Genomic DNA, 121,896 nt, shown 5'->3' with positions numbered 1-121,896 from the left:
ACACAGACAACAGCGCTGTCTTGTTCCAATTGCGCCCTGAAGTGACACGACGAAAAAGCATGAAAACAACACGCCATGACCAGACAAAATGTATGTCATTCTTAAGCTGCCCAAATGTCAACAGCTCAGCACACGTGGTATGGCATCTGAAGTTACAGGTTGCAACCACCATAAATATGCGAGTAACAGTTGCGCTGGTAAGCAAATTTGCTCTCACACGCAATATCTTCTGCTAGTCATCATAGCTAATCCAACACCAAGTCTACAGGCAAGAAACTCAAGCACCGGAAAAAAGATCAAAACAACTAGACCTTCTGAGCGACAATGCAGATGGAACACAACTTGCCATCGCGAGTCTCGAGAGAGTGAGACCACTGAGATATAACATCCAGAAAGATGGCACGATCATCCAGAGTATATGGCATGCTAAGTATTATTGGTACTTTAAAGATGATATCAATCCAATCTACTGTGTTTGTCCGGTGCTTGGTTCAGAAAAGAGGGGAGCAAATGCGAGGGGACAGAAAACAAGATGCATGTTATGAGTACAAGGCCCTATTCACATTTAACGGCGCGCCGGTGGTACAAGCATTATTACAGCATTCACCATGTTAGCCTGGCTATTGGGCAGCTGGTGGATTCCCCTTGCTACTCCCATTCGCCGCTGGGCTAGCATGGCGATTGGCTGGTGTTCCACTGCCGGGAGACACGTTCCTGACTGATGTTCCAGTGCCAAGAGCCGAGTTCCTGGCTGGTGTTCCCGTGACAAGAGCCACGTTTCTAGCTGGTGTCCCAGTAGTGCCAGGAGCCACATTCCTGGCTGGTGTTCCAGTGGTGGGAGCCATATTCTTGGCTGCTGTTCCAGTGCTGAGGACCGCATTCTTGGGTACTCCGTTACCTTTTGAGTTTGTGGTATGCTGCTTCTGAGCCATAATTTCTTGGCACCTATTTTGTTTGCCCGTGGTGCCTAGACCAGCTGTCTTCCCCCATACTGCTTTACTCAGCACACCAGCATTGCCTGTGCCAATAAGACCACTGGAGGTCCCTGTTGCTGGGAAGGTCGCTACATTTGGACCTAGAGTTTTGGTTTTCTTTCCAGTTGCTGCTGCTCTAGAAAACACAGGGATGCTTTTACCAACTGCGGATAGCTGTTTCAGTTGTCTTTTCTGGCTGCCAGCGCCACCTTGAGCTTCAGGAGCAATTTTGACATTTTTGCTCTTATCCACATAATCCATATTCAAGCATCCTTGGGCAACAAAGCGATCAAACTCTAGCATGTCAGCATCCTTGGGATCTATGATCTCCTCAGCCTTGAGATCTACGATATCTGGTTGCTTCACATCTTCAGGGAACAAGTCCTCCATCGTGACTACACAAAATGTAGAGTCATCATCCATCTCCACATTGTCACATGGACCAGACAGCGGCATGGTGTTCAGTGTGCTGTTAGTTTCTAACAAATGCGCACCAGCAGATTGTTCCGGATGATTAACTACTGTAAGTTCCGAAACAACATTAACTTGCTCAGTTGCATGAGTAGTCAAAACCGGAGGAGATGGTGTAGGGGCACTAGAATTTGGAGGTTCTGGATGTTGAGCACTGCCAAGCTGTGTCCCAGGTTCACCAGCCACAGTGGATGCTTTAGAGCCTGTAGAAATTTTTGCAGATCCTGTTCCTTGAGATCTTATGTGCACAGCTTTGGTGGATCGCGCAACTTTTAAAAAGTTGGTGGCATCACTTTGTGTGGCAATTCGCCCACCAGCAGCAATAGCTGCTGCTTGTATCGAGGAAGGAGCGCTTACAGGATTTTGTTGTGCACCTTGCTTCTTGTTATTTCGTGACTTGCTTGAAGTGTTTGATACTTTCAAGGGTGGAGCTTGGGCAGAAACTTGTAGAATTTGAGGAAGTGGCTGCTGCACATGTACAGGCACTGGCAATGTTACTGGCCCTGGTACTGACACTGGTAATGAGGAAGAGGCTGTCGCAGGTTTTAACTCAGGTATCGTAGTACCGAATACTGGAAGAGGATGTTGACTACTCTGTTGCGAAGCTCCTACATGAAAAGCTTACATCAGCATCAAAAGGCTAGCACAGGACACTCCAAAGATTCAAAGAAGAATTTAAAACTGAGTTATACATCAAAGCTTTTATAGAACAATTTTGAGTAGTTCAGCAAAGAAGCATTATTGCAAATTACAGCTTTAATGGCACCACTTAAGAATTCTGTAAATACCTGATCTTGATGTAGATGAGCCAGCCTTCCTTGCAATAGGCATACCAATAGCCAAAGAAAATGCCTTTTGAGCAGCCTCTTTATCAAGATTCCCAGTGACTGGTTTAGCATTAGCAGGCTTGGTTATTCCTTGTCGCTTGCAAATTAGTGCCCATCTCTGATAAGAACAATATAAATTAACTAACTATACAGACAGATATGTCCACGAGGACAAAAGAATGTCACATCATGGTTATCATTATACTCCAATTATACAGTTGGAATATGCATCGGCTTTAGATAATTAGATAACTAGCCAAAGAGGTCCGTTAAGATTGGTACAGAACTTCCATATAGGCACAGAAGCAAAGCAAGAAAATAATTGCAACAAGAAGCATGTCTGCTTCTAACTTTCGAGAAATACTTTGTACAGATGACAGATACATGTATTTGTGTACTTCACCATCTTAGCATATTTGCAAAGCATGTTACAAATTACCATAAGACCGGATGCCTCAGGTTCGGTACTCCCACCCATGTAAATAAGGAAGGGCATAATAATAGATGCTAGTATGAGGAGATCGCAGAGTTACCTGAGACAACTGAACAGGTGTTCTTGTGTTATCAAAGTTATATTTATGCAGAATATCCAGCCAATTTCCTTCACCACACTTCTGCACACCAGTTGTTAAGTCTGCATCCTCCTCTTTAGACCATGGTTTAGGCTTCTTCTTCTTTTTATGAGGTCCATTTCCATCAAAAGGATCAAGAGATAAGCCTGTCTGGGATGTCTGTTTCAAGTTGGAAACTGGACCAGTCCCATTTGTTAGACGGTGACTCTGATTAAGCTGTTTGTCAGATGGAACCCGTGGTATCTTTTCCTTTGGAGTGTTTTGCACAGGAACTTCCGAGTTAACACGGTGACTAGAGGCTTGCTCACGTGAAGATCCATAAAGTAAAAGCTGCAATTATATGATAGAATCAATTGCGGTTGTGTATATATACGATATCAAGAATAATCAATCCAAGTTTGCCAAAGAAACTAGAGATTTTTCGTCTCTATAGGCTAAACATGATGACTCTTTTATGCTGTTCTGCGTACAGAGATACTAATAATCAGCGGTCTACGAGATGTCGAGATCTACCATATAAAGTTATTATTGCAGGAATCTACCTTGTAAAGTTACCAAATGAAATGGAAGGATGTTATAGGAACCACTTCTATGGGCAAATCCTTATAAAAATTATAAAACATACTCAGTTCAGTGGTAAAAAAAATGGCATTTTGGACATAGATACGGTCCCAAACACAACTTCGATAATATGAATCCAATAGATTTATAATTAACAGAACAACTTGAAGACACATTTACAATTAATAGTCTCATCTGTCTAATCCAAACATGCTATCGGTTTTTTGCCTTTCTTCTTATAGAGATACTCATAGTTGTGGTTGCAGGATTGGTAAATCAAGTGCAAGAATTGTCAACAGGCCTTTACGCTCTGAGAGAGAGAGGGAGAGAGAGGGAGAGAGCTCTGTGAGGCATCCTATGAGATTAATCTTGTAAATGAATGGATGGCTACCTTACTGTACAAGAACAAAACATTCTTAGTACTTCTAACAGAGCAAAAAAAAATCTATTATCCTATGATTTCTAGTGGAATGACATGCTTTATCTTCAAATTGATAATGAGACATCAATCAAGCTTTTGAACAGAGCCCGCATGGTGCAACAATCAGTCTTTAATACTCCATCCGTCCCATATTAAGTGACTTTCTATTACACGTATCTAGACGCTTTTTAGGCATAGATACATCCATATTTGGACAAATTTGAGTCACCTACTATGGGACGGAGGGAGTAGGTTCGTACTGAATATGTTAAGTTACACACATGCTTACTGTATGAAATTCTTAATGCACAGCAGCATTGCTAATAAGAGTCCAAGTAGATCACATCTTAAACCTCCTTGTGGATAAGATCATTATAAAAGGTCTACATGGAGAAACCAATAACAATACAACATACATATCATGACATTACATACTAGTCTGCAGTACAATAGGACAGAATGACATCAAACAGATGTACACATCAAATGTGTAATATCCAATCCTGAATATTTTGGTGCAAAGAATCAAATAGAAAAATAAAATACAAGTACTAATTACACTTGATGATGTTTAAGTTACGAGGCAGATAACTAGATGAACACGTATAAATAAGGCGAGGGGGTGAAAAGGAAAAATTAGGCATTTACCAAACTAAGCATGTGCTCTGCAAAAGTGTAATGTTCCATTCAGGAATATATGATTCTGGCAAGAACGCAATATGATACCTTGGCGAACCCTGAGGCCTCAGCTATATCTTCGTTCCTCGGGGTAGGAACAGGTTCGATCTCACATTCCAAGTCACTGTCATCACCCTGCCATCATCAATCGGAGGAACAGAAGTACCACAATACCATTAGAATAAGTGCAGGCAACAGTACAACAAACTGAATTTGCTGTGTACTGCTATTATCTCTCAAGATCTAACATTCCCTAGCACCATAATCCTGGCTACAAGGCAGCATTGAAACTAATCGTAATTGGTAGCACAATCCAAACTATGTGAGTGCAAACCAGAGGCTGGGCGCTGTCGTCGACGTTCTCGACGAACTCGTGTCCGTAGGCGAAGTGGCGCCAGAGCATCTGGTACTCGCGGGCGGAGGTGATCCCCGTGGTCGTCTTGGCCACCAGCGCCCTCCAGTCGATCTTCCTCCCCTTCGTGTGCTGCGCCACCTCCTGAAGTGCCGTCAGGATCGTCGCGGGCGCGTACCTGCGGAAAGATTGAGCGGCGCGCTAAAACCCTAGAGGGAACAGTGGGTGCTGGCGGGTGCGGAGGGACGGTGAGGAGAAGAACGAACTTGTAGAGGATGAGGAACACGTCGTCCTCGGAGAAATCGCGCTTCCGCTTCCCCCTCCCTGTCGCCGGCAGCGCCGCCGCCATCTCAGAGTGTGTAGACTCGTCGGCTCTTCCGCGGTTGGTTGGGGAACTCTCTCCCTTTCGTTTTGACTTTTTTTTTCCTCTGATACAGTATTTTAGACGAAGAGGCGAACATGACCTATTTATCGCCACGGCCCGCACGTAGTCGCACTTTTTTTTTTGCGTATAAAGAGCTTTTTCCCCTTAAAAAAGACGAATGTTCAGGATTTTCAGCGGGCAGTTGTACTTGTATTCGTACTAGAGATCAATTTTTTTTCTGAAATCAAGGTACTAGTAAAAGATTGTCTTAATCCTTCAATTAGGAAAGGAAAAATAGTACATGCCAAAGCAAAGATACATAAAAAAGCACGGAAAATTCATGCTCTGCACCAAAGCCTATGCTATCCGTACATCAAACTAACCAACGGTCTAGTGCCTGCATTCATTCAATTTGGGTGTCAATCATGATCTTACTAACAAGATAACTAAGTGCAAAGTCGAATGCCCCGAAAGACACGGTCATCCTGAGAAGATATCCAGTGCTCCCATCCTTAGGGTGACGCACGGTAGCATTCTTAAAAAAAATTTAAAATAAATTGAGTGGATTCATAAGATATGTGTCTACCATGTCACAAAGTTTCAACTCCAAATTCATTATACCCAGAGAAAAGAAAAGACAAATACAAACATGAATAGTGTCAGAAATTTTGTCTTTTGTGTTTTTATCTTTTTGCGACCTACTCACATCTGGATTTGTCTTTTTTGTTTCTCTATGCATATAATGAATTTGGATTTGAAACTTTGTGACATGGTAGACACATATCTTATGAACCAACTCAATTTATTTTGAATTTTTTTTAAACTTTTTAGGAGTGCTACCTACGTTAGGAGCACAGTAGCAACTTAAAGGGGGGGAGCACAGGATATCTTCTCGGTCATCCCTCTCATTCCAAATCTCCGAGGAACATTGTCAAGAAAGCATCATGTATAATTACGCAGTTTGACCTACCAACTTTTAACTGAGGATTTTGCGCCCCATTGAGAGGTAAGGTCGGAGAAAGACCGAGCCAATTTGCTTACATAGCATGCACAAACTTGATAGAGAAATGTGCACTTCAAACATGTCCAAAGCCAGATCGAGAATGTGCACTTCAAAAGAAGACGGGTTGTACGCTCCCTGACTTGCTACATAGCAGGCACAAGCCCAGATTTGACCACCCCGATACCCTAAACATACGGCCTATTGTCCACACTCTATTTTGTATTGTAAGCCAAACGAACAATTTAGACTTCGGGGAAGCCCGCACCTTCCACGTACATGCAGTACATCAGATATTTGAGCCAGCAAAATGGGCACAACGGGGCGAGGAAGATGCGTAGGCCCCTGATGAGGTGAGGTTCGAGGTTGGGAGCTCCATTTTCTAAATCGACATTGCTCAAGCAACCCCAAAGGGCCGCAAATCCTTAGATGCGCACCAAAGAGAGAATTGCACCATTATCGATATGCATGGTCCACGCCTTCTCCAACAAAACTTTTGTAACGTTCCATCTTTTTTCTTCTGGAATTCCAAAGATCCAAGGGACCATAGTCCGAGACCCTGCAATCCAAGATGAATCCAAGAAAGATGTTCACAACATGTCGCTAATAGCAATTGTCATGCATCCACAAAAAAGGGCCCACCCCAAACCTTGATTCCATTGGGCCGGTCAATTGTAGCCAAGGGCATCACATGTGCAAGATTCTTGCAGAGAGAGAGACACCGTACCGGCAAAAAAGAAAAAAAACAAAGGAGCGGCACATTGTTGCCCTAGTGGGCGAAATGAAACGGTAAACCATAAAACCGTCTATGGTATTATGACTGACTTGACAGCGCACTTTCTTGTGGCCATCGTATTTCGTCCCTGCCGGTACACAAGCTTCGTTGTGGTCTTGTCCTCGAGGGTTAGAAATTTACTACTCCCTCCCCCGTTAAATAAGTGACGTGAATTTGCATAATAATCTATACAAATTTACGTCATTTATTTTGGGCCGGACGAAGTATCTCAATTTTCTTGATAGAAAAGGACGAGATGCGATATATATCTCATGGGGAAGGTTCACAGGACCATCGGGATGGCCAAAGAATGATTTAGGTTGTTGTAGCGAAGTAGCGAATTGAGACAATAAGGATCTTATGAATGTCCTCGATTGTAAAAACAATCTGAAAGAGTGCTTTTTTTTTCGAATCGTGTTGATCATTGCAGACTTTGTGAAACGCCTTTATTTTTATTTTTGCAATTAAGGTTATCGGACAGGAGCTCAACGGTTGTGGCGCGCATGCATGGGCCACTGGCGTTCCATTCAGACATTTGTTCGATTATTACCAATGGCGTGCAAGACCATGGTCTCAACGGTGACTCCCAGTCCGATCCCCAGCATCACCCCCAGACCGTGGTGCTCGTCGCGGCGGCGGCGGATTTCGTCGAGCACGAAGATGAGCGTGGGCCCGTACATGTTCCCGTACTCGGTCAGCACGTGTCGGCTTGCCGCGAGCTTCCCGGGGTCCAACCGGAGCGCCTCCTCCACGTTTTTTTTAGGGGGTGAAACCACTTTTATTGCGCTCTCACTTGCTCGGAATACAAGTGATATCAGGGCCTCCTAACAACCACACACGACGACCGAAGGAGAGCGGTGCATCAAAATTGAACACACGTTTTTCATGCCTAAAAACTACCTCCTGGAACATCTTCTTCCCTTCCTCAATGTCCTTCGTGATATATAGCACTGTAATGGCATAAGTTCTCCATCCAAGTTCTTGATTACAGACTGGCAGTCAAGAAGAGCTCGTTCCAGGCACCGCCCAGGATCGCTCGCCCGCCGGGATGCACCGCCCAGAAGAGCTCGTTCCAGGCCCAAGAGGAGGAGCCACCGCTCATGGGCCGCAAGCCCAGCAGGCCGAGCGCGTCGACCAGGCACCGCTCCACGTTGTCGCGGACCAGCGCCAGCATCTCGACGGAAGGGTAGAACCGAAACCCGTCCTCGCCGAACCGAACCCACCGGCCGCAGCGTGCTCCGTGCCCGGTATCACGCTCTGCGACGCGGCCACCATGTCGAAGATCGGGCGCTCGGCGTCGGCACCGACGATGAGGGCGCACGCGCCGTCGCCGAGCAGCGCCTGGGTGACAACGGTGCCGACGTCATCGGGGGCGCGGAACATGACGAGGGTGAGCTCAGCGCAGGTGACTAGGACGCGCACGCCGTGGTTGTTCTCGGCGACGTCCTTGGCGACGCGGAGCGCCATGGACGCGCTGGAGCAGCCGTGGATGTAGAGCAGACCACTGCTACAGAAAGGCTTATCAGTAACGGTCAGGGCCGCCGTTACTAACTTCGTGTTACTGATGCTGATGTATATACACATCGCGGCGGGCACTCATGACCGACACTGATATTATTTTTTACATTTAAAAAAAAGGCAGGCCACACGGCCCGCGAGTTCATCGGTTCACCAAATCACAAATCAAAACAAATATGTATATAAGCGTATTTTGGACACCACAGCAATCAGTAAATCCAACAGTAGAGATGCATACAGATCCTATATACAAATTTATACCCAAACAAATCACCGAATTAAATCTGCTCGCCACGCTTGCCAAAATTGCTTCCCGAGAGCCGGCCATAGAGAAATCTGCGAGACAGAGAGAGAGAGAGCTCTATCAAAAACCGAAAGAGGAAGAGAGAGGGAGAGGAGCAAGAGAGATAAAGAGTACTTACCAAGATCGACGGAGGCGGATCCGGCGGCAAGTGTGCTCGGGGGCGGCGGATCCAGCGCCGTGCGGGGTCTTGGGCGCGGATCCAGTGGTGGACGTGCTCGGGGATGGTGGATCCAGCGGCGGGGAGGCCGATGGGGGCCGGATTTGCGCGTGGTCGGGTGGTCGGCGGCGTAATGGACCATCTTCGGGGGAGCGGCGTCTCGGTCGGCGGGGAGCAGCAGGCCGGCACACGGAAGCCGATGGGGAGCAGCAGGGCGCGGCCGGCGGAGTGAGAGGAGAGGAGGGAGAGAAGGGGGGCGGGGCTGGCGGGAGAGAAGGAGTCGGCGCCCTCCTGCGTGGCGGTGGCGGCCGGGACCGGAAGCGCGGTGGAGAACGAGGCTGTAGGCGGCTGCAGTGGGAGAAGAGAGGGTGGGAGAGAAAGAGGATGAAGCAGAAGGAGAGACCGATGGGCGCTGCAGTCGCGGTGGATAGAGAGAAGAGGGAGGGAGAGATCGATGGGCAGGTGGGATCGTGGGAGGGATCCGTCGGTGGATAAAGAGAAGATCCACCGGTTCGGAAGACGCCACCTCATCGATCCACGCCACACTTCCACCAACCAGAGCCTAGGACATGAATAGTGTTTTCATGCCATCAGTGACGGGCAAGAATAGAAGACCGACAGTAGTGGCTGACACATATATTATTTCCATCTTATTGGTATCTTTTACTCAATTTGGTTCTTGTCTTGTACAATTTACATCACTCATTATGAATTTTAAAGAAGGGCTAATAAAAAGCAAACTTAAATAGTGGTGAAATTCATACAAAACTTGGTTTGATGTATCAAACTATGATGTTAAAACCCAATGTTAGAAGATGCACCCGGCCATGTGCAAAAAATTGATAAATTATCATGAACTATGACATATAAATGGGCGTAACTTTGGTCATTTGTGTGAAAATTGGATAAGTGAAATTTGGAACCATATTATCATGAAATGTGGCATAAAAATGGACAAAACTTTGGTCATTTGGCTTAAAACCTAAAATTCAACTATGGGAAATATCAAGATTGTACTACATATGTCATTTTTCAAATATTACCATATGATACTATTATTACACTATGTTAAGAAAGAAAAAATAAGACTTTAGCAAAAAAAAATCACCTTTTTCTGATTTTTTATGAATTAGTTATGATTTTTTCAATCTTCAAAGGTCTTCAGGGGTCATCAGTGGCGGGCATATATGTAAAACCCGCCACTAATGTGTGTTTTTGTGATTTTTCATATTTGACCATTAGTGGCGGGCTTTTCATGCCTGTCACTAATGACGGTTCATCAGTAACGAGCGTAGTACGCCCGCCACTGATGATGAATTATTAGTGACTGGTGTTGTGCGCCCGTCACTGATGAGGGCTTCATCAGTGACGGACGTGGTGCGCCCGCCACTGATGAGGGGTCATCAGTGATGGTCATGATAGGCCTGTTACTGATGATTGTCATCAGTGACGGTTGCGAAAGGTCCGTCACTGATGACTCGTCACATATGCACTGTTTTGTAGTAGTGGCCAGGCGGCGGTCGGCGCCTGGCATGTGGGCCACCGAGTAGGTGCTCACGACCAGGTGCGTGATGTCGCTGGCCGGCCGGCCCCACTCGGCGATGGCCCTGGATGCCGCCGCCGCCGCGAGCTCTGGGATGGCGGTGGCCGTGATGTCCAGGCGGGCGTCCAGGGATGGCAGCGTGCGGTCGATGAACTCCGGGTGGCGCCGCAGCAGCTCCTCCGTGTGGTGGAAGTAGCGCTTTTTGATGGCCGATTTGCGACCTGAATTGAACAAGATCATTGACCACGTACGTTACGTACAACGTGATTGATTGACCACGGATGGGGATTTTAGCATTTACGTACAGCAGCAATTAACTGACGAAACCTCATTAGTCACAAATCGGAGGTGAGGTGATCAGGTGATGAATATAATTAGTTGAGAAATCAAAGCCTGGCCTACAGATTCTGCTCAGCTTGGTTTTGAGCTCGGTGAGGTGCTCTCTTTTGGTGACGCGGAAGTAGTAGCTAGTCGGCGTACTCGTCCTGCTGCACGCAGTGGCCGGGTTCGCTGTTCCGATGGCCAGAATAGAGGCCGGCCCGTCAGCGACCTGCGATTGCCGGAACTGGCGGATCGCGGTGGCCGCAGGGCCTGCCCTTAGGTTACCAAGCAACACTATCTTTTGTGTCTTGGAGAACAGTTGCAGGTTCGCGTCTTGGAGTATAGAGAAGTTAGGCTAGCCTGTTATATAGAAGCAGATTGGCATATCAGGGTGGAGAAGCTAGCTAACTGATACCGTAACACAAATGTTAATTTTTCTATTTTTAGTAATTCCCTTGTTCTTTGATCCTCGCTGAAGTTTGTTTTGAGTTGTTACTCGTTTTCCCCCTTGGATTTGGGTAGGTTTTGATGGTTGCAACAAACCCACAATGAGGTTAATTTATCTATATTTGTGTTGATTCCAAGGGCTGCAAAAATGTTTTGATCAGCAATCATGTATGTACCTACGTGGGACTCTTCCTTGTTTTGGTTTATTGATTTGGCATGTGATCTGTAGATGCACGTGTTTCGACTATGTGCATATTTTACTTCGAAATGGAGTATGTATGTGAGCCGCTCCTGGGACTCACGGGGAGGTGCCCCGCCGCCACCTCCAACCACCCCCTTCTCCGCCCCTCTCTCTCCCTGCCGCCGCTGCTGCCCTTCCATCTCCTGTCACCCCGTTGTTCTCTTCCATCTCTCTCTCTCTCTCTGTGGCATGTTTCCTGTGACGATGGCCAGACGCACAGCGGCCAGATTCCAGCGATGAAGGTCCGGCTCGTGGCGGTGCAAACGCGCAGCGGCCCGGTATATGCGGCGGCGCAGGCACAATTCCAGCGGGAGGGCTCCAACCAGTGGCAGCGCGGGCACGATTCCAGCGGGAGGGCTCCGACCAGTGGCGGCGCAGGCGCGCATGGCGTTGCATGCATTCGGTCATTTTCTTGGTCCTGCGACCGCCGCTGTTGTTGGTGTTGTGATGTCGGTTGGAGGTTGCAGGTGGTTTCGGGAGATGGCTCAGGAGGCGTGCTTGGTGCGTGTTGGCCGGTGCCCGGAGGGAGGCGGGTGTTGGTGTGTGGCCTGATGTGGTCGTCGGAGATGCGTTCCAGGTTGTGCGGCACGCGCCTTTGCCCCCATCCGACGGCACCCCGTGCCTTGTAGCTGGCACTTCGCCGAGCTCTAGCTTGGGGTGTTGTCGTGTGCACTAGGTGCTAACTCTAGATCTGGGCGTTCCCGCCGTGGGTCTGGGTTAGTTTGTGCACAGGCCATTTGGGCCATGTGCCAACTCCTTCCGGGGTTGATATTGTGGCCGGTGTGTGCGCCATGTTGCGCGGTGTGTGGTGGCCTCTCATGGTGGGATGGTGGGCCATCTAGGTTCTTGCACTAGTGCGGTTGTCGGCATTGCTTAGACTTTGTTGTTGTTCCTTTGTGGGTTGTCGCGGCTACATTTGTTTTGTCATGACGCTCCGGGTGAAAGCCTTGCCTTTCCTTCTTCGGTGCCGACGATGGACGCTCTCGGCCATCATTCCCTCCTTGGTGGCGTCGTCGAGGAGCCCCGACCAACCTCCATGGCATGCAGTCCAATCCTTCAGGTGAAAACCCAAATTTGGCTAGCCGAATCGGACGACGGCGACGTTGTTGATGTCGCTCCCTTGTTGGAGGCGTTGTTCTTGGAGGATAACCCTTGGCTAGAGCATGTTCCTGTGGCATACGACTTGGCTCTAGCGAGCAGGTCTTGGGCACACTGCAATCGTGCAAGTGCGCCACCTTGGACGACACGAGTAGTGGTTAGCGGAGGATCCCGTGCTGCGGCATCTTGGTCGCATGGGTGCGCTCAACAGGTATCGACCGACGAAGCTGGACGTTTGTTATGACCAACAGGGGAGCGGTGACATATGGTGGCGCAATGTTCGGGACGAGCGCGGCGATCGGTGTACTTGAGGAGACGCCTCAGGGGCATGTCTTCGAGTTCTGCGAGGCCGGCTGGCCGCGACGCCTTCTTCGCTATCATGTACTTTTGTGTTTTTGGCATTTAGGCATGGGGTTGTTTGGTGGCGTTGGTTGTAATAATAGTTTAACGGCGCTGGTCCTATTCTTGTTTTGAGTGATCGGTTGTGTTGGCCTGTTGCTGAGCTTATAAATACATTCTTTCTAATGCATCGAGACGCAAGCTTTGCGTTTTCTCAAAAAATTTTTGCAAAAATCATCCAACGTTCATGGAGGTATATATTTCTAATTTTAACATTTCGCATGTAATCATGGTTAAGCTCATTTTTCTTTCAATTTTTATGTTCCTTTTTATGCATTTAAACATGGTATACATGTGAGAATGTCACGAAATTTTCAATGGGGGCAATATATGTATTGTTCAAGCTAATGCTCGTCAATTTTAGTTATCTTTGATATAATGCATGGAGCTGTACAGGTCTAAAACGATTTTTGCGGTGCAAGCAAGATATTTTGGTCAAAGACAGGCAAGCAAGATATTTTGGTCAAAGACCGTAAGACCCCCACGCTTCCAGAAGTATGAACTATCGATTAAACATACTCGTTGATATCTGGACTTGGAATTTCTACGACGAAACCACAACTTAATTATTTGGGGAGCACACAAAAACCAAAAAGTAACATAAACACGCTACTACAGAATTAGTTATCCCTGACACGTGAAAAACCTTTTATGCTGACGCAAATCGGAAGAGTTAGTAATCAAGTGTTAGCGATGACTAGCGAACTTCTGACCCGTCGACGCGCGTCAGAGACAATGAAAACCTTCCGACGCTCCTTATGCTGCACACGTCAGAGAGGAGTTTTTCGGGACCGACGTTAGCGCCCGCCGTTCCTTCCACTGACACCTTGGCACCCATCACGCACCAGAGATGCTTTTAGGATGACGCTTTTTTATATGATAAGTGTCAGTGATGATGTTCTTAGGGTTAAAAAAAAATAGGCTGATGACGTTTGTTTAGTCTGCGAGAATTCTAATTTGTGACTTAAATCGCATAGAAACAAATTACATCAATGAAAATTCATATTGAACGATGGTTCGAACACTTTTCATTGCTTTGCATACAAGATCGGTTAATACATTTCATTGCAGTATTGCATATACAAGATCGATCGAATACATTATTTAATCGCACTAGCTCCGAATCCATACATATCAAACACACTATTCATTGTTTTACATACAAGATTGAATACATTATTTAATCGTACATGTTGTGATACTAACAATATGATACTCCCTCCGACCCATATTACTTGTCCCAAATTTAGTACTCCCTCCGTCCAACAAAAGATGTCTCAAGTTTGTCAAAATTTAGATGTAACTAGACATGACTTAGTGTATAGTTGCATTCAAATTTAGTCAAAATTGAGACATCCTTTGTTGGACGGAGGGAATACAAAGTTGCATTAAATCAGTGATAATTAATTCCGGCCGGAGGGAGTATGTAAAATTTACACAAAAAATATGGTGTATACTAGACTGAAATTGAGTAGCTAAGTATGTGATGACTTGTGAAAAGACTGGACATGTATGGATGTGCATATATCCAACTATGAATTTGTTAACTGCATTCAAACATCTGATTTGCTGAAAAGGCATGTTTTATTCTACAATTCAAATGTTTTCAACTCTTGCTTTATATGTAAAAAAAATCCTGCATGAAGGCTTTTAGCTATATTGTCATTTTTGTTTTTGGTGTCCTGTATTTGTTCTCTGGCCTCCGATTAGCTCAGAGTCATATTTCTGGTGTCGTATTGGGTAGGTATCTTATGATTGTGACTGCTAATGACTTGGTAATGTAGTCAAAACCGTTCAACTATGCCCAATTAATCTGAGGTTTAACTTGGTAATGTAGCTTGTGGTTTTATTTTGGAATGTAACTATAGGCTATGATGATAGGATAGCAGATCTTCTGCATGGAGTTACATATCTATTTGTCCTTTCTCTACTGGATTGCATTGGTGTAAGTACTTTTTGTAACAATTGATATAATGTGTTATCTTCACATAATTAAAGTTGGCCATAGATTAATGTGATGAATACTTCAATAACAAAAAATTATTTACCAGTTATTTATTCAAGAAAAGTATATTTTGATCTCTCAATCGGAAGCAAAGTCTAAAAAAATGGTCCATCAACTCGAAATTGTATACATTTGGTCCCTTAATTGACAAAGCCAGGCACTTTTGGCCCCTCTTCCGGATTTGAACGGTTTTGACTCCATGTTGACTCGTTGAGCGGTTTCTCCCCCAAAAATTTTCATGTCGAGGCCTCGAGGTGCCAGGTTTCTCCGATAAAAGGTCTCTGAACTCAAAATTGTGTACATTTGGTTACTCAACTATGAATCGTGGCATCCGACGTGTAAAATTCGTAGGAAAAAAGCGCTGCGTGGAATTAGAACCATCCAACACCGTCCAAAACCGGTAGAGGGGACCAAAAATATCCGGTTTTGACAATTAATGAACCAAATGTATACGATCGATTTTGAGTCGAGAGATTATTTCTAGACTTCTGTTGTCAATTTTGGGCACCAAAAATATATTTTTCTCTGTTTATTTTGGTTGCATACATTAGCACACCATGACGTTGTGACACATCTTGTGGTGTGTTTTATTTCAACAATGATCTCTTGCATGTCTAGGCTCATCTAGGCTTAGGAGTGTGGTCGGTGTAGGTCACAACTATTTTTGTTAATACTGTGTTCGTGGGGTCTTGAATTTGGGACCTCTTCGCTCTAATATCATACTCCATCTGTCCCATATTAAGTGACTCAAATTTGTTAAAATATGGATGTATCTATGCTTTAAAAACGTCTAGATACATGTAATAGAGAGTCACTTAATATGGGACGGATGGAATACTAAATTGTTACCAATCAGTTCACCAAAAGTTTGAGCTATACGAGGCGAGCAACAATATATTACTCCACGTTGTCTTTATCTTTATAGTTATTGGTTTCTTTTGGGGGAATTTAAATTTATCTTCTTCTTCGATGTTTGCTCCCTGGAGGATGTCGCCCCCTGGCAACGAAGGCACGCCCACGCGCACGCGCTCTGCATCCGGATTCCAGGAGTAGCTCCTGACCCCGGTGCAGCAATCCATCAAAGCGTAAATATGGGCCAAGCTGAATCATGTTTTCTCCATAATCCACCAAGGCATCAAGCATCGCACGCTGCTTCTCGACATTCTTCACCGCAGAACCAAAATTCTGTTAGCTCTAATTTCCCAAACCGAGACCTGACTGTATCAACATTTTTTTAACAAAATATCCAAGATTCCTAAATGAACTTTGCGCAATCTCTAGTCGCGTGTTTCCCATTTCCCCCGCGAATAGTTAATCACCTCTGATAAAGACTGATCAACCGAAAGCAGCGGAGCTTAGATGTGTGCCTACGTCGATCTTTTGAGGGCACTCCTAATGGTGTGACATGAGCTATAGGAGTATACTGTAGATGTAGAAGGACGTATGCAACGCGATCGATCAGCAGTCTTGGATTCGGGATGCAACTGGACACACCTTTCTCCCAATTGGTCTCACCAGTAGATCATGGCATGCATCACACTAGCAAGTAGCGCATGGTCCTCCTGGGGTGTCGCCGACACCGGCCTCGCGCCCGGCTCATGACATCGTTCTTCACTACGGAGTATATGATAAGAGCATTTGCAAAACTCTGGATTTAACGATAATTCGTCAACTCATTTTGCACGACATAAATGAGTATTTGGAGCATAGCACAACAAGGGTAATCACCCTGCGGTTAAATATTTTTTTCTGGCCTTTTTTCATCCATTTCACTTTCAGTTCAAATAGCCATCCATCTTAATTGCAGCTTTCAGTTCTTAGCTAGCCAACTTCCTGAAAATGCTACTAGCAAACTTCGGCAAATTTCAGAGGCGAGCTTTTAGTTTTCTGAGGAAGGTATATATGAGCTTTCAAGATTTTTTGTTGCAAAAAAAATAATCCAATTTTGAAACTGACTTGCAGTTTTTTTTAAGTAGAGGTAGAGTGTAGAGTTTTAAATTTGTGGATTAGCTTTCAACAAATGTTGAGAAACTTTCTTTACAAAACTTTCAAAATTCTAGGAGAGACTTATAATTCTTTGGAGAGACTTCCAAAAAAAAGTAGGATATAATTTACATTTTCTTTTTGTCAAACTTACAGAAAAAATCGGAGGAACTTATGTTTTTTTTTAAGTACAGGAGGTTTCTCGAAATCTTAGCACACGTGGTCATCGTGGGTGTCCATGTACGTAGTTTACATCTCTTAAGTTTTATCGGGGGTTAACCCAGCCTGCTGTTCTCGCTTGTATATATATACTAGATGAATTCTCCGCACGTTGTTGCGGAAAGCATGGTTAGAATAAAGTTCATTGTGCGGCGTATCGAAAACAAATTTAGTATTGCATCTAAAAAAGGTTATATCTCTTGTTTTCACATAAGGGCACACCTTTAGCCATCCTTAAGATGTTTCAACTCTTAATTGTTATTCCTCTCGAAATTATTGTGTGCACATCATCACCAGCTTCACATAGGTGTACTTTTCCTTTATGGTTCTGGGTCGCTGGGAACAAACATGATTTTTACTCTCACCCGACATAGATCCCGGCCTAGAAACTTATTGCAGTCTAAGACTTCAACAAATCAGTTACGGTATATGTGAGCTAATAAATGCCAAATAGAAAATATACTCCTCCCTTGGGAATATCATTATCTGCACATTTACATACCCAAGATAAAAAATTAGCATGACCTCAAATTTGAAGCAACATTTGATTGCTAAAAGAGACGCCACAAATTGCAGTGTGTTAGTTTAACTGAAATTATAAATTTCTGAAGTAAGCTAAGTTGATTCAGAGTATGGAGGATGAAAAGAGAATCACTTCAGCCTTGCAAGCCAGAACAACAAATGTTGGAAGGTAGAAACTCCGTAAGAACCTCAATTCTGATGTACATAAGCATGATATGACACACATGTGATGCTTTCGCGTCTGCAATCCATATCTCCTGACTCCTGCGACATATAACATAGGTCCTATGTACTAAAGAAAACACGAACATCAAGATCAAAGTCAAGAAGCTACAGAGGAAATAAATCGAGCACAACATTGTCGAAGCAACAGGCGTGAACGCGAATGGTGGGAACTGGTGTATCTCCTGAATCCTGCGAATCCAAGGCACAAAAATAATTGTATCAAACATGCCTAAACCCGAAAGCAATCATGGCAGACGGAAACTCACCTGTGTATGTGTATGGTGTTCAAGCGCTGGTCTCCCTGACGGCTTGGCATCAACACCATCTGCCTCCTCAGGGACCTCAGCACCACTACCATTGTTGTTCTCGCACATGCAGCAGCGATGGATTTAGAGCACAGTAGAAGAAGGCTGGGAAGGATCCCACGGGGAGAGGGACTGGCCAGGAAGGGTCTCGAGATGACGCGATCGGGGGTTGAATTTATAGGTCGCGGAGGGAGATCGAGAGGTGGACATCGACGGCTAGCATCCGGAGCGCGTCAGTTGCAAATGGGGATTGAAGAGGGAAGACATATTATTGGTGCCATGAATCGGTTAGTGGAGCACCGCAGATTAATTTCCGGTGTCGGTTTTGCAACAAACAATTAATTTGATGGGATTTGTGGCGGTTCATGCCTGCAATTGGGTGCGTTTCTGGACGCTAGAACGAACAACGAACAGAAGAGGAAGAAGAGAGAGAGAGAGAGTCGGGCTGGGAATCGGTCGGACAGGAATGGGCCAAGAGGATCGGGTGGAGGTGGGCCAGGGAAGGGGAGAAGAAAAAGGTCCATATTGCCGGAAAGGAGAGCGAGCGACTGAGCTGATGATCGTGCAACTGCCTTGGAATGAACCTCATGGCTTGCTGGACACGAGTACGCGAGGCTCGTTCGTGGCCGGCTGCTCTGGACGCGAGATGGGCCGCGGTGGACTGACGTGATGGGACAATGTATCAGATGGAATAAATTTGGAAATTAGAACGGGAATTAGATGAAAATTAGAAATTACATAAATGCTGATGTGGATAGGCTGCATGTGCAGCTTGCTAAATTAACTACACTTAGTGGGCTTCAACTTTATAGAGTTTATAGATACCTAACTCATACCAGGAATAGAAAGATATCTAACTCATACCAGGAATAGAAAGTTATCTTTGAACTGTGCCAAAGAGTTCGGTAGTCTTATGTACGTTAGTTATCCCGTGATAGTTTACAGTACGCAATTACCAATCAGTCGACCATTTCCGTGTTTCCCATAGGTTTCTAAGTCCCAAATCCAAAGTAACACCCACGATGCCAGTCTTCGCCACCACGGCTGCTAATTCCGTCCGCTTCCACGTCGCATCCCGCCGCCGCGGGGCGCCGTCTCGCGTGGCTGCGACAACGGCGCCCGCGCTCCCTGAAACGCCGTAATGCGGGTGGCGCCTGAGTCGCTGCAGCAGGCGAGCGGGTCCCTCGTGGCCGTCGGCACGCGGAAGCGCGGAGATGATGATGCGCCCGGCGCCATGGAGTACCTGACGAGCGTGCTCTCCGCCAAGGGGTACGACGTGGCCATGGAGTCGCCGCTGCAGCTCGCCGTGAAGCTCTCCGAACGCCTCGGGGTCAGCCTCTGGATCAAGCGCGAGGACATGCAGCCAGTAATGTTATATCGACCTCGCTAGCTGCCCTCCTTGAGTTTATTTCTTTGCTGAATAGAGTTTGGGAGTTGTTGTTTTTAAATACTCCCATATAAACTTAGCTTTGCTTAAAAACGTAATTCCTCCGATCAATAAAAAGTGTCGCCCACTTAATTAGTACAAGATTTGTACTAACTTAATTAGTACAAAATGGGTGACGCTTTTTATGAATCGGAGGGAGTAATTTTAAAGTTAATATTTACAAAATCAAATAAGTACGAATATATATCATGACAACTTTGATAAAAACAAATTCGGTGTTGTAAATGTTGGTACACTACTGGAAAAACGGGCGTTGAAGGAAGGAGGCCAAAAACCTCCGGCAAAGACCTATTTGCCTCCGGCAAAGGCTTTGCCAGCGGCTTTCTGTCGGGGCCTCCGGCAAAGGCCGTCGGTACCAAGAACTGCCAGTAAAGGCTTCTTTGCCGAAGGCTTCTTCACGGGCCCTTTGGCAAAGCTTTTGCCAGAGGCTTTTTACAGCTCCCGGCAAAGAAAAGTAGCTGACGGCAAGAAACGGCACGGCATGGCTTTGCCGGCGGCCAACCTTCGGCAAAGAAACTCCAAACAAAAAAAACGAAATAGCAGACTCAACAATTTCTTTGCCATAGAATACAGCCGTCGGCAAAGAAAATAAAATGTACTAAAAAAAATGAACGCCGCTGGTTGGCCGCTACTGCTGATTGCGCTTGCTTGCCCCGGCCTCTACTGCTGCTTGCGACTGCTTGTGGGCAGCCGCTGCTGCACGCTGCTTGCCGGCAGCTCGTGCTGCATGCGTTCGCTCGCCCCGACGCTGCTGTTGCGCTCGCTCGCCCCGGCCGCCGCTAGCTGCTGTGCTTGCTCGTGCCGGCCGCCGCTGCTCCTCGCCCCGCAGCCCCCGGGCCACTCCTCCTCGCCGTTCCTCCTCGTGCCGCCGCAGCTTCTGGCAGAAGAAAGAGAGGAGGTAACAGGAGGGAGGGAGAGCGGAGGGAACCGGCTGCACGCGCCGCTCCTACCCAGCTCGCAGCGCGCTGCTCCTGCCCAGCCCGCTGCGCGCCGCCAAGCCTCACCAGATGCCGCGTTGCCCTCGCCGCGTGCCGTCGCGTCCCGCTGCTGCCGCCCGAGCGGCTCACCTGCCGCCTCCGGCTACCTGTGCCTCATCCCGCCGCGCGCCTCACCTGGAGGAATAACGGAGGAGGGAGAGAGAGAGAGGCGGAGGACCGGCTGCGCTGCAGAGGTTGCCGGCGTGGGGGTTAATGCGGGCAGAGAGGAGATAAGAGAGAAGGCAAAGAGATAAGGTTGTGGGAGAGAAGTCAGGGAGATAAGAGGAGAGGAGAGAGATGAGCGGTTCAAATCAAGCCATGTCACCAATCCGTGGCGCGGTTACGCGGATTGGTGACATGGCAAATATGCCTTTGCCGGAGGCTAGGCTAGGCCTCCGGCAAAGGCATATTTTTGTTTTTTTTCGTTTGTATACTTAACAAATGTTTTTTCTAGTTTAATTTTCTTATTTTCACTTGTAATTTTTATCCCATGTTAACATACCAATGAACTGACATCACGCCAAAAATCATTAATTTTCGATAAAGTTTAGGTATTATTTCATTTTTCTTTATTAAACGGATTTAGTAAATGATAAATAATTTTTTTTACATATAATGTGGTGATTTTAATTCACATTACTCACAATTAATGTCAAATGAAACCATGGGAAAATTTTCAACTCAAAACGTGGACAGATCTTTAGGAAATTTGGTTTGGGATTCAAATTTGGAGGTTTACTTTCAAGATCGTGCAATTTGTGAAGAAAAAAGCCTTTCAGTTCTGTGTATTGATTTTTAATTCTTATCCCAACCTTATATACACATAATATGACTCCACTACAAAAATTGCTAATTTTTGACAAAGTTTTAGTATTATTGAATTTGTTCTATAAAACAGTTCTAAAAATGATAAATAATTATTTTTACATAAAAGTTGGTGGTTTTAATTCACATTACTCATCATTAACACTAAATTAAACCATAATAAAAGAATCAAATCAAAAAGTGAAAAATATATTGCAAAACTTGGTTCGGGTCTCAAATTTGACGTTTGAGCGCTAAGTTCGGGAACTTATACGAAGATGGTGCAATTTGTGAAGCATGTACCATTTTGTTTTTGCATATGAACCTGTATTTTTTTATCCCAAGTTTTATACCCATAAAACGACACCATACCAAAATTTGTTCTTTTTTGACCATGTTTTAGTATTATTTCAAGTTTTCCTATTAAACGGCTCTAAAAAATGATAAGTAATTATTTTTACATAAAATGTGGTGATTTTAATTCATATTAGTAGTCATTAATGACAAATGAAATCACAGTAAAAGTTTCAACTCAAAAACCCGTCAAATTAATGCAATGCCTTGTTCGGGATTCAAATTTGGAGCTTCATTCTCGAGATCGTGTATTCTGTGAAGTATGTACCATTTTAGTTTTGTGTATTGACCTGAAATTTTTATCCCGGTGTTATAGACCTATAACGTGGTACCATGTCAAAAATTGTGAATTTTTGACAAAGTTTTAGTATTTCTTCATTTTCCCTATTAAACGGCTCTAGAAAATGATAAATAATTTTTTTACATAAAAAGTTATGATTTTATTTCAGATTACTGGTCATCAATGCCAAATAAAAGTACAGTAAAAATTTCAACTCAAAAAGTGATGGTTTAAATCATAATTTGAAACAAGAGAGAAATGAACAGAAAAAGGAAAAAACAGACAAAACTCTTTGCCGGAGGCTTTTTTTGCCTGGCCTTCAGCAAAGGGCCCTCCGCTCAGGGCGCCGTTAGCCACAGCCGGCAAGTCCACGTACTCACCTTCTTTGCCGGGGGCTTTTTTTATTCTTTGCCGAAGGCTTTTCTTTGCCAGAGGCTTTTGGTATTCTTTGCCGGAGGCCTTTTTATTTTGCCTCCGGCAAAGTGAGTTTTTCCCGTAGTGGTAGACTTTTTATAAACTTGATCAAACTTTGATTTTTGTTAAGACAAAGCTATAACATCTTAGTATAATTTAGAACATGTAGGCAAATTAGGATTATAAACGGTTTTTAAAGGAACACCTTGACTATTTGTTTTGCTAAGAATATGTTTGTCCGACTGAAATTACGTATCCCATGTATATTTCTTGAAGGATCCAATATAAGTAGCCTAGTGTCATAGATGTTACTGTTCTTTTCCAAACCTAACAATGTTTTACTTTCACAAGGAATAGTATATTCTAAACCGGCCCAAGAGACGACTATAGGAAAAGAAAACATAAAATTAAAGAAAATATTATATTATATCATAAATAACATATAACACGTTTCTGCATTTATATTATTAGAGACAACAAAATCGAGACTAGGAGCTCTCTTCTTGGCACAACATTTTAGTATGTCAGATCCATTTTGGATGATTCGGGTCATGCAACCGCGCACCTTACTAGGTTGGTTTATCCGATGATATTACATTATCATGAAACTTTGTCGAGCCGAAGGAAAGGCTATAATGTTATCTTAATTTGAGTATATTTAAGAGCTAAAGAATTTTGAAACATAAGATTTAGGCTTCTTTTGATTTAAAGGATTTCCATAGAAATTTTGAAGGTCTGAAATCCTTAGAAATTTTTCCTATATTGGTCGTTTGATTCGTAGGATTGAATCCTATAGGAATTTTTCTTATGGATTCATTTGTACTAAATTCCATAGGAAATTTAAAATCCACTCCAACCTCTTGGAAGAAATCCTTTGATTCGATCAAACAAACTTTGGTGCAAAAACAATCCTATAGGGATCAACTAAACATGACATTGCAATCCTTCATTTTTCATATTCCTTTGTTTTTCCAATCCTATGAATCAAAGAGGCCTTTACATAGAGAATTCTGAACACTTTTTTTAGAAACACACAGATGTTTATGAACACTTTTTTTTCTTTGACTTGCTACGCTATGCCGTAGGATCAAATTTTTGTTTTGAGAAAGACACAAATGTTTATGAACACTTTTTTTTCTTTAACTTGCTACGCTATGCCGTAGGATCAAACTTTTTTTTTTGAGAAACACACAGATGTTTATGAACACTTTTTTTTCTTTCAAAAGATTGACTCGACAAATCTTGATATTGACGAAGTCACCACACACACCTCGCAGTTGACGGGTATGTCATTCCCAAAGAAAGAACAACACCGGTTAAACATTGAAATCGTGCAGGACTTGCTCTTGGGTGGGCTAGTTCCACCGTAAAGAACCAAGCCACCTGAGCTATGCTCATTTCACATGTCGTATGATCAACTAACATGTGGCCATCAACAATTATACTCTCTCCATTACTTTTATGCAACCAAATGTTTTAGTTTTGTCCTAAGAAGTTTGACTAAGTTTATAGAAAGTCTACTAACATCTACAACTCGAAATAGTTTATTATGGCCGTCATAATATTGTTACTTAAATGACATAATAAATATTAGATATATTTTTATATAAAGTTTATCAAACTTAGAAAGATTTAACATAGGATAAAAGGAACTTCTTTCCAAGAGATTTTGACCTTTTAATTCAGCAATGAATCTGAACTGTTGGGGGCCTGAGATTGGGTGGCGCTTCCACTGACTTCCCGTTTTCCTAAAAAGAAAAAAAAACATCTTATTAAACAAGAACAAAGAAAGTACTATGTTGTTCCTAAATACAAGAAGTTTTAGTTCTGTTCTAAGTCAATATAGAAAAATTTATCAACATCTAAAACTTCAAATCAGTTTTATCCTATCATTTTTTTTTCATATGATACCCTTTGATGTTGCAGTTTTTAGTTGGTCAAAGGTTCAAATCTAGGACTTCTCGTGGTTCTATCCTCATTCGGACATTTAGATCGAGAATACACTTTCGCCATGGACCATTAGACCGAGAATACACGGTTCGGATCGAAGGTGGCATCGTCAGTGGCGGATCCAGGATTGTCCAAAGTGTAGGGCTAAGATAGGCTCAAGTACTATAAGCCTTGTTGGTTAATTTTCTTTACCAAATCATCAATGCTAACTACAAGTATTAACTTCCCACACCTAGGGCTGCAGCTCCAGTTGCCCTAGGTGTGGTTCCGTCCCGGGCATCGTTACGAGTAGGGGTCAAGAAGGCATGTTTTCTTTCCTCAAAAGTTCGTTTAAGTGTCTCATTGCAATCCCACCTTCAATCTAACCGTGTATTCTCAATTTAACGGTCCATGGTGAAAGTTTGCAAGTTGTCACTCCAGCGGAGTTTTCACCGCATAGGTGGCCTAGATAGAAACGGGTGACGAGAGTTAAATTCCACGTGCTAAATCCAGCAGTTTCTCCTTGTTTTATCGTCCAGCTCCAATGGCAGCGGCGGCGGCGGGAGAAGTGTGTTGCCCTCGGAACATCCTGTGCATGTCCTCCAGTGGGCCACCGCAGCCGCCGCCCTGCCTCTGCATGCCCATACCCTGCGCTTCCGGAGAAACTGTCCTTTCACCTCTGCGTCACTGCAGACTCCCCAGCAGGTCCCGTGTTCAACTGTTCGACTAAATGCTTCACCGGTTAGTTCCTTTGTTGATGTTGGGGTTCTCCCCCGGCTCGTTTTGGACTCATGCCTTGCCACCTTTTTCTGTTTTCGCTGTCCTCGTGGCCTGGGGTCTCGTGGTGCCAGCCTCGGCCGGTGACTACGAGGATGAAGGCTGTGCCTCTTATGGCTTGTTGGTAAAACAGACGACCACCTTTTAAAATAAATAAATAAGCTGTCCTACGTGCAAATTTAAGTTTTGTTGTCTCTATGCATATGTTTTACAATACAACAAATTAATAGTACTCCATCCATCTTAAGTGACGAAATATTACATGTATCTAAACATTTTTTGGGTATTGATATATATCCATATTTAGGCAAATTTGACTCACTAATATGGGACGGAGGGAGTACATGATCATATGTTCCTCTTGATCAACTACTTTTAATATTGGAAATGCGTATTTTTCAGTTGACTGGATTTTACAGCTAGGTAACACTTACTTTTCGTGTTCTCTTTTGTTATATATATATACAAATCTAGCTCTTGCCACTGTATCACTTGGTAATTTTTTCGTGGTACATAAATGTCGTTTGTCTCATGTGTAGGTATTTTCATTTAAGTTAAGAGGTGCCTATAATATGATGGCAAAGCTCTCCCAGGCGCAGCTGGATAGGGGTGTCATCTGCTCCTCTGCTGGAAACCATGCTCAGGGAGTAGCTCTTTCTGCCCAAAGACTCGGCTGTGATGCCGTCATTGTCATGCCCGTCACAACCCCAGAAATCAAGGTACAACATGTCCTATTGTCCTTCTGTGTGATATATTTTTACTTCATTCTCACCGAATAGTAAAGCTATTACCTTAATTATAGTGGCGATCGGTGGAGAGATTGGGTGCAACTGTTGTTCTGAAGGGAGACTCGTACGAGGAAGCTCAATCATATGCAAAACTACGCTGTGAGCAGGAAGGCCGCACATTTGTACCTCCTTTTGACCATCCTGATGTAATTTCTGGACAAGGAACTGTTGGCATGGAAATTATTCGCCAGCTTCAAGGCCCATTGCATGCAATATTTGTACCTGTGGGAGGTGGTGGGTTAATCGCTGGAATTGCTGCCTATGTGAAACGGGTCCGCCCAGAGGTTAACCTTCAAATTTTGGATTTCTTTTTTGATGAAAAATCATATGCATACAAACCGCATTTTTTTTCCATAAATGCCATCAAGGGACCTAAATTTTTTTTAGGTAAAGAAGGAGATCTAACTTTGATGGAACCCTACCTCAAGAAAAAAATCTTGTGACGGAACCCAATATATAGATCCTTTTTAGTATTATGCATTGAGCAGATTCGTAAGGGTGTCATTATCTTGTGTACAGGTAAAAATAATTGGAGTGGAGCCCTCAGATGCAAATGCCATGGCATTGTCCTTGTGTCATGGTCAGAGGGTCATGCTAGAGCATGTTAGCGGGTTTGCTGATGGTGTAGCCGTCAAAGTTGTAGGGGAGGAGACATTTCGCTTGTGTCAAGAGCTTGTAGATGGCATTGTCCTGGTCAGTCGAGAGGCTATTTGTGCTTCAATAAAGGTGAGAGTTATCCGCTTATTACGTTTCTTCTTGTCCTTGGCATGATAAAAAATAATCTACATTGGTGCAGGAAATGTTTGAGGAGAAAAGAATTATCCTCGAACCTGCTGGTGCCCTTGCCTTGGCAGGGGCTGAAGCTTACTGCAAACACTATGGTTTGAAAGGTGAGACTGTGGTTGCAATAGCTAGTGGAGCAAATATGAACTTCGAACGGCTTAGGCTAGTAACTGAGCTTGCTGATGTTGGCCGGAAACGAGAAGCAGTACTAGCTACATTTTTGCCAGAGGAGCTAGGAGGCTTCAAAAAGTTTGCGGAGCTGGTAAATCCCCTGGTATTAATTTTGCCGAAATATGAACTAGTAGTTCATACTCCGTTTCTTTCTTGTGACTTCTCATTTCTGCAGATTGGCCGAGTGAATATTACTGAAGTCAGATACAGAGATGATTCTGGTGTAAAATATGCCCTTGTTCTTTACAGGTATTGGTGCAGTTCGTTTCGTTTTCACTGTATGGCATATTTCAAATTGGCCACTTCTTTTACTTTTCCCGGTTAATTTATATGTTGGTTGTATTTTCTGTTGCAGTGTTGGCATTTACACTGATGACGCTCTTAGAGCAATAGTGGCACGCATGGAATCTTCAAAACTTAAGACTGTGAACCTTACCGACAATGATTTGGCAAAGGATCACCTAAGATACTTCGTAAGTTTTGGTATCCTGCCACATTTAAAGCCACCATTAGCACATAACACATTATTTTAGTGAATGGGTCAATAATTAATTTTGGGGATACGATCAATAAATAATTTTAGTTATTTGTCTGTGATATTACGGTGATACTATTTATCTGTTAAATTTTATAGGTAACATCTTTCATTATTAGTTTATTACCCTCACGCTCTTCTCTATCTTTGGCTGTGATTCTGGAACTATGGGTCTGGTGTGTATCATGAGTAATAAGAACAAGTAGAAAAGATCATACTCCTACAAATAATTACTCCCTCCGTCCCATATTAAGTGACTTTCTTTTACATGTATCTAGACGCTTTTTAGGAATAGATACATCAATATTTGGTCAAATTTGAGTCACTTAATATGGGACGGAGGGAGTATATGTTCTTCGTTTGTACTCCAGGACGCTTGTTGCAGTTGAAAACTTGAAATGTTGCTGTATTTTTGTGAAACTTAATGTTTCAGAAAACAGGAGTTGCATAATGAAAGCTGCATTGCAAGTATGAACTTGTTCAGAGCTACAAGTACCAAACAGATCAGATGTTGGATCCCTAGTTTCATGGAATATAAATCTTGTTTAATTTTTTTAGCAAAGGGCAGAACATCTGCCCGTCCATTTTTTTTTAGAACAACGAGCTGGCTTTATTTATTCAACGGACGTAGTACAACTGATTGAAAAAACTAAAATGACAACAAAGATTTCGGATAAACCGAAAGTTACATAAAAAATCTTTGAAGCCAACTTCTCTAGCTGCACCAATCGCATCTTGATATTTTTACAGATCTGCCCATTCGTTACAAGAAGAAAGAAGTTATAGTTACAGACACTTGCGAAGATCAAGTAACAACAGCATAACAAAAACAAGAACGAATAATGATTACTTGAGGATGAAAAAACTACTACTCCCTCCGATCCATAATAAGTATCGACCATTTAGTACAAAGTTATGGATCGGAGGGAGTACTTAAATGCCTCCTCGGTCAAAATCGTGTAAGTTCTGAATCACAGTTTCCGTAGCAAATATAAATGTTATAATTATGTGCACTTCAAAGAGTAGAATTAGCCTATTCTCTTATATTTAGTTTCCTTGGGGCCATTTTACATTGGAAATAACTACATTTTGTCACATCGGTCCTGAACTCATGTAAATATCCTTGTTTTTTTTCCAGATAATGTAAAATTCACTTAATCCCCTGAACTGAAATGACAGTTGTTCTACCTTCCTAAGCCTCAAATATCGCATAACTTAACACCTTAGAGTGGTTTCAAATATGGTTTCACCACCATGCACGAATGCACGATATGGGTGCCATGCTGGTGAAATTTCTCTCCTGAACACACTCCACCCCACAAGGATGAAAAGATGCAGGTACTCTGCGTCTCTGCTCACCAGCTATGCAAAGCCCAAGCGCTACCTCTGCTGTTGATCTTTTGAAGTTAGCATGTCATCCATGTTGTCTCCGAAAGGCAAACCTGCAGCCAAATCCACCGTAGGATATTTTAGGGCTCCACTATTTGAAGTCCAGGAGAATAATTGTTTTGTAGCTTGGGGTTTAAGTTGACTTCTATGATTGTACACAGAGGTTATATTGTAAATACACTGTTATCTCCTGACCATCCATTCCTTTATACAAATCTTCAGATAAGAGGCAGGTCAGAAATAAAAGAAGAAATTATTTTCCGGTTCATATTCCCTGAAAGGCCCGGTCCCCTTAAGAAGTTTTTGGATGCATTCAGTCCCCGTGGGAATATCAGTCTTTTCCATTATCGTGCACCGGTATGTGAGTTGCCGGGAGGGCGAAGCTCTTTTTTTTTCTTGGGTGGGGGTGGGGGGGGGGGCAAAACCTGCACAATTATCATTTCCATAATCACAGGAAGGCTGCAAACATGCAAACTCAATGTCCCAATTCGCTTTCTTCAGGGTGAAACCGGAGCAGATGTATTGGTCGGGGTACAAGTTCCAGCGGAGGACCTCGGTGAGTTCAGGAGCTACGCCGACAATCTTAGTTATGAGTATACGTCCGAGTCGAATAATGAGATATATCGGCTCCTCCTGCACAGCCCAGAGATGAGATGCTGCTGACCCCAACCTGGTTAATGTGATATGTGCTCTTTCATAGGTCGGTGAGGTGTGCTCTTTTGGAATAAAATCCTTGCTAGCATGTATTGCTGTGGAGTCAGTGGTGCCCTTTTGTCGAGTATGCTTGTTAGAATATGTAGTCTATGTGTGCTGTTGCCGCAGGGGTCTTAGGTTAGCTTGTAAGATTTCCTGCATTTCTGTTGTAAGAATCTGTTTGGGACTAATGGTGGATTATATTATCGTTGTTGAATTAAGCAGATTTTAGATAACTGCATGTTTGCCTACCTGCTTATTTCTCAATAACGGATATAACTCTTGCACTCCACCAAATACAATATGAGAGACAATTTATTTACTCTGTCCGTTCCAAAATAATCCACGTCACTTATTTTGGGACGGAGGGAGTACGTCTTATTTGATTTTACCTAGCAGAGTACAGTAATAGACTCTTTGCAGATCAAAGGGGAAAAACACAACTTCATCAACCGCAAATCGAACTTGATTTCATGCTTTAGCTCAGATCTGATCCTCAATGTAAAAGCAAAACACGTGCTTTAAGCAATTTTCCAGACGTCCCCTCTATCGAAGGAGCGGATAATGTAATGAGAAATCGAGTGAAGTATACCTGGAGGATTTGGCGGTAGGAAGGTAAACGGGAGCGAGACCAGTGGAAAGGCCCGGGGTTTATTGGTCGATTGGATGCGAGGAGCCGAGGAAGAAGAAAAGACTGAAGAGTGGATCGAGAAAACGAGCGATGGGAAGAAGCAAAATTAAAGGCGAAGTACCACAAGGCGGGTTCGTTGAGACAAAACACAACAATAATATTTATTTCCAAATTAATTTAACTTAAGGTTCTATAGTGTAGTGGTTAGCACTCCAGACTTTGAATCTGGCGACCTGGGTTCGAATCCCGGTAGGACCTCTGTCCTTCCTGTTTTCATTTTGTATACACTACTACTACCCCCGGTACGTTTCTTATGTTCCTCCAGTTGCCCTTCTGCAGTTCCAATTTTGTTGACAAGCAGCCTTCTCTTACCCTGTCATTTGGGAGGGGACGAAAGCCCCAGTTTGTTGAGAGGGGGAGCGAATTTCCTAAAGTAAGTACAAAAGGTTCCAAACTTGAAACTTATGAAAACGAATTTCTAGAGAAAATGAGTCAACTGGTTAAAGTCGGGCCTGAGTAAAATGTTCCAAGACAGCGTTTTGTTTGCCTCCAGTAAAATCAGCATAGAAGGCATTCCGTAGAGTAAATTTCACAAAACCACGTTTCTTGAGGTTAGGGTTTCATCGGGCCACAGTTATCACTAATAGTCTCACAGAAACACAGTTTTTGGGGCAAGCTGTCTCATAGAACCCAAATCAGGTAGATTAGGTCGTTTGATGGTATTTTTGACAGGTGGAACCCACCTATCATACGCCCACGTCGGATGGGACGACCCGTTTTGTTGCCACATCAGCTCCTAGACCCGACCCGAGATGGCAATACAGGTAGAGAAATAACCATTACGGGTCGGGACGGGTCCGAAAGCTGACGTGGGTCTGACTTGGCATATGACAGGTGGATCTCACCTGTCAAAAATACCATCAAACGACCTAATCTACCTGATTTGGGTTCTATGAGACAGCTTGCCCCAAAAACTGTGTTTCTGTGAGACTATTAGTGATAACTGTGGCCCGATGAAACCCTAACCTCAAAAAGCGTGGTTTTGTGAAATTTACTCTATGACCTTCGTCAGGCCGAAAGAGCTGAAGCATCTGGAAGTAACTAATGTAATAGTGCATGGAGATCAACCATGTTCAAGAATCTGTGGAGTATGACTTGCCACCGAAGGTCTGTCATTTTTTGTGGCGCTTTGCTCACATTCTCACCCTCTTCAGATGAACATTCCCAGGAGAGGAGTTGAATTGGATACAAGGTGTGTGGCACTGGCACGCTATTTGAAGATGGAAATCATCTTTTACTTTAAATTCCACGAAGTGAAAGATCACTAGAAAAGCTGAAGATTTGAGATCTAAAATGTCCAAATGCCAATCTTCTACTGAAGTGTTGCTCCTTATCTTCAGTCTTGACCAGGAGCAGCTGATTATGGCCGTGGCACTGTTGTGGTGTTGGTGCAATGAGCGAAACAAAGCAAACCGACAAGAGCAGATTTGTTTCGATGGAGGCTTTTCAATATATACTCTCAGGTTCCATGTAAACGAGTGGCTATATCCGTTGGTTCGACAGAAAGTTCTAGCTGTTCCTGTGCGGCAGTCTGGGAAACCTCCTCCGGTAGATTTTGTGAAAATCAATTTAGACGGCTCATTTGATCAGATTACTTCTAGTGGTGGGTGGGGTTTATCTACAGAACCAATTCAGGCGACGTTATCTTTGCTGCTGCAAGACCGATTCCAATCATTGCTTCTGCTTTCAGAGCAAGTGCAACGTTCGTAAACATCCGGTGCTAAGAAGGTGCTAACTCGGGCCTAACCATTGGAGCGTGGAGGGGGTAAGAAATTTTTCCTAGACTCGGTTCAACTACGTGCACCGGGTGCTAGTGGATAGTTGACCTCATGGGTCCCCCCCCGCACGCCTCCTTCCTCTCCTCTCCTTCCTCCCACGGACCCGTCGCCGCTTCTAGCACGGCCGCGCGAGCCACCGCCTGGTCTCCTATCGCGTACCTCGTCGATCTGTCATCCTCCAGCCCAGCCACCGCACCAAGAAAATGATTTGGCTTCGTCGCCGAGCGCCTTGACGTCGCCGGGCCCAGATCCAATCGGCGGGAGACAAGGGAGGAGCGGCAGGAGGGACCATCGGGTAGGAGAACAGAAGGGGAACACACCTCGGCGGCGAGGACTCTCAACTTTGACCTCTTCCGCACGACCATGGCGCCCGTGAAGAAAGCCATGGCAGGCGCCGGCCACAGTAATGGCGGCATCCGCGAGATTCTGCTTGTGGGAAACAGCACCAAGATCCTCAAAATCCGGCATGCGCCGCGCCGCCGCCTCACAGCACGTGCGGCCCTCCGTCGCCTCCCAACATGCGCTGTGTGGAGATGGAGCAAGAAGGGGAGACGAGGAAGAAGAATACATGGAGCAGGACGCCAGGACCGTAGGAGGAACTCTCTCGCTGGGAAAGGTGAACGTGAAGAGATAAGAAAAACACACGTTGCAGCACTTTTGGTTTCTTTAGACTCGTGTCTAGTATTTTTCTTAGCGTTGCCCACGTTGTCCTTGCTCTGAAGCTCTTTATGCAAAACATTTCAGTATGGGACAAATCGTCTCTGAAACTGACTGCCACTCTGCCAGGTCCTTCAAAGAGCTGCTACTTCTTGCGACTACGACGCAAAACCTTTCTGAGATCAAGTTTGTTCTTAGTCTTGGTTTCATTTACTTATGTCTCGTTCCAAGAGCTTGCAATAAACCAGCGCATGTGCCGACAAGTTTGGGTGTGGGGTTGATCAAGCCGATCATGTTTTGTGGCTTTGACTCTCTCCTGACGATGTAGCCCGTCTCACGGTTGATAATTTGTTTTTCACACGCATGACCGACAATTCTATCATGCATGTACGCTGATGGAATGCCTGCGCTCGTGTAAAAGAAAAGGGAAAATTGACTATAAGATACCGTTATTTTACGACATTTACCGAAATACACTGCCGGATCGTGAATTTGTCTAGTGGCATTATAATTCCGTGGTCATTTACAAGAACACATCACGTGGCCTAAAGCAGAAAGTTTGTGTGCGTAGTTCTAGTTAGACTCTAGTTGACTCTAATTGATGCCATATGTAATAGGGATATACAAAATGTGTTACGCGGTAATATTACTTGTCTCAAATTTGTCTAAATATGGATGTATCTATATTTAAAAAGCGTCTAGATACATGTAATATTTCGACAAGTAATATTAGTTGGAGAGAGTAGATGATCTTGTGTGTTAAACCTACGTTTCAAACATGTCATTTTGTGGGCTATTATGTTAATCTTTTATGAGTTAACACATGTGTTCCGTTTGGAATGACTGCATTTTATATGATTTTGTGAACTGTTATGGTTTGACTTGAGACTAAATGCTGATCAATTTTGTAATCGTATAATTTCCAAAATTGACATTTGTTGCCTTTCAAGAAAATAGAACTGTTCCGTCATTATCCCGAGCTAAAAACGTCATCCAAATGAAGAAAAAAAAGAAGTCAAACTTTTCGTTTTGGGCCAGGTAGTGTGTTCTGGCAAATGGTCACGAAATTGTAATGACACTGCGAAAAAAAATACAACGATGTGTTAAAAAAGTCAAAATTTTCGTTTTGGACCAGACAGTGTGTTTTGACAAGTCACGAAATTGTAATGACAATAGATCTGTTAAAAAAAAAAAGTCAAACTTTTCGACCAGGCACAACATTTGTTGAAAAAAAGAAGTGACCAGACAGTGAACAAAGATCACGAAATTGTAACGACGCTGGACAAAATAAAAAATAGTGTTTCGTCGAATGTCACAAAGTAACGGTTTCGGGAAAACTTGCAATGCTGGAGTAAACACAACGAGGGAGGGAGGGGGCAACCTAGTAATTTCATCAGAACGTCGTGTCGTCGTGTTCTCTTCCCCACCCATCGTCTTCCTCCTCGACACCAACCAGACGCGAGCCCCCTCTTATCAATCAGACATTCAGACGCCTAGGGTTTCACCAAGAAAAGAAGGGGAAAGCCGATTCTAACCAAGCCATGGCCGCGTCCGTCTTCAGCGGCGACGAGACGGCGCCCTTCTTTGGGTTCCTGGGCGCCGCCGCGGCGCTGGTCTTCTCGTGCATGGGCGCCGCGTACGGCACCGCCAAGAGCGGCGTCGGGGTGGCGTCGATGGGCGTCATGCGGCCGGAGCTGGTCATGAAGTCGATCGTGCCCGTCGTCATGGCGGGAGTGCTCGGCATCTACGGGCTCATCATCGCCGTCATCATCAGCACCGGGATCAACCCCAAGGCCAAGCCCTACTTTCTCTTCGACGGATACGCGCACCTCTCCTCCGGACTCGCCTGCGGCCTCGCTGGACTCGCCGCCGGAATGGCCATCGGCATTGTCGGCGACGCCGGTGTCAGGTCCTCATCCCGATCCCCAAATCACCCCCCCCCCCCAACCCTGACCAACACACACCACATAAAAAGAGTTCACTTTTATTATTTTAAATGTGATAAATTGAATCTTTTGTTTCATAATGCAATTATGCATGAGTAATTATTGATTGACCCCTCTTTGCATCATGTGATCTACTATCTAGGGCTGTAGAAGTGTTAGCTTCAGGGATGCAGCAATGCAGGCTCCTTGACAGTTTCACAATTTAGGGTAACATAACATTGTTTCAGTGAACGACAATGAGAACAGTAAATATTAAGATGCACATGCCCTTTTTGTTTACGAGCGTACACAAGGATTAGAGAAGTGTGAACAATGTTCATGATTATGCTGTTTAGACACTCCAGAAATAATATTACACTGGAAAACTAGCTAGGATTGAGTGACATGGGGAAACCTTCTTCCTGATTCTACAAGAAACCTTTGTCCTGATTCTTGATGCATTACATTTAAGTACATAAAAACTCCAGCATATTAAATGCACACAGAGTTTTACTTGGCTCCCCTTTTTGCTATATGGTTACCTTAAAAACTGTTTGCATCAAAATTGCACTAGTTTTTTTATAGATAACATGTAACTTATGCTGCTGAATGCCTAACAGAAGTAACCAGTTGTCTCATAATTTGGGAAACTACATAATTGTATTCTACTACGATTCTCCAATTTGGCTCGTCTTAGCATGTCATTGTAATTTGGTCACACATCAATCATTCTAGATATCGAGCGGCTATGTGTGGATGCTCATATACTTCTGATTTTCTCATGCAACCTTTGCTCTTGTATCTCAAACAAACTTATGGTCTATGTGTTTAGTGTAGTACATTCAGCAAACCTATATGTCATATGATGATAGCTGAACTGAGACTGTTGGTATTGGGTGCATTGGGTGGTGTATGATCTATGATACACTCCAATCATGATTAATGTGATTTTCTTAGGCCATGGTGAGCAGGTTCTATTTGTGACATGCCATAGAGCATTTTTATACTTACTGCTTGCACTCCCTTGCTTCATATGTAACTCAATGATCCTTTCCACGTAGCTGTTTGACTTGCTGTAAAAATAATAGAACAATAACATTTAGCACTCTCGCCAATTCTATGTCTAGGAATGACACACAATTTTTAGTACCATCCCTTTTTTGGTATTGTTCTAATGAGGACTACTTTACTTTTGTTCCCAGGGCGAATGCGCAGCAGCCTAAGTTGTTCGTGGGTATGATCCTCATCCTTATCTTTGCTGAAGCACTTGCGCTGTATGGCCTCATCGTCGGTATCATCTTGTCATCTCGAGCTGGTCAATCCCGAGCAGATTAGACATTGGGCATTGGGCTGTGATGCCTATACCATCTGTCCTTGTGATGGATACCGTGCCAGTGTGTTGTTTTGCTGTATCCTTGTGGTTTGTTTCTGCTTTTTCAAACTATATGTTTTTTTCTGCTTATTCTTGGTTGTAGTATGATGCACCTGTAACTTGTAATACACATACCTGGCTACAATGGTTGCTTGGAACATGGAGGATTTGGTGAATAAATCAGTCTTTTTTCCTCTAATGAATATTTTTCTGCCGATTTCTGTGTCTTCAGTGACCGTGAAGTTGTAAAGAAAAATGCTCGCCGTTGTGGCAGGATAATGAGTTGCCTTTTGTTGATGTAGTTCAACTCACAGACTGCTTGAGACAGGACCTTGTTGGTTTGTCCTGGCGTCCCTACAAATGCAGCTTGGGGCCAATTTGATGATATAGTTGGATCTTGGGGTTCTCTGGGGATCCTTGGCAGTGGACGGCGATAAGATCTTGGGGCTCTCTGGGCATCCTTGGCAGAATGAGAGTGGGCGGCGATAAGATCTTGAGGTTCTCTGGACATCCTCGGCAGCGGGCCTCGTGCTGCTCTTCGTGTGGCGGTGGCACGACGCTTCTTGGGAGGTTGGCGCAATGTCGTTGGTGTGTGTGCCATCGACGACGCATGACGGTGCATCCACGGAGTTGTCTATTGCCACCAATTGTGTTGTTGGGTTGGGCTTGGCGGTCTTGCCACCAATTGCGCTGCCGGGTTCGACCTGTTCGGCATATGAAAGCCCCCTCGACTGTTGAGTGTTGGGCCTGGTAGTCTTGCCACCAATTGTGCTGTTGGGTTGGGCCTGGTGGGCACATGCAAGCGTCATGGTCGAGGTCGTCAACCGTGAAGTGTTTGGCAGTTTCGTGACCTATGCTTTGTCAATAGGATGTCTTCTATTTTCTTGTGCAAGGAAGGGGCTTTGGTTCATTCGTTGCAGCCCGCTTGTGTGGGATAAGGATGTAAACGACCTGGGTCTGGACGCCGTGATGCTCGTTTAAACTTTCATCTCGCGCAGTGTTTTTTTTTTTTTTGCTTAGCTCTCAAAGGCCTGTATTGGAGCTAAACGGGCTTTAACGGGCATAAACGGCTGCTCGTTTACATCCCTGATGTGGGATGCATCTAGACAGAGATTGTTTGACATCATTGGTTTAATGTCTTTCTGTTGGTCATAATATTGTCTTATCTTGTTAATTTTTTCATAAATCGAGGCGAAGCTTTGTGTTTTTTTGAAAACTATTGCTTTTTTTAGAATTTGAAAAGTATTGCTAGAAAAATTCAACGTGAAATGCATGTCCGTGGTCAATAGGTGCTCGGGAGCTAATCGGAATTTTCGGTCCGTAATGCCCAATTATGTTCAGGTAGTCAGCGAGGACCGGTAGCTGCTCTGTCCTTTCGATTTCCTGTCGAGTTCGGCAGATGATTAGCGCGTAAATCGTCTGGGCCTGTTGTCCTGGAAGACCAGTACCATCGCCTCCAGTAGCAACGTCTTGAACTGGGTGCATCGACATGTCTGTCAGACAGAGTTGGGGCAAATAAGATTGACGAGCAACCACGGCACGACACGCGTGCATCCATCTTTAACACTTCGTAGCTGCTACGCAAAGTGATAAACTTTATAGCGGTTTGTCCAACCTCCAAACATCCGCACTCCTGTGCAAAGACAACACTTCCAATCTCCGTTTTTGCTACGTCACATACATATTTGGCCAATCTCCAACACTTCAACGGGAGCTTTTATACAACATCTCCGTTTTTGGTACAGAACGTCGTCACAGTTGGCAAATATCAATATTGCTATGCCTAGACAAAACTGATCCCTTTGCTCCCTTCGCAGCACTACCAGATGAACAGTCCCCCCCCCTAATATATACTAGTATATTTTACATTACTAATCCAATCTTCTAAACATTCATGTGCATCCTGTAAAGGACAAAAAGCAGCACAACTGTATCTCCAATAATAATTGGCCTAATTTGCTTCGTGGGGGGTGTTGTAGGGTTGCAGCCAGGCGCCTTTATGTTTGGCTATTTCTACTCGTACTTCATTTCCATGTACAAGACCAAAGTATATCATTTTTTAGTGAAAACACCAAGTACCAAAAGCTCGCTACGGTCGATTTGCATCCCAATCACGGCAAACAGATCATCTTATCATACCTCTTGTTGGCCCAAATAAAGTCAAACCTGGAGCATAACTAGCGTGCACTGATCATGCAATAAAGGCAGGCTTACAGCACAGCAGTATCAAAAGAAGAAAAAAGATTATCTATCAATCCTATGATGTCAATCTGCATGTCTACACATAAAAAAACATTTGAATGAGGGACTTGTCCAACAAACCGATATTGACATCTAGAATTTCTCTATGGCTACATTACGACTGATGTGCCGTTCCTTTGAGAAGAGGCGCAATCTACTTATTCTTGCCTATGCTATTCTACACATGTTATTTCCCCCGCATTTCTCAACAATTTAAGCACCCTGATTAGAAGAATTTCGCAAAGTCCTCAGCTGGCTGGTCCCAAACATCCATGAAACCTGAAAGCCCCAAAGCAAACAGAAAAACTTCAGCCTGGGAGGAAATTGAACCAAAATGCCATGTAACAAATTTATACAATGTTAAGAACATGCAAACAAATGTTCACAGTTGTTACCACCTCTAGTCCAAAAATATGCCATTTTAGCTCACACGCGTAGAACAAGAAATGAGCCAGTCTCAAAGTTTATGTCATTTTTGTACCGTACTCACTACTCAGTGAGACAGTTGACACAAACAACCAAAACAGGAGTATTTGTAAGCCAAAATTACGTTGTAAAAAAAAACCTAAAAGGGATGGAGCGCAGTATGTATCAAGCATTTACCAACCCATTGAACAGATAGAATTCACCAGCGTACCTAATACAACTCGTATGAAGTAATCCTGAATCTCTTGTGAAGGTGATGAATATCAGGCATGATTTTGCCATTCATTTCACTAGCCCCTCGCAGTGCTATTTCGATATTCACTTTAGTTTGTAAGGTCCGTAGGCACTGGTTTGATCCAAGCTAGTACAAGCATCAATATTGTGGGAATGGTTTGTTTAAGTCAAAAGCCAATGTGCGTCGACTAAAAAGCATAGGAGATTATTATGCATGCAGCCAGCTGGGCTCCTTGCTACATAAGGTCTAGGAAGGGAATGACGTGCTGGAAGACAGGCAGCCCGTGTTTGATTTAATCCCTCTGCAATGCCATTAGAGATTTCATCTCTTTGTTGCAGTGCTGGGCATTGCAAGTACTTAAAACTTCCTCAGTTAGATGAAATTAGTGGAGCAGAGGGATTTAGCCACAATATAAAGCTGCATTGAACATCGATGGCAAAATAACATTAAGGGTTGTATGGAAGAGTGGCGTTCTTCATTAAACTTTTGTTATTTAAGACAAATATGGATCAGGTACCAAAACTTTACCCAGAAATACACTTCCAGACAGGCCATAAAAAGTTCTCAAAGGCTTAGAAAATGTGCAGATGTGTTTGTAAATGTGCTGATGGTTAATGGCGAAACGTGAATTTTGAGCTAGTGTCTAACTTGAGTTTTTAGAGGCAACTGTTTTCCGGTTTTGATGTTTAAAGGAATTATAACTTACCACTATATTCACTGATAGTCGCATTCGTAAAAGGAGGTGAAAGAACTTCTGGCAAAAGTTGTGGATTCTGTTCTGTTCCAGTTGGAATGGCCACATTCTATTTCCAGACCGGAACAAAAGAGGCTGCATTCTGTTTGGCTCAAATTCCGGTTGCCATGCCATTCCAGCTATTCTGGAATGAGTGAAAAGTGAATAACCATCACAATGCATAGAATGGCATGGCAGTTCTGTACATGATTCCTCATGTCCCAAGTGACCGTTCGTATTTATTGCACCAAAACATAGGATACATAGAATGCAACCATGTTTTCAAAAAAAAAAAATTGCAACCATGACAGTAAAAGAAGGTCAAGCGCAGGGTGTGATGGGCTGCCATGACAGTAAAACCTTATCTGAATGTTGATCCAGCAAGAAACTCCCGCATGGAGAACTGCGTTCAGAATACTCACTATTATTTATTTATTGGGCTATCTATGATTCTGTGCATAGGCTTTGTGACAAATCTAGTCTATTTAACAGGACAGATGTATCTCTTGTACTGGAGAAGTTAACCAGAAAAATATTTTACCGGAATATTCCATCAGGACATCACAAAATACAAATGAATGCAACTCATAACAAATTAACTATGCATCCGGGACTAGTATAGAAAATCAGACAAGAGAACACAGAGACCTAAAGCAGGGAGCTATAGTAAATTAGAGGAAAGTCAATTACCAATATCAGTGAGAGAACCATATATTGAATCATCCATGCTAGCGATACCCTGAAAAGGAAACAAATGAATTAATATGCCATCCACACAAATAATGCAGTGACAGAATAAATAGTAACGAATTAATTCATTGAAACTTCACTACAAGACCTCCACGTGGCAACTAAATAATAGAACCAAGAAATCTCACCTCTGAGTCATTGGAACATATACCAGCTTGAAGATCCGGTTGCATTGATGTGTAGCAGGGTATATCATCACCGAGGTAATCAGAAAGTGTAAAATTGTAACCATCTTGAATAACAGGAAGTTCATCGGTATGTATACCAGGGTGCAGCAAGTCATCCATGCTAGAGCATATCATCTCATTCCTGTTTGACAGCGCATTATATGTTTAAGTGGAAAGCCTATTATGCAGCAAAACTTAACAACGAAGCATATTGATGCGCTAGCGCAACAATTTATCACCCACATACTACTAGATAGGCATCCTACACATGATAATAAATGAGATAAATAACAGATGCCATTTTCAAGCACGGCCAATTAATTTCTAGATCATTATGACATGGTGCCACCAAAAAAATACGGATCTATTCAACCAGCATGCTAGAGAAAAATAAGTACAGGACAAGCAACTCACTTTGCTTTTGAAGAATCAAAGCCAGCAACTTCAATATTTGTTTCATCTTCTATACCAATTACTTGGACAGCCTTACTGTCTAATGAAGCTTGGCATAATTCTGGGTTCATTTCCTCTAATTTACTAGCTCCAAAATCTCCCTGCAGTAGTTTATGAGGATCTGCAGAGGATACTTGTGCAGAACTTTGGCCCAACCCAGGATTATTATGTATTTCAAATGACCTCGATTGATCCAGCTTTTCTTCTTCCATTTTGATGATATCTTCAGCCTCAACAATTGATAATAGTTCAGCACCAGCGATGTCCCTTTGATGGGACAACTCAATCAAGTCTACATCTTGTGGCAATATTTCAATATCACAAATCTGTGATCCTTCCTTAAATTGCAGATTTAAGTTATGTTCGTCCGAAGACATTATCGGAGGTAAGGCAGTTTCTTGCATCAAGCTAACTTTGTGAGAAGCTGTTAATGGAGATAGGTCTGTTTCTTTGATAAAGCTATCTTTGTGCTGGTCCGTGACATCTATCAAAGGAGATAGGTTGGTTTCTTCGATCAAGCTATGACTTTGAAACTTTATCTTCGGAGATAGGTCTGTTTCTTTGATAAAGCTATCTTTGTGCTGGTCCGTGACATCTATCGAAGGAGATAGGTTGGTTTCTTCGATCAAGCTATGACTTTGAAACTTTATCTTCGGAGATAGATTTGTTTCTTCGATCAAGCTATCCTCATGTGTGTCTGTCAACATAGATAGGTTGGTTTCTTGAATCATGACATCCTCGCGTGAAGCAGTCAATGGAGACATGTCATTTTCTTGCATGAAGCTATCTTTCTGAGCAGTCGTCAGAGATGATACATCAGTTTCTTCCTTGTGTTGCTGAACAAGATGGAGTTGTGCATTGTTCTTGTCTTCTCTCATATTTTCAGTCACATCTGATGTTCTGTTTTCTTGGAGAGGCATTGGTGCCACCGTTTCATTACAAGCTGCGCTAGAGCCATTGTTTTCTTGGTGGAATTCATCTTCTCTACTGTCCGACTGGATGTTAGTCAAAAGCTTCTCTTCTCCCACTTCATTGACTGCCATCTGCGAAGCTTCTCCAGAGAAAACTCGATTGGCTGTTTCCGTTACTATATTTCTATGTGCACGCACTGACCTGGGCCTTGTTGGGGCTTTTGCAAAGCCACAGTGTTGAAGCAAATTCCTCCTGTCAACATGTAAACCGTTTTCCAAATTTGTCGCGTCATCATCCAATGTAATACGATCCAAAGAAGTCTCACACAAAACTTTGCCATTATCTTCAGCTTTCTCATCTACAACTTTGCCATCTAGCAAGAGTTTTCTCTCTGCTTCCATAACTTTACTCACATCACCATTAGTATCCACCCCTTGCTCCACCACCTCTGATTCTGAACTTGATACCTTATTCTCCTTCGTCTCACCTTCCTCATTCTCAGTATGCACCGCCGACAAAGCATCAGCATCCTTCCTAACATCATCACTGGAGCTCACTGCGTTCGACCTGATATCCTCCATTTCCATGTCCACTACATCCTTCACCATCAAAGGCGTCGCCTCCCTTATCTCTTCCGTCACACAACTCCTGGCCTCATCATTCCCCCCACTGCCCCGCCGATCCCTCCGAAACCCAGGAGCACCATCCTCATCGTCATCTTCCTCATGCCGTCGACCATTCGAACTCGACCTTCCCCTCTCCTTCTCCCTGTCCCGTCCCCAATCAGAATACCCCCTTCTATACTCCCCATACTTCCTCTTTCCTCTCCCATTGTAGCTACCACCATTACTGTAATCATCTCTACTACCACTGCTGCTAGTGTTGCTATTCCGCCTAGGCCGGCTGCCAGGGTTGTTGTTGCTATATACATTCTCATACCTCCTCCGGCCGTAGAACGCCGGGGGTTCCTGCTGCTTTTGAAGCGGTGGCGGGGGTATGGACATAGGCGGAGGTGGAGGAGGAGGAACGGTCCACGCGTCGCCGCTGCCGCGATGCAGCGAGGACGGCGGGAGCACGCCCGTGGATACCAGGTACTCGGCCGCGAGGCGGCCGGCCTCCATAAGCACCTCGTACCTGCGCTGCGGCGGCGGCGGCGGGGCAGGAAGCGGCGGCCGGGGAGGAGGAGGAGCGTACAGCTGCCTGTGGCCGCGGGGGTACACGGCGCCACCGCCGCGGCCGAACGGCGGCGGGGGCGGCGGCGGCGGCAGTCGGCTGCGGTGGTGGTACTGCATCGGGACTGGTCACGCCTTTCTCCTCGAGGAATCCACGAAAAATTCGCCAAAAAAATTCTGAAGCAAAGACAAAGAAAACAAGAAGAAAAAAAAAGGGGGCAGCGATTACGATTCCAGCAACTTTTCCTTGCGGCGGGGAATCGGAAACCCTAGATAGAAATGCTCAACAAACTCACAATCGGAACTAAATTGCCGATCGAGCCATGACGACGGAACAATCGGGGATACTCCAGAAATCACCACCCGCTAAGACAGTTCTTGTTTCTATCAACTCCCTATCAGTTTGATCGAAGCCAGGAGAGGGGGAAAACCCCGAAATTTTTTTGCAAGAATTTTATATCACAAGGACGCGACGGCGCAGCTGTTTCCGCTAGCAAATCTGATTTCTGTGGCAAGAATTTCTGGATTTAATAGGAAAGCAAAAAAGGGGAGGAGATTAATGGGTTGCTGCTTTTGGTGGGTCGGAGTGTATCAGTTTCGCGGATGCGGGCGTGAATGCGCGCGTGGATTAATGGCTCTCTTACTGCGGGTGCGTGAGGCATTTTCTGTGGCTGGTATGGCGATGACAGGTGGGCCAGGGGGTTTTCTCAGTCACTGCGAGGAATGGGGGTTATCGTTGCACACGTTACACGTGTGATGGGTAGGCACGGCCGATCGAGAAGAAGATGTCCTCTGTGCTCGCCGCTAGCTCATGACATGTGGGGTCACTCTCCATTTATGCTGAAAAAGGATACGCTGCATTGCTTAGGAATTAACGATCCAGAGGAATCAATTTGCACAAATGATAGAACCCGGTGGCTGGAATCAGCTGCACAGGTGGTTGGCGAATGCTGGGAAGGTCAAGACGCTTAGGACGCTGGGATGCGGTCATGTGGTTGCACCGGGTTGCGAGGTCTAGTGAGGAGTTGACGCGGCGGGCAGAATGGAGCAAGCAGCTCATGGTGCCGTCAAGGTCGGCCGTCTCCCACGAGTCCGGCGGCTGGCGGCGGTGGAGGTGGTGGGAGAACATGTGAAGCGGGCGGCGACGAGACGGCTTTGCTCGGAGTGCTGTGGTGTCAGTTGGCATTGGTTGTAAGACGGAGGAGGAGAAATCGGGCTGGGGTGGAGGGGGAGGCTCGGGCATGGGCTCACGCGGGCGCGGTGGCGTCGGTCATAAGGTGGAGGAGGAGGAATCGTGAATAAGACGGGAATGAGAGAAAATAACGGGAAGTGGCATATTTGTTGTAATTTTAACAAAGTTGACCTACCGCATCCGTGCCAATCACCACCAACTCCAATTTAATAGATAGTAATAATAGATTTTTTATAAAATGACCATCGACGGTTTATTTACTGCCAAAAACGGTCAAAAAAATACGACTGCGGGACAAGTGATTTTGTTTATACAAAGCTTGTTAATTAAAAAAAAAGTTGGGCGAAAACAAACACACGGCCACACAACTTAGCAAAAACTTGGTCGGAGCACGACCAGACAAGTCTGGCCCATGAAGACAACAACAATCCAACAACAAACCACGACGCTGCGGTACGAACCCGCAAAGAGTTAGTCCCCAACATTGACTCTTCCAGAAAGGTAAATGACTTTAAAGATGTCATTATGAACATCCTAAATCTGACAATAAGAGTATGAAAATGTTACGGTACATGCGATACAACACGACCTAGCCAATCCCACGACTCTTTCTCTGCTCTAGAACTCTCTAGTACTGGTCGGTGTTGTGAAAGGGCATTTCTTTCCTAAGTGGTTTTGGTGGTGATGACAACATGTTGTGTATCTAATCGTGTGTCAAGTATTTCAGATTTTATAAAGAAGTTGGCACAAAACGACGATGTGGACCCTCAAGATGCTAAGAAGTGTAGCGGTGTTAGTGGCTTTTTCGATTTGATTTGAGTCGTAGGACATCCGTACTATTAAGAGGGAATCCACAAGGGAAGGTAACGGGAGAATCAATTTCACGTACACATTTACACAAATTGCACCCCGTAAAAAGCCTAGACAAAAAATGAGAGAGAAGAAACAAAATTCAGCTTGTTATTTTCTGCCCGGAACTTCCGGCCCAACCTCCGGTCGCTCTCGGTTAGGTTCCGGCTCCTGACCGGAAGTTCCGGTCTGTCATTGCGTAGTACATAACAGTTCGATTTTGGATACCCCATATAAATACCCCTTCGTCCCCAATGGGTCTTTTGCCCGAGCTTTAGCCAAGAGCAGCCCCCCTCTCTCTCCTCAAGAACACAAGAACTTCATTCCTCGATCTTCCTCCATAATTGATCCCCCAAGCCAATACTTTGAGATTTGGAGGAGAAGATCGAGATCTATAGTTTCACCAAGTCAAAAAGTTGATTCCCCTTATTTGCTTTGTGGATGTCGTTTCTATTGAATCATTGGGAACCCTAGACGGAAGCGGTTGCCTTGATCTCTCCCTTGGTGTTGAGGAGCTCGGGGATGGGATTGAGAGCCTCCAATTAAGTTGTGGAGCAAGACCCGGTCAAGTTTGTAAAGATCCGGACTTCTCCCTCAAGGAAGCCATTAGTGAAGCTCATCTCGCATTTGTGGTGTTGTGAGATGGGAACCTTTGTGACGCCTCTATCTTTGTGGTAGAGCACTATCCCAAATGGAAACGTACACATATCCCAAAAGATGAAACTCCGATGAAATCTTCGTTTCCCGTGTGGTATTCATTCTTACCCTTTACATTCTTATAAACTTTTTTTTGTTATCTTTTTGCTTTGGGTATTGCACTTCATACTAGGGTTGCATTACCTTTAGAGAATCTAATAAATCCTATGATTAAGTGTTTGTATTTTTCGAAAAAAAAAAATGAAAATGTAAAATTTGTTAGTCGGTTATTTCTCCTTTCTAATCGACCGTACCGATTTTTCACCATGTGCGCGGGTTTTCGCTGCCGCCCTTCCCTTTCCCTTCGCTGGCGCTGCCAGCCGGAGTGGAAGGGGAAGGGAGGTATGTGCGCTAGTAGTTGTAGGTTTCCTTTCCACCTGGGGTTGCTGGCGGCTGGGGTTGGGGACCTCATGTCCGTCCGCCATGGTTGATCTTCCTCTCTTCCTCATCGCCGGTTGCTGCGGGGTAGAGGCGAATCTCCTTGCCATGGCCTCCTTCAATAAGTTCCTCCGACCAGATCCTTTTCTCCGCCTGCCCTCCACCCCTCCTGCTGCCCCTCATCTCAACGGAGATGAGGTGCACGCTGTGCATGGTTGTAGGGCTGGATCTGTGCCCTCGTCTCTCCTTGCTCTCCCCAATAATCCCATCGATTTTGGCGCCTGATAACCTGACGGTCCAAATTTTTCCTCTTCCTTGCTGGTGGCTCAATACTTGTATCAGTAGATTTGGCCATTGGTTCACTGGATCTTGGACTTCGCTGGTCATGGAGGAACTCGGAGAGGAAGCCGGGCAAACTCCTTTTTCCTGGAACAAAGATTTCTCTGTGCCAGATCGGGGAGTTGTGCACTGCAGGGAAGTCACTGTGATGGAGCAGAGCAATTCTCAAATTTGGGGATTTTTCGATCCCTTGCATTCTGAAGTCTCCAACATGGTGAGCTGCTCTTTTCCTCCTTTCCTGGTGGCCAGTAGCAAGGATCTGGGTGCTCTGCAAGTGCAGAGCCTGTTGGTGAGTCGGAAGTCAGGAGGCATGAAGTCCGATGGTTGTTGTGTTACTTCCGAGCTTCATGTTCGCTACATGTTTGCTGCTGTTACTTGTTCTTGGAAGAATTGTGATCTGAACCATGTCATGTCTGAAGCCTACTCTCCCATGGTCCTTGGATCCTTCTTCCTAGAGATCCTGGATGTGCAGCGCTGGACACTGAAGCTTGGATCTAGGGGTGTTATGTGCGTTGATTCTCGGTGTTTCTTTTGCATGCTAAAGACAAGAATGATTGATGATCTTGCCGAAGACGGTGGTTCTTCCTCGTTCGGGTCGATTCACCAGCAGCAGGTGAGAGCGTCGTTGTTGTTGATCCCCATGTTCGATGAGCGAGAAAGTCATGGATTGAGCTCGGTGTTGCATCCTCGAGATTTAAAGCTCAATCACCCGCTACCTCTCGTGCACCTGCCGCTCGATTGCTGTGAGAAGTCGCCGGCTATTCGGCTGGCCAACACAAAGGAGGTCTTTGAAGACATCAATTGTGGTTGGGCGTCAGAGCTCTCTCTTGTGACCCACCATCATACTCCGGTTGTTGTCTTCCATGTCTTGGGCTTGTTATCCGTAGTTCTTGTTTTAGGACTGTGCAAGGATGCCCTTATGTACTCTCTCTTTACGAGAGCTTTGTAGCCCTTTATATATATAAATACAAATCCTGTTTTAAAAAAACCATTTTTTAAGGCAAAATTAAGCCTTGGGACGGCCGAGATGAGCTGATCATGTATTAGATACCGACAAATCTGGTACGTGCCCTAGTTAGTCCTTCCGTGCAACTCGTCGTGCAATCAGTTCAAATAGTTTTCAGTCGAATACCGGCTAGCCGGCTCAGATAGCAACTCGAGATGTTTTCTCGGACATTCGACATTCATCAGATACGGTGTCAAATACATATGGTGTATTCCGAATACCGGAACATATATGATTTGACCTATATACTCGATTTTTTGCGTGATATTCGATTGATATTTATGACCATAATGAATTCGATTGATATTTCTAATCGATAATATCGGTGTTCTTACTTTATCTGGCACTGTCCACTCTATACAGTATCTGACAGAAAAAATGCGGACACAAATATGGTTTGAACGCCACTAGGGGTGATCGGATAATTCTCAAACCATTACGCGGATGTTAGCATAATCTTGGGTATGAGTCCTAATAGGATTAGGATTGCTGGCCGTGTGTGAGTTTAGAATTAGAGTTACTAAAATACTAGTTAGAGTTGGACTAGGACAAGTATGTTCGAGTACTAATCAGGTTTGGTTTGTGTGGTTCGTGGTAGCTAGCTACGTGCGTGTATATATACATGCACCAGGCCTAGTGTTTGTAACGTGGGATTTGAGAAGAAATAAAGAGATTAATAGAGGACACGATACGTGCCTTTGGTTAAATAATTATGCGATTGTTTCTCCGTGTGCGTCTTCATGTGATTGATCTTTGGGCAAACCCAACATTTGGTATCAGAGCGAGGTCAAAGATTTGAAGACGCGCTTGCCCCCGGGAGGCGATGTGCTAGCGCCTCGGGGCGGGCAACGGCGGCGGAGTGGTGTCCGCGGATAATTGCGGGCGGACTGTGGCTGTGCGTGGAGGAGCGTTCAGCGGATTGGATTGAGTCGTCGTCACGGTGGGCCGATCTTCTAGTAACGAAAGATCATAATACTGATCGCCGGAAAGTACTCGTCATCAGGGCAAACCGTCGTCGGCAAAGTCGTTGACTATCGTTGATGGGAGTTTGTGGTGCCGAGGTGCGGTACCGGGGAATCTCATCAAGATTGTCTTCGAGGAGTTGTGTCCAAGTGCTTGTCTATGTGAGGCTCTGTAGCAGTGGAGGTACGTCACGATCGAAGGGCTGTCCGGTGAGGTGTATCACCGTGGGCGAAGGACGTGCATGCAGACAAGGTGGCTCGTGGTCATCTGTGTGTCTCAACGAGAAGACGAAAGCTCAAGAGTATTGTGAGGCGGTAACCAGTGATGAGTTTCTTCAGTGAGGCCATGTTCCCTGCATGAGACTATGTGATTAGTAGCATGTGGATGTTTTGTGCTAGGAGTGGACGATGTTGCCACAGGTGTACGGTGTAGTGCACAAGGTTAGCGTGGCTGGGAGTCAAGATCATGCGTTGAGCTGAGTCGACAAGTCGTGAAGCGGTGATGAGTCAAGACCAGGGAGAGCACGGAAGACAACAAGTCAAGATTAGGGAGAGATTGTTAGCATAATCTTGAGTATGAGTCCTAATAGGATTAGGATTGCTGGCCGTGCGTGAGTTTAGGATTAGAGTTACTAAAGTACTAGTTAGAGTTGTACTAGGACAAGTATGTTCGAGCAGTAGTACGGTTTGGTTTTTGTGTAGCTAGCTACGTGCGTGTATATATACATGCACGTGCGATTTGAGAAGAAATAAAAAGATTAATAGAGGGCACGGTACACGCTGTTGGTCAAATAATTGTGTGATTGTTTCTCCGTGTGCGTCTTCATGTGATTGATCTTTTGGCAAACCCAACAGCGAAGCGGAGACAAATATGCCCGCCACTAGGGGTGTCCACTCTACACAGTATCCACATCGTTTTATCCACGTCTTATTCATTTGAAGGTTTATATACAGTTAGAGTGCACAAATTTGGAATCCATGTCTCTGTATATATACATAACGAACTGCAGCTCGCACATAGTAGAAGTGCAGCACGTCAGCACTCAGCACTAGGGCCCTGTTTGTTTGGGCTTCTGCTTCAGCTTTTGGTGCTTCTAGCAATCTCAAAAACACTTCTCCCGTTTACACATGAAGCTGAGAAGCACCTTCGGACGTGCTTTTGGTGCTTTTAGCTGAGAAACACGTCCGGAGGTGCTGAGGCAGAAGCCAAACGGAGCCCAGGAACAAGTAAGGATGGCCTGTTCTATGCAGAGACCAGGTCATTCCCTTTTCAGAAAAAAATGATGGCTTGTTCTTCCAAATGTGAACTTCCCGCGCGTGCAACCAAATCAATGGTGGCCGTCAGGAGAACACCCCCTCGTATCTGATCTCGGACACCTGCAGAACATGAACCGAAGAAATTGCACCAAAATAAGTTAAATTCATCGTTGCCCTGAAAAAACTGCGATGCGAATGATGTGTCCGCATGTCGCGGTGAAATTTCAGATTGCATATAAAATTGGGGACTGGAACGAAGAATTTTCATTACCTATGATGTTGTACTGCCGCTGGTATATGCCCCGCCGACGCCTGCAGGTCCGGGTTCCTTGGGCTCCGTGGTAGCTTGGCCGGCGGCGGACGGTGTAGGGGCAGCACTAGTAGTTGCAGGCGGCACTGGGGGTGTTGATGTGTGAGAAGCAGGTGCTTTATCAGCTGCTGGAGTCAGTTTGGCAGGGGTCTTCTCTTCAAGCTCTGGCGGGATCGTTGCATCACCGGCCCTTACGTCGCCGCCGCCTCGGTCTTCCCCGGCTGTAGGTTGCTTAGCGACAGTGTCGAACACCTTGCGACCGCCTACCTGTCCTTCGTCTTTGCCATTGTCTTCTGCGCAAGCAAAGTAAGTGTTGTTTTTGTCCGATTTGGGTGGAGAGAGCCTTAAACCAGCTAATATACAATGTGCGTGTCGGTGTTCTCTTTGGAGAAGACCGGACCTGTTTCTCTTTGTGGTTCATCCGCGTTGAGGCCGTTTCCTCTGTCTTCATCGGTATCTGTCTCATCTTCTTGCTCGGTGTTCGCATGATCATTGGAGCTTTGTGCTTTGCGAGCATCCTCCTTTGGCGCCATATCTGGAGCTTCAGAAGGCTTCGAAGGTTCTGGAAGCAGTAAATATATTTACTAGGTTCTGGAAGCAGTAAATATATTTACTACTCCGTAGTATAAGTCATGATATTTTTAAGAAATGATACAAGGTGTCCCAGTGACACGTGAGATCTAGAAGACCATGTCGCCAGGATGAAATCGTAATGTTCCATATAAATATAGTAAGATTGGCAAGTTAAGGTAATGTACCACTTCTTTTGTCTGTGTAGACCTTATTGAGCACGGCTGCTTTCTTGCCATCTCCGTCGCTCGTTGGAGGCACAGCCGGACTGACAGCCGCAGTAGTTGATGCTTCCTTATTTTGATCCTTCTCATCCCTCACCAGTGCCCCATGTTCTTCTTCATTTGCTTTTTTCTTGTTATCCATCCCTTCTTTGGCTTCTACAGAAACAGGCAATAGTGGTTTTTTTAACCCTCTAAGTTTTGAATGAAATAAGGGTTTGTTGAACAGTTGCATTTATTAGTGGAAAGACACAATTTAACACTTGAGTTTTGTTTTGATCACTGGAGCAGGACGAACCTTTTTGCACTTTGCCGGCATCATTATCGCGTTCTCCAGTCTTGTTGTCAGGGAATTTTGGGATGCCTGCGGCTGCAGCGGCGGTAGCAGCTTCAGCTTTGGTGGAGGCATCCTCTCTTGGCGCCTTACGAAGAGCTTGACCGCCGCTAAGTTTCAAACGTTTCAGTGAAGTGTGGAACATAGAACAGCATGTGAGGACTGATGATTTCTTGACATCTGCGCGGCTCCCTGGACCCACAGCCTGATCAACGACAGCAGTAGTCGATGCTCTCTTCTTTTCATCCTCTTTGAGTTCTTGCACTTCCGGGTGATTCTGTTCTTCTTTATCCTTTTTCTTGTTATCCTTCTCTTCTTTGACAATTTCATGGGCCCTCCCTTCTTTGACATCTACAAAAACAAGTAGTAAGACACAAAACTTGAATTTAGTTTACACCCTTTTGATGATATATTGGAGCAGAGTGTACCACCTGTTTGTGCTTTGCCAGCATCGTCTTTGCCCTCTCCGGTCTGGCCAGCGGTACTGGCAGCAGCATCAGATTTGGATGCATCCTTCTCTAACTCTTCTTCCTTGAGATCCCTTACCCACACCCCATTCTCATCTATGGTACATCTTGGTATCTTCATCCGCTTTCTAAGGGGATCAATGCACTCCTCTTTCTTCTTCTTTTGTTCACCATCCGGATCCGTGCCTTCTTTCTTCTTCTGTTGTTCATCATCATGAACATTGCCCTTGTTTAGATTCTTGGTCACTTTTTGATCCTTGTCCACAACCTCCACAGACTTAATGCTGTTCCTCTTCAAACCAGGGAGCAGGTCGTTCCATTTCATTCTGAATTTGTTGAGGAACCTCAGGCGCAGGGTCTCGATGCTGTTCCTTGCGGGAATGTCGAGCCTCTCCACATCCCCGCCTCTCACGTACAGCTTCTTGAGTTTCATGGGAGCATCTTTGCCTTTGAGCCACTTCGTCACCGGCATCTCGCCGCCGGTCGGGTAGCACCGGGCGTCCAGCTTCTCGAGGCCCGGCGGCAGCACGAGGCCGGTCCACTTATCGAGGAGCTGTTTCACCCGCTGGTCTTCAGGGCCGGCGCCCAGCAAGAAGATGGGCCACTCGCCCCACGTCACCGTGAGCGACGTGACGCTGGTGAGCTTCCCCAGCTGCGCCATCTCGTCCTTCTCGACGTCGGCGTCGGTGGTGACGTTGAGGCTGAGCTTCCGGAGCTTCTTCAGCTTGGCCAGATGTTGCAGGCGGCAAGCGTCGCTTTGCCGCTTCCCGACGCCGAAGACGAAGCCCTTGAACACCCTGAGCTCCGTGAGCGCGGTGACCCCGTTGCCGATGTGCTCAAGCATGTAGCACTCGCTGAGGTCCAGGAGCGTCAGCGCCTTGAGGGGCTTGACGGTCGAAGACGGAACCTTGACGAGGTTCTGGCAGCCACGGGCGTCGAGGATGGCGAGCTGCTGGAGCTGCTTGACCCCCGACGGGAGCCGCGTCAGCTTGGAGAGCCCGCGGAGGCCCAGGTACCGGAGTTTCTTGAGGTTACCGATGGCGCTCAGCGTCTCCAGGGCCTCCACCTCCATGTACGTCTCGTTGTCGGTGTTCCACCATTGGCCCAACTGCAGCACCTGCAGCCGGTCCGCGAGCTTGGACTGCAGCAGGGGCTCCGGGAGCCGGTACACGTGCGCGTTGATGTTCAGGATCACTAGCTTCTTCTCAAACTCTCCCAGTAGCACTTTAGCGTCTGCAGCCTCTCCCTCGCGTTTGGTCGTTTTTTGTGAATCCTATCGACCGGAAATTACAGATGTGGATACATTAGTTCAGACAAAATAACAGTAGAACTACATCAATGCGGGATTTGTACTTCAACCATATATAGCACAAAAACCAAAAGGATGCCACTAATTTATGGAGCACCGTTTTTTGCTTCTATTTTTCATCCTCTCAAATTTCAATTTTTTTTCTTTTCAAATTTCAGTTTTCTCGACTTTTCTAAATCCTATCATCAGAAATAGTGATATGGATACATTAATGCAGACAAAATGACAAAAATGTATCGAACATAGCACAAAACATATAGTACGTACATGAAAGAGATCTTAATTTGTAGGAGTACTCCGTACTAACTCAGGGATCAATCAGGTGGACACGAGCCGAGAGCCGAACTTGGCTCGGTCCGAGGCTGCCGGCGAGCTGCCTGACAAGGCTCTGCTCGAGCTTTACCCGAGCTTGGGCTGGGTCGCGAGCCACAGTGCAGGGGCAGGGGGCTGGGCTCGGGAGGGGGAAGGAGATGGAGCCATGCGACCAGTAGCCCATGGCGCAGGAGGGAGAGAAGGAGCAGGGCGGCCGGCGCTGGCGGGAGGAGGAGAATATGCTCGCGCGGGCAGCGCCGCAGCGGCCGAGGCGATAGGCGGCGGTGGCGACACCTACTTTGCGGCGGCTCGGCAGAGGGGTGGGAAGTGGGATACGGTCAAAATGTGCGAATATCCTCGCCAAGTCCCTAATATTGTACTCCCTCGGCAGCGTAGATCGTTAATTTATCTAATTAAATATAAATTAAATAATTAGAAAAAAATATCGAAAGATCTTTCGATAAGGAGCCTTGGAATGGTCTTAACTGAATATTTAGAGAAAAAAAAAGAAGAAAAAGATTCCATTGAGACAGTTATGAGTTTGATTGAGTTTCCTTTACTTGACCAAACAAGTTCCAATTCTGTTATTTCAACTACACCAAACGATCTTTCAAATTGGTCAAGACTCTCCAGTTTATGGCCCCTTCTATACGGTACCAGTTGTTGTTTCATTGAATTTGCTTCATTAATAGGCTCGCGATTCGACTTTGATCGTTATGGATTGGTACCAAGATCAAGTCCTAGGCAAGCGGACCTAATTTTAACAGCTGGTACAGTAACAATGAAAATGGCTCCTTTCGATGATGAATTAATGGTGTATTTTTTGTTAAAAAACATACATATTTAGTTAAACAAATTGAAAAATCTAGATATGCGTGTGTGCCTCATATTATGAGACGGAGGGAGTATTGACTACTTCCCATCTTTCATTTAAAATACATGATGTTCTTTTATGTTGCAAGTCAAAAAATTAAAAGACTCGGTAGCGATGGCTCGTCATCTTCTTATGCTATAAAGAAAACTTTTCATCTTTTCCAAGCCAAAAAATAATTCTATGGCACAAGAGAGATGGAATGACGTGTCTCACCAAAGTTGAATGAAATTATCTACTCATAAAAAAGCTAAGCGGTGGCGGCAGTCTGTCATCTTCTTGTATTATAAAGAAAACTTTTCACCTCTTTCTAATGCAAATAATAATTTTATGAAAAAAGACAGATGGTAATGGTGTTTGTCAGCAAAGTTGAATACAATTGCTGGCAGATAACACTGATCCAAATTAATTGTCACAACCTTATCTAAATACACACGTAAGTTGCGACAATTAATCTTTGGGGGATTTACTTTAGTCTAACAAATATTTTAATTTTTTTTACCCAAAGCAACGCATCGGTATTTAGCTATTATCTATTATATCAAATAGGTACTAATTTAGTAAAACTAATTTATTTTTGTAGACGTTGGCAGATTGTTTTATAAACTTGACCAAGCTTAAAAAAATGGGCTAGATAAATACGAGAGGAAGAAACTACCTGAGACGAGCGCCCAGCTACTGCGTCCTGAGGAAGCTCCTTTGTTGGGCTGGGCTTGAGATGGGCTTTCGATGACCCTTCAGAAGCTTCTGCGTCCTGATGAACCTCCTTTGTTTTGCTGGTCTTGCGCTGGACCTGTGATGGGCCCCCAACTACTTCGGTGCCCTTGGGCGGCTCTTCTATTTTGCTGGGCTTGCGCTGGACCTGCGATGGACCCTCAACTGCTTTTGTGCCCTTTGGAGGCTCCTTTGTTTGGTTGCGCTTGGGCTGGGCCTTGGAGTCATCTTCTTCCCGGAGCCTCTGCAGCAGAACACGGTTGTCCGCCGTGAAGCAGTGGACTTGAGACTTTCCCTGGTACACGGCCGGATTACCATGTTCGTCCAGGTCAGCCAGGTACTTGTCCCGCGCCAGATGCTTCACCATCCAGTGCACCAGCGGGTTCACCCGGCACCCGTGGATCACCTTGCTGCAGTGGTTCTTGATCGGCTCGAGGAAGCCTTCCTTGGAGAGATCCTCGAAGATTTGATCCGCACTAGCACTGGCACTGGCACTGGCACTTGGGCTCTTCTTCAGCGGCAGGTCGAACTGCGTGGACCACCAGTACGTCACGGCCTGCTTCTTCACCTTGGAGCCGAGCGGGAAGACGGAGAAGCTGAGGAGGCACTGCTGCTGCTGCTTCGTCTTCTCCCTGCTGAGCCTCCTCGAGTACTCGGCCTCGACTAGCCTGATGCAAGCAGCCTCGAGGATCTCCTCGAGGCGCGTCTCCTCCTTCCCCCACTTTGGGTGCGGCTTCTTCTTCTTCTTCTCCGCCGCCTCTTTCTCCTCCTCCTGCACTTGTTGCGTCGTCGACGGCTGCTTCTTGATCTCTTCTTCAATTTCGTCTTGCTTCTTGGAATTTGTCTCCGCCGTCTCCTTCTCCTCCCCCGGGGACGGGGACGGAGAAGGCTTGGTACCTTGGACTTTATCCGTCTGCGCCGCTCCTTGGTCTTCTTGCTTCCCTGCATTCGCCGGCCGGGAGCGGTGCCGGCCGTACCATGACATGGTGTTCTTCACGAGCCAGCACTTGTTCTGGAGCTTGGTTTTCATGGCAGAGCCAGGGACGACGTTGGTGGTGTCAGCTTCGCCTACGGCTACGGGAGGCGAGCTGCTCTCCGTACGCGACAGACTCTTGCGACGCTTCGTTTCAGGCGGCTTCATCACGGGCCCCGACGCCGCCGGCATTGACAACGATGCCTGATCGGCTTCTTCATGGCGACGACGCTTGCTCCCTTCGGCTTGTACAGATGGCTGATGAGGCTGTGGTTGGCCTGCCATTTTTGTCTCGGGTGGCACTGGCGGGGCAGCTGTCTTCTCGCCAGCGGTCGTGTTAGATTTTGGAGATGGAGGAGGGGGTATTGCATCGGCAACAACCATTTCAGGTTTTGGTGGAGGTGGTGGAGAAGGCATCGTGTCGCTGACGGTTGTGTCAGGTTTCTGTGGCGGTGGAGGATCAGGTGTCGTATCGCTGACGGCTTTGTCAGGTTTCTGAGGCGGTGGCGACGGAGGTTGCTGGTGTGTTGCGTCGCTGACAGCCATGTCGGATTTCGGTGGCGGTGGATGTGGAGAAGGCACTGCATTGCCGACAGCCATGTCGGATTTTGGTGGCGGCGCTGATGCTGATGCTGATGCGGATGGAATTGTGCCCTCGTTGATGGCTGCGTCGGATTCTGGCGGCGGTATGACATCGCCGACGGCCTCGGGCGGTGGAACTAGTGGTGGAGCGGGTGTTGTCTGGCCGCCGGCGTTGTCCCCGCCGGGGTCAGCCATGGCTGGTGGGCAATGCTGCGGTGCGGTGACTACGCGGCGCGGCGCAAAGCAGGCAAAGAGGAGCTGCACGGAAAGGCCTGAGCTACGTCTGGATCACATATATAGCCGGCGGCGCTGAGCCATGCTTTTGTTGCGAATTCTCCATTGCTTGCGCCTGACATTGCATAGATATGCTCGATAGCTTGCAGCTATCATCTTGTTTCGATGTCTCTGTTTCATAGCGAAGAATAATCCCTCTGCCCTGGCGTCCACAAGCAAAGCACAAATTGATTATTGGACCACCAAGCATTTGCAGGCAGACAGCATCGGGGCAACGGATCCAGCGTAGTGCATCTCTTGTCTTGCTCAGCTCTACGTAAAGTCTTTCCATCCGTTAATTTTGTTCCACGCTCCGAATCCGGACCGTAGGAATTATGGATCGTTCCGGCGAGCAAGATTAGCACAGATGCACCTTGTCCCGGTAGTTGGTTCCCAGGCTAAAACTTCGACTCAATCCAAACGGGTCTATATTTTTTTTAAAGGTTAGGCCAAATCAGGCGAATCCTATATCTTAGTGCACACGAAGACATGTATTGTCGTGTCTGTCCATACTGAGGAACGAATGATAATATCTGTTTAATGCCTTAAGTATAGGATTGCACAAATCAGATGCTACAAATGTCACCAATTCTTATTTCTCAGTCGACCTTCTCAGCCGTCGTTTGAGGTTTTAAGATCCGTACTTGTGCATGTGTTTTATTTTGCCAGTTTTGTTTGTGTACATGTCCTTGGGCTATTGACGTGGGTCGTGGGAAGCACATGGGCTGCTACGTTTGTGGGCTTCCTTTTGTAACAAGCTGGCTGGGTGTTTTTTTTTTTGGCGTTTTGTTCTTCTTCTTGTTTAATCAAGGCTGGAGTGTTGGTAGCCATATGTGCAATTCTGTGTGTGTTTATTCAGGACCTGTTTACCCTCGCGAAAACCAAAATCCTTAGGTATTTTAATGGCATGTTTATATATCAGACTCATTTACATTCAACTACGTATGGCTGCATTCTCCCACCTCACCCAATTTTTTTAAAAAAATTCTCATATGTTAATTCATACACATCTATATATTTGTGCCTATAATTTTATGGCGTATCTACTGGATATTAATTAATAAATTTTTGTGATCTTTTCTGTTTTGTTGGTTTGTTTTTCTTTTTTTTAGGGAATTTTGTTTTGAGTTGGACCATCTCCCATATGGTTTGTTTTTTCGGTCTGCAGGATATAAGGTGCACATTTTTAGACTGACGATTGCACATGATATGAAAGAAATCTAGTGTAGTTGTACATTGGAAAATCTAACTTAGTAGTTTAGTTGCACACTTTGAGTTATATTGTGCAATTTCTCTCTTTTTTTTCAACGGGGCGGTGGATGATGGCATGGGAACAAGGGGGGTGGTGGCGGTCCATTTTTTGTGATGCACATATATAATCGAGCGTGATTTTTTATCTCAATATATGGTTGATCAGGCTCAATTGCACATTTCAATGAAAAATGTGCAACTAATACTTTTTTTTGACATTTTCGTCATATGAAATCTAGTGTAGTTGTACATTGAAAATTCTAACTTAGTAGTCCAGTTGCACACTTTGAGTTATATTGCGCAACTCGTTTTTTGTTTCAAAGGGCGGTGATTTGTGGCATGGGAACAAGGGGGAGGGGTCGTTTTTTGTGATGTGTCAGCACACGTATATCGAGTGTGATTTTGATCTTAATGGTTTAAGAAGCTCAGTTGCACATTTCGATGAAGAATGTGCAACTAATACTCTTTTGAGCTTTTTCATTATATATTATATGAAATCTTTGTGTAATTATACATCGAAACTTCTAACTTATTAGTCCAGTTGCACACTTTGAGTTATATTGTGCGGCTCATTTTTTGTCTACGGGCGATGGTGGGCGGCATGTGAACACGGGGGGTGGGTGGGTTCATTTTGTGACGTGCTAGCACACATATAATCGAGCATGATTTTGATGTCAATGGTTTATGAAGCTCAGTTGCACATTTTGATGAAAATAATGCAACTAAAATATATTAGTATTTTTGGCTTTTCCGTTACACGAAATCTAACCTAGTAATCCAGTTGCACACTTTGAGTTATATTGTGCAACTCGTTTTTTTTCAACGGACAGTGGTTGGTGGCATGGGAACAAGGGAGTGAGGTGCCATTTTTGCGATGTGTTAGCACACATATAATCGAACGTGATTTTGATCCCAATGATTTAGGAACCTCAGTTGCACATTTCGATGAAAAATGTGCAAATAATACTTTTTTTGGCTTTTTCGTTATACGAAATCTAATTAGTTGCACATTCAAAGATCTAACCTAGCAGTCCAGTTGCACACTTCTATTTAGAGGAGACCGGCGCTATTTGAAACCTCAGTTGTACATTTCTTTTGCAAAACACTATTTGAAATAGCACGCGCCATAGCAGGCTATAGCGTCTATAGCATCTAGAGGAGACCGGCGCTAAATGTAATAGTGCGCTATTTAAAACCATGTTTGGGTGTGACTATTTCTAAGTCGCCCGATTTTTAAGAAATAAGTTTTAAATCTCAGTCGACGTTTCAGAACAATTGGATAAAATCTGAATGCGATCTCCATTCTTTCATCATCCACTTGCTATCGTTGGATTAAAATCGAATGGCCAAGCATGTCGACTAATCTCTAACTAATAAAAAACAGGCGACTTCTCAATAGCAAAATCGTTTTGTTTTTCAGAAATACTTCTTGTGCAGCACAGCGAGAAGCTGAAACAGGCGTTTATTATATGGGCACATAGATTTTCATTCTTCCTGTCTTCCCTCGGATTCTTTGTAGCGTTGCATTAAATATTGTTTTCCTTTTGCCCCCTTTGTTTGCACCTTTAGTCAAGCTGTTCTCATTGTGCTGGCTCTGCATTATTGGTTGGATGTTCTTCCTTAAGAATCGAGATCTGAACTTTCAAATTGGTTGGTGTTGGCAGCTTGCAGGCCTGTAAGGGATGACTCTGTCTATATGCGCATACTCTTTGTGTGCCGCATTAAGAACAAGTGTAGTCCAGGTCATGACATACCGGCAGAGACATTTTGTTTCAATGCTGAAAAAGAAAACTTCTATATAGCTTTCGTGTTTTCAGAATTATTGCACGCGAGACATGGATGCCAGGCAGGCACCATTCATTTTGTTTTAGGAGTAGTACTAATGCATTTCACATGTTACAATACAAACAATTAAAAAAAGTAACATCAAGAAAATTATAAGTAGATGCCTTCCCATCAGTGAACAGCTAATTTCATATTTTGGTCATCCTTGTTTCATCTTGATTACTTCATGACGTCATGAAGCACAAAAAGAAAAGGATAACACATTAGTACCGCATTCTTAAAGAAAGGAAATTTGTTGTTGGGGGCACATGCATAAACACATTTGTATGTGTTTGTCTAAGTCTAACCTGCTGACTCGGCGTTGAAACGTCAAAAATGACAGCACAGAGAGTTCTTCAGCACAAGACACAAGCAGCATGTGCTGACCATGACAGATTTAACAACACCCCGTTGTTAACTTAAATGATGGGGGGCTTTATCATGCGAAAAATGTCTCCAATTGGATAAATATATAATAACCAGGGAAAAATACTAGTGCTACTGGCGTTGCTTTGACATGTACAGATGTTGTGAAGATCTCCATGACTGGCACTGTCCCTGTTCAGAAATAATCATGGGATTTTGTACAGATGATTCTGCAATCGGACGAACATCTAGGCCCTTGTGTTCTTCCATCTGAAAGGTTCTTCCCGGTTATCGCCGGTGATGTCGGTTTCGCTAGGCATTTTCTCGGGCAACCTTGCTTGCGCTGGAGCTCTACCACCTCGGCGTTCCTGATATTCAACATACATTGGTCATGTCCTTGATTCATAAAAGATAATGATAGTAGAAGAAGAAAAATAATCTGTTGACTGCCCAATTCAAAAAGCATATGCAACGCAAATAAATTTCTGAAAGTTGAGTTAAAGAATGAATGACTTGTTTGACAGGCTTACATCTCTGTTGTAGGGGAAATCATCGACTTCAAGCATGTGAATGATATGTCCAATATTGGGTCTCTTAGAAGCATCAGGATCCACGCATCTCAACGCTACTAGCAAAGCCTTCTTAACTGCTCTAGAAGTAGGCTTCTGTGGCATCTTTGGATCAACAACCCCCTCTGAATTTCGGGTGCTTACCATTGTCTTCAGCCAATCAACTAAGTTAACCTGAAGAGTTTGTTCAGCCAAATCGATAAATGCAGTTAACAAGTGCAGAAAACATCATTTGCTCCAAGTAACTAACCTCTGCAGGTGGCCTGTTATAATCCACTGGTACTCTACCACATATTATTTCCATAATGAGAATTCCAAAACTATAAACATCGCTTGTTTCATTTAACATTCCGGTCCCCGCATACTCTGGAGCAACGTATCTGCAATGAGCAAGAAGAAAGTCAGTAGCCATTGTTCATCCCACATTATAATTACATAGGAGCAATGCATAGAAACTAACCCAAAAGTTCCCATAACTCGCGTTGTGACATAACTTCGCTCCGAGCCTAGGAGTTTTGCAAGTCCGAAATCAGAAAGCTTAGCATTCCAGTGCTTATCGAGAAGGATGTTGCTTGACTTGACGTCACGGTGGACCACCTTTGGCTCAAGTCCCTCATGTAAATACATTAACCTACATAGTGGCAGGCATTTATGTAACAGACAAAAGGGTAGTGATAATCAGTAATTGACAACAATAAGCTGAATGGCACGCACCCTTTCGCAGTTCCCAGTATAATCTTCATCCTGTCTTCCCATGTAAGAGGGCTTACAGGTCCAACATCCCCATGGAGCCATTGTTCCAAGTTACCATTATCAACATACTCATACACAAGCATCCTAACAACGTAACCAAACACTGAAATTGTTGGTTCGAGAGCTTAACAAGGGAACCAAACAGTGTGAACATACAAGACGGCACCTCTGGTTACCCTCGGCACAGTATCCTAGAAGGCGCACCAGGTTCTTATGTCGAACGCGCCCAATCGCTTCTACCTCCACCTTGAATTCCTTCTCTGCCTGACCCCTAACAAGTCAAGCAAACAAGAATTCAGTAGTTCAAGTCAGTCAAAAAAAGTTGAACTGCTGGCGACTACGAACATACTATCCGAACTATAAGGAAAAAAGAGCTAACTCCTTGTACTAATTACTAAACATAAAGTACAGTCCATAAGGCATCTGGTACCAATACTGGCAACACATATAAAGGCTTCCCAATTTGTAGACTAATGCAAATCAGCACATATAAATGTGTCACACAATTTTGACAGACATTTCAATGCTGATAACATTACTATACCAACCGAAGTCCATATTGATTTGGAGAGTTACTGTAATACCTGACAACATTATCTGAAAATTAAAACTGCATCCTTAGATACCAATGCCAAGTTACTGTAAAATTTTCAGAGGGAGATTTTTTTGTTGTTGTTGAGGCAATAAGGGGAAGCAGTTGAGCAAAGGCAGGAAGCTCTGACATTCATTAAAGAGGAAAGAATTTGTACAAAATACTTGTACCGAAGCAATCTATCAGAGTTTTATATGAATAGAGAATTACCTGTTGTTGAGCAAGTTCTTGACGGCGACCTGCGTGCCGTCGTCGAGCACGCCGTGGTACACGATCCCGTACCCGCCCTCGCCGATCACGTTCTTGTCGTCGAACATCCCGGTGGCCGCCTCCAGCTCCTTGAGCGTGTACCAGTGGCCCCACCCCAGGTGAGACACCTCCGGCGCCGCCGCCGGCGCTGCGTGGTCCGCCGCGCCGCCACCGCGGCTCCCGCTGCTGCTGCCGCCGCTCCGCTGCGGCGGCTGCTCCGGCGGGTGCGTCACGCGGCGCTCCTTGCCGTTGCCGGCCGTGGCTACTATCTCGACGGAGTCCGGGATGGGGAACTGGAGCACCTGCGCGAGCGGTATCTTCGCGGCGGCGTGGGAGGGGGGGACTTCCTGGATGTCCTTGGGCGCCCTGACGACCTTGAGAGGAGGAGCCGGAGGAGCAGAGGTGGGGAGATGATGGTGGACGGGAGTGGGTGGCCTCCGCCGGCGGCGGCGGCGGCGTGAGGCGAGGAAGCAGAGGACGGAGAGGAGGACGAGGAAGAGCACGAAGGCGGCGCCGACGGCGATGCCGACGAGCACCCACATGCGGAGCCCGAACACCACCGTGCTCTGGGACAGCTCCGCGTCCGACATGGGAGCTAGCCGTGGATCGCCCGAACTCAATTCTACCGAATCGGCGGATCTCTGCACTACCTCGGGTAATTAAACCGCAAAGATTGGATTCCGCGGCGCAAACAGCTTTGTTGGATTTGGGTGGGCGATCGGGTGCAGAAGGATAGGATGAAGAGGGACGGCGGCAATGCTGTTGTATCCGAGGATTGGGTTTCTCTTGCTTGCTGGGAAAGTGAAGAGCGGTGGATGGTTCGGTTCAGTCGGTGTGATGAAAAAATTTGGATTCTGGTGAGAGAGACGGGAGAAAGAAAGAGAGAAAGAAAGAAAGAAAGATGGTGCGTGCAGCCGGCGGGCGGTTGGTGTGATGAAATTTCCAGGGGCAAACACAAGAAACGCAGAGAGAAGAAGATTACTAAACACGAGCTGTATCCGGTTGCTTGCTTGGTGAAGATGGCACCGGGCTGGGCTACTGCTACTGCTGGAAATAAACGACGACCACAGCCTCGCCTTGGTGGTAATGGCAGGTGAAATGGAGCCTTACTAGAGGGGGGGGAGATCTAGAGAGATACCTAGTGGAGTAATTGAGAAGTAATGAGGGCACTGCTGCTTTGCATGCATGGAAGGAGGTGAAGAAGCCTGGCTCAGGAGACACAGGAGCCGAGGAGCGCAAATTCAAAGAGTTGGAAGGAGGAAGGAGGAGCCGAGGAGGAGGGAAGCAGCGGCAACTTTCTGTGCCTAATTTTTTATACTACAGGCGGATTACAGTGGGGAGTGTCTGCTGATACTTTGCTCAATCATCCCCTGGAGGAGCTGTCACGGAGAGCATGTTGCAATTTTCTATTCTTATTACTCTCTTGCAAATCCAAGTCACCTGTTTTGCAGTTTTTTTATTTTTATATTATCTTAAAAATTCAATTTACTTATTTCCGGACGTAGCGAGTACATATATTTCGTATAGAAATATATATTGCGTTTTTTAGGGTCCCGGTTATTTCGGTTCCTGAATTTTGGCATTGAATGTCAACTTGAGTCAAAATTGTACAGGGATCTGTTGCGACACTCACTATAGTACTCGTACTATATCTTTTGCTAATTATCCGTGCCTCATAATCTCCAACTTTCTTGTGTAACCTTGAATTTGAAACATCCATCGAGAATTACTTCGTGAAAAATAGGAGTAGTCCTATGGGTAAGTGAGTAGTAATAGTAATTAGTACTGTGTGATTATAGAGTTCTGACATATTTTTCGTCAGTGATTTTTTAGAACAGTACTTTACCTGCTAAGAATGGCATGTTAGCATCTGAAGATGCTTCTGCGGCAAGAAGCTGACCAATCACTAGAGACATCACACCTCCCATTATGCTCATTATTGTCGCTCTCCGCGTGATGAGCAAATAGTACTCCGTTATACAGACACAGAAACTGCTACACGACTTTGAGCCTTAGTAAATGATTTTGGCATATCTCGTGTCCAGGTTATGGGATGAGGAATAGCATTTCGCATATTTATTTCTCGCGTCAGACGTACACCGCATGCAGCTAAATGATGGCAAGCTCCTCGCCGTACCACCGCCGAGAGACTTGTATGGAACATTGGAACACTTAATCTTAACACTTCTACCAGCAATTGAACTATTTTTCTTCTAAAATTCTGTAAAATAAGATTGTAATTTAAATCCTCCATCTATATCTTCAAATTAAATTTTAAGGATTTTTTTTTTGGACAAGTCCCTTGTTGGTTAGAACGGGCCATAAGCGGTATCCCACTTGCTTCCCTTTGAACCAAAATTTGAGAGGTGGCGTCCAATTATGCTAGTCACTTATTTTGAATAATTATATTAGTTGCTATATATTCCTTTAAGGCTGATTTTGACCAACCCATAAAGAAGTTCTTATTGTACATGCTGATTGTTGTATTAGCATCATGTGCTGACCAAATTAGGGGAGCCAGATGCTTATCCAGGTCAATCACCCTTAAATTCAGGAAAACAGCAAAAAGAAAGTAAAATTTGCAAGGTCAGAACATACATCATTCCATTACTGCAACTGAAATCAGTTGTTGGAGGCACATCTGTAGTAGTACTACTACTCTAAGAGTATACTGTATGCATCAGCAACTTGTTTATGTATTAATTAGCTGATCTGTAGGATGTGGATTATAAATAATCATTTTCTGCTGTCTTGATCAGGATCCACCCCTGTTCTTCCAGCAGGCAAGTTGATAATTAACTGATCATTACTACTACAGTTTGGCCTCTTCTGGAAATGGCCACTAACTCACTGATCATTGCTTCTGCATGTTTCTTTGTCTGCAGGCTTACTACTGCCGGTACATATTTGTACAGTACTATACTACAGTTGTGAAAGAAAAATGAGTTCTTTGTCTCAAAAAACCGTACTAGTATTTCTGATATTGTATTAATGATGGCTAAGTTGCTGATGTACTAGAAAAATGAGTTCTTTAGGTCAGTGGGAAGACCTGAAAAAGCTTGTAGTCTGGTTCTGACTTATGGATCGTAAGGACAATTTGTATTGGAAGCTGGAAGCTGAGGGGAGTTTTTTCTGTAGGCTCGCTTTATGGATTGTTAAAACGGTCGCAGGTTACTTTCCTTACGGATTTCTTTGAAAAATCAAAGTTCCTTTGAAAATTAAGGTGTTCCCTGTGGTTGGTTAAGGTAGGGGGACAATTCGCAGTAGAGATGTTCTTACTTAAAGGCGGGGGTGGGAGGGAGATGATCGCCGTTTGTTTTGCTCTCGCAAGGAAACAATTGTTCATCTTATGTTCATGGAGAATTTGTGCACGTTAGTTTTTGCTTTGTCAGCATTCCGGCTAGTGTAGATGAAGCTCCGAGTCACTGCCCGTTACATTTTAGTAAGTAGGAGAGGGACTTAGCGGTTGTTGGTTTCGCTGCGATCATTTGGGCACTATGGAAAACTAGGAACAACACCCGTTTTCATAATGAAATGCCTCATGATCCTTCAGCGGTGATGTGTACGATTTGCTCCTTGTTTGATCTTTGGGCTGGTCTCCAGAAATCCGGTGCTCAAAGAGGTGCTGCTCCGGTGCTTGCGTCGACCGTGGCGAGTCACGGCTGAGATCTTCTGTCGGTCGTAGGGATGGGCGCCAGTTACTCGAAGACTGATGGCATAGGCAACTGATGGTATCGATGACGCTGTCTCATCTCTGTGGCGGCTATGAAATGCTACAGGATTTCCTGTTTTTTTCATCTGTACTGAACCCAAGTGTATTCTGGGCAGCTCGTTTGTGTGCGTCTGGTGCTGTTTGCCTGTAGGGGGTAGAGCCCATGTCTGTTCTTTGTTTATCCTAAATTACGTTAAGACACTCTTCTGGGCAGCCCCTTTTGATATAAAAAAAGGTTGTTGATAATAACAGTATAGTTTAAGCTAATGCAGAGCAGTTAGTACAATGCCACAGTAGAGCTGCATCGCATATATTGAAGGTAATTAACCACCATCCACGTGGTAAGGAGAGTGGTACAACATGCCCATCGAATGATTAAGAGGGGATCTGCTGTTGCAGACCGACATGTTTACGGTGGTTGGAACGGCAATGTCCTCTTCTTCCCTTTATCCCTGATCATTAATTATAGTATTAAACTGTACACCTAGCTTGATCACGCGTTTCATGTAGAAAATTAACCCAAGATCTGGTGGTTATGTGTGTCTTCATATTCTAATTTGATTAAATTTTCTTGCGTGAAGCCATGAACAACAAAAGAAGTTATAGAAAAGAATGTCAGCTGGAAACGGAGACTAACATGAGGACAGTCCATTAGATGAAGTTTACTCTTTTATTTTCTATCTTTGTGTTGAGGTAGGATCTCCTTAAAAAATTCCTCCAATTCCAAGAAGCAATTGGCCTTAAACCGGTAGGGTTATGTTACAATCTCCAGTGATCATAATCTTTATCGTTATAGATCTGCATTTCTTTTTAAAAGAGTTGCAGAGAAAGAGATCCATTGTGAATCCATACAGGAACATGAGCTTGCTGACCAAGTCCATCTGCTGGAAACCATAGGTCCTCTCAATCTCTCATCTCTCCTTCATGTTGGAGCTTCTCTCAACGCAAATGGGTCCCAACAGGTGACGGTGCAATCAGTAGATACCATTGTCATTGTGCATATCGTTAGCTCAGAATAGATAAGTGGCAGGATGTTTTGTCCACGGAATGGTAGGTGGAAAAGATCAAAAGAGTAACTGATAAATTACTCGCCTCATCTGCTTCGCTCATCATGACTCCATTTGTTTTGCTTCATTTCGGAAATGGTCACTATCTATGGAAACATTGGAGTGCAAAGATTATAGAGACCGCAAGCGCCATATCAGCACAACATTGTATTTGCTTCAACCTCTGAAGTAAACAGAGCAACGACATCTCTGGTTGAATGTTGGACGTTAGGGTTAATTTAGGTTTGATAATTAACGCTGATAATTAATGTGTTAACATATGTCTATTTTACTCAATGAAAATGAGAAAACATTGGTCATAAAACCTGCTTAAAGGAAAAAAAAACATATCATGCAAAAGCCACACTTACGATAGAATGCAAACTATGCTGTGACAAACTATGTAACTATTCTATTCTCTTAACTAAACACTAGATCGAATCATTCTATTCCATCTCATTCCATTGGTATGCAACCATTCCATTCCATTCAAGTTCATGCTGACCAAACACAGCCTACAAAGCCAGATGTGCTGTTGACTAATGAAGTGGTTAGGTGATTTAACTTTTACACTTCTATTAACACTGGTACAGTACAATACACTAAAATTGTTTTTCTTCTTCCATGGCTTCTTTTAATTTGTTTTCTTTATTTTCCATTAGTTCACTTTATATGTCACGAAATGCTACAATATGTTTTCGTTAATTAATGACCAATTTTATTTCCACTACTGAAAAACATTTCCATGAAGTGGAACAGTTATCTACACAATTTTGGACCATGGCATATTTCATATATGTTTATTTTACAAATGAAAAAATTATTAGAAAGAGACAAACATTTAATGATGTAAAAGTACATTTTATAACAATAAGAACAAAGTACACTTAGTTTGCATCTGCTAACAAATTACTACGGAGCAATGAACATTTTAAGTGTTAAGAATGTCTCATTTTTACTAGGGGGATAAGTTCCACACTTTTATTTGCACCAGCGAACAAATTATTACAACATAAATAAAAATATTCTACAAATTAGAGGATATTGTTTGCACCATCGATTCTTCTACACTAATAAACAATTTGTTACGAAGCACGAATTTTGGGTGCTCATCGCTTGAGATGACGATTTATATGACTTTTTTAAACCTACGATGTTAGTCAAGTTTGCGCAGATATAATATTGTCTAGTTTTATCATCAGAGACATAGAAAAATATAAACATGCATATGATGAATCATAGGATTTTGACTTCAGAGAATCTTAATATAACATTTAGTTTTACCTTAGTTTTATTAGGATCTTTATTACCGGTGTTAGTTTTAGTTTATCCGATCTTGTGTGCTCCTATTATTGAATCAATAAAGCAGACTGGTTTTTCTAAAAGTGAACAAATCGATATGAAGCGACACACTTCGTTAAAGTTTAGAGGAAAGTTTGTAGACTGTGAGACATTTGTTTCACTTTTTTAGTAAAATGCCTGAAGTCCCTAACATTTTTTTCAACTAGTCAATCGACACAGTTTTACATATGTCGTATTTCTGAAGAAAAAATAATATACGTTCCTGAATCCTACAGACAAATTAGAAAAAAGGATGAAAATGATTTCAGAAGGGAAATACAATAGAAACGAAAAAGAAAAAGGAAGCAGAGAAAACTACATATGTTAGTGGGTTGCTCCAACAGGCGTCCCGGTGTTTGGAGTGTTTGCCGATGACAACGACGCCATAACGCCGTTTTCCTTTTTGGAGGTGTCGTCGAAGAGCTTCTACATTCTCACTTTGGTTTCTCGTGTATCCGGGTGAAAACCTAAGATTTGGCTATGGCCGGATCGGACGACAACGGTATTTTTATGTCGCTTTCCTCCTTGGGGGCGTCGTCATGGAGAGCTTGACTCTTGGTGGCACCAGGTGGTGTGGTCGTTCTATGGTGGAGATTTGTCTCGGGTTGTTGGAAGCTTGGTGGTGTCTTTTCTTGTGTCGTCGATTTGTGTCCGGTGAGAGAGCATGAGTTTCTTATCCTTTGGTACGGCTTCGGCATGCGATGCCTTTCGTCTTCACTGTTGGCACGTAGGTGTCGTGTTGTATTCTTGGTGGCATGTGGTCTTTGGGCTTAGCCGATGACAAGTGGAGGTATGATGTCGGCTGTGAGTTGCCCTTCGACTTCATCTGTGGCACATCAACGTTTGCGGTGGGTCTTGGTGGCGCACTACCCTTCAACTCTGCTAGCTACGTAGGTGTCGTGGTGCGGCCTCGACTGTGTGCTTCCCTTCGGCTACGGCGACGACATAGTGTCTGGGTGGGCTCGGCGGATCGACGCCTTTCGACTGCATCGACAGTGCTCTTTATTGTGCACCGACAGCGAGACCGTGACGAGGTCTTTTAGCTACCTCCCCCAAAGATGTGACGAGCACACCGGGTTTGGCACACGGAATGAGAGTACGTCCCCATCTCTGGTCCCCCCATCTATGACGAGGGTTCTCTCATCTCAGACGACACCCCATTTGCGGTGTGGCATCATCGACACCTAAGCCTGACTAGCTTACTTGACCAAGCTAGAGCCATATAGCATGTGGTCGCACTTTTGTCATAATCTTCAAATTCAGGACTTATTGGGCCTCATCCGCTACGGGCGGCTAATTGCTCCCACACAGGCTAGCAATTGCTGCTTCAACCAATGATCCAGCTGCCGCCCGCATCAGTTGCATGGTAAGTTTCACCCAGAGTAGGTTGAGAGAGTAGAAGAAGGTTCCAAGAAGAGGGACTACACCAACTTTCAACAATGATATCACCGATCCGAAGATCACTTAGAATCCTTGAAGAGACTTCCTAATGAATAATATGAGCATGGCTAAGCAATTCTACTCTACAGGAATACTATATAAAACTACTTTAGGTATCAAAGGAATGGCAACAAGCAGATCATGGCAAAGTGTCAATCGACACACTAGCTACAGGAATAAAATAGCATGCATATTTATAACACAATAAAATAATTTAATGTCCATTTGAAAACATAGGATAAATATGATCAAAGAGAGAGGTGGGGGGGGGGGGCATGCCTCCGTTGATTCTTCTTCTTCAGCTTCAGATTCTTGTCCTTGTTCCACTTTGTCACTCTCTACTCGTCGTAGCGATAACCAGAACAAACAAAATAAATACAAATACAATAAAGCCAAATGAAATACAAATAAGAGAGCGAAGGAATAAACGAGGCCAAGAATAAGTTTGGACTATCTTGGAAAGGATAGGAACTTTGATAGGATAGAACACTGAGATTGATTCTAACAAAGCAAACTATAAACATCCGACTAAGATATAGCTTGATTGGTCATACCTTTTTTACAGTAGTAATAATATTACACCCAAAGCTATACTACTACTAACCAAATAAGTCAAGCTTATATAAAGACATGATAAGCCAAAGCAATACACCTTATCAGGCTAATTTGCAACCATGGAACAACTCCTATCATACTAGTAATCATATGAGCAAGAGACATAATTTATCTAGTATGCAACAACATGGATAAGATCAGCACAAAAGCTAAGCCAGATCTCTATATAAATAAAGCTACACATGGATTTATAGTTCTAGATCAAAACAAACAATTGAACACATAGCATGCTAACAATTGATAGACATCTGTCATGGAAACACTAACTGATAGGAGACTAACAAAGCACGTCGTACACAATTGTATAATGAGGAAGCAAGCATATGAATTAGTGACATGAGCATAGTAACACATAAGAGATGCATCTTAGCTATATGCAACAGTCTAACTAGCACATACATAGACAGACAAGGGCACGCTAAATACTAAGCACACAAGCAAAGCATAATACTTAGAGAAGCATACAAGACAACAATATAAGCAAAGGGAACGTAGCGACAACATAGTACTAGCATGCAATGGAAAACACTTAAGCATAATATTACCTAAGTCATATGTAAACAAGCTATCAACAATAATTAAGCAATCATACAATGACATGAACATACACACCATACCTGCACTAAGAAACATGGAGTGCTATTGAACAAGTAAAGAGAACACTAGGTATTATATAAAAAAGAATAATCATTAACTAGGATGCTTGCAAGTTTATGTTACACATGACACACACACACATTAAGAATAGAGGGGCATGCCAGTATAAGCAAACCCATGCATGACAATGCAAGCATACAATACTACAATTGCATGAGCAGGAGACATTAATTGTTACACTAGCACACAAGACATTATACTCCAAATATCATATGACACAAACAAGACAAAAACATGGATAATATGACATGGCAATACCAAACACAACTAACGCATATATGAAATGCTAGCTACTAACAAACAATCACAAGCTCAGATATGCTAACTTATTAAACACAAGGAATAACTGTTGATATTCAATTACTAAGCTACAACTAAACAAGTCTAGATCCGAGACATGTATATAAAGACAAACAAACTCTATTCTAATCATTGAAGCATGAAGGGTACACAAAGCACTAATCACGGAATATAAACAATATCAAGGTACAACAACAACCTAAATAAACTATTGATCAAAGCAAGACATGCACTTCCACCAAGCATGGCAATGGAGCAACACTAATGTTCTACTAAAACATTCATGGAGTATTGGAACAACTAAAAAAAAACTAAACTATAGAAAAATGCATTGCAATCATCAAGCCTACTCTATGCAATATAAGCAAGGAATAAATGAGACTCCAAAACATGAGAGAGACACACAATCTTAAAATGCTACTTATAAGTCTCTCGGTGCTAATATATGAGTATTGTAAGCAAACAAGGCAATAACCATGGCAAGATAATACTAAAAATGCATGATTCATGTAGCTAGGATACAACAATTGGAAATATGTTTATCATCACATATGCAATAACAATGAGTAGGACAATCATCAAGCTTGATAGTAGAAATACACTCAAGGGAAGATACGAAATCCTATTACATGGTTAGACATGTGAGAAAATTCTACAAGCTTGGCAAACAACTGCTATGCATACATTTGAACTACACAAAATAAAACATGCAGTATTAACACAATTCAAATTCTATATGAATTTAACCTGATTAGCATCGGTTTAAATCTAATTTAAATTCCACCCACGGATTTGGAATCCGAATCCACCATAGGGTTTCTAAGGTCAAAAGGAAACTTCTCTATGTTAGGGCCAGGCTCGGATTATGGACTTGACATGGAGAATTTGTGGTCATGACGGTGGTCGACAAGATGGCATAGATGTTGTCGGAGCTACCTTGATTGGATCAAAGATCCGACTTCTGTTCTGGTCTCATGGAGATGAATGGCAGGCTGTGATGCAAAAGGGTTTTCCGGAATCATTGATCTATGTGGGGATGGCATGGCCATGTCGGCGGTGGTTGACATGGTTTGGTGAACGCATGGCCAGCTTAAACAATGAACAATAGGCCATGTCTAGGACGTAGGTTAGGTACAGATGAGTATAGGGATGGAAGGAATTTGATGGAAACTCACCGAAGATGAAGGAAATGTTCGGCAAAGGCAGCGGTCGAAGTTGACGAACATGGACGGAATTCGCCCCGCGTGCTCGTCCGTTCAAGCTGAGGCTCGAGGCGTTGGATTCAATACATGGATGCGGTCCTGCTGGCGCGAGGGTTCATCCTTTGAAGCTTCGGTTCGCCAGAAACGGCCGAATTGGATGCTGCGGCGGCATGGCTTCGAGAACGACGTGGCCATCAGCGTCTATTGCTCGTAAAACCTTGTCAAAGAGACAGAGGGGAATTAAAAGCGTCTACTGGTGCAAGGAATCGAGTAATGGAGCTTCGGAGCGAGCTCAACTTCAACAATGGAGGCAACGAACGGTGGAGGAAGACGTCCATGGCATGGGATCTATGGAGCTCTATGTCGAGGTGATGACCTCGGGTAGTGTCATGGCGACATAATTCTAGCCGAGATGACGGAGGCAAAGCCGGCATAGTTACATATGCCGGTATCGTAAAGTTAAACTAACACTAAGCCGGCATCCCGAGCGTATGCCGGCATGGCTATCTTGTTTTATAAGTTTGCAGGATAAGGACGAGCCCTTTGATCTCGGCGATAGCTGAGATCTCTCAACGGTCTTATCCTGACCACGCGGTGCAAAGTAAAGTAAAGCCATCATTATCTCAGGAAAGCGGTCAGCGCCTGCGTACCGGTGTCAGGTAACCACGCTAGAGAAGCACCGAAAGAGAATCTCTGACGGAAGTCGGAAGAGGATAGCTGTACCCGTTGCAGACTGGCAGGGAAAAGTAAAGTTGTCTTGTCCCCTATGGTACTGCCTGGAGGCAACCAAGCCGCGTGCCCGGTGGGGCCCAAGGAAGATGACGTTAGACTCGGGCACATGTCAGTGTGACATGGGCGGCCTATAAATAGAACCTTACCCCTCTGTAGAGAAGGGGGGGGCACGTAGGAGGAGATCACTTAGGCATTCAGGATTTTTCCCTTCTTCTTCTTCCTCAAGAATACAGCTCAAGGAACGCCATAGTATAGCTTGCCTATCTCGGTTAATACAACAAAGCAGGAGTAGGAGTCTTACCTCGACAAGAGGACTCCGAACCTGGGTAAATCTGTGTGTGCTTGTGTGTTTTGTGCGTGTTTCCCTTCACGTCCCCCCTCATCCGGATCCTGCTGCGTCCATCGGCCCCAAGTTAAGCCATCCTATGACATCTGTCGTGACACCACCACGACACTAGAGATACAAATCTCAATAGGAGAATGAGGTATTAGGGAAAGGTGCACAAGGTGACGCGGTAGAGATCTCCTTTTATTGGCCGAGAAGGGAGATAGGGAGACGCATGCCAAAGGTCGGCATTCGGGGCATCTGTTCCAGTGGAGAATTAAAGACACGAAACTGAAGATTGAAAACCTGAATCGGTTCGTGAGATGATGGGGATTAATTTGGCGGTTTTATTTTTGAGAGAAACAGTCGGGACAAGAGGATCGAAGGGGGATTCAAGGCGGCGGCATGCACTGGAAACTGCAGGTGCGTGCGTGCTAGAGTGCAGGGAGCCAGGGAGGAAGACGAGCCGGACGCTCTTTTTTTTTGAGAATAACGAGCCGGGCGCTCGTGCTGGGCTGCTGGCTGTTGGGGCAGTCGTCTAGGAGATGGGCCAGGAAGAGAGAGAAGCCCAGAAGGAAAGGAAAAGGAGAGAGAGGAGCGGGGCTTCAGCCCTAGAAATGAAAGGAAAGCCTTTTCTTTTAAAAATAAAGGATCAAACTTCATAAAGACCAAAATAAAATGCAAACGAACTCCGGGAATTTCAAGAAAATTCAAGGTTGCATATTTTAACATGATGAATCCAAATAAAATACCAACTAACTAAAATAGCAAGTAAGACTCAAATTTAAATTGTAGTAGTTATTAGTTCAATTCAAAACCATAGATTCTAGAAAATTTCCAATTAAGTTTGGATTAATTCAAAGAAATTTTCTGGTCCTCCTTTTTAGGAAAAAATATTTTCAAAGTTCCCAAAACCAGTTTGTTACACAAACGTCTGTTACACAGATGTTGACCCGTGGTTTCCTTCGTCTCTTAACGCCAGATCGGATGTGAGAGACGAGGGAAATCGTCAGAGAATTAAGCTTTCTCGAAGATGGCGGCGGTTAGGGTTTTCAGCTCCTGTGAAAATAGTTTACACACGATTACATGAGAATGGATGTTGAGTCCTGGGTGTCTGGGCCTGTACAGTGAGGCAATTTGTAGCCCATAACCATAAGAACCTTGGAGTTTCGACCCAATTTCTTAAACAAATTGCACTTTTGATCCATTCCCCGTGTAACTTGGAGGCCGCACCGTTACTGGACTTCAATTGACATGTCTTCAGACGACAGACTTCACTCTTCGTGTTGATATCAAAATCATCAATAGTTGAAAGCTCGCTCAAAGAAATAATAATAGTAGAAAGCTTTCTGGTCAAGACCCCGTTTGTGGCTTGTCTTTCAGCCTATGGTGCTTCTAGGCCTGTAGAAACACAAGCCCAAACACAACACCTTTTTTTGAGGTCTAAGGCTTGGTACCATGACCAATAGTTCACATGAATGATGATGCGCTGAAATGTAGTTACCCCATGAGATGATATTTATTACTCCTTCCGATGCAAACTAAATGTCCGACACTTATTATGTATCGGAGGGAATAGTAATAAAATCCTCATAGAGCTCTTAGTAATGGGTGAATGTACTGCATTCATCTAAAAAAAAGAATGTACCACATCTTCCTTTGCAAAAAATTATACGTAGTGTATGTTCCAATTGACTTCTTTTAGTCTCTATTTGGAGACTTTCACAGTGCATAATTTCACAATCCAAAATTGAGAGCATGCAGGTAGTGCACTTCACATTTAGAGCTAGTTTTACAATTGCTGAACTATGCCTTGGTGACGCCTCACTCCCTGCATCGATCGATGAACACAGCTAACACCCATAATGATACATCATAATCTTTTTTTCTCTCGAAGGATGTGATGCGCCCGTTTTTTTTTTTCGAACCGGCCTTATCTATCATAATCTTAAGTAAGCATTATTTTTAGATGAATCTAATGAAGCTATATGAGTTAGATAATTGCAAACTAAAAATAAATGATTAACATGTGTGTTCGTCATCCATAAAAATACTTCTCCGTAATATTAATCAACTAAATTTCGTCCTATGAAAAAAAAATGGAGGAAGCACGGAGACGAATCGTCTGGCTTATTACTTCGTTCACCTACGAAATTGCGAACTACTAAAATAAATAAATAAATGATGTAATGTGTGTGTTTGTCATTCGTAAAAAGACGAATCTACCGCCTTAAATTTCCACACCATACCCTACACGTCCGTCAGTACGTGCATAACTCACGTCCCCTCCACGCACGCATTCTCATACTGCTGATGCACTCGCTCGTGAAAGCCTCTGCCCTCTCTCACAGCATGCACGAACAGCCCATGAGCCCATGAGAGCAGACCAAACCAGCTGCAGATACTGATCGAGATGACCCCCCAGCCCAGATAGATCACCACCGCCGGATCAACGTCGAGCCCCGCAGGCAAGTACCGCGACGACCGCGGTCAAACGCGCGCGAGGGGGACAGGGAAGAGACGCCAAGAAAAGCCCCCCCTCCCCTCCCTGCCTTTTGATGCCAAGCACGCGTCCTCGCCAGCCGCTGCCTGCCCAAAACGGACGCGGCACCCGCTGCCGCTGCGAGTCCCCCACCACCCCGCCAGCTTTTCCACGCGCCTGCCGCCCGGCCGGCCGGCCGCCCGGGCGCCCCTCTGATCCCCTCCAGGCTCCAGTCGAGTCGAGTCGCATCTAACTGCATGCTTCCCTCTGACTGCCGCACAGCGGCCATGCACGCGGCCCAGATGATCAGTTGAATGAGTGAATTCACGCGCAGAGCCTGCAGTGCCACCACTGAAAGTGAAATAACAGCTGATGTGGTCTTGATCTGATGTCTTGACTCCATCTGAGGATGTGAGAGCTGCCTTAATTTGCTGGGGGCCGCAACGTATGTGCGTCCTCGGAACCAGCGCGCAGTCTAGCTATGCCTGTTAATACTTCGTTTGCAAAGTTCGGGGGGGATTGGAGGGGATGGGAGGGGATTTGAACTAAGATCTCACCCAGTAACGTAATACCATGTATTCCATCCGTTTCATAATTCTTGTCTCCAATTTGTCCAAAAATAAATGTATATATTTCTAAAAAGTGTGTAAATACATGTAATATTTGATAAGAATTATACACCCTCGATCTATATTAATTGTCGAAATATTACATGTTTCTAGATGCTTTTAGCCATAAATACATCCATATTTGAGTAAATTTGAGACAATTATTATAGATCGCGGGGACTAGAACATATATATTTTTTGCGTGGCACGCATTGTCCTGCTTGTGTTTTTCCACACTGTCCAATTCCCGATGGATCGGACGAGCAATAGCAGTCGCAAGCGCCTATTTATCCAGGCAATACACGCACCTCTCCATCCATCCGTCACAGGAGTAACCCCCAGAGGTTGCACATCTGCCCTGAAAAAACTGAATGATATATCTGGCGCCCGGGTCGTGCGCGTCCGTGCATGCATGCACGCATGTGGCGTGAATGAAAGGTCCAAGCTAGCAGTCCACACTAGCTTAGCTACACTGCAGGCAACAAGACCCCTGTCGGTGCTGGCCGGGACTAGAACGTTGTGTTGGATTAGATTGCTCCTGCATCTTCTAGCTTGTAGCTGGCCACTACCGATTGACCGCACGTAGGAAATTGTAAGAGGGCCCTATAAAATCACGTGGTGCAATGCATGCGTACTTTGCTGGCGTGCTGCTGATTAATCCGCGCCGAGATGGCGATAGGCAAATTCAGTTTCGATTGTAAGTTTTATCTCGTGTCATTTGCTAAGAAGTTTTGATGCCAGTTAAGTAGCGAGTAATCAGGCTAAAACCGTTACAACTCGCTCACAGTACCGTCGTTGAAATGACCGCACTGAGTACACCTTTTCAATACACTAGCATGGTGTGGGACAAACAATTTTAATCAATTTTATTTTCTAATATTCGCAGATATGTATTGTTGTACTATTTACCGTTCAAAGCAGAATTAATCAACCCTAGTGTATATGTATAGAAAATAGAATTAATCAATATAATAACTCCTAAAAGTATAAAAGTGTATACAGCAAGTCAATCATGTTTTCGACCTTAGGATTTCTTTTATTTGTATGCTATTTTATACCAAAATCCAGTACCAAAGGTTAGATCATTCAAATTTAGCATCTGACTAATTGATAGTTCGTCGGTGATATTAACTAAATACGTATAGTTAAAGTTCAGATGGCCCCAGTATTACCCCTTTGTGAAAAAGAAAAAAGTTTTTTTTGGGGAATAGGAAGAAAAAAGTTCAGATCACCTACGAACATCTAGTCTTTACCTGATAGGGCCACATGTTGAGATGTATAGTTATAATTGCTCAAATACTTATTACTGTCTTATTCTTGCAAAACTATACATTAATTATTTGAGGTGATATTAGCCATGCATCTGGAATTAAAGTCCGGTAATTTATAATTTTGCTGCCGTACAAACAACCCAAGATCACTATCTAACTCGCCAATGGTGTAGTGGGAGTAGATGTTGGTGACGCATGTCGCAAATCCCCGTAGCTAGCTTATACCTCCCAGCTGCTAGAATTTCTCCAGAACGATCCACCAATCTAGGATCGAAGTAGATGGTTCCTCCAAGGTATAAATGCATACCAGAGCAGTGACACCTTGTCGATGTGCTATCCAGAGCACGTGACGGCAGGGAAAACTACGGTGGATATTAGGTACCGAAGGGAACCGATCATGTGTGGTATATAAATTACATATGTACAAAAAATTATAGTTCACAAGCTGAATTGGCCAATGACCCTTTTATACTGATGGATCATGTATTCAGGTGTACGCCAAGCTATATTAGTAGGTATAAGTTTTTTAAAAGTCATCATCTGAGATTAATGTTTTACGTGTTTATGCTATCAATACTTGCATTAAAGTTTAGAACGTGGGTTGGCCATTTTCTTTTTTGACTAAGCGATATTTGGTTAAGTGTTTTTTGTTTGTTATTTAGCCGGTATATGATGTTAATTAGTATCCCTAAATAAATTTAGGATCATGTGTTGGTATGTGGAATTATACTTAGAGTTCTTTAAATGCCTGTTGATCTATGAAAAAAACAATAAAAAAAAGTTGTTATGTGGTGTTTATCATCTAATGCAGTATGTAACGTTTGACATCATACAAAGAAAAAGTGAATGAATGAAACCTTGACCACTTCAAATACAGAGCTTGTGACGTGGATCAGTGTGAAGCCTCCCTCTCGGTACCCATCATAGTATATAAATATAATAATAGATAGATTTTAGCACAATGTATGAAAGGCTAATCACTTCAAATGCGAAGTGGAACCGGAGCATGCTAAGATAGCAAAAGGAACAGCCAACTCACCGAGACGGGCCGGTGGATGGATTAGTAATGGAGAAAGGTCCTAGCGCAACGCCCTAGATCGTGTTAGAAATCGCTTGCTTTGGCTAGTCTCGTGTATTACTCGTTTATTCCAAAATACAACTCATATAGATTCATAACAGCTCTCGTTTCTAGTGCCTGACCACTCATATTGGGTTAATAATAAATGGATATGAGTAGTTATTGGCCAAGTGCGGGTATCAAGACAAAATGAGATGTATTGTGGAATAAATGAGAAAAATCTATACACGTTGTATTGTGGAATAGAGGAGTACTACGGAGTAGTAATCATTTTCATCATTCTTAATTAAGCTATGATTGCTCGTGCGCGTTACATGATTCATGAACAAAAAACCGAGGAACCTGCTTGCCGAGTACAATCAGAACGAGGTAATCATGCATGTTTATGTTAGTTGGGAGAAAAATAACGGAAAATCAACCTTCATTCGGTCGATCTATTCCTTGTTGGGGGTTGGGCCAAACACAATCAGAATCTTGAATTAGTAGTACTGTAAACCACTAATTTATGAATGATTGCACTGCCTCCACACTCGTTTATGTTCCGACTTTTAAGAAGAGATGGGCAAGCCAAGCAGCATGCAGGGCCGGGGAAAGAGGGTCTGATGGTGGCATCGGCATCAAGGGCACACGCCAAAATGCCAAATCCGCACCCGTGAACCCCGCAAGCGGCGCACGATACGGTCAAAACTCCGGGAGTGTGCCTGTGCCCGCTGTGCCGCACGTGCGGCCCAGCCCACCATCCATCCTGCCCAGTTGACCGGAGACAGCCCACGCCCCACATCATAGTCCTCCGAACGACGTGGTCCACCTGCCAGCGTCTCTACGGCACCCGCGCGCACGAGCTCCCCCCTCTTTCCTCCTCGGCGACGGATAGGACAGGAAGCGTAGATTCACGCGTTGATGATCGGCCGACGAGGATGCTCATACGGACGCGCGCCGTGGACTGTGAAAATGGTGGGTGGCGGACGTGGGACCCGGCGGGAATATCAATCTGCACTAAAAGAAGAGACGACGGGGCCGATGGGCCTCACAGCTTAATTAACGGGTCGCCCGCTTCCGTTAATCAAGGCACGAGACGACGTGCGAAGTGGAACCGGACCGGAGCATGCTGCATGCATGCAATGCACAACACAGCTGGCGTGGGACGGGACCCGGTAATCCTAGCTGGCCGAGGGGAGTTTGACTGGCCCTCCGTCAGCGATTCCGCGCGTCGTGGAGGGATGGGGATGGGCGGCCCGTATTGGCCGCGGCTGCCGACACATGGGGTGGCGCAGGCGCGCGTGCACCTTACCAGCACGGAAACCCACGGCCGCGCGCGCCATCGGCTCAGCGACAGCGACGAGCGCGTCGGAAACCGCGGCACGGAGAGAGGCCGGCCGGGCCGCAGAGAGTCCCGGCTTTGGATAATCTCAAGCAGAGTAGAGTAAACAAGTGCATCTATCTGTGCATGGGACTGTAGCAGGGTCTGCTGCAGCCGGCTGCTCTCGCTGACAACCGTTATTTATACAAAGTGGAAAGTCGGGTGATTGCTGCCCGAGAGAGTCACTGGACGCTCGGCTCGGTGTTACAGTACTCCAGCTGGCATGAGCATCGGGCGCGTGCGTGGGATGTGTGGTGTGGCCTGGCCGGTCAAACTCGGTTTCTGGCAGCGGCAGGGCCGGGACGGAGTCGGAGCCTGCGACGATATGCATGCATGAGGACTGAGGAGACGAGCCTTTCGGTAAATTAAAAAACTGTGCTGATTCCGGTGACAGCGAAACAGGGGAACTGTTGTTGCCTCATTATTGGCCCTGGCAGCCGAGAGATACTGCACCGAATAGAGAAGCTGCTTCGCTCGAGACTTGCCATTTTTATTCTTGGTCAAACAATCTGCTTGCTTTGCTTTACGGTGCCGCGCGCGCGCGCGCGGTGGTAGCCTCTGCAGCTTCAGGCTTCTCGTTCTGAACGCTTTAGCTATGCTCAATTCATAGTTGCTCAACTTATTTTACTACCTAACCGTGAAAAATGTCCAGCAGACTCGGTCCACGAGACGTGAAAAAACAAGCAGAGCGGTGAACGGTAGGAACCCTGCCCGCCGAAAACTACATCTTCCTATCAGTTACTTACATGTTCGGCCGCAAAACAGGCATTGGAAGACAAGAGAAGCGTCTAGCGATTACAGTATTTTTTACGTGAGGTTTATGTCCTTGACGACGGAGACTATGCATTTATTGGAGAAAATACGTGTCAAGTTCATAATTGTACTTTCTAATAGAGTATATATGATTGAAATAAGAAATAAGTTATTTTACCTCCCCTAACTTATCGCAACATACAAAAAACAACCTGAACTCTGAAACCAGGTATTTAACACCCTTGAACTTTCAAAACCATGCACCTGACCCCCCCTCTGTCTATTTGAGATTGTTTTGCTGTGTTGAATGTGATTTTGACCCATTTGACCCAGCATCTTCTTCCTCTCCTTCCTCTTCTCTCTCCTGAGCCACCCTCCCCTTCTCTCACACGCGCCCCCTCTGCGCCTCCCTCTCATGTGCCACTCTGCTCCTCCTCTGGCACCGCCACAGCTACTGCCTTTCGCACAGCCCCCTCTGCTCCTCCCTCTCGCTCGCCCTCTGCTCCCCCTCTCGAGGAAGATCTGCCACGAGCCGCTGGAGGCGGCACTGGCCTGGAGGCGGGTCTTGACGACATCGATCAGGAACAGCCCGTGTAGGTGAAGGTCCTCGCCGTGGTGCCCGCGCAGGCCCTGATGGCCGCGGACGCGCGCGGGGTTGGCACCTGCTCCTCCGCCTGCGCGGAGCTGCAGGGATGTAGAGCGAGGAGGAGAAGACGGCGGCATGGGAGGAGGAGGCAGGCGTGTGGTGGAGGAGGAGCGAGGTCCGGTCTGCGAAAAGGGAGGGGAAGTCCTGAAAGCGGCCGCCAGAGGAAGGGAGCACATGGTCAGCTTGGACGACGGCATCTCCGCTGGCTGCCGGTGCCGGTGCCGCCCGCGTGCTAAGAGCAAGAGAGGAGTCAGGCTCTGGGAGGGGGTACATGGACGACTTGCCAGCGTGGCAGTCGACGGGTCAAACCCACCTTCAACACAGCAAAACAGCCAGATACATGGCAGAGGGGGCTTGGGTGACCGGTTTTGGAAGTTCAGGGGGCTAAAATGCCCGATTTTAGAGTTCAGAGTGTTTTTTGGACTTCGCGATAAGTTCAGGGGGGTAAAATGGACTTATTTCTTGAAATAATGGTTTTTTGGCTCCGCACTCGTCCTAGCCTAGTGAACACATTATACTCCGGGAAGCAAGTGGATCACATGGTTTATAATTTCATTATTGTAGTCCTCTTCCTCGATTCATCGGCAACAAAACAACGGTCTGCCTTGCAAGATATCCATGGTCACGGTGTGTCCAACAATCTTAGGTTCTCATTGTTTGCGGTAAGTGACTCATGCAACAGTATATTAAATGTTTTTGAGATTAGTTCAGTTTGTGCATGTCTGGTTTCTGCAGTTCCATCGTTGGAGAATTGGAGGGTGACATTTCTAGCCGAAGTTTATCAGTTATGTTTAGGCCAAATGCACACGCATATTGTTTTGGAAGAAATAAACTACTAGCGGAAGTGATGAAGCAACACCCATCAACCATCAAACCATCAAATTTAATGGTGAAGTCCTCTGAGTACACGCTTCTGCAAGACCGGATTCGGTGGAGTAACTTACTCCTTCATCTCCTCCGTTTGTTTCAGATTCAACAGCCAAAGTAAATAAAAGACTAAAACAATACGTGTCCAAGCTTAGCAGTTTTAGAAGGTTATAGTTTAAAAAAAAATTCAAATTAGATGAAACTTCCACGGGTTACATAATTAGACATTTTACTATTTTGGGAGAAAAAAATCACATTTCTTTGACAATTTCGAAGATTCTCTCAAAATTTCATCAAATTAAGCTTGAAACAAGGAAGCGGGCCTAGCTCACTTAGTTAGTGGAGTGGATGTACAATCCCAACACTTGGTTTCAAGTCCTCGCGGATGCACATTTAGGGTCCTATTTATACTTTATGGGTCCCTCTTACAATTCTCTTTCAAAAAATATCAGCTTGAAACTTCAGAGGCTAGTAATTTAAAAAATAAGCACTAAAATAAGAATTTTTCCATATGACATAATAAAACATTTACTATTTTCTTTTGTTTGTGCAAAAAAACATTTGCTATTTTCTATAACTTTAAAAATATTCAAAGGAAACAAAGATTACAAGTGCGGGGCAAACAACAGAAATCCGGGTCCCTGCAAGATCGTCTAACTTCCTTAGGCCCCGTTCAGTTGATCCTACACCGATGGGGACTGAGTTCCAATCCCTCACAACCTTCTTCAATAGTGTTGAAGTATAAGTGGATTGCCTTGCCCCTTCATCAAATCGGTCTTTTGGTTGTGCTGGCTAGCGCATGAAGGTTTTCATAGTATCAGAGCCAAGTGGTCTTGAGTTCGAGACCCGACTGGTTGAAATTAAATTGCAGCCCATTTTTGGTCCACGTTTAGGTCTAAGGGAACCACACGTGAGGAGGAGTGTTGAAGTATAAGTGGATGGCCTACCCTTTTCTAGTTTCCATCATATTGGTCTTTTTGTTACATTGGTATCAGAGCTCTTGAATTCGAGACCCAATTGCCGCAATTAAATTGCGACGCACTTTCGATCCACATTTAGACTTGCGGGAGTCACAGTTAAATATCTGTGAAGCTGTTCAAATAGCTGCATAGATATTATCCGAACAAGCTCTTAATCGAGTACCGCGAGAAGGTGCCTCTCCTGCACTCCTTTGTCCACCTTGATGGCTAAGTATCACGGGCCAGGAAACCTAGATCATGAATGCAAGCATGACACCACCGCCGGGCTTCCCGTCGGACTCAAAGGATTAACGGATCAGCTCGCGACCTGCCATGTGCATGCTTACTGCATTCTGCTGCATAAAACAGAGAGATTTAATCAAGGTGCATGCATCTTCATGAAACACGTTGTCACCAACAACGATGTTTATTAATTGCACGCACGTTGACGGGAATCGATCGACATCCAAATGTGCTACAGAACTCGAAGCTCTGCCTTTCCAATGCATAGACTGCTCAAACGCTCACACGAGATAGTATGTATGGATCGAGTCCAAATTTTGGTCGCGACGAATGTGAAATCGACAGGATTAAACGGCGAAGTGGACGGCCGGACTGGTGGTCCGAGCGCGCGCTGCGACCGACATCTGCCCTGATATATCCTTTGGTCACACCTACATGCGTGCACCGTTTTTGACGCACCCCAATGATACGTACGTGTACGGGTCCGAGCGATGAGATTGACGACGACAGCATGCAAACCAGTGTAGTATGACACTGTACATTTCAAGGAATCAAGCGTCCGCATCAGTGGATCATCGGCATCGTCGTCTAGGCAAGTTACGTCAAAGCCACCGCGGCCTAGCAAGCTTAGGTAGCTGACCCTGACCACTCTACTGTCCAGTGCCAGCTGCAGGTAGGAGAGACCCTGACCCGGCCATATATCGGTGTGGTTCTCCAGTCCGTCATACTGGAGTAGCTAGGAAATCAATCAAGAAGCGAACAAGCCGCATGTGACTATGCATGTGTGCCGCGTTCTTGATCTTTACGGGCACACGTACGCGGCTGGAAAAAGAATACCCAATGCATTGGCAGCTTGCGGTCAAGATTGGAGACGGATCTTGTAGTTCTTCCAAGCCCGCGCAAGAGGTAATAGTACCTGCAGGGGATGCGAACAAAGGTTCAAGTTTTATCTGAAACAGCACTAGAATGTCAGACAGGTGCACGAGTACAAAAAAATCAATCACTACTACTAGAAGAATGGAGTAGTAGCATTTTAAAATGTCACACAGCTGTGGGCACCATCATGTCAGAGTGAGACATCCGATTGAGTCAGCCCCTAATCCCACCTAACCCAGGTAGGCGCACGATTGGCGCGCGCTCAATCACCAATCAGCCGGTCGACCTGCCGATTCCGGATCGGGCCCGTCCCGAACTCAAACCCATGTCCGAGCCCAACGAGTCCCGTCCCCACGCCCCACGGCTTGTACGACTCGCGCACACGTGCTGGCCACCTCCCGCCTACTTATACATCGGCGCCCGTCGTCTCCCTCGATCTCCACTCTCCACCAGTCCACTCCCCTCTCTTCTCCACCCACCAACAGCCCACCCACCCCCCACGAGCATCTCACATCTCCATCGCGAGCTCGCTCGCTAGCTAGCTACCTTAAGTCCAGATCCAAATCACGGCAACGGCGTGTTGTTTTGGGGGGCAATGCCAGGGAGCGTGCCGCTGGCGCTGGGGCTGGACACGGTGGGGCTCCAGGTGCCGTGGTACTTCCGGTGCCCGATCTCGCTGGAGCTGATGCAGGACCCGGTGACGGTGGCCACGGGCCAGACCTACGACCGCGCCAGCATCGAGTCCTGGGTGGCCACGGGGAACACCACCTGCCCCGTCACCCGCGCGCCGCTCGCCGACTTCACGCTCATCCCCAACCACACGCTCCGCCGGCTCATCCAGGAATGGTGCGTCGCGCACCGCTCCCTGGGCGTGGAGCGCATCCCCACGCCCAAGCAGCCGGCCGACCCGGACCTCATCCGCTCCCTCATCGCGCAGTGCCCGGGCCTCCCGGCCCTCCGGAAGCTCAGGGCGCTCGCCAGGGAGTCGGACAAGAACCGGCTCGTCATGGCCACGCACGAGACCAGGGCGGCGCTCGTCGAAATGGCGTTCGGGGCCGGAGGAGGAGGCGAGGAGGCACAGGCGGAAGCTATGGCGGTGCTCTCGCTGATCGGGATGGGGGAGGCGGAAGCTGTCGAGGTGGTTGGGAGGGAGGAGCGTGTGGCCAGGCTCGGCAAGCTTCTCGGCAGCAGCCAGGGGATTATGACGCTGGAGGCCAGGGTTAATGCCGGCGCCGTCGTGGAGGCGGCTGCCGCGGTGTCGGGGGCCGAGGCCAGGGTGGTGCTCGGCGTGGCGGAAGGGGTCATGGAAGGGCTTGTCGCGCTGGTGGACGAGAAGGGCAACAACGCCCGCGCCGTGCGCGTCGGGATCCGGGGCCTCTTCGCGCTGTGCCTGGCCAAGGAGAACCGGCCGCGCGCCGTGGCCGCGGGCGCCGCGTCGGCGCTGGCGCGGCGCGTGGCGGAGGGCGGGTGCGCCGGGGAGCCGGAGCGCGCGCTGGCGGCCGTGGAGCGGCTGTGCCGGACAGAGGGCGGCCGCGACGCGGTCGTGTCCGGCGCCGGGGGCGGCGCCACGGCGGTGACCGCGCTGGTGCGCGCCATGTCCGGGCGCGCGGCGGAGCACGCGGCGGGGGCGCTGGTGGCCGTGGTGGGCGGGTCGGAGGCGCTGCAGGTGGAGGCCGTCCGGGCCGGCGCCATGAGCCAGCTGCTGCTGATGGTGCAGGGCGGCTGCTCGGAGCGCGCCAAGCGCAAGGCGCAGCACCTGCTGAAGCTGCTCCGGTCCGCCTGGCCCACCACCGACTCCATGGCCAACTCCGACGATTTCCTCAACCCATACTAATTAGCTCATCCACATTGCACCATTCAATTCGCACTGTAATCCCCCCCAGCTCGATTCCAAGCCAATCCACTCCAACCACGGCGGGGCTGGCCGGGGCGTGTTGTATGTAACGGCGGTACGTAGTAGGAGAAATTTCCAGTTTTGTATGTATCGTTGGGGGCTAGGGAGGGGTTCTTCTTGATTCGATCAATAGGCAAAAGCCAGCAGAATATTTCCTGGGAAAATTGTCATTTTGTTTTCGCGCTCTTGTCGCGTGCGCCCGCGCGCGCGTGTGCCTGGGCGGTCCGGTCAGAGCAAGTACTAGAGGCGAAGCGGAGGAGATTGCGCATTGAAAGCTGCGCCGAGCTTTGGCCGGTGGGGTGGCCCTCTGCCTGCACTGCAGGATGCTTCTGCAGAATGGAATGTTGTTCCGGGAGAAATTATTAGATTTGATTTCGAGTATGGTGGTGGCATGCGGTGTAGTACTTGCAATGGCAATGTGATCGGAATAGGAAACCATGGGCATCCAGGCAGAGGCTGAGGCAGGGCAGCAGCTCCTGCAGAGTACTGACACTAGTGCTCGCTCCTGCCCTGCAGCCTGCGGCTCTTTTGACCGGATTGGCCAGGAGCGAGCAAGACCACCAGCCTCATCACTCATCAGTGGAGTGCGTGCGCCTAACCTCCCTCCTTCCTTCCCCATCTTGGACTTGGACTGGACTGCTATGTTGTTTGTTTGCTGGAGTACTACTCTCCTCTTTCTGCCATGTTTAAAACTGCTCTGTACTACTACTGTACGTACAATTCGCATCGCCTTGCTCAAAATCGACTCTCCGGGGGCGAAAGTAGTCGGTTTCTTTTCAAGGGGAAAGTAAATATTCTAACTTCTTGACTCAAATTTGCTCAAATATGAATGTATCTATTCTTAAAAAACGTCGAAGTATATGTAATATTTCGACAACAATTTAGAATCGGAGGAAGTACTTTGCTTGCTTCAGTGCAATACTAAATTGCGGAGTGCGTTGTTTGAAAGTTAATCCATCCATCCAGTGGGTTGAATTAAAAGGAGGCCGCCGGGCTGGAGCATCCGCATCTAGCGCGCACCGAGGGTCGGAAAAGCGGTGGTCGTCGCGGATCAAGCGCGCCGCTACCGTCCACCATATTCGCTGGCGTGCCGTGCCTTGGCAAAGAACACTGATTAAAATTAGCTTACATCCTCCCCTTCACGTTAACCCAATCGAGTAGTACTAGTAGATAGAGATGCCTTTCCTTCACGATGATATGCTTGCGAGCTGCGAGTGATATGATATACTATCACGCCCCATGCATGAACGAGACCCTTTTTTTTAATTAAAAAACAATCGTCTGGTGGAAATAATTAGTGTAAATTCAGTTCATGGAACAGAAATATCCAAATGATTGGTGCTGACTGAGGTGACATGACATCCCCTTCCACCCGGCCGCTTGCTGGTCTCTGGTCAAACTGATGCCAACTCCCAAAGTTAAGCAAATGAAAATACCCTATCCAAATGCAGAGCTCAAGAACTAAACTAGCGTGTCTCGAGCCCCACCAGACGGACAGGAACCGAGTTATACAATCAGGAGGAGAGAGGTTGATCTCACAACAGAAATATGGAATCAATTGATGCTGAGATGGGTGCTAGGGCCCAGGAGTTGATCCCTTTTCGTTGCCGGCATATATGATATGGAGTATCTACTGGCAAGCTAGCTACGTGCATTCTCTATTTGCTAAGATAAAGATGACACAGAGCGCAGCATGACGAATGAATGAATATATAGGTTTGTAAAGCAGAGTTTGTAGCATCCGTTGTTTGTTTGCCATTATGCCTATGGTTTGAACTTTGAAGCTTTTCCCTGCCTTTCTGGCGCTGCATATGTAAAACTAATTCATATCCGTGGTGGGATATATCTTAGGGGCTAGCTAGCTAGCTAACGGGAATCTGCATTAGAATGCGCGCAAAAGCAGGCCGGGGAGAAAGAAAGTGTGCATAATTTAACTCACATCCTAGTAGTGTTAAATTGGCATGCGGTACGACCGATGGCAACAATTACACTAGTGCGGCTAGCTCCGGGCCTAAACCGATTCGCAGGGGCCAGGCACACTCTTGTAGATTCTCTCGTCTCGTCGAGAAGGTGTACTGAGTAGTGGCTAAGATCAGATAGCATTTGATCTGCTGCTATTCCTGAACATCTCTCGAACTCATGTCGACATCAATCCGGCTGCGATCTCTCGCTTGTTTTTCTTTACGCCTGTATATGCTCGTGTCTCCGTTCAAGCCTGCACTGCACGGTCAATTTCTTTTGGAATCTGTTGCTGTTGTTGCTGCCGCTGGTGCGTGTCTGTGTGGTCTGGTAGTGGTGGTGGGTGCGATGCAAGCGGATCTCCTTGTCTTTGAATGCAACTTTGTCTTTTGGACACACCAAGCACTGCACTGTCCTGGAATAATGACCTATAGCAAAGTAGCAATCCTCTCCGGCTCTCTCTCATCATGGCCATGGAAGTAGTACACGCACGACCATGTGTGAGCGGAGGGAACAAACTAAAACAAGAGGAGGGGGAGAGAGATAAACTAAGTATCCTGCATGTGTGAGCTAGGTCTGAATACCGGGAGCAAGATTTTCTTATATACAAAGTTCAGTACTGCTACAAGGAATCGTACCTCGAATTAAAATTTTGCTCTCCCTCTGCCCGTGTAGTGTACGTACGTACAGCCCGCGTGGTGGTCCTCCCTCCCCGCTAAGCTACGTACGTACGTGCCTGAGTGCCCCTCCTTTTTCTTTTCTCATGTGCACAGCGGCTGATCCATGGCCATGGCGAGAAGGATTGGAAACCACATGGTCTCGTTGCAGTTCTAGAACTCGATCCATCGAGTGGCTGTCACATGAGCCCATCGGCCGTGGCGATCGACAAGCTGGCATCACATGATCGAGGAACTCATAAACCATGTGCAATTTTCTTTCTTCCTATGACTTCTCTCTTTCAAATATCGAAATGGGTCCAACTTTTGGTTGACCCTGTCCCAGTCTCGTCTCCTGCGTTATGCTTTTTATTTTTATTTTGAGAAACACAATGCAAACGCAGACGCTCACAAGACGCACGCACACTCACCTCTATGAACGCACACACGAACATCCTATCCCTGTGAGCACTTCTGAAAGACTAGATCGGCAGATCTTGAGAGATTGACGAAGTCACCGCAGGCGTCTCGTTGTTGACAGGTACGTCATCTATCACTGAAAAAATAGTGCGGTTAAATTTTGGAATAATCCAGGAAAATGTGACACCCATGTCAAGTTTAGGACTTGAACCTGGGTGGGCTGGTTCCTGCGTTATGCTTTAAGAATCTTGATCACACATTATGTGAAAATGGGATAAGGCCCATTTGTTACTTTTGGCACAGATTCCGTCATGGCGGCGTTGGATCAGTATACTGTACGTACAGCCTTGACAAGGAAACTGGTCTTTCGGCCTATGATAGTTCACCCACGGCCCAAATCATACAATCAAACATGCTACTGCTACACCAACGCTAATTTTTTTTATAGTCTCTCCTTTTTGGAAGGGGTTGCTGAGGGCAAGACAATTTTTCCTCCCTCATGTCTCGTTTATTGCCAACTGTGGTTTGGCTGTGAAATTTTGGAAAGATCGTTGGTTGGGGCATGCTCCTCTCAAAGATCAGTTCCCTTCGCTTTATAGAATTGCGTTGATCCGCCAGGCCACTATTGCAGAGGTGATGACTTCCGTGCCTCCGAATATAGCCTTTAGGAGGAACATTGTTGGGGCGAGAGCGATTGTATGGGAGGAATTGTGTGTCAAACTTGCTTCCGTTCAGCTTATAGACCAACCAGACTCGTTCTCCTGGGCGTTGTTGTCGTTGGGGTTGTATTCTGTGAAATCTTTTTATCATTACTTGATTAATTCTGATTGACACAAGATTATTTTGGAGACTTCAATTGCCTCTCAAGATTAATTTTTTTGCATGGCTACAGTGTCGTGAAGTTGTGCTTACTAAAGATAACTAGCAAAAGGAAATGGGCATGGTTGTAAAAAATGTGTTTTGTGCGATCAGATGAGACCATAGATAATTTGTTTTTGATTGTCCGATGGCGCGTTTGGTATGGATAGTTGTCTTTGACTGTTAATTTTCCACCTCCCACTTGCATCTCGAACTTATTCGGCAGTTGGTTCCATGGAATGGAGAAATCTCTCAAATTGCTCATTTTTGTCGGGTCTTGTCTGATTTGCTGGTCTATTTGGAAGTGTAGAAATGATTTGGTTTTTAAGAAGAAAATAGCTTCCAACTTTTTGCAGGTGGTCTATCGGACGGCGTACTGGCTCCGTACTGGTCCCCACTGCTTCCGTTGAGGGCCAAGGATTCCTTGGAATTAGGGTGCAACTGTATGGAGATGGTTGCATGGGAGTTCTAAAGCCGGTTTGGGTGGCGCGCCGCGCGTAGGCTGGATAATGGATGATTTTTATGCCTTAGCCTTTTTTTTCCGTCCTTTTGAACAACTTTGAGATGTAATTCTAGATGATGTTACGATACTTCGGTTAATAATATTAATTGTGTGCATCAATCGATGCAAAAACCGGGGTACTCCCTCCTTTTTGAAAAAAATGAACCCAGCCCAGCCCCCTTCGGCCCGAAGCCTGCCCGCAAGCCCAAGTCCAGCAGGTCCGTGGTCTTCTCCCCTTTTTCTTTTCCTTTTCTGTTTTTCTAGAAATTTACTTAATTCCTGACATGCGGGCCATGCTTGTCAGCCGTTGTCCTTGCCGTGTGCTGCTGTTGGCCTCTCTCCTGTTGTGTTGCTGTGTGTTGCCGCTGCCTGCTGTTGTGTTACCGCTGCTCCGCGAGTGCTTCGCCGTGCCACTTCCCAAGACCTTGCTGTGCGCCGACGAACCACGGAGCAATGAACGACTACATCGTCTACTTCGACTACGACGACTACATCGTCTACGTGTATGACTACCTCGTCTACGTCGACTACTTCCTCGACGTCGCGACGCCGCACGTGTCCAAGATATAACGAGCGACCGTCCCGTGAAGCCACCGTCCTTTGGCGTAGACTCGTAGGTTGCGATGATGAATTGCATGCGATGTATGAGATGCTCGTGTATGTATCGATAGTTGCAGGTACCTTGTTGTCTTTGGTGTGTGCAACCCCAACCTAGTCGGTTCTTTGTGTTATTCTTGTTAAATCATGTGTTACGCCTATTCATGTCATTGTCATGCATGCTAATACAACTATAACATTGTTGTGTGTAGTCAATCAATTAAACTCTTTTCCTTGCATATGGAGTTGTATAGATGCTATGTGTAGTGTATTCGGACTTCATTTAACTTGGTAAATTGTATATCGGATTTACCTTCGGAATCCTTAATATGTCATGCATCATCACTATGTCACGCATCATTCTTGGATTGTGCATATCAATTACCATGTGTATTTTGTATGCTTATATTTTTCTTCTATGTGGTGTATTTGCTTCTTCCTCGTTAGCCTCTGGTTCCTACGTCGACGGACCCGGTCCCGATTCCTACTTGGACCCACGTTCTCGGTGCCCAGCGACCGAGGAGCCAGGCAAGCAGCTCTCCTTGACCATGTTGATTAAACCTATTTGCCTCTCCCTTAATCTTGCATTAAGTTACGATCTCAGTCTTGTCACGATGCCTTTAGGATTGTATAGCTTACTAGTCAGCTCTACTTTTGCCAAATGTATCTTGTTACTTGTCCTATTACCATGTCACATGTTTGATGTTATCGTACCTTGGTCATTAGATGTCTTGCTTAGGTTGCTGGTCAAGTGTACTTTGGGGTTCCACAATTGCTACATCCACATGCTACTCTATGTTAAATGCAATCTTAAACTGTGATATGTTGTTTAAATTGTAAAAGGCAACGATGGGAGGCCGTGCCTTCAGGCATCGGTGATTTGTTCCATTTGGGCTGACCTAAGGATTGAGTTCTTGTTTTCGCTGATCCAGAAACATCGCGCTAACCGCTCGTGAGAGAATATATGGGTTCCCCCTCGGCCTAGTACCTGATTCATCGCTCTTCCAGGGGCCACATTGTTCGGGCGTTTCATTTGGCACATTGCATCCACGGGGGTTTTGTTGGAGACTTGATGGTGACCTCGCATACATATAGGAGTGCGGCATAGTTGGGGTGGTCATCCTGCGCGGCCCTGAACCACTACCAGCTGTCCACGCAACTCCTGAGTCCGAGCGACGCTTCGGCCGGGCTCTCGTTTCGGGTTAGACTCAGTTGGGTGGTCCCTTGGATTAGTTGTGGAGCTGGGAAACGTTGTGTCGCTCAATCCTGCCGGCACATGCTGTTGCGTGTGTTCCATCTAGTGGCATCAAGGGTTGGACGAACGTGTACGGGTAAATTGATGCACCCTGCAGAGATAAATCTTTCGAAAAGCCGTGTCCGCGGTTTTGGATTACCTGGAGGTCATTACTTGATCATAGAGAACTTTAAACCAACCTAATCTCATGACTTGAATAGTAATTAGCCATTATTCATGGATATGCTTAAAACTGCCAACGTGTGAGTGCCTTTGGATCATTTCCTCACAAGGCGTTGAGGGGGTGATAAGAGGCGGTGTTTTGTTTGGTGTTAGTCATTAGGAGATCACCTGCACTTGGTAGACGCTCCTCTTCCTCCATTTAGACGTTGTTATTAGAGTGTCTCTCCAGATATGGACCTTGCTGCTGCATAACCCCACCATACCTAATCCTTGAGACTTGTTGCATACTTAGTTTAGTTCTCCGCGTAAGTCTTGCGAGTACTTTGTACTCATTTGTTTTGCAACGTTGTTTTCTCAAAAGTTTCCGGAGGAACAGGTGAGCAGTTACTACGTGGAGTTCGACGACAACAACTTCGACGCCTAGCCAGCAGGATCCAGAGCAAGGGTTCTGAGATTTGTGGCGGTTCCTTTTCAGTTTCAGCCTCTTAGGCAATATTGTACTTGTCCTTACTCGGGCATAATTTGCTTCTGTTGATGTAATGGTGATTTGTGGACATGTGTCCGTTGAATTGTAATAACTGTTATTCTGCTCCTTGTATGATATATGAGCTTGGTAAACTCTTTTCTGTAGAGTTTTGGTAATGATATTAATGTTGTAAAATCCTGCGATGATCGCAATGCGTGTTTGTGACGAAGTGTTCATCGTAGTTTAAGAACTTGGGACTTGAATTATGCACATGTTAGCATTTGGGGCTAAAGTGTATAATTTCGGTTCCGGGGTCTTGCAGTTAGTTTGAGGATCAGTACTGACATCTTAACCTTGTGATCTATTTGTGCCTAAATAACTAATCCATCGTGTGCAAGTATGATCAACTATTCAATCCTTCATCGCTTGCCTATGTTGAGAAAATTTACTAACACTATCCTACCCGCAAAAGGCGCAGTTCCTAGCTATGAACCATGTCCCATCAGAGAAGGATCGGTGCTAGAGAAGGGAGAAGAAAAACAAAAGGGGATCGGCTGAGAGCTTGGTTCGGCCGCAGCGAATTGAGCTTGCTACCACGAATTAACAGTAAACTGCCATGAATCCACCATGGGAGAGAGAATTAGAGATAGAGAAGAAGATGGGATCATGCATGGGAACAACAGCGGATTGCATCACGGCCACGGACGGCACGCCTAGCCCGCAGGCGAAGTCCCGGTGAGCAAGAATGGACAAGGGACGAGGACGGCCGTGAAAGGAGGGGAGATGGCAGCCGACGAGCGCAGGAGGTAGCGGCGGCCGGTGGTTTGCTAGGTCGTGGTGGTCTGGTGGAGGCAGAGAGATTGCGAGGAAAACGCCTCACCGGATCCACCAAGACAATCATTAGCATTTGTTCTGGCCGATGGAGTCGTATCGTGAAGAAGATACGATAAGCCTCTCTCTCCTCTTTAATACCCCTGCCACATCAGTTTTTCATCCTACGTGTACAAATTAGATACAAGCACTGCGAGAGCCCTAATAATGCCTCGGTGGCATGGGATAAAGTTTGTAGGCCCAAGGAACAGGATGGTTTAGGAGTGAAAAATACATCCTCGGTCCTGTATTATTGACGAGGTGTCAAGTTAGTCTTAAAATTACTAAACTGCATATTTAGGTTCCAATTTTTTGCTAAATGTGTCACGATAGGTCCTACGCTCGTCCAGAAGCGTTTGATCAGCCTTCGTGGTTCGGTGACCGAGTACGCGTCAGCCAAAGAGCCCTTTGGACATAACTGACATGAGGAAAAATGCATCCACGGTCTTAATATTATTGACGAGGTGCAAAGTTAGTCCTAAAATTACTAAACTGCATATTTAGGTACTAATTTTTTGTTTAGTGGGTTACGAGAGGTCCTAAGCTCGTTTAGGAGCGTTGGACCGTCCTACGTGATCGAATACACGTCGGCTAAGGGGTCTGTTGGCATAATTGGTGTTATGAAATAGTGTGTTGTCTCACCCATCGCCGCGGTTCTTGCCGGCGGGTCACTGGAGTTGCGGCTAGGGAGAATAAAGAATTGGGGTGGCTTACTGGGTTTTAGGAGCAGCTACTGAGTTCTTTGGGGTGCTTGGCGGCGAACCGGCGGAGGGCTGGCAATGAGCTCGTGTAGCGATGGAGGGCGGTGCTAGGCGGTCGAACGCTACACAACACGAGGATGGTCGAAGGTGTACAACGACGAGGCGAAGCCAGTAAGCAAGGAGTCACGGCTCGGGGAGGCCGTTGGCCGAGGCGGTTTACAGCGACGGCACGTAGTGTGCTCGGGACTGCACGCAACAACGCAATTGTCGTTCACGTTTATGACGATACAACGCAGGACTGGCTCTTGGCTCTAGCTTCGGAGAAGAAAGATGGTCAAGGCAACGTAGCTTAGAGACCGTGGGGGGCCGCGGGGTTGGTCATAGGTGTCATGGAGAACGAGGTTAGGACCTGTCGTGACCCACTTATAAAAAAATAGGACTTAAATATGCAGTTTTAGTAATTTTAGGACTAATTTGGCACCTTGTCAATAATATTAGGACCGAGTGTGCATTTAATCTAATTTTATAGCTTGTCCAGCGGACCCTTTAGCTGACGTGTACTCGGTCAGCGCGCCACATAGGATGGTCAAACATTCTTGGACAAGCTTAGGACCTGTCATGACACACTTTTCAAAAAAATAGGACTTAAATATGCAGTTTAGTGACACCTCGTCAATAATATTAGCACCGCGGGTGTATTTTACTCTAAATTTTAGAATCCAGAATCAAGATCTTTTGCTGAAATACCTTTTTAAATTCTGTAACAAGAAGGATATCAAAATGGCATCCCTCAAGCTGCTAATCCTATGGGATCTTTCGGGTGGAGGAATATTATGAAGTTAGTTCCTCTGTTAGGGGGATATCTACTTGCAAACCTGGAGCTGGTGACATCATTCTGCTCTGGAAAGATATGTGGTCTGATGTATGCGTCTCTGAGAAATTTGCATGTTTATTCTCTTATGCTCGTAAATGAGGACATCTCTCTTGAATAATATTGCAATCTGGGGCGATTAGTGCTGGCTTTCATACGCCTATTTCTCCTGAAGCTCTTAATGAGATGCAAGAGTTGGATGAGCTCATCATTCAGGCTGATGTCTCTCAATGGAGATCTGATGAATGGATACCAAACTGGGGTTCTTCATTTTCATCAAGCAAGTTTTATAAGTCATGCTTTATAATAATTAATCCACCTTTACCCTTCAGATGGATTTGGAAATCTAAACTCACTATGAAAATCAAGGTTTTCGTCTGGCTCTTGCTTAATTAGTGACAGGTTAAATACCAGGAATATGCTCTCTAAGAAAAAATTACAATATTGATTCCAGCCTTGCTTGTGTTCTCTGCTCCACTGATTGCGAATAGACCCTGGATCATCTATTCTTGCAGTGCTCGTTCAGTAAAAGATGCTGGCAGCATATCAAAATAAAGTGGCCTAGAAACTCCTCTTGCCTAGAAGCTCTCCCTGGAATCAAAAGGCAATTTAATAACCCCTTATTTTTTAAGTGTTTGCCATAGCAGCTTGGAATATTTGGAAAATTCGAAATAAGCTGATCTTCGAAGGGGAGAGAGCTACTTTTCAACTCTGCCTTGCTAAATTTAGAGCAGATCTTTCTCTTCTTGGTTTTAGGGTACTTAAAACCCTTTCACACCATTTTGATATTTTGATAGGCCTTTCTTAGATTAAACAGGGGCATGTCCCTGTCTGTAATTATGTAATTGTACGATATTAGCTCCTACTGTTTTTGATCAAAAAACAAAGTTGGGTCACATTTGGATACAACAATGGCGTTGTTTTGTGCATCAGCGGCCACTAGAACATACCATGCACCAGAGTTTTCAAGTGCTTTTAGGAAGGTGACACCAGTGGCGTGTATATTCACGAGACCCCCGCTGGTGATACAAAGCTGATTACTTATTATTATCCTCTAGGTTACCTATATAACCTAAGCACAAAAACACAAGCACTTTCATGTTCATGTTTACATTTCTTAGTTAAGATAAAAATTCCGCTCCAAAATTAACATGTTGTTTTTAGGAAATTATGTGACATCGACGACATTCTGTAGTATATAAATTTGTAGTAATTCGAATTTGATTCGAAATTTCCAATATTTGGCATGGAAACTTCTTTATTCTGTGGAAGTCTTGTACATACAAACAAAATCAAAATAGTAAACAGATATATAAATTGTCTATTCATAAGGATGTTCTCGTCGAAGCTTTAAGAACATTCAGCACAAATTGTCTAACGGTGAAGATTTTTTTATGAATCATATGAATTTCGTTCCAGGTTTTTTTATATGATGTTGTATCATTGTAGGATTAATTGCCATGCCAAATATAACGAATTTGTGATCAAATTTTAATTCATGGAAATTAAATAACTACAGATTGTCCATTTTAAGTGCATCAGTTTTCAGAACAGGCCCGAGTCAAATCGCAATGATTCGAAGCACTTCTTTTTCCATTACACTATTTCGGAAACCTAAGGACTCGATCGTATGGATATGGAAAATACAGGATTTCCGATCCTAGCGGGAAAAGGAGGGAAACGGATACTCAATTTAAAGTGAGTAAACATAATTCCATACTTGATCTCATAGATCCCTATAGAATTCTGTGGAAAGCCGTTTTTGTTTCACATATGAAATATCAGAATTTGGAAATGAAAACCTGAGTGTAATACCTAAATGCAATAATACTTCCAAAAGGACGGTCCTTTTATTTTTAAAGTATACGTAGAATATATGGCAAATTAAAAGTTGGGTCACGTTTGGGTACAACAGTGGCGTGGTTTTGTGCAGCAACCACCACTCAGACATGCCACACACCTGAGTTTCCAAGTGCTTTTAGGACGCATACACCAGTGGCGTGTTGAATGCTGTGACCGCCACTGGTGATCTGCCGAGTCTATATAAACGACCGAACCTCGGACTCGCAGGCGCACTCTCCATTACCTGCTCCTCTTCCTCTAGTATACTAGAGCATGTCCAACCCCAAGCTGCCGAGTACCATCCGGAAAAGTTGGCGGGTCGTGGACGGGCCATTCGTTGGTCTTGAACCTAAATGCTCTGCCTACAACCAGGCCAATTTTTTCGGCCATTGACGGCGGCGGGTACCATCGAAGCATTCTGGCGCGCACGCTGTCCGCCGGAGGAGTCGCTATCGAATCCTCGCCGTCGAAGCCTTTGCCCATCCAGAGTCGTTTGTCAAGCTCGGACTGGTCTTTTTTGGCGCCGTGCTTGACAGACGACTCTGGCTGGGTTAAGGTTTTTTTTTGCAGGGGGGAAGATGCATCTGAGCGGAGCACGGCGGCAGGCAGCGGGTCTGCACGGAGTCGGACGCGTGCAGTCGAAGCCTTGCCCCGGCGCAGAGAGGCGAACTCAGCTCGGCTGGCGGGGAGCATGGAGGCAGAGCAGCAGCGCCGGCGGCCATTTTCTTCATTCATATGTAATTTCAATTTCGCACAAGGTTCCTCTTTTTGAATTCGGCTGGCGGGATATGTAGCAGCGCCCGCGCCAGACATTATCCAATTTTTTATAATTTGTTTTGAATTCGGCCGGCAGGAGAGGAGCGCCCGCGCCGGACATTATCCAAATTTATTTTTTTGTTCGAATTCGGCCGGCGGGAGAGCTGCGTACATTCCCAAAATTTGTTTGAATTCGGCCGGCAGGAGAGCAGTGCCAGGCGGCAAATCAAATTTACAGTTTTTTTTAATAATTCTACGAGCTATCACTGGTGTTTTAGAAACCCGTCGGACTGGCGAGAGCACTGCCGGCGACCAAATCTAAAATCGAACTTTAAAAAAATTTTTGGTGTACCTCTCCAGTGGTGGGTCACGAACCCGTCACTGGAGGCGAAGTTCAAATTATTGTGAATTCGGATGGTGTGAGAGCATCGTTCGCGGCGTCAAATTTAATCACGTGGTGCTCTAAATATAGGTCGCCATAGAAAACTCTGCAGTAGCCGTTGCAGTAACTATAGGGCCGCCACCGGTGCTACTACAATTGTTGGTTCCCCAGACGTCACTGGAGAGGACACCACCAGTGACGTCAGGTCAGTGGCGTGTCGTAGAGAGAGGACACTAAGCCTGTTTTGGAGCCGCCACTGGTGGCCTGTTCTGTAGCAGCGGGCAGTTCGGATTGGCCCAGCATTGAAAACGCCCGAGCCGAGCTTCCTTTCCAGCTCCTTTGAGATTCAGGCGCTCGGCCTGCGTGACAAACACAGGCAGTTTGGGACAGCCTAGTCAATTTTCTGCGGCTGGTTTGTCCTAGACGTGCAGCGCGCCCCCGACCCCGATTCAGCTGCCGCTGCCTTCACCGCTCGGCCCCTCCGTAGGATCTGTGCTGGCTGCCTGGTTGCTGGTTATGTTCGCTGCTGCTCGTCTGCTTCCCTCGCAGCACTAGCTCGCCAACTAGAGAAGTACTCCTTCGGTTCCATAAAAATCAGCACGACTTTGAACTAGAGTTAGTTCAAAACCGTGCTAATCTTTACGTAACGAAGAGAGCATTGATTTTGCATCATTGGCTTTTTTGGAACTTGAGGTGTATCCATCTAGGCTGGTGGGACCTATGATGTCGGTCCAACTAAGAGTATGTATACTACTACTACCTCCGTCCAGAAATAGTAGGCATATTAGCATTCTTTTGATCAAGTGTTTGTCCACAAATTATTCCGCTAACATATGACTAATTTGATTAAAATCAATAACCATAAAAAGTATTTTTGAATACTCATATAATGATTACAATTTTATGTCATATAATTATATATTAATTTAGTATTTTCTGGTCAAAGGGTTAGACAAAGTAAACCTAATAGGCCTACTATTCCTGGACGGAGGTAGTAATGCCCATTTTTATACATTTTTCTGATTTTTTTTATGAATTAGTTATGATTTTTTCAATCTTCATCAGTGGCAGGTCTAGATGTAAATCCCGCCACTGATGTGTATTTTTATGATTTTTGCAATTTTTCATATTTGGCCATTAGTGGCGGGCTTTCCGTGCCGGCCACTGATGAGAGGTAGTCAACAGTGACGGGCGTACCATGCCCGCCACTGATGAGGGGTCTTCAGTGACGGGTGTTGGGCAGAAAAGACCCGCCACTGATGACCCCTCAATGAACCTCATCAATGAGGGGTCTTTAGTCACGGGTGTTGTGTTTTGTAGTAGTGGCAACACGCGACGCATATTTATATGACATGACTGTCTACCGACAATTTGCCTAAAACAATAGTAATGCCCAAGTAGAGCGACCAAAATGTACGATTCTATTGTGTTGGACTAAATTGTGAACCAAGATGCAGTTTTTCCTCTGTTTATGCATAAACTTTTTTTAAGAGAATGTCTATTTATCAGTTGACTTAAAAATAGAGTCAACAACCATAACCAGCTCATGCAAATTTTCTAAGCTTACATCGGTCTTTAATCTCAGTGATTAGACTAGACAGTTGTTAGCATCGACTCGGTCACATTAGAAATAACAAAACCTTTTTTTATTAAAAGTCACATAAAGCGATAGTCCGCACTGATACTACACACGAAGAGATTCTTTTATTTTCAAACAATTATTGCAGTTACAAACGCCTGGACTAGTAGCTGGTAGTGGTACTTCGTGCTCTCCCTCAGTAAGAAGGCTGCTATCATACACTTGGAAGATTTGAGTACCCGTGGAAGATTTGAGTACGCCTGGAGTAGTATATACAGTACCTTGTACTCTGCCTCGGCAAGAAGGCTGCCCGTGGAAGATTTGAGTCCATGAAAGACTCAGCGACAGACAAAGCGATCAGCAGTTCACCATGCGCTCTTCCGGATTTCGAACATGGCGTCAAGGTGACAACTCGTCGGTGGCGGCAGTCTCCTGCTTTGTCGGTGGTAGTGCCTAGTGCGGGAAGAGCCTGAGGTGGTCGAGCGGCGGAGCGGGTCATTGAGGGCGTCAAAGCATAGGTGGAACAGCTCATCCCGCATTATTGCAATGTACGAAACAACGGTGTACAGGACACATTATTGCACACGATGATCCATAGTTCAATTCTGACACGACACAAGAAGCTAAATGCTCAAATGTAAATGACAAGATATCCTCAACTTCAAGAGAACAAGGAAGAGGTTCCATCTTGAGGGAATGAAGAGCTTCCATCTTAATTCTCTCCGGAGAGCAGAGTCGTTATCTTTGAAACTGCCTGCTTATAGATGTCCTCAGACGACACATTATCCCCAACAGGCTGTTGGCTGCATTAACCTGTTCACAGAAAATAACTAAATTCAAGGGCTGCTCATGTATAAAATCTTGTAGAAGTTATCAAACTATGAAATGAGGTTTGGTTTTGTCAACAATTCATCTATCTGGTCTCTTCCAAACAAAAAGAGTATAAAATCGTCATAGCAAACCTGAAGAAAAACTAACACTCACAAACGAATCGGTCTGTAATCCATTTAGCTTCCACCCAAATAGTTCGAAACTATTCCCTACTGTACATAAGCTTCAATAACTCCACAACTATGTTACTCTCTTTTTCTTCTGGATGTACATATCTTGTAAATAATAATCTTGTATAATAAAAGATCTGAAATGGGGACTTGCCCTACTGTTTTCCTTAGGTTCAAACTGTTCCCTGTAACCCTGTTGATATGATTATCCTGGACCCAAATTAAACTCTGGACATTTTCGTAAACCGGAGGTAAACAACGGATGGCGTGTTGAGCTTACGCCATGTATAATTCAAGAAATTAAGAAAACACAAATTATGTATACACTTAAGTTAACATATAAAGTCATGGAGTTTCCAAAGTTATGGTGCAAAACTATATAATCAGCACCTGCATGCAGTCTTACAAATTACCATTATAAGTTTGGGAGTTTAAATAGTTCAAAACCTTGTGTTGATCCAAAGCTAATTTGCAGATTTAGCAACCACATTGGATTTTGTGATTAACACATAATAGCATAAATTGTGAGAGTCATCACTAGTCTTCATATAAGGCTATGATTTATTTTCCATATGTGAAACATAGCTTTCAAAATGTGAACCCCCTAAATTACCATCCACCCCCACCCACTATGACCTAGCTTACTTAACTCTGTGATGTTTCAATACTTTTACTTAATCCCCAATTTAGTTTTTGACCCTTGTTTTGTTGATGCTAATAGTGGGTTAGGCAACTTTTAGCCACACAGTACGCGATGCATGCCAGCTAAAAAAAACAAGAAAGTCCACCTTTGATACTATGGTAGGATTTGGCTGAGTTCAGAGGGGGTAATGAGTTGATCACTGGTGTTGGATGCAGGGAAAAGGCATATTTTGCTACAACAGCAATGGCAATGAGTGTTTATGACTGTTGGTGCTCATGGCACGATGAGGCCAGATTGAACGACATGATATAACTGTGAGATGAGGTGGCCAAGAAGAATTACCTCTATAGAATTCACCATGTATGAATATCCAAGGATGATATGAGAAAGACTTGAATTGAGGAAGATTTCGGTTTCTAGGCTACTATTCCGATTGGACACATTCTGGGGGGGGGGGGGGGGGCTGTTAAATCATCCAATTTGATTAGAGTTGTGTTTCCTAAGCCCGGGAACCCCCAGCAACCTGTAAACACTCAAACTAACGAATACAGCTGTAAGCAGGAGTTAGGGTATTACACCTCCGGGTGCCCCGAACCTGGGTAAAGCCTCGTGTCGACACTTTGTGTCTTTAGCCATGCCGGCGATCGCCGGAGCGATCCCCTTCGCCCTCCACCGAACCAAAAAGGGGGTGTCCGACATCCCCGGTGTCGGAGTTTTGGGCTCCGACAATCGTTGACAGGAGATATGGGCTCCTAGACCTGTGGTGGATTGCAACAACGTGAAATCTATAACACGAGATCTATAGCAATGCCGAAACAGAAGTGAATTAAGAGGAGAAGGAGGAATGAGATGGGGAATAGGGGGGTCTTTGCGCCGGTGGTGGAGTCGGGACGTGTGCGACTACGCTGGAGTGGGAACTTGTTAAGTCGGAGGACGGCTTGGATGAAGAAGACTATCAGGGGTACATGGGTACAGTTAAGGGCCAGCTAATTCTACTTTCCATATTTTAATGTGATCAATGATATTCATTTTCTGTATCTTAACAGGATTTATGCTAGTACAACAGTTAGAGGTGGATTTTTTTTTTCAAAAAGGGGGAAAGCCCCGGCCTATGGCATGAGTTTGAAGTTTCTACGTCTTCACATGATTTACGCTAGTACGAAATGAGAAGAGGTTAACGTCATTGAATCGTTAGGTCGACAAATAGGAGACCATGTTCCCAAAAGGTGGCATATATGAAATATATGTAAGAAACATAACATTTCCCCTGTAAAATGTGCGATTTTTACTCTTCCACTCATTCGGCAATTTCGATAATTGTTTAAAGGAAGGTTCAGCGCTACGCAACATACCTTATCACATAAGATGGATATGGAGATATGGTATAGTTATATGAAGACAACATTTGATTGCCTTTTCTCCCTAATGTTGAGGCAGGTGCTTTGTGGATTCTATTTTTAAGAAGGGCAAGTAAGCCCCAAGATGCCCAAATTCAATGGTTTTCACGACCTGATGTTTTAAAACCACGTGTTCATTCAGTTGCAAATAAAAGTAGAACTACTAGTATTTTGCTGAAGTTACACATTTTCAAAGCCTATAATTTTAGTTTTATTTATCTGCAATTTTAGGAGAATGATGATTATAAAATATCTTGAGGCAACTGAAAACTATTAAAAGCACCTCTACAAGCCTAACCCCTAGAAAGCCAGTACGAAGAGGACAAGGGTTTACTTACACGGCGGGTGAGAAAGGTGAACCTGTTCCTAGAGCTGTCGGAGGCGATCTCTGACGTGACCACCTCGATGCTGTACTTCTCGAGTATGGCCACCACCATTGTCAGCAAGCCCGCGCGTCGTGCCGAGCACACGTTGATGTACGCGTCGTCTCCCGACAAGCTCAACACGACGTTCTGCCCCAACCACTTTTGGAGCTCCATTGGCACCGCAGGCACTGCTGCGCCCACAGGTGCCACAGCTGCTGCCCACGCTTGAAAGATCCCACCAACCGGCTGCTGATGTGCCATCACGGTAGCACGTGCTGCCGACGAGGACGAGGAGATGCCTTGCATGCGATCCTGCTTGCGCTTCTCCAGCTCGCTCAGCGTCCCCTCCAGGGTCTTGATGTACTGTATCACCTCCATCATGATCATCAACTTGTCCGTCTAAAACAAATACAAAATTAAACGCCGGTAAGAATTGAAGTGAAAGACCAACACCTTGATGTGACTGCATCCCCAGAAGAATAAACCCAAATAAGAGAATATACCTCGTCGGGGAGGCTGGGGAGGAGGCCTTGCAGGTTGTTGAACAACTCGCTCATCTGCCTCCGCCTCTCGTGCTCTGTAGCGGCGTGCAGCGCTCTGCGGCAGCTGCCTCCTGCTGTGGCATCTGCGCGCTGCACTATGCTCATCATCTTACCCTTAGATCCACCACCCTCTTCTTGTTCTTCTTCCTTGACGATGCCCTTCCCCTTGTCAACAATACCCGCGCCGGTCAGATCGCTGCCCTTGGACCCGCTGCCACTGCCGGAACTCATGAATTTGGAGTTGTTCCCCGCCGCTAGGGCCTCATTGTTCTTGCCGTCGGTGTTGGTGTTTTCTTGAAGTGCAATGTTTGGTTTCTATGGAAGTTTGGTTCAGCGGAGAAGACTTGAAGTGCAATGTTTGGTTTGTGGAATAGCGGCTCTGTTCTCTCGCTTTAAAAAACGAGGCTCGGAGCAGCTGGCTCATGCTAATATTTGGCAGGTCCACTGAATTTACACCTTAGCTCATTTATTTCAGTAACTAAAGACAAAATATAATAGCCGGAGTATTTTCCACATAATGACCCATTCTAAATGCCAAGCCAACAGATATATATCACCTATACATATGCACAATTTACTACTACTCCATATAATCCCTTTTATACTTAGTAGCATTTTACTAACACAATGGTCTTCATAATGAGTACTCCCTCCATTCCACAATACAATGTGTATAGATTTTTCTCATTTGTTCCACAATACACCTTATTTTTCTCTTGGTACCCGCACCCGGCCAATAACTACTCACATCCATTTATTATGGTCAGGCACTAGAAACGAGAGCTATCTTGGTCCAAGTGCACAAATGTATATGAGGTGTATTTTGGAATAGAGGAAGTACCTATTAATCACCATGCATGCCAACTGATACATTTTTTTTATTTCAGCAATCTCTGAAGTTTCAATAGCCAGTCTAGTCAAAACGATTATATTGATTTACAACGGTTAAATGCATACCCTGTTATATTATTTGATTGCTTCACAGTAAACTCCATTCTTCAGCATGCAGTGATGAAATCAAATACTTCTTCGGCACAGTAATGTCAGCAATAAACTGAAACTGCAAGACTACAAATTCAGTTCAATCTTTATGTATAAAGAAGAGAGCAGCATTTCAAGCACGCGGGCATGCATGGCATCCAGCTATTCACCTTCTATATATCCTTCCAAAACACCTGGCGTATTTGGCAGGGTAACGGCAAAAGCCTTTCTCATTTTCATTTGGCCTAATGTCACAACTCATAAAAAGTTTGATATAGCACACGCAAAGGTTATACATGAAGCGTGTTAATAGAAAACACTGAAGCTTTTCATCAAATGGTGTTAGAAAAATGTCTATCCAGTCAACCAATTGTGTGCTTCTCGAGAAAAAGCATTTGGCATACCGAGCTTGGCGCTTGTGGGCTGTTGCTGGCGATTGCGAGAAATACAATGTGTGGATTTATGGTATGTAGCCCTTTGATTAAGTGGTGAGGTGATCAATGACAGATATGTTCTTGTGAGCACATGGAAGTATGCCAGTTCGGTAATACCGTCTGTTGCCCAGGTGACTGGAATTTTTCTAAATTCCAGACACTTTCCCTATAGTAGTTGATAGAGAATCCAACAGTCCAAAAAATGTCTAGTTGCTTTCAGCAATTTCTATCCTCTTATGGGCTCTTTATGAATCGGGCTAGGTTTGAATCTTGGTTTACTCTAACCAGGCTGGATTGCTGGATTTCTGTACCGGTATTGTACTGGGCTTTTATGGCCTTTTTCAACTTTTATTTTTTTCTCTGCTTTTGCTCTGTTGCACTTATGAATTTTTTCCTACATCAAAAGAACTAGACTAAAGTTTCATATATGTTTTTCATAAGATTCAGATTCTGAAAAATAAAATTTGAATCTCAGAACCCATAAACTTCATAACATTCAGCTTTTACTTGAACCTACTAACAAACACAAGCACAAAAAAATAACTGTTAAGCTATCTAATTTGCAATTGCACTTTGGCACAGTTTTAGTTGCTAAAGTAGAAGCAATGCAATTTACACAAGTACAAGGTGGAAAGAAAGCATATACGTTAGATGCAATTTCAACTAAAATCCCTTCAAAGTACAATTGTAAAAAAGAGATGCAATTTGTACAGTTACAGGATGCATAAACCATTTAAATTGGATGCAATAGCAACTAATTTTAATGCAAATTGCATTTGTAAGAGGATCTGCATTTGCACAGCTACAGGGTGCAAAAATCATAAAAATTGCATGCAATTTCAATTAAATTCCCTACAACTAGCAATTGTAAAAGAGAGTTGCAGTTTGTACAGCTGCAGGGTGCAAAAACCATATAGATTCAACGCAAGATCAAGTAAAGTTACTGCAAAAATTGCAATTATACAGCTACAGTACCAAAAAACAAAAGGATAACAGAACAACTGTGTAACATCCCAAATTTACAAACTTTTCATCATGCATTTGCATTCATAAGCATCATGCCACCTATGCATTTTGGCCATCTTCAAAACTTTGTTTTGAATTTTTGAATCCCTTTTCAAAGCCTTCCTTACTTTAAATCTGGTTTTCATCTTCCTTTTGCAAACTGGATTTTAAACCCAATAGGGTTTTGATCATGAAAGTGGTTTATTTCATAAATGAGCTACCCCCATAATTTTTGGCATTTAAATTGGAGTTGAAAAACTATTTTATTTTAATTGTTATAAAGCCCTAAAGGCAATTATACAAGAAAAATTATTTTTATATATTTTATTTTGAAGTAAATCAAGTCCCAGAAGCTAAAGCATTTGAGAATTTGATTTTACAAATTTTCTAGAATTTATTTGGTTTGATTTGGAGTTCAAAATCAAAAGTTATAAAAGAAAACAGAAAAAGGAAAAAAGGAAAAAGAAAAGAACAAAAAAAAAGGGAACCGGACCGACCCAACTGGGCCGAGCCGCAGCCGCTGACAGGTGGGCCCCACCAGTCAGTGCGTCTTCCCCGGAAGGAAAGTCGCCCGGCATCTCCGCGCGCCGAATCGGAGCGCCATCACCGCCGCTGCCCTCAATCCCGTGCTCCCCGCGAGTTTCCTTCCGCTTCTGTATAAAGCCCGCACCCTCCTCTCTCTTTCCCCTCTAGTTGTCCTCCGTATTGCGCCCCCAGGCTGCCGGAATTCCTCGCCGGAGGAGCCCACGGCCGCTGCCGTCTTTTGGACGCCGCCGGTGACACGGTGAGTCATCGACTCGAATCCTAGACGCTCTTTCTTCCCCTCGTCGTTGCTCACATTTTGACGCGCCCCATCCTCCGTTTTGTGCACTGTAGCTTCGCCTACGTCGACGACCCGAGGAGAGCTCCCCCGCTGACGATCGCCGGAGGATTTAGGCGTCGTCTCCGTTGCCCCCAAGGAGAACCTTGGCCACCATCGACTTCGCCACATCGCGCCGCATCCCCTCGACCCTTTTCCCAGAGCCTAAGACCACTGGAGCCGCCCGCATCGCCACCCGCAGAGCCACCACCGGCGACACGCCTTCACCGGAAACCTAAGCCGTCGCCGGAGTTGAGGTAGGGCGCCTCCCGTCCGTCCGATTTTCATCAACGGTCTAGGTTAGACCGATTAATCGAAAGGGTACCTTTTAATCTGAGCCGTCCGTTCTCCCTTAAGTTAGATCCAACGGCTATCTTCTAATTTTATTCCTGAACCGGTACTGACCAATCACAGCATGCCACGTGTCCTTTGTTTAGGATTAAACTTAATTCCTCGGCTGAACTAATTTGTAACTTTGCAAAAAATCTCTAGAACTTCAAATGCTCATATCTTTTAAACTGTTTGGCCAAATTTGACAAACCATACCTTTCTGGAATCCTCATGACATGTAGAATCTTTTGGCACTATTTAAATTCACATTTGAAGAACTTAAACTGGATTAATTTACAGAAAGGCTTCTAATGCTATTTAATTCATATCTATTGTTTTTAAAATTCTTTTTACTTGAAACCAACTCTCAAAAATTAGATTTTGTGTCCTCTGTCCATTAGGACCAGAGGAATAAAATTTTGAATTATTTTAATGTTGGTTTCTTATAAAACCTTGTTCTCTGCTTTTAAAACCCTTATTTTAGAACCTTACTTTTAAACCAGTGCAATAGACTTTTATTATTAAATCCTTTTGGATCAGAGATTAAAACCTGTGAGTTATGTAAAACTGAAATCCCTTTTGTTAAATAAAGACCTACCAACTCATGTCACATGTTGCATTGTATCATGGCATAATTTTCCTTGTATTGGATTGTGTTTTTATATGTGTGTATGTTTGCTTTGTTTAGTTTTTCCGGAGTTCGATCTTTGTTCGTGTGATGATTGTAACCAGTACTCCGGTGAAGAAGGCAAGTTTCATTTTGATCATAAATTCCCATTACATTCCTTATTTTAACTACTTATGCACTAGTGTTGTGTAGTTTGCATTGATAAGGATATTTATTCGTATCTATGCTAGCTATGAATTCCTAGTAGTATGGATTACCCCTGTGCCATTACCTTTCCACCAATTGCCATCGTAAGTAGTTGATTATTATGCTATGTTAGTATACGTGGGAGGGAATCTCAATTACCATGAAACTGATATTGTGTAGTATTTTGGAAACCTAGCAAAAACAACTTTAATGAATCATCCTGGGTGGGCTGCTTTGATCTTTTGACATGTTATGCGGCGTCAGGTCCATTTCTATGGGTCCCTCTGAGTCGTCTCTCCGTGGATTCGGGGAGCGTCCATGGACGTCTCCCCGTGGATTCGGGGAGCGCTTGCGCCGCAAATGGGGAATGCCACCCGGGGTAACCAGAGACTGGACTAGTTTTCCTATTTAGTAGCTTCCGTGTAGGTGGGAACGTAGGTCACTCAGGTGGTCTGGGTGATTATGGTCTGAAAATTCTTGTAATCGACGCCTTTGCTACTCTACCCTGAGGACAGCAAGGGATTAACACGTCGATTTCTTGTGGGTAAAGTGTACAACCTCTCGAGAGTGTCAAACTAAGTACTTAGCCGTGTCCTCGGTTACGGACAATTATGAGCGACTAGATTTGGGAGTTGTAAGGAAGGTCTCACTCATTCTAATTTCCTAATAAAATGAATGGTTTGAACTTGGGTTAGGAGCATTGATGTGTCTACTCAATGTCCATAGATTAATAGGAGCATCGGTGTTTCCATCTGGTGTCCATTAGTTAACATTATGGTAACATTCAATTGTAATAGGGTAAATTATGTTCTGCTTCCACGCAAAAAGGCCTGAACTCCACCTAGCAAAATACTGCATATACTTTATAGGATCTGTTATAACCTTTTAGTGAACTTGCCGATACATTCAATGTATTGACCCCCCTAGTGGCTGCAATGTTTAAATGTTGCAGGTGAACTAGGTGAAGAGTGAGGTACGAATTGTTAGGGTTGCGAGTTTACATTCCAACATGTTTCGACTGTGGAGTTATTATGGGACTCCTGTATCTTCTGCCTTCTGCTGCAAGATTTTCTTTTCTTTTGAGCTAACCCATGAGGTTATGCAATATGTAAGGTACTATTAAATTCTGGATCAATGCGATGCAATATGATTTTGACCTTTGTATCTTGATATTACATCTTGAAACTGTGTGTGCTAGCGAGTCGATCCAGGGACTAGCACTGTAAGCACAGAGATCGAACCCTACCCGGGGGCTGTCGTTTCAAACTGGTATGCAAAACTCCACTGCAAATGAATTTTGTGGGGCTCTGAGATTACAAAAACTAGCAAAAGACCCGTGCGTTTCTACGGAACAACGAAAAATTGTATCAAAACATCAAATTAAATGTCGAGGTGTTTCATGAGCACATATGTATAAAACGATTATGATATGTTTATTTTTGTATGCTATACTCTGGTCCCGTTCTCTTTTGCACATGTCTTATTTTTATATCCCGTGTAAAGAGAAAGTGACACATGCTCAAGTCTTTTGCTCTCTACCTCCAAGTTATCATTGTTCTCACATACACCACACTTGAAAAGTCATGTGTGAGCGTTTTTTCAACTGTTTTGCTGAATTCATGAAATGATTCTCAATATAATCATAAATGATGAAGAACATGTAGCAATGATAACGTTTATCACTTCCATCCGTCCAAGCCGCTCAACCTCCTGTGTGGTGATGATTTAAACAACAAGCATCGGTATATCGATCAAGATAGCAAGCAGCAGCGGCCATCACATAAAGCAAGCGACAATATAAATTTTTGCTTAATGGATCCTTGCCCTGCTCACCTATTACTCCTACTCCGTACTTTATTTCTCAAAGTCCTCCTAATTTCTCTCGCTCTCCCTCTGACTATGCTCTCCATGCACCCTGAGTGCAAACTTCTCCTCTCCCCGTCCCGATTCATCCCGCCGCCGAACATCGCGCCTCCATGTGCGGCCGCCCGTTTGTGCGCACCGCCTCCGCCCATAGATTCTCGCTGCCCGTCTGCTCCCCTCGCCGCCTGCTCCCACTTGCCGCCCGGTACACCTGTGCGCCGCACGCCTACGCCCTCTCGCAGCCTTGTCCGCCCGTGCGCCGCCAACACTTCGCGTCCGGCCACTGGTCGCTGCGCGCCCCTGCCCGTCGGGAGGGCCACTGATGGCTCGCGCCGACGCAGTCCATGCTGCCTTGCGCGAGGCCACCAACATCCCGTCCTCAGGCTCATCCCATAACCGTCCAAGAGTCGCGGGGAGCCACCGGCGCGCACGAGCCGGTGGAGGCGGCGGTCGGGGGGGCGTGACGGAGACGTGGGTCCACAGCCGCCTTCCGCACACGAGCGCCGCCGACGCGCATGAGCTAGTGGAGGCGACCAAGAGCAGCGGCGGGTGCTGGCGAGATCCGGATTGGGCAGGGGTGGGGGTGAGATTCGTAGGAGAGGAGGAGCGAGGGCTCTGTTTTCTTTTTCTTTTTCTTTTTTGGGCGGCACGTGTTTTTTCTGCGTTTAAGGACCGCGGGAGCCGGGATTAAAAAGCGCGTGGGGACGGCGGTGGCAGATTTGTAATTTCGGTGAAGTGACGTACCGCGACCACCGTACCATCACCACCAACTAATAAATATCAAGCACTTAAATAGCAAAAATTGCGTATAAAGCTAGGATTGCAGTAGAGGAAGCATTGCAATTATTTTTGGCAAGTATTGCAATTGAATAGATTACATAACTAAGAAAACAAAGAGAACATATATAGGAATCTAATATATGCATTTGTGGTTCGAAATAGCTGATGTTGCAACAAGAGAAGAAGTGCAATTTGATTTGAAAGTGGGTGCAATTTAAATAGATTCCTGTAAAACAGAAAGAAGGGGAAAACATTGAGCTTATCTTGATTGATGCGAGCATCTAGATAAACAACTTATAGACTCAACATATACGAAATTATATAGGTAAAAAGAGGGCATGGCATGGCATGGCACATGATATAGACTGATCATTTTACAAAAATGGCTAAAAAGGGGTAGAATTGCAATGGTGCTAAAGAAAAAATTATTTAAAAAGAAGCACTCCATTTTTAGATAACATACGAGCTAATGAAAATATCAAGCACTAAAATAGGAAAATTGCATGTAAAGCTAGGATTGCAGTAGAGGAATCACTCCAATTATTTTAGAAAATTGATTCCATAATTAACAAAACAAAGAGAACATATATATGAACATAATAGATGCAATTGCAGTTTGAAAATGCAATTTTATATGATAGTGCGTGCGATTTAAATAGACATAGCTTTATATATTACAAAATTGATTTATAAGCTACATATTGACACGTACATTTACCAATTACACAACGAATTGACACATACTAGACAAACCACTAGAATCATAAAATGGCCGTGAAATGAAAATTTACTATATGGTTCCAAAATTACAAAAGGTAATTACATTCAATGGGTAAAACCAAAGCACAGCCAGGAAATAAACCACAACACATCAATCGATAATATATGAACTGGCCAAAATTAATTACTTTCAGCAGCTAAAATATAGTCTGAATCTATATCCCTACTACAATTAGCTGGCAGTCAGAAAGGGTTCAGCCTTCTCTGAATCACTACATCACAGACAGAAACACAAACCATCAAATCAACCCGTGAATCAAACAATCCACCAGCTGAAATTGAAGTATGAAACACGGCCCGGAGAATGACATCCAAAAATCGCCCCGATTCAGACCAGGCCAGTCTCAGCCGTCTATGCGCAACGTCGCCACTAAAATGAAACGCAAAACCACGGGAGGTAACTACTTCCTTCGCATCGCCGACGAGTGACTAACCAGACTGCCGCGAGCAGACCTCACCGCCCTCCCGCTCGCCTCTGCCGTCTTCGCAGCGCCACATCTGCCATTACAAAATGGGGAGAAAAAACAGCCGCAACAATTCGCGAGTAATCGAACGAGTACATCCATTTGTAGAGGAACATAAGAGGCAAAACTCACCGGAAGGCCAACTAGACCTCGCCATCAACGAGCGCGGATCAAAACCCTGTCACGACCGGCATTCCTGACACGGTGCTCTCCAATAATCTGCATGGGTGAACAGCCTGGCATGGCGTAACATTGTGTTGATCTGGGAGTTGGCGTGTGTGACTTGGTGTGTTGGAGTGGGCCAATATAAGCAGGGCGTTGAGTTGTATTAGACATGTTTTGAATACTGAATACTGAACCTGTGTCTCTCGTCTCTCTTTCTCTATCGATCGACCGCATCCCACAAGCGGCTTACCTGCTCACGTCTCGGTGATTGCCGGCGGCAACGGGCCTTACACTTGGTATCAGAGGTCAAGCGGTTCCTGGCGGCGAGTTGGTTTGGCAGCAGGAAGGTTGGGCTACATCTCGTAAAATCCCTTTCTGTTTGCGCTCTCCACGGCGGCGGTGTGGGTGGCTGCATCGATTTGTGCGGCACCGGCGGCGTTTTCCTCGGCGGCGGCGTTTTGTTCGGCTACAGATCGAGGGTCAGCCGCGGTTGCTTGCAATTTTTCCCGCGAGTTGTAAAATTCCGGCGAGGTGACTCGATCCGTGCAGTATTTTGGTGGCGATTTGAGTTGTTTGTAGAGGAACGGGTTGGCGGCTGCTGTAAAACGCCCTAGTACTCGGCGACCCCAGCGGCGGTAGATTCTGGTGTGTGCAGTTGTGGCGTAAACCACGACGCCCTCCAAGGCCCCTAAGCCCTCGCCCCAGACCCAGATTCTACTGGTGGTGATGGCGGAACAAGGAGACCGCCTCGACAAGCAGTTGGAGGCCATGAAACAGAGTTTGGATCTCTTGTTCGCCAAAGTGGAGTCGATTGGTTCCACGCAGAAACAAATGGCGGCGCAGCTGGAGCTCACTTCACAGGGCGTAGCTGCATCAGCACGTCCGGCTGATGAGGCTGATCGCGAGCGCCACGAATTTGCCAGAAGCTGTCTGCAACACTGTGTTACTATTAATCTTGACTCCAAGTGAGACGTGTTAGTAGAGTTGTGTTTTAAGAAAGTTGTGAATTAGAGATTAAGTAGAGTCCGTCTGGTACTAGTACTAGGTAGTCCTAGTGTTCTACGTGCCACACCAAGGTGTTCTTGTTAGTTCAGGAATCGTGTCCGTGGGCAGGTAAGGATCAGGGTGAGTTCTATTTGTTGGAGTTCGAGTCCTACTCAGTTTAGGCTAGGATAATATGTGTATATATATACACAGGCAAGGTCTAACCCGTAAGATCGTGCAGGAGTTTTGAGTTCAGATAAATAAAGAAAAGAGGGTACATCACGTGCCCTTGGCAATAATCCGGTGATCGTCGTGTGCGTGTGTGTCTTCATGTGATTGATTCTTGGGCAAACCCAACACACTGGTCAGGCGGTGGCGCGTTTGATGCTTGAACTCTCACCGTGCTTTGATGACGACGACCCAGAGGCCACACCCAACATGTCTCCCCATTCTGAGACCGGCCCGCAACTGTTGAAGGATATTCCATCGGCGCCAGGAGGCAATCTGACGCAACTGGCGGTGGCGCACCGGGTGGCGAGCAGTCAGCTCCATCAGGAGGGGTTAAGGGTGGACCTTGTTCTGAGCGGTCAGGGTTCGACAACAACAGCCACAATCGCTCTGTTCTTCCGAAGATGTCGTTTCCGCGCTTTGATGGTGAGCACCCTCAAATCTAGGAGGATAAATGTGTGGATTACTTTAAAATGTTCAATATCAGTTCATCCTTGTGGGTCATGTCTGCGGCTATGCATATGGAGGGAAATGCTGCACTTTGGTATAAATCTTATAAGTTGCAACATGAGGTTGTGCATTGGAAGGATTTTATCACTGCTGTGCATGTGGCTTTTGGTGCTGGTGTTTATCAGCAGTGTATGTCTGAGTTGCTGGCCATTAAGCAAACAGATTCTGTGGGTGCCTACAAGACCAGATTTCAGGAACTGATGCTTCAGGTATCGATACACAATCCTCACTATGATGAAACCTTTTTTGCTCAGTTCATCAAAGGTTTAAAGAAGGATTTGTGTGTGGTACTGTGGAGTCTCAATTTCCTGACTCCGTCGCTCGTAACAAGCATTGGAAGGGTAAAGCTCCACTTATGGCTTCAGGGGACACGCCACTAGGTGACAAAGCTAAATTCGTGAAGACGGTGAGCCAGGATTTGTGGAAGCATAGGCAGCTTCGCGGTTACCGTTGGGCCAATGGCCTTTGCTTCAAGTGTGGTGAGAAGTTTGATCCTACACATCAGTGCACTAAGAAGGTTGATGCAGCCTTAACTGCATTGCAAGTTGAGGAACATTCCGGTACTATTTCAGATGAAGCATTACACATGTTGGAGCTGGCAGACATTGCTGAAGCCGAGCATTTGAGTTTGTCCCTTCATGCTATCTCCGGGGCTGATGCTACACACACTGATACTCTTCGAGTCCGTGCGTTGGTCGATAATAAAGTGATGTTGCTGTTGATCGACTCGGGCAGAAGTCATAGCTTTGTCAGTTCTTCCTCTTTGGCTGCCACAAGTTACCAACCGGTCAGTATTCCTGAAGTCCAAGTGAAAGTGGCGAATGGGGCAATTGTAACATCCAAATTTTTTTAACCCTTTCATATGCATTGCATCCATGAGCATCATGCCACCTTTGCATTTTGAATCTTGTTTTGAATTAAAAAAAAGGGTTTTAAAAAGAGTTTCTACTATTTTTAAACCTGAGCCTTTTTACCCATTTGAGTTTTGGTTATTAAACCAATAAGGTTTTGATCATAAAAGGGGTTTATTTGAAAGGATTTATAGTCCCAAAAGTTGAATCATATTATAATATGATTTTACAAATTTTCTAGGATTTATTTGAATTGATTTGGAGTTCAAAATCAAAAGTTATAAAGGAAAAACAGAAAAAGAAAAAGGGAAAGGAAAAAAAAGGAAGAAACGGACCGGCCCGGCCAAATGGGCCGAACCGGCCCGACTCACCCGCGCGCTTGACCGGCCCAGCTAGACCGCAGCCCAGCCAGCTCCGTGCGCACGCCCGAGCTACCTCCGACAGGTGGGACCCACTTGTCAGGGTCGTCTTCCCTGAAGGCAAGCCGCGCCCGTCACGCGCTCGACGCCCGCGCGCCATCCCCGGCCGTGACCCCGCCGCACCATCACTCCCTTGCTTCCCTCCTCCTTCCATGCGCGGCCCTATAAAGCCCGAAGCCTCCTCTGCTGTTCCCCTCTTCCATTTTCGCTCGCCTCACGCCCACGCTGCCAAAATTCGTCGTCGGAGAAGCTCGCCGCCGACGCCCATTTTGGTCACCACCGTCGAACCGGTACGGCATCGTCCTCCCCTCCTCTTCTTTTCGTTTCCCCTCCCCCTCGCGCATCTCCTGACGCGCTCCTTTCGCCCTTTTGTGCACCGCAGCCTCCCCGACGCCGACGACCCGAAGCATCGCCGCCGCCGCCGCGTTCCCGTCGTTCTAGGCGACGTCTCCGACGTTCCCGAGCGAAGCCGACGCCACCATCTTCTTCACCAAGACGAGCAGCCCCGTCCGCGCTTTTCCCTGACGACCGAAGGCCACCGAAACACCCCGCGCCGCCACCCCGAGCCGTCGCCGCCGCTCACTGGAACCCTCGCCGCCGGAGGTGAGGCCGGAACCTCCCCTGACCGATCTCGGCCAACGGCCGAGATTAGATCAATCCGATCGAAGGGGGATCCTTCGATCTGGGCCGTATTTGTATTTTAAGTTAGATCCGACAGTCGCGATTCATTTTTAATCCAGAACCGGTACCATCCAATCACAGCACGCCACGTGTGACGGATAAAAAAAATTAAAACTTAATTCCCGGTTTGAGTAAATGGCAGTTTTATAGAAAAACCCTAGAAATTCAAATGATCATAGCTTTTAATACGTTTGGCCAAATTTCATGTTCTGCACCTTTTTGGAAAGCTCTCGGCCCGTAGAATCTTTTGGAATAGTTTAATTTAAATTTTGAATAATTTAAACCCAGTCAAATTACAGAAAGGCTTTTAATGCCATTTAATTCATATCTTTTGTTTGAAAAATCGTTTGACTTTATACCAGTGCCCAAAATTTTGATTTATTGTCCTCTGTTCATTTGGAACAGAGAAATAAAATTTTGATTTAATTGGTGGCTGATTCTAATAAAAATTTGTTTTAAGCTTTTAAAACCCCTTTGTAAACCTTGCTTTTAACTTGTGGTTTTAAAAATTAATTGGTTTAATCCTTTTTGACCAGAGGATTATTTTAGTGAGTATGTGAAATTGAAACCTTTCTTGTCGAATAAAATAAACCAAATCATGTCACATGCTTGCATTGCATCATAGCATACTTTTTTTTGTCGTGTTGTGAATTGTTTGTTTATGTATGTGTATGCTTATTTATTATAGTTTACTCGGAGAGCGAACCGTGCGATTGTGACGAGTGTTTGAACTCCAACTGCTATCAAGACAAGTTCACTTTGATCATAAATGCCCATTACAATTTCTTATTTTAAATACTTATGCACTAGTGTTGTGTAGTTTGCATTGATAGGGATATTACTCGTATCTATGCTAGCTATATTTTGTCCTGGTAGAGTAGGATACCTATGCCATTACCTTTCCATCAATCACCATCGTAAGTAGTTGATTGCTATGCTACGTTAGTATACGTGGGAGGGAATCTCAATTACCATGAAACTGTTAATGTGGAGCATTTTGGAAAACCTGGTAAAAACAACTTTAACGAATCATCCTGGGTGGGCGGCTTTGAGTTCTTGAGATGTTATGCGACGTCAGGTCCATTTCTATGGGTCCCCCTGAGTCGACTACCCGTGGATTCGGGGAGGGATCGTCCATGGACGTCTCCCCGTGGATTCGGGGAGCGCTTGCGTCGCAAATGTGGAATGCCACCCGGGGTAACCAGAGACTGGACTAGTTTCCTGTTTAGTAGCTTCCAGTACAACCACATGCTAAATGGGCTCTGGCTGGATGGAGTAAGAAATATGAACCTAAATCCGAGGGATTATAATGATGTAGCTGTGTAGGTGGGAGCGCGGGTCCCTCAGGTGGTCTGGGGGATTATGTTCTGAAAATTCTTGTAATCGATGCCGTTGCTACTCTACCCTGAGGACAGTAAGGGATTAACACGTCGGTTTCTTGTGGGGAATGTGTACAACCTCTCGAGAGTGCCAAACTAAGTACTTAGTCGTGTCCCTGGTTACGGACAGTTATGAGCAACTAGATTTGGGAGCTGTAAGGAAGGTCTCACTTATTCTAATTTCTTAATAAAATGAATGGTTTGAACTTGGGTTAGGAGCATCGATGTGTCTACTCGATGTCGTTAGATTAATAGGAGCATCGATGTTTCTACCCGGTGTCCATTAGTTAACATTATTGTAACATTCAATTGTAGTAGGGTAAACTATGTTTTGCTACTACGGCAAAAAGCTTAAACCCCACCTTGCCATATACTGCATGTATATTGTTAGGTCTGTTATAATTTCCAGGTGAACTTGCCAATACATTCAATGTATTGACCACGTAGTGGCTACAATTAACAATGCAGGTGAATCCGACGACGAGTGAGGTTCATCGTTTTTTGTTGGGGGCACGTGCTTACATTCCGACATGCTCTCTCCTTGCAGTAGTTGTGGCTCATTTGCTTCTACCTTTCCGCTGCATAGTCTTTGAAACTCTATTTTGATATGATGACCCAAGGGGTCATGCAAGGTTATAAGTACTCTTAATTCTGGATGAATGCGATGTAATAAAGTACTTTGAGCTTTGTATCTTGATATTTCATCTTGAAACTGTGTGTGCTAGTGAGTCGATCCAGGGACTAGCACTATCACTGCTAGTGAGTCGATCCAAGGACTATCACTAGTGTGCTGTAACATCCCAAAATTTCAAACTTTTACATATGCATTGCATCCATGAGCATCATGCCACAATTGCATATTTGAATTCAAATTTGAATCTCAAAAGGCTTTGAAAAGACTCTATTTCAATTTAAACCCTAGGGTTTGCACCCTTTTGAACTTTGGATCTTCAAACCAATAGGGTTTAGTTATAAAAAGGGTTTATTGCATATATAAGCTATCCCATAATTTTTGGATAATTATTTGGAGTTGAAAAAGTATTTTATTTAAATAGTTATATAGCCCTAAAGGCAAATATAGGGAAAATGTATTTTTATATATTTTATTTTGAGGGGAAATCACTCCCAAAAGTTGAATCATGGTAAAACATGATTTTACAAATTTTCTGGAATTTATTTGGACCAATTTGGAGTTCAAAATCAAAAGTTATCAAAGAAATAAGAAAAACAGAAAAAGAAAAGGGCTAAAAGAAAAAAAAGAAGAGAAAACCGGACCGGCCAAAATGGGCCGAACCAGCCCAGTTCCGTGCGCCCGAGCTGAACCGACCGGCCCGGTCCACGTGCGCGCCCGCACCGAGCCGCCCGCCTGTCAGGGTCGGCTTCCTCGTTTGGAAGGCGCCCGCGTCCGCCGCGCCGCCTGCCGTTTTCGCCGCCGCGCGCTCACCACCGCAATCTCCTCGTCCTGCCCTTTCTTTTGCAGCCCCGAGCGCGTCCATTTAAACCCCGCGACCTTCTCTCTTCATCCCCCTTGCTTCCCCAGTCGATTACACGCCCACGCCGAAGAAATTTCTCGCCGGAGTTCGCCCGCGCCGCCGCCGCTTTCTCTCTCGCCGACGAAGTTCCGGTGAGCCTTTCTTGAAGCCGTCTCCTTCTCTCTTCTTCTCTCTCCCTCGCGGTCAGGCTGACATGCCCCGTTTCTTGTTTCGTGCACAGCAGCGCCGCCCCCGTCGCGCCCGAAGCTCGCCGGAGTCCGCCGTCCGCGCCGCCGTCTCCACACCGTCCCAGGCAACGCCTCCAACCGCCCCGCACGCCGCCGACCCCGTCCCCGTCTCCGCCGTGCCGCGCCGCGTCGTCCCCGGCCATCCCCGCGCCGCCAGCCTCGCCGGAGCACGCCCGCCGCCGCCCGCCCGAGCCCGCGCCGCCCCCGGAACCCTAGAACTCGCCGGTGAGCTCCATCTCCAATCTCGGCCGTTGGATCTTGATCAAAGGTCGAGATTAGAACATTTTATTTCTTATTAAACGAACCGGTACCATCCAATAACACGCCATGTGGCACCCGAATTATAAAATGGAAAATCTAATTTTAATTCCCGGACTAATTAAATGGCCCTTTTGCAGAAAAGCCCCTGTAACTTCAAATGATCATATCTTTTAATCTGCTTGGCCAAATTTAATGATCCACACCTTTTTGGAATCCTTAGGAAATTTAGAATCTTTTGGCACTGTCCTTTTTCAAATTTGAATTTTTGAATCACATTCAAATTGCAGAATAGGGTTTAATACCATTTAAATCATAACTATTTATTTAGAAGTCCGTTTTGAATGAAACCAGTGCCCAAATTTTGTTTTCTTATCCTCTATCCATTGGGACCAAGAAATAAATATTTTGAAATATTTATTTGGCTGATGCTGATAAAACCTCATTTTAGGGTTTAAACCCTAGCCTTTACTATTTGTTTAAAACCTTAGGCTTTATTTTATTTACCAATGCTCAAGACCAGTAGATCACCCGAATAAAATAAATCCAATCATGTCGCATGCTTGCATCGCATCATAGCATACATTCTTTTGTTATGTTTGAATTGTGTGTTTATGTGTGTGTATGTTGTTTGTATTTGAATAGTTTTCTCGGAGAGCGGACCTTGTGATTGCGACGAGTGTTTGAACTCCAACTTCTACCAAGGCAAGTTCACTTTGATCATATCCTATTATTGTTTGTTTTTAAAATACTTATGCATTATAGTTGTTTGTAGAAATGCATTGATACGACTATTACTCGTACTTATGCTAGCTATGATTGACCTACTAGCTATAGGGTTACCTTTGCCATGAATCCTCCACCAATAGCCATCGTGATTAGTATTGCTTAGCCCTGCCATGTTAGTAACGTGGGAGGGAATCTCAATCACTGTGAAATGATGATGTGGAGTGATTTTAGAAACTTGGCAAAACAACCCTAATGAACCATCCTAGGTGGACTGCTTTGAGATTTTGAAATGTTATGCGACGTCAGGTCCATTTCTATGGGTCCCTCTGAGTCGAGTCTCCGTGGATTCGGAGATGGATCGTCCATGGACGCCTCTTCCGTGGATTCAGGGAGCGCTTGCGTCGCAAATGTGGAATGCCACCTAGGGTATCAGAGACTAGACTAGTTTCCTGTTTAGTAGCTTCCAGTACAACCACAAGCTAAATGGGCTCTGGCTGGATGGAGTAAGAAATGTGAACCCAGATCCGAGGGATTGTACTGAGGTAGTTGTGTAAGTGGGAGAACGGGTCCCTCAGGTGGTCTGGGCAAACATGTTCTGAAAATTCTTGAAGTCGATGCCGTTGCTACTTCCCCGGGAGGACAGCAAGGGATTAACACGTCGATTTCTTGTGGGGAATGTGTACAACCTCTCGAGAGTGTCAAACTAAGTACTTAGCCGTGTCCCCGGTTACGGACATTTATGAGCAACTAGATATTGGGGATGTAAGGAAAGTCTCACTCATTGAAACTTCTTAAATACAATGAATGGTTTGAACAGGATAGGGGCACTTGATGTTTCTACTCAATGTGTTCTAGGTTAATAGGAGCATGAGTGTTTCTATCCCGTGTCCATTAGTTAACAATATTGTAACATTCAATTGTAATAAGATAAATTATGTTTGCTACCACGCCATAAAGCCTGAACCCCACTATACCTCAATTGCATATACTTGGTAGGATCTGTTATAACTTTCAGGTGAGCTTGCCAATACATTCAAATATTTTGACCACGTAGTGGCTGCAATTAACAATGCAGGT

The 121,896-nt window shown here is 45.0% G+C and overlaps 8 protein-coding genes, 2 non-coding genes and 1 pseudogene across 12 annotated transcripts; 5 read left to right on the top strand and 6 right to left on the bottom strand.

The window, feature by feature from the left end:
- Positions 1 to 329: 329 nt before the first annotated feature.
- Positions 330 to 5,704, bottom strand: LOC100823787. Its single transcript, XM_003572557.4, has 7 exons — positions 5,660 to 5,704; positions 5,123 to 5,352; positions 4,839 to 5,034; positions 4,553 to 4,639; positions 2,806 to 3,174; positions 2,234 to 2,390; positions 330 to 2,053 (listed from the first exon to the last, which is right to left on the bottom strand). The coding sequence occupies exons 1-7, from the start codon at positions 5,702 to 5,704 to the stop codon at positions 621 to 623; spliced, it is 2,517 nt and encodes an 838-aa protein (XP_003572605.1). The 3' UTR covers positions 330 to 620.
- Positions 5,705 to 7,413: 1,709 nt separating this feature from the next.
- LOC100823487 lies at positions 7,414 to 18,351 on the bottom strand (annotated as a pseudogene).
- Positions 18,352 to 19,423: 1,072 nt separating this feature from the next.
- On the top strand, positions 19,424 to 29,639 carry LOC100823181 (threonine dehydratase biosynthetic, chloroplastic). The gene is made up of 9 exons (XM_003572555.2): positions 19,424 to 19,648; positions 25,804 to 25,983; positions 26,067 to 26,336; positions 26,572 to 26,778; positions 26,849 to 27,097; positions 27,182 to 27,255; positions 27,362 to 27,479; positions 29,153 to 29,287; positions 29,432 to 29,639. The coding sequence occupies exons 1-9, from the start codon at positions 19,424 to 19,426 to the stop codon at positions 29,591 to 29,593; spliced, it is 1,620 nt and encodes a 539-aa protein (XP_003572603.1). The 3' UTR covers positions 29,594 to 29,639.
- Positions 29,640 to 30,440: 801 nt separating this feature from the next.
- Positions 30,441 to 30,512, top strand: TRNAQ-UUG. The gene has a single exon. It is a non-coding gene; the product is annotated as a tRNA-Gln (tRNA).
- Positions 30,513 to 34,154: 3,642 nt separating this feature from the next.
- LOC100830963 (V-type proton ATPase 16 kDa proteolipid subunit) lies at positions 34,155 to 36,245 on the top strand. The gene is made up of 2 exons (XM_003575061.4): positions 34,155 to 34,658; positions 35,877 to 36,245. Exons 1-2 carry the CDS (start codon positions 34,291 to 34,293, stop codon positions 36,007 to 36,009), a joined length of 501 nt encoding a protein of 166 aa, XP_003575109.1. The 5' UTR covers positions 34,155 to 34,290; the 3' UTR covers positions 36,010 to 36,245.
- A 1,917-nt stretch (positions 36,246 to 38,162) lies between these two features.
- LOC100830652 lies at positions 38,163 to 43,783 on the bottom strand. 2 transcript variants are annotated; one of them, XM_010237217.3, is made up of 5 exons: positions 43,432 to 43,783; positions 41,013 to 43,312; positions 40,560 to 40,740; positions 40,372 to 40,420; positions 38,163 to 38,566 (listed from the first exon to the last, which is right to left on the bottom strand). In XM_010237217.3, exons 2-5 carry the CDS (start codon positions 43,253 to 43,255, stop codon positions 38,514 to 38,516), a joined length of 2,526 nt encoding a protein of 841 aa, XP_010235519.1. In that variant the 5' UTR covers positions 43,256 to 43,312; positions 43,432 to 43,783; the 3' UTR covers positions 38,163 to 38,513. The 2 variants fall into 2 exon arrangements, with proteins under 2 accessions (XP_010235519.1, XP_010235518.1); XM_010237216.3 differs by having other exon boundaries at positions 41,013 to 43,783.
- Positions 43,784 to 49,469: 5,686 nt separating this feature from the next.
- On the bottom strand, positions 49,470 to 56,766 carry LOC104584275. Of its 2 annotated transcripts, none has more exons than XM_024460457.1 (7): positions 54,867 to 56,766; positions 51,681 to 52,989; positions 51,214 to 51,600; positions 50,883 to 51,074; positions 50,525 to 50,686; positions 50,086 to 50,414; positions 49,470 to 49,934 (listed from the first exon to the last, which is right to left on the bottom strand). In XM_024460457.1, the coding sequence occupies exons 1-6, from the start codon at positions 56,670 to 56,672 to the stop codon at positions 50,086 to 50,088; spliced, it is 4,185 nt and encodes a 1,394-aa protein (XP_024316225.1). In that variant the 5' UTR covers positions 56,673 to 56,766; the 3' UTR covers positions 49,470 to 49,934. The 2 variants fall into 2 exon arrangements, with proteins under 2 accessions (XP_024316225.1, XP_014755508.2); XM_014900022.2 differs by having other exon boundaries at positions 50,086 to 50,417; positions 54,867 to 56,764.
- A 3,270-nt stretch (positions 56,767 to 60,036) lies between these two features.
- On the bottom strand, positions 60,037 to 63,647 carry LOC100830131 (probable serine/threonine-protein kinase At1g01540). The gene is made up of 7 exons (XM_003575059.4): positions 62,316 to 63,647; positions 61,680 to 61,784; positions 61,475 to 61,597; positions 61,221 to 61,391; positions 61,011 to 61,140; positions 60,722 to 60,934; positions 60,037 to 60,559 (listed from the first exon to the last, which is right to left on the bottom strand). Exons 1-7 carry the CDS (start codon positions 62,942 to 62,944, stop codon positions 60,440 to 60,442), a joined length of 1,491 nt encoding a protein of 496 aa, XP_003575107.1. The 5' UTR covers positions 62,945 to 63,647; the 3' UTR covers positions 60,037 to 60,439.
- A 21,642-nt stretch (positions 63,648 to 85,289) lies between these two features.
- Positions 85,290 to 86,925, top strand: LOC100829517 (U-box domain-containing protein 25). Its single transcript, XM_003575057.3, has one exon. The coding sequence runs from the start codon at positions 85,463 to 85,465 to the stop codon at positions 86,699 to 86,701; it is 1,239 nt and encodes a 412-aa protein (XP_003575105.1). The 5' UTR covers positions 85,290 to 85,462; the 3' UTR covers positions 86,702 to 86,925.
- Positions 86,926 to 98,394: 11,469 nt separating this feature from the next.
- MIR7738 (microRNA MIR7738) lies at positions 98,395 to 98,476 on the top strand. The gene has a single exon (NR_127024.1). It is a non-coding gene; the product is annotated as a microRNA MIR7738 (primary transcript).
- A 2,736-nt stretch (positions 98,477 to 101,212) lies between these two features.
- LOC100822559 (transcription factor bHLH95) lies at positions 101,213 to 104,958 on the bottom strand. Its single transcript, XM_024462035.1, has 3 exons — positions 104,547 to 104,958; positions 104,039 to 104,442; positions 101,213 to 101,450 (listed from the first exon to the last, which is right to left on the bottom strand). Exons 1-3 carry the CDS (start codon positions 104,814 to 104,816, stop codon positions 101,420 to 101,422), a joined length of 705 nt encoding a protein of 234 aa, XP_024317803.1. The 5' UTR covers positions 104,817 to 104,958; the 3' UTR covers positions 101,213 to 101,419.
- Positions 104,959 to 121,896: the final 16,938 nt, after the last annotated feature.

This window comes from Brachypodium distachyon, chromosome 3, assembly GCF_000005505.3.
Source record: "Brachypodium distachyon strain Bd21 chromosome 3, Brachypodium_distachyon_v3.0, whole genome shotgun sequence".
Lineage (NCBI taxonomy): Eukaryota > Viridiplantae > Streptophyta > Magnoliopsida > Poales > Poaceae > Brachypodium > Brachypodium distachyon.
This window is presented reverse-complemented; position numbering and strand designations above follow the sequence as displayed.

Bases quoted from the DNA above. Each gene is read 5' to 3' on its own strand.
- LOC100823787 (XM_003572557.4), bottom strand. From the start codon at position 5,704: ATGACCGTGTCTTTCGGGGCATTCGACTTTGCACTTAGTTATCTT. The intron at 5,353-5,659 runs GTTAGTAAGATC...CAAAAAAAAAAG, and splicing joins ACTTTGCACTTAGTTATCTT to TGCGACTACGTGCGGGCCGT. The intron at 4,640-4,838 runs GTTTGCACTCAC...TGATGATGGCAG, and splicing joins ACGACAGCGCCCAGCCTCTG to GGTGATGACAGTGACTTGGA.
- LOC100823181 (XM_003572555.2), top strand. From the start codon at position 19,424: ATGCGGGTGGCGCCTGAGTCGCTGCAGCAGGCGAGCGGGTCCCTCGTG. The intron at 25,984-26,066 runs GTACAACATGTC...CCTTAATTATAG, and splicing joins TCACAACCCCAGAAATCAAG to TGGCGATCGGTGGAGAGATT. The intron at 26,779-26,848 runs GTGAGAGTTATC...ACATTGGTGCAG, and splicing joins CTATTTGTGCTTCAATAAAG to GAAATGTTTGAGGAGAAAAG.
- LOC100830963 (XM_003575061.4), top strand. From the start codon at position 34,291: ATGGCCGCGTCCGTCTTCAGCGGCGACGAGACGGCGCCCTTCTTTGGG. The intron at 34,659-35,876 runs GTCCTCATCCCG...TTTTGTTCCCAG, and splicing joins GTCGGCGACGCCGGTGTCAG to GGCGAATGCGCAGCAGCCTA.
- LOC100830652 (XM_010237216.3), bottom strand. From the start codon at position 43,255: ATGCAGTACCACCACCGCAGCCGACTGCCGCCGCCGCCGCCCCCGCCG. The intron at 40,421-40,559 runs GTGAGATTTCTT...TTTCCTTTTCAG, and splicing joins TATGTTCCAATGACTCAGAG to GGTATCGCTAGCATGGATGA. The intron at 38,567-40,371 runs GTAATTGACTTT...TGGGGCTTTCAG, and splicing joins TGGTTCTCTCACTGATATTG to GTTTCATGGATGTTTGGGAC.
- LOC104584275 (XM_014900022.2), bottom strand. From the start codon at position 56,672: ATGGCTGACCCCGGCGGGGACAACGCCGGCGGCCAGACAACACCCGCT. The intron at 51,601-51,680 runs GTGGTACACTCT...TTGTTTTTGTAG, and splicing joins TGCTGGCAAAGCACAAACAG to ATGTCAAAGAAGGGAGGGCC. The intron at 50,418-50,524 runs GTCCGGTCTTCT...TTGCTTGCGCAG, and splicing joins TGAACCACAAAGAGAAACAG to AAGACAATGGCAAAGACGAA.
- LOC100830131 (XM_003575059.4), bottom strand. From the start codon at position 62,944: ATGTCGGACGCGGAGCTGTCCCAGAGCACGGTGGTGTTCGGGCTCCGC. The intron at 61,785-62,315 runs GTAATTCTCTAT...TTGACTTGTTAG, and splicing joins AAGAACTTGCTCAACAACAG to GGGTCAGGCAGAGAAGGAAT. The intron at 61,392-61,474 runs GTGCGTGCCATT...GCCACTATGTAG, and splicing joins ATACTGGGAACTGCGAAAGG to GTTAATGTATTTACATGAGG.
- LOC100829517 (XM_003575057.3), top strand. From the start codon at position 85,463: ATGCCAGGGAGCGTGCCGCTGGCGCTGGGGCTGGACACGGTGGGGCTC.
- LOC100822559 (XM_024462035.1), bottom strand. From the start codon at position 104,816: ATGAGTTCCGGCAGTGGCAGCGGGTCCAAGGGCAGCGATCTGACCGGC. The intron at 104,443-104,546 runs GTATATTCTCTT...TATTTGTTTTAG, and splicing joins TCCCCAGCCTCCCCGACGAG to ACGGACAAGTTGATGATCAT. The intron at 101,451-104,038 runs GTTCACCTTTCT...TTCTGTGAACAG, and splicing joins TCCGACAGCTCTAGGAACAG to GTTAATGCAGCCAACAGCCT.